The sequence below is a fragment of the Leopardus geoffroyi genome, chromosome A1, assembly GCF_018350155.1.
Source record: "Leopardus geoffroyi isolate Oge1 chromosome A1, O.geoffroyi_Oge1_pat1.0, whole genome shotgun sequence".
NCBI classification, from domain to species: domain Eukaryota; kingdom Metazoa; phylum Chordata; class Mammalia; order Carnivora; family Felidae; genus Leopardus; species Leopardus geoffroyi.
Window position 1 is genome coordinate 176,314,177 of NC_059326.1, and position 121,896 is coordinate 176,436,072.

Here is a 121,896-nt window from a genome sequence, read left to right on the forward strand (position 1 = left end):
CCTAGAGTAGTGAGATTTATAGAGGTAGAAAATACAGTGCTGGTTGCCATGGGGCTGGGGGGAGGAGGAATGGGAAATTAGCATTTAATGGATACAGAGTTTTAGTGTGGGAAAACTAAAACGGCATATTAATAAAGTGTTCACCGTAATATCATTTTCAAGACAAAAAAATTGGAAACAACCTAAATATCCACCAATAAGCAACAAAATAAATGGTACATCCATGCAGTGAAACAGTATGTACTTATAATACAAAGAGTAAGGTGCTTCGCTAACTGATAATGGAGCCAACTCCAAAGATTATTTTAAAAAGCAAGGTGACAAATGGATAAAGAAGATGTGGTTTATATATACAATGGAATACTACCTGGCAATGAGAAAGAATGAAATCTGGCCATTTGCAGCAACGTGGATGGAACTGGACAGTATTATGCTAAGTGAAGTAAGTCAGTCAGAGAAAGATACCATATGTTTTCACTCATATGTGGATCTTGAGAAACTTAACAGAAGACCATGGGGGAGGGGAATGAGGGAAAAAAAAGTTACAGGGAGGGAGGGAGGCAAACCATAAGAGACCCTTGGATACTGAGAACAAACTGAGGGTTGATGGGGGTTGGGGGAGAGGGGAAAGTGGGTGATGGGCATTGAGGAAGGCACTTGTTGGGATGAGCACTGGGTGTTGTGTGGGAACCAATCTGACAATAAATTATATTTTAAAAATAATTTGAAAATAATAAAAATAATTAAAAGCTAATAAAACCCTGATATTGCACGAGTAAAAGATAAAAAATAAAAATAAAAAAGCAAGGTGCAGACCAGTGAGTCTAAAATCTGCCACTTATGTAAAGGGGGCAAAAAGAAAAAAAAAAGAGTCTCATGTATTTGCTTGTTTATGCATCAGGTATCTGTGCAAGGATGCAGTTCGTCACCAGATATCCTTTTGGGCTTTGTAAAAGTTTTCTAAACATTTAAAAAATGATTCGATATAACATTCAGACAGAATGAGGCATAAAACACATATGTGCAATTTTACTTATTGTAGTAAAGCAATACCCATGTAACTGCCACCCAAGTCGAGAAATATAATGTAGTTGGGAAAATCTACAATTAATCAAAACCTCCACCCTCCTTCTGGAGCTTAACACACTTCAGCTCCATTTCACCGCTCCTCATGTATAAGTTACTATTATCTGGTATTAGGGTTCTAGCCTCTCCTTTTTCTTAACCCACGTCTTACATTCAATGTCTGCTTATACTTGCCCACATATTTACATCTTTCTTTGCTTTTTCTCTTATCTTCTATCTCAAACCCCATATGAGCTTATTGTAATTTTTAAGTGAATTAATACGTATTTTTAAGAATTATCACTCTTAATTTCTAATATGATAAACATCAATAAATACAACCAACAAACTAAAGCTCTTTGGGGTCCTCAATAATTTTTAAGAAGTGTAAAGTGTTCCTGGGAACAAAATGTTTGAGAATTTTGGATTCTACTGGATTTTTGCTTTTTAACAAATCACTCCTTGATTTCCTCTCTGTGTGTGAGGAACTGGGTTCCCCCTGCCAGGTCTTTATCTTCCTGTTGCCTTGGGTATAAATGGAAACAGCACTTTCCTCAGCTTTCAGAAAGCTGGCAACACTTCTTCTTTTCTTTTTTCTTTTCTTTTCTTTTCTTTTCTTTTCCTTTTTCTTTTCCTTTCTTTCTTTCTTTTTTTTTTCTTTTTCTTTTTTGATTGTTGTGCAACCATCACTATTATTAGACTGAGATCTTTAATGATGATATTTCGCCACAGTGCTTCAAGATCTTTTTTTATTCTGGCAACTGCTACATTAATACAAAACATTTCTTGATTATGTGTTTTAGTAGGGTTTTTCTTTTTTTAAATATTTTTATTTATTTAAAAAAATTTTTTTAACGTTATTTCAATCCAAGCTAGTTAACATATAGTTAATAAAGATTTCAGGAGAATTTAGCGATTCATCACTTACCTATAACACCCAGTGCTCATCCCAATTGCCCTCCTTAATGCCCATCACCCACTTAGCCTACCCCTGACCCAACACCCCACCAGCAACCCTTAGTCTGTTCTCTGTATTTAAGAGTTTCTTGTGGTTTGCCTCCCTCTCTTTTGATCTTAGTTTTTCTTCCCTTCCCCTATGTCCATCTGTTGTTTCTTAAATTCCACGGATGTGTGAAATCATGATATTTGTCTTTCTCTGACTGGCTAATCTCGTTTAGCATAATACACTCTAGTTCCATCCACATTGTTGCAAATGGCAAAATTTCATTCTTTTTGATTGCCAAGTACTTTTCCATTGTATATATGTACCACATCTTTTTTTTTTAATTTTTTAAATGTTTATTTATCTTTGAGAGACAGAGAGAGACAGAGTACAAGTGGGGGAGAGGTAGAGAGACAGAGAGGGACACAGAATCCGAAGCAGGCTGCAGGCTCCCAGCTGTCAGCACAGAGCCCAATGCAGGGCTCGAACTCACGAACTGTGAGATCATGACCTGAACCGAATTCAGATGCTTAACCGACTGAGCCACCCAGGTGCCTCTACCACATCTTCTTTATCATTTTGTCAGTCGATAGACATTTGGGCTCTTTCCATAATTTGGCTATTGGCAATAGCACCGCTATAAACATTGGGGTGCGTGTGCCCCTTCGAATCAGCATTTTTGTATCCTTTGGATAAATACCTAGCGGTGTAATTTCTGGGTTGTAGGGAATAGGGTTTTTCAAGTTACAACTATAGAAGGCATATGTTCACAATGACAGCCGCATTTTGAGGGTTTTAAATTTCTGTAGTATCTTTTACCTTTTACCTGCAGTTACAAGAAATGAAATGGTATTGGCTTAAGGTTCTGTGGTAGCACATGGTAGGAGCCAATTCTGGCTAAATAAGCCCAAAAGAGGCCTTCACTGAACAGTTCTTAGAGCAGCTCATCAAATCCAAGAAGGGGGACCCAAACAACAAGGTCCAGGAGGTGTAGAACCAGTGCATCCTGAAGGCCCACCTGGAGGAAGAGTTCACAGCACAGCCCTCTTTAAGAGGGTGTTGTTAAAAAGCCACCGGGCCCCAATGGCTGCAGCCTGTGAAGCTCCATCCGTGGTCAGGTACTGAGGAGAGCAGCCGGAGGCTTTCTATCCCTGGAGCCATCAATTGGGCCAGAGGGAACTCAGGGCCCGCCCTGGGCACTGCAACTGTTCCCAGAGAAGGGGGCATCATGAGCCAGTTGGCCTTGTCAACCAGCACCTACCACTAAGTGGAGCATGGAATCCTCAAGTGGGTCCTGGGGTGGCCAAGGAAAAGCTGGGAGGGACACCACTCTTTCTGCAAATAGGAAAGTGCTAAACTCCAGAACACTGACAACACCAAATGCTGGTGAGGATGTGAAGCAACAGGAACTCTCATTCGCTGCTGGTGGGAATGCACAATGGTCCAGCCGCTTGGGAGCAGTGTGGCAGTGTCTTAAAAAAACAAAGCATACTCATGATACCAGCAATCGTGCCCTTGGTATTTACCCAAAGAAGTGGAAAATTTATGTCCACATAAAAACCTGCACACAGATATTTATAGCAACTATATTCCTAATTGCCAAAACCTGGAAGCAACCAAGATGTCCTTCAATGTGTGAATGGATAAATAAACTGTGGTGCATCCAGACAATGGGATGTTATTCATTCCTAAAAAGAAATAAACTATCGAGCCACAAGAAGACGTGGAAGGACCTTGGATGCATATAACTAAGGGAAAGAAGCCAATCAGAAAAGGCTAAACACTACATGATTCCAACTCTATGACCTTCTGGAAAAGGCAAAACCATGGAGACAGTAAAAAGATCAGTGGTTGCCAGGGGTTGGGGGAGGAGGGGCGATTAGGAGGAGCCCAAGAGATTTTTAGGGCAGTGACACTATTCCGTATGATGCTGACACATATCATCGTACATTTGTCCAAACCCATAGAATGTGCCACACAAAGAATGAACCCCAGGGTAGACTATGGACTTGGGTGATAATGACATGTCAGTGTCAGCTCATCAGCCTAACGAGTGTTCCACGCTGCTGCGGTATCTTGATAGTGGGAGAGGCTCCACATATGTGTAGGGGCAGGGGATATTTGGGAACTCTCTGTACCTTCTACTCAATTTTGCTGTGAACTTAAAACTGCCCTAAAACACAAAATTGTTGTTTTTAAAAAGTATGCCTTACTATAAAATTAACACATTTCATTGCAGCAAATTTAGAAAATGCAGAGGTAAAATTTACCCATGATGCCACTCAGAGAGAACCAGGCAACATCATCTTTCCCTTTCAATGATTTGTCATTTCTTAACTTTTCTTTTGTTGAGGAAAAGAAAAAAAAAAACAAAAACACAGGTACGTCCCTTCACCTAACAGTACGTCACGAATGTTTTTGAGAGTCTGGCTCCAGCATTCCTGATTTCAAATCCCAATTCTGCCACTTATAGCTGTATCATCTTGGGCAGCTCCCTTAGCCTCTCTGTGCCTTATTTTCCTGAAGAGGACAATGGGGGTAATAATAGCACCTACGTCTTCAGCTGCGGGGAGGATCAAATTGGTTGTTTATATACATAAAGCACCCAGAACAGTGCCTGGCACATAGTAAGTGCCTATATGGTGTCCTCTACATAATAGTCAATATTCTTGCATAACAGGAAGACGCCACTTTTATTAGGTGCAGCAAACAATTCTGTTGCTCACATATGGCATAATTTAACTAGCCTCCCCTAACTGAAAATACTCGGGGCCCTTGTGTTTCTCTCATAACCAAAGCTGCGATGAACATCTTTACGGATACACTGAAGTAGAACCTCTAGAAACTGTTTTAAAACTCGAGCCTGCGTGACGCCAAGTTGCCCTGGAGAACGTGGCACCAGCTAAAGGTGTTACTGAATGTGAATACGGTTTCATCTTTGCCCACCTGACAAGCAGCAAATGGCATTTCAGTGTTTTCCACTCCTCCTTCCAGCAGATAGAGGCATCCCCTGACCTGATTCTGGGGAGCGCCTTCCCGCTGCTCCAGGCGAGCTGGTCAAAGCCTAACCCAACCCCGCCCTGGATCCAAACCTGAGCCCTACCGTCCTCTGACCCACTGGCATGCTCTAGCCACAATTTCTGTTTTTTATTACCCCACCTTCTGTTTTGATAACTACCGTGATCCACATCACACATTCTGCCTCAGTTATTTCCTCTCTGCTCCCCGGGGGGTTGCCTTGCCTGAACTCGGTGCCTGTGGTCCCCACATGCTGGACGGGAGCCCTCTCCTAATTCATTCCACCCGTGCTGGGTCCACACCAGGTGATGGGTTGGGGGGCTCTCTGCCTCTTCACAAGCTCCCTCGAGGCATCTATTGTTAACTTTTCATTAAAAAAAAATTTTTTTTTTCTTGGTGCAATTGTGAATGGGATCAGTTTCTTTATTTGTCTTTCTGTTGCTTCATTACTAGCGTATAAGAATGCAACTGATTTCTGTACATTAATTTTGTGTCCTGTGACTTTGCTGAATTCATGTATCAGTTCTAGCAGACTTTTGGTGGAGTCTATCGGGTTTTCCATGTATAGTATCATGTCATCTGCAAAAAGTGAAAGCTTGACTTCATCTTTGCCAATTTTGATGTCTTTGATTTCCTTTTGTTGTCTGATTGCTGATGCTAGAACTTCCAACACCATGTTAAACAACGGCGGTGAGAGTGGGCATCCCTGTCGTGTTCCTGATCTCAGGGGGAAAGCTCTCATTTTTCCCCACTGAGGATGATATTAGCTGTGGGCTTTTCATAAATGACTTTTGTGATGTTTAAGTATGTTCCTTCTATCCCGACTTTCTCAAGGGTTTTTATTAAGAAATAATGCTGAATTTTGTCAAATGCTTTTTCTGCATCAACTGACAGGATCATATGGTTCTTTTCTTTTCTTTTATTAATCTGATGTATCACATTGATTGATTTGCGAATGTTGAACCAACCCTGCAGCCCAGGAATGAATCCCGCTTGATCATGGTGAAAATTGCACCTGTATTCTTCTCGAAGCTAGAACAAGCAAACCTAAAATTTGTATGGAACCATAAAAGACACCAAATAGCCAAAGTAATATTGAAGAAGACCAAAGCGGAGGCATCACAATCCCAGACTTTAGCCTCTATTACAAAGCTATAATCATCAACACAGCATGGTATTGGCACAAAAACAGACACATAGACCAATGGAATAGAATAGAGACTCCAGAATTGGACCCACAAAAGTACGGCCAACTAATCTTTGACAAAGCAGGAAAGAATATACAATGGAAAAGAGACAGTCTCTTTAACAAATAGTGCTAGGAGAACTGGACAGCAACATGCAGAAGAATTAAACTAGACCACTTTCTTACACCATTCACAAAAATAAACTCCAAATGGATAAAGGACCTGAATGTGAGACAGGAAACCATCAAAACCCTAGAGAAGAAAGCAGGAAAAAACCTCTCTGCCCTCAGCCGCAGCAATTTCTTACTTGACACATCTCCAAAGGCAAGGGAATTAAAAGCAAAGATGAACTATTGGGACCTCATGAAGATAAAAAGCTTCTGCACTGCAAAGGAAACAATCAACAAAACTAAAAGGCAACTGATGGAATGGGAAAAGTATTTGCAAATGACATATCAGACAAAGGGTTAGTATCCAAAATCTATAAAGACCTCACCAAACTCTACACCCAAAAAACAAATAATCCAGTGAAGAAATGGGCAGAAAACATGAATAGACACTTCTCTAAAGAAGACATCCAGATGGCCAACAGGCACATGAAAAGATGCTCAACATCACTCCTCATCAGGGAAATACAAATCAAAACCACACTGAGATACCACCTCACGCCAGAGTGGCTAAAATGAACAAATCAGGAGACTATACATGCTAGAGAGGATGTGGAGAAATGGGAAACCTCTTGCACTGTTGGTGGGAATGCAAACTGGTACAGCCACTCTGGAAAACAGTATGGAGTTTTTAATTTTTAAAAAATGAAAAATAGATCTATCCTATGACCCAGCAATAGCACTGCTAGGAATTTACCCAAGGGATACAGGAGTGCTGATGCATAGGGGCACGTGTACCCCAATGTTTATAGCAGCACTTTCAACAATAGCCAGATTATGGAAAGAGCCTAAGTGTCCATCAACTGATGAATGGATAAAGAAGATGTGGTTTATATACACAATGGAATACTACGTGGCAATGAGAAAGAATGAAATATGGCCTTTTGGAGCAACGTGGATGGAACTGGAGAGTGTTATGCTAAGTGAAATAAGTCATACAGAGAAAGACAGATACCATGTGTTTTCACTCTTATGTGGATCCTGAGAAACTTAACAGAAGACCATGGGGGAGGGTAAAGGGGAAAAAAAAGTTAGAGAGGGAGAGAGCCAAGCCATAAGAGACTCTTAAAAACTGAAAATAAACCGAGGGTTGATGGGGGGTGGGAGGGAGGGGGAGGGTGGGTGATGGGCATTGAGGAGGGCACCTGTTGGGATGAGCACTGGGTGTTGTATGGAAACCAATTTGACAATAAATTTCATATTAAAAAAATTTTTTTAAGTAATCTCAATACCCAATGTGGGGCTTGAACTCAAGACTCCAAGATCAAGAGTCACATGCTCTTCTGACTGAGCCAGCCAGGTGCACCATATTTTTGTTTGTTTGTTTTTTGTTTGTTTGTTTAATTGTGGTAAACTATACATAATAAAATTTTACCATTTTAACCATTTTTAAGTGTACAACTCAATGGCACTAAGCACACCTACAATGTCACACAACGATGCATTTTTAGAACTTTTCATCATCAGAAACAGGAACTCTGAACCCATTGAGTAATCACTCCCCACTCATACTTACCCCAGCCCCTGGTCGTTTCTATTCTACATTCTGTCTCTATGAATTTGCCTCCTCTACATACCTTAAATAAGTGGAAACATATGGTATTTGTCTTTTTGTGGCTGGTTTATTTCACTTAGCATAAGGTTTGCCAGGTTCATCCATGTTGTAACTTGTTTCAGAATGTCGTTCCTTTCTATGATTGAATAGGATCCCACTGCATGGATACGCGACATTTTGTTTACTGACTCGTGTGTGGATGGCTGCTTGGGTTGATTCCACTCTTTGACTATTGTGAGTAATATAGCCATGAACAGGAGTATACAGGTACCTGTTTGAGCCCCTGCTTTCAATTCCTTTGGGTCTATACCTAGGAGTGGAATTGTTGGATCATATGGTGATTCTATATTTAACTCTTTGAGGATGTCATCACCATTTTACAGATAAGAAAACAAAGTCTCAGAAAGGTGGGAAGGCTGGCTCTACTCTGGAGTATGTGTAACCCAGGCCTGTCTCACTCTGAAACCCATGCTGTGTCCAACACTCTGTTGCCTCAGCGGTGAGATGTGGACAGATCTGGGGGCAGACATCAGAAGGCCCAGCTGGGGGGCCCTCTAAACTATATCTCACATCTGTTCGCTGTTTCCATTTCCATTTCCACGGCCCTGGGCCAAGCAACTACCTGGTCCCACTGGGATTCTAGCCACAGGCTCCATTATCCCTGCTCCCCTCTGCCTGCCTCTAGCCAACGGAATCCTGCAAAGACACAAATCAGATGGAATCACATCACTCCCCTATTTAAAGGTCTTCAATGACTTCTCCTTAAATTTAGGGCAGAATTCTTGGGCCTGCTGCTCCAGCCCCTATCTGTTTCTCCTGTTTTCCCTAGCCCATCCCCTTCTTGCATGAGGTATACCAATCTGCAGTCTGTCTCCTGAACCAGAGAAGCCCCTTCCTGCCTCAGGACCCTTGCCATGCTATTCTCTCAGCCATCAGCACCTTCCACATACCCTTGTCTGACTGGCCCCTTCTCAACCTTCTGGTCTCCTGTTTAAGGATTTAGACTCCTCAGAGAGGCTTCTCTGGCCACCACATCCAGAAGAGTCCCTCCCCACCCTTCCAGCTTCTCCATATCTCCTATTTTGACAGTCCATGATTCCAGAAGAGCCCCTTCTCAGCCAAGAATGGGCATCTGTCCTTCAAGTCCAGCTCATGCAAAACAGGGGCCTAAACCTGCACAAAGTCACCTGGGCCACCAGCCACTATGGAGGAGGGCAGCTCCTGCCTCAGTCTGGCTCGGATTTCATGCCCCTCCCTGCCCCCTCCAAGCCAATTGGTTGTCTCAGAGGAAGAGGTTTCTGAGGTCCATTCTGATCTGGTCTCACCCCGTTTATACTCTTCAGGGCTCCTGTTGCCCTCAAGGAAAATCAGGCACGTGAAGCTGCCAGGGCTTGCCTCTCTCCTTTCCCAGCCTCAGCCTGCGCCCTCTCACCCAGGCCCTAGACACGGCAACTTCAGAGGGTCTGCAATGTGCAAGTCCTTATACTGAGGCACAGGGAAGCAGACGTATCATTAAGGACCTGACCAGCCTAACACAAGTGTCCTACCTGCCTAGACCCATCCCCTGGTCCCCAACAAGGCCACTGGTAATCCTGCTAGTATCTTTGTGGGTTGCCTGACCAGCATTCTGATGAGATGGTGCAAATAAAATGCAAATCAAGAGCAAAATGAAAAGATAACTCTTGCAAAAGATGCAGGAGGTCATGAAGTTGAGGACCTTGGCATCAGAGAACCTCATGGACACCAGCTCAGTCCTGGACAATTGGGGGCCGGGAGGGAAAGAGAGCAAACAACTATCAACAAAGAGAGACAGGGGGCGCCTGGGTGGCTCAGTTGGTTAAGCCTCTGACTTCAGCTCAGGTCATGATCTCACAGTTCATGAGTTCGAGCCCCGTGTCGGGCTTTGTGCTGACAGCTCAGAGCCTGGAGCCTGCTTTGGATTCTGTCTCCCTCTCTGTCTGCCCCTCCCCTGCTCACACTCTGTCTCTCTCTCTCTGAAAAATAAACATTAAAAAAAATTTTTTTTAATTAAAAAAAAAAAAAAAACACAAAGACAGGAAAATGCTGAGAGGGTCAGCTCCAAATGGGAGCAATTCAACACACCAGAGGGCAAAGACAGGCACTGGGGAAACCCGCCCAAGTTGTGGCCCGTGCTCTGAAGTCAAATGCAAAGTGAAGGATGTGGCGAACTTGGCCAGAATAAGTCCATCTTTCCCCAAATCAACATCTGATTCCATTTGGGTTTGCTGTAAGAATTAAAACAACGGTCAATATAACAACTTTTGTTGACTATTAGATGAATTTATTTTCCTCATTTTTCATTTCTTCAAGACAAAGTCCCAAACTAATCTTTTTTTTTTTTTCTTTCAGAATTTGTTTTCGGTTTGGACTCCATTTATGTTAAATAGCCCTTTTTTTAGCATGAGTTTTCCTTCAAGAATGATCACCCCACCCCAACCCACCCCCTGTTCTCACGGTATGAAAAACAGTACTTTCTCTTATATACACTTTGACTCTTATGTTTGAAGTTCCTCCTTTCTACCTGGTAAACTCCTACTCATCCATCAAGGTCCATGTCATGTGGCCAACCCTTTCTGAGAAGCATTCCCTACTGTTACAAAGATTTTGTAAAGTGGTGGCTACTGTTGGAAATCTGATGCATCTCTATGCTCACAGTGCTTAATATGGAACACACTTCTTAGTAGGTGCTCACATATGAGGAAGGAAGGAAGGAAGGAAGGAAGGAAGGAAGGAAGGAAGGAAGGAAGGAAGGAAGGAAGGAAGGAAAGAAGGAAGGAAGGAAGGAAGGAAAGAAGGAAGGAAGGAAGGAAGGAAAGAAGGAAGGAAGGAAGGAAGGAAGGAAGGAAGGAAGGAAGGACGGACACCTGCAGACTCATAATCTCCTGCATTTGTTTTCTGTAACAGAGCATTTATTCATCTTGTTGCAATTCTGTCTTGCTGCTAAATCACAGGCCCTCTGGGGAAAAGAGGTTCACCCTGTACAGAGCCTTCATCCCTGAAAGCGGAGGTTCACCCTGTACAGAGCCTTCATCCCTGAAAGCGTGTCATAAATGTGTACTGCCTGAATGAAAGTGGATTCATCAATTCTGACTTTCAACATAAAGAAATCCACTTCTGCTGATGGAATAAGAAATAGGACTGTCTGCATTTTACTCATCACCTTTTCCAACTTCCCTCCTCTGCTCCTCTCTGGCACCACTGAAATTCTTCCAGTACATATTTATTAAACATGTGTAAGGCACTAGGGAACTCAACAGTGAGCAATATCTCTGCCATCACGAATCTTTGGTTCTGGTGAGAAGTCTGACAATAAACGAACAAATACATGTATAGAGAGAGTCATTTGAGATTGTAGTACTGAGAAAAAATTCAGCTGGGTGATGTGACAGAGGGTGCTTTGGATGGGTGAGATAGGGTAAGGGACGGAGAGAGGTGTTTTAAGCATTGTGGTCTGGTAAGGCCACACGTTGGAAGTAACATTTTAGTTATGTTCTGAGTTTTTAGACGGAGCAGCCAGGGAAGAATCTGGAGAAGAGAGTTCAAGGCAGAGGGAGCAGCTTGTGCAAAGGCCCTGAGGTGGGAATTACTTTGGCATGTTTGAGAAACAAGCTGGTCGGAGCTTAGTGAGCACTTAGATGGTTGGCTCAGTGGATGGGTGGAGGAATATGACGTGGGGTTGGAGAAGTCAGCCTTGTGGACATGGGGCAGATTGGTCATAAGTCTCCACTGCTCTGTATGGCATTTATGTCTGTACATGAATTTCCCTGACCCTTGACTTTGGGCTTGCCCAGGGGAGTTGTTTTGATGAATGAGATGTTAACAGATAGGACACTGGCAGAGGTTTGACATGTGCTTTCATGGTGGGGCTTACTATCTTGGGCTTCTGTCAGCCCACGGGTCCAAGGAGGATAAGAGACACCTGGAGCAGGCCTGGACCTAACCTAGAGCCTGGGCCAAGCCCACCCAACCTCAGTCAAACTACAGCCGACCCAAAGATGTTGGAAAAAACCTGACGGTTTTAAGCCACTGGATTGGTGGGAAGGGATTGTTTCACAGCATTATTTTGGGTATAGTTAACTCACATGAAGCCACTGTAGGAAGCTGGGATTTTATTTCAAGGGGCATGAGAAGCCAGCTGGATGAATGCTGCCTTAGATGGCCCTTAGCTCCAGTGTCTCTATGACAGGTGTGGCAGTCACGAGGCTGGTTCACACACACTATCTTCCTGAGGGGCACAATACATGATTGCATTTCCCCACCACCTTAAAGTTAGCACGGCCATGTCACTTGTGAGCAGAAGTGATATTAACATGTCAATTCCAGATGAAAGCTTTAAGGGCCAGAACACTAGTCCACCTTTCATTTTTCCTCTGCCAGGGCAACCAGTAAAGCTCTCTAATTCCACCCACTTCTCTCCACTTCCACGGCTTCCAACCTGGTCCAGACTATCGTTCCTTCTCGCCTGCATGATCACAGTAGCCTCCCAACCAGTTTCCTCTTTTCCATTCCTGCCCCCTGTGTTAGACAGCATAACAGTCTCCCACAATGATGTAAATGACGTTTATGGCCTAATCTCCAGAACTTGTGAAAATGTTACCTTATAAGGAAAAAAAAAAAAATCCTTTGCAGGTATGATTAGGTTGAGGGTCTTGAAATGGGTGGACTGGCGCCCAACTGTGTGGCCCACTGTCACCCCAAGGGTCCTTACAAGAGGCAGGAGGCTTGGAGTCAAAGAAGGAAATGTGACAATCATGGCGGAGGTTGCGGTGAACGCACCTGGGGGAGGATGAAGGCAGGAAGCCTCCAGAAACCGGCAAAGGCAAGGAAAAGGCTCCCTAGAGCCTCTGGAAGGAACACAGCCCTCCTGCCACCTTGATTTGAGAGCTTCCAACTTCCAGGACTGTAAGATAATAAATCTGTATTGTTTGAAGCTGCTGAGTTTGTGATAATAGAAAACAAATCCGGGGCGCCTGGGTGGCGCAGTCAGTTAAGCGTCCGACTTCAGCCAGGTCACGATCTCGCGGTCCGGGAGTTCGAGCCCCGCGTCGGGCTCTGGGCTGATGGCTCAGAGCCTGGAGCCTGTTTCCGATTCTGTGTCTCCCTCTCTCTCTGCCCCTCCCCCGTTCATGCTCTGTCTCTCTCTGTCCCAAAAAATAAATAAACGTTGAAAAAAAAAAAAAAAGAAAACAAATCCACTTCCCTAGAGTCTCGTCTCCACACGGCAGAAGTTGGAGGCTGTCACTTCCCTGCACGAGACCCTCCACGGATTCCCCGTTGCCTGCAGGGGATCCCGAACTCCTTGTCTGGGCAACGAGGCCTGTCCACCTCTCCAGCAGCATCACTCGCTCCTGCAGGTGGCTTTCTCCGAGAGGGCCTTCCTGAGCCCTAGACTAAATTGAGTGCTTCCGTGTCCTCTATTTTAGCGCCCCTTATGACATCTGTTCCACACATTTGCAGATGCATTGCTTTGCTGTTGTCCCTTCTAGACCATCAGCACCATGGAGGGCAGGGACTATGCAATCACTGTCAGTACTCACTGAGCAATTACGAAGCATCAGGCTGCACTTGCAACATCACATTTAATCCTCAGAGTAACCCCGTAGACAGATTCCATCATTACCTTCCTGTTACGGACAAGGCCTGGAGTTTTAGTGAACAGAACATGGAGAGTAAGGGGCTGAGCCAGGACTGAACTCGGGACTCAGGCAGGCTTGGCCCAGAGCCCATTCTTTTATCCTCCGGACTCTACTGCTCCGTTTGGTTCACCCTGCCTGGAACACAGTAACTGCTCAGTAAATACATGGCAAACGGATGGATGTTCCCTGGAGGTGTGGCGCCTGGGCTGAGAACGGCGTGCCCTTATTGAAAGAGCGGCAGAGAGCACAGCTGCATCGTTGAAAATAAAACACACAAGACGACGAGACCAAATTGTTCGGGGCCATCGATGGCCTCACTGCCCATCTGTTCCCTGTGCCACCCTGTCCCCATTAAGCGTAAAGCTCAAGGAACTGTTAGAACAGAAACCTAGCCCCTCCTTAACAGTGTTTATAGATGAGGAGAGAGCCACCCGGCCTCCCGGGAGAATGACGGCTTTTGAACCTGACAGTGTTTCCCCACAAGGAAATGAACTGTTGGTCCTGCAGGAATCATCTTCAAAGCCAGAGAACCTGGTTTAAGCACGGCTTTTAGAAGAAGCTAATCATGCCCCTGACTCCCGCCAACCAGATGGCTGGGCCGCCTTCCCCTTGTGGAAGCGGGGGCCTGCTTCACACAGCTGTCCAAGCTGCGGGCTGAAATCAAGATGCTGGAATCCAGCCTCTGCTCTTTCATCCGCAGCCTCTGGGACCTGCGGTCCGGAGTCAAGTGTGGGGTGAGCCGCAGGGCCTGCGGCAGGCGAGGCCTCGCAAGCAATTAGCTCCCGTGCCCAGACACTTGCTCCTTTTTATGTTCCTAATCTCTTTACCAGAAACACTCTGGATTTTGTTCCGAGCTGGGCTAGGAGCATCGCCCTCCTCAGATGGCACTGGAAAGTCAGGTGTTTTCAATGCCAAAGCCGTCAGGCCGAGCTTTGTGGCCTCGGAGCACAGACAGACGGGGGTTAGAGGGCCAGAAGGGAAGAGAGACGACAGAGCACAATAGTGGGGGAACACCAGAAGCCAAGGGGTAGAAACCAGAACATTCTATCAGGTGAAGAAAAGTCCTTGGACCTGTCAAATGTTGTTGATGTTTGGGGGGCAACCTGATGGGGTACCAGAAAGGGGTGGGGGGTGGCTATGGGGAGACACTTCTGTTATGGAGAGAAAATGCTTTCCCCTGCATTCTGATATGATGAACTTGGACCCAAATGTCTGTCTGTCACTAACACTGATCATCTCTGGTGGGATTATGTGTGTCTGTTTTCTTCCTTCTTTCTGAATTTTTGGAATGATCATGCATTTCCTTGAAAAACTGAAAAAACACTTTTTATGTTGAAAAACAAAACAAAGCCTGGCTGACCCTGCAAGGGTCCTCACAACGACCCTAGCAAGTGCTCAACACTTGGTGAACGTTCTTTCCTTGAGGGCCATGGCCAGCTCCTGAGCCAGGTGGACCCCTGCTCCAGCCCCGCCTCTCAGAGCTGTTTGTGGAGTAACGGCCTGCCTGTCACAACTGTCCCAAACAGCCAGACACCGAGCTTAGAGTCCAGGCCAGCCCTTGGCATTTAGCCTTTCTTATCCTCCGATGAGGACAAAAAGACTGAGCAGGCAGGCTTGTGTGCAGTAAGTAGCCCGATGTGTGTGCAAACACTGAGCCAGTATCTGGCAAACACAAGACAACCGAAGGTAATGAAAGATGGCTGGCTGAACTGGAAACCGCCAGCACAGCCAGCCCCAGCCCTCACGCCTCACCTTCTCCGTTTCTCCCACGGCCACTCACCCTGGCGCTCGGGTGCTTATTTACTTTACATGTTCCCCAAGTTCACTTTAAGTGACTCACTGCTTTTACTTGCCTAATCCTCAACAATACCTGTGAAACCACAGCTTTGATATGCCAGTTCCATTTCCCAAAGGTACGTGAAAGTCAGTACAAAATTACTGACAACTAAAATGTTTTCTGTGCACCATCTAAAACTGCCTTTCAGGGGCACCTGGGTGGCTCAGTCGGTTAAGCGGCCGACTTCAGCTCAGGTCACGATCTCGCGGTCCGTGAGTTCGAGCCCCGCGTCGGGCTCTGGGCTGATGGCTCGGAGCCTGGAGCCTGCTTCCGATTCTGTGTCTCCCTCTCTCTCTGCCCCTCCCCCGTTCATGCTCTGTCTCTCTCTGTCTCAAAAATAAATAAAACGTTAAAAAAAAATAAAAAAAATAAAAAATAAAAAATAAATAAAACTGCCTTTCATGGGGGCACCTGGGTGGCTCAGTCGGTTAAACGTCTGTCTTCGGCTCAGGTCACGATCTCAAGGTTTGTGAGTTCGAGCCCCACATTGGGCTCTTGCTGTCAGCACACAGCCCGCTTCAGAGCCTCTGTCCACCCCCCCCCCTTCCCTTCCCCTCAAAAATAAATAAACGCATCAAAAAATACAATGAAATTGTCTTTCATGGCCCCAGGGTCCTGTGCCCCACATTGTGGGAACCACACCGTGGGAAATGCTGCCCTACCCACACCGAGCTCCTGTGAAGCGTCCAAACTGGGTCGCTGATGTTCTAGGTGGGCTGCAGCACATCAGGGATGAGGCTCCTGAGAGAGGTCGCTCTCTGCGGGGCCAGCACCCCCCACCCCGCACCCGCCTTCCCAAGCCCCCACCGCAGAGCCAGCCGGAGGGCCTCCCAAAGCACAGCCAGATGCAAGCCAGGGAAGGGGGGGCAGTTCACTTCCCCGCTGGCGGTGGCCTTGGGCTCTGGCCTGCCCTTCTCTGTGCCCACAGTCACCACCTTAGTCAGGCTCCATTGCCTTCTACCAGCCTGGGCCACCGACCCTGTCTCTCACTCTCCAATCCATTCTCCACACAAATCTCTCCCCACAACGTCCTCATTCGAAATTCCATCATGCTCTCCAGTCACTAAGTTGTTGAGGTTGTAAACTGGAATGTTTTGCCCATGCAGGGTTCTCTCTCTCTCTCTCTCTCTTCTAAAATGAGCACAATGAATGTGATTTTCATGAATATTGACGTAACGCCTTAGGAGCTCGGAAAGTAACTCCTTGGCAGTTCCTCCTTACCGTAACAGTGTAAAGGCGACGCTGAAGACAGGCTCTGTGCTGCTCCAGACTATCTTCTCTTTGTCCCACGTCTCATGGCCCCAGGTGGCCTCATGTTACTGGGCTTGTGCTACCGTTTGGAGGTGCTGCAGAGCTGAAGGACTGTCCATCCAACCAAGCTCTTCCCATGTGAGGTCTCTCAGCTGGCTGCTCTCTCAGAAGGCTCTGGGCTCCTCTCCTCTGCTACACAGATGGTGCCAAACTTTTTTTTTAATGTTTATTTATTTTTGAGAGAGAGAGAGAGCACAAGCAGGGGAGGGAGAGAGACAGGGGGAGACACAGAATCTGAAGCAGGCTCCAAGCTGTCAACTCAGAGCCCGACGTGGGGCTTGGACCCACGAACCGTGAGATCATGACCTGAGCCAAAATCGGATACTTGACCGACTGAGCCACCCAGGCGCCCCCAAATGTTGTGAACTTTAACAATTCAGATTATTAAATTTGAAAAGTGGAGTTATCCGGCCACGGGTGCTCATGTTCCCACGTGGCAGCCACGAGGAGAGGCCAGGTGTCAGCTACCCCTTGACTGAAGCATCTGCTCTCCAATTCACCACAGTCCCCACCACCCCCTATCGTTCCCCAACAATGGGGCGGCGTTGAGGACAGAGAAAGGTTTCTTATGTCCTTGTCTTGCAAAATTGGAAAAACTAAAGCTAGGCAACGAGGATCCTGTATTTCAAACAGGAAAGAAGGTATTTTTTGGTGAAAAGAAGCACCCAGTCTGCCTTCCTCATCTGCATGGCTTGCTTGGCCTCTATCAGTCGTCGAGTTTGTATCTGCTGTTCTGGGGAGAGAACTAAACCTCTCTGCAGGGTACAATGAAGTTAGGATAAAAGGCGGCTATAATAAGGCACCCCCAAACTAGAATGGCTTCAGCAAATTACAAGTTTATCTCTCTTTCATGCAAAGTTTGTTTCAACTTATGATTTGATGGTATCGGGAATCTGGGCTCTTTCTATCCTGTTCTGTAATTTGTTCTCAATATGCAACAGCTACCTCATGGTCTGAGATGGCCCCACCATCCCAGCTGCATCCCAGCCAGGGGGATGAGGGAAAAGTAGAGAGGGGCACAATCTGTAAGTTTCACTTAGAACATTCACTCTTGTCCCGCTATCTGAAAATAGTTGCCTCGCCACACCTACCTAGCTGCGAGGGAGGTTGCCAAATGTAGGTAAGCTGATATCTATGTTTGTGCCTACCTAAAAATTGTTACCATACAAAGAGGAGGGAATGAGCAGTCTCTGTCATCTAATCGCCCTGCTCATCCCTCCAGCCTCATGTCCCACCTGTATGCCTAGAAATTTGCCCTCCCATGATCCATCACTCCCCTGTGCCCTTTGTGTACACCCTTCCCTCTGTCTGGAATGCCCTCCCTAGACTGACTCCCTGGTAAGTCTTCCTCATTCTTCAAATCTAAGGCAAAGTATGCCTCCCCTATCACACCTCTGCCACCTGCCCCAGCTAAGCTCAACATTCTCTCTCTTGGGTTCATTTTATAGTTTGTAGGAGCCGATGCCAGACTGCCTAGGCTGTGTTTCAGCCTCTGTACCTGCCCTCTCCTTCTTCCCTTCCTCCCTTCCCCTCCCCTCTGCCCAGGACTGGGTAAAATATACATCTGGTGAACTAGGTAGGCCATTGGGGCTCAGGGGTCATCTCTAAGGGTGTCTCATTTAGGGTCTTGTCAACCTTACTGGATATCTGCAGAGTATCCTCACCCTGAATCTACAGGAAAGGCTCCTGAGGGCTATGGTCAGCTGGGGTTTCTCTCCAGATGGGCCTTGGCCGGCATAGGGATGTTCCCATCCCTAAATGGCATCCACCCCAACCCAGCCCAACAATCCCCATCCTCTTATCTCCACTGAGCCCAGCACTGGGTGGGGGGACTGGCCACAGCCTACAGCCACAGGCAAGCAGGGCCCATGGGATGCATAAGGATCTGTTGTCTGGGGGAGGACACAGGGAGGTACAGGGAGGCCTTCTTCTGGAAAGGACCAAGGGGTAGTAGCAAAAGCACTGGTTTTAGCACCCACCGACCTATGTTATTATCCTGTGATGCTCTAGTATCATGAAACAACCTCTTGATTTCCCTGTCAAATGGGACTAATAAAGTCCCACGTGCCATGCTGTTGGGAGTATAAAAATGGGATAATACAGGTTCTCAACAAACATCAGTTCCCTTCCCCACTTTCCATGGGTCTCTGTCTCAAGCGGGAGACTGGGCCTTACTAAGGTAGTTTCAGTCCTGGGCCCCAAAGCTGAGATTCCTCGTGGACAATCCCAACTGGGTAGAATTGGAAGTCCGGTTGTAATGTAGGTAGAAGACAGGCTTTGGGCACAGAGAGTCCGACTGCTGCTCTTGAGCTGTTGGATCTTGGTCAAGACACTTCATTCTGTTGTATCTCGGGTTCCCGTGCGTCACTGGGGCAATGAGGTCCTGCCTCACGGAGCTGCTATGTGTGGACACTGGGACGTGGGAGCACTTACTGAGAAACACTAGTTAAAGGGCTTGTAAATCACTGAGTGGGGTTTACATCACATGGTTTGAACAGAAAGATATGATAACGTTTTCTGTATCTGTTCACGGGCTAGCAGCTGGCTAGCATGACTGTTCCTTGTAAGAGGGTTTGCCGAGGGCATAGGTCTGCTCTGCTGTCACTGTCCCTGGTCACCTTGGCCACCACACCAGAAAGGAAAGGTATAGGGGCAAGACAGGTCTGGAAAGGGGTGAGTTAACAAGCCTCGCTGGGTCATATTTGACCAGCACACAATTGGAAAGGAGGGAGCCAGGGTGGGCTGCTGCCTGCTTTCATGCTGTCCTGTATTTCCCACCCACCGGTCCATTCACGGCACTAGGCGTGTGCTGATCCCTGCCCAGCACCTCCCTGGCTCCCAGGGGTGCCATTATCACGGCACAAAGGTACCCTCTCCTGGAAGGAACAGGCAGCAATTTTGCATTTGGGTTGAAACCTCCACAAATCAATTTTCAAATGCTTTCTATGTGACAGCCTATGGCTGCGCCTGCCTCCTTGGTCCCCTCAATTTCAGTCTCTGCCCCTCCACAGTGATTCAAAGGGAGCTTTCTGAAACCCCTTTTCCCCTCCAGCGAATCACTATTCATTTATTCATTCATGTGTGCACTCAGTATTTATTGAGACATTGTGCTGGGGCTGGGGAAAGAAGAGTTAATAAAATATATGAGGACCCTTCTTGGAGCTTATAGTGAATAAAATAATATTATATATAATATATGAGGACCCTTCTTGGAGCTTATAGTGAATAAAATAATGACATGTGGTAGTAAGTGTTGCCCTATGAAGAGATGTGCCAAAAGGCAAGAAAAGGGGTTACCTCTACACGGGATGGTAAGCCCATGGGAGAGCCGATGCATTAGGGTGCCTGAGAAGTCCTCCCGGATGGGTGCTCCACTGGTCACCTGGTGAACCCCTCAGACTGGGTTCTCATCCTCATCCTGCTGGCTCAGAGGGCTTTTCATCAGCATCCTGGGAGTAGGTCCTTATCTTGGGGTGGACTTATGTTATCCAAGCTGTTATAGGTTGAATTGTGCCGCCCCCCTCCCATAAAGATATGCGAAGTCCTGATACCCAGTACCTCAGAATGTGGCCTTATTTGAAAATTCCTGATGTAATTAATTAAGGTGAAGTCATTAGGGGAGGCCATAAGGCAGTATGATTGGTCTCCTTATTAAAAGGGAAAATTGGACACAGAGACAGATGTGCACAGAGGGAAGACCATGAAGACACAGAGGGAGAGGATGATCATGTGGTGGTGTAGGCCAAGACTGGAGTGATGCATCTACAAGCCAAGGAACATCAGAGATTGTTGGTAACTACCAGAAGCTAGAAGAAGCAAGGGAGGATTCTCCCCTCGAGCTGTCAGAGGGACCACGGACCTGTCAACACTTTGATCCCAGACTTCTAGCCTCTAGAGTTGTATGACAATAATTGTCTATTGTTTTAAGCCATCCACTCGTGTACCAAGTTCTTAGTGAGCAACTACTATGTGCAGACACCATGCTAGGTCCTAGGGACACATGTGGAGCCCTGGAGGCCCAGGGGTAGGGGTAGGGGTGAAGAGCCTGGGCGGGAGGTGACAGGACCAGGGCACCACCATCATGGAGAGGCATTTGTGGGGCAGGCTGGAACCAGAGCAGGGAAGGTGAGGACCCACCCCTCCCTGATGGACAGAGCTGGGGGGTACTGTGAGGTGAGGCCTCAGGGGCAGCCCTTTCCTATCCTCCTGGCTGAAGTGACCACAAGATTGTTTCTCTAGGTGAGCGCCACACAACAGATGAGGCTTCTGCTTCAAAAAAGCATCTACAGTCCCCTCTAATAGTTGGGCCTCCCTGAGATTGCCCCAGATGACGCTGGTTGGAGCTTACAGTGTGCTCCAACTCTTGGTTCACATTGACCAAGGTGTTACTGGTTTAATCCAAATGTCACAAAGGCCTCACCCCAGCGCCATCAGGTGGGTGCTTTTCGTCAGGTACGGTGTTTTTACTGGCCCCCCACTCCCTCATTAGGCCCCACGCTCACATTCTTACTTCATGCCTTGCCCAAGTGGAAGCATCTGAGGTTAAGATCTCTGTCTTACTCAGGTTATCGGTAATGTTCCAGTTATCTGTTGCTATGTGGCAAACCACCCCAAAACAATAGAACTGTTTAACTCTTCTATTGGCCAAGAATCCAGATGAGGCATAGTGTGGATGATTTGTCTCCCCTCCATGGTGTCTGGGGCCCCAGCTGGGAAGACTACAATGGCTGGGGGCTCGGATTACCTGGAGCCTTTTTTACTCACTTATCTGGCACCTACGATGGGATGACCCCAAGATTGACCGCAACTTGAACTGACAGCCCAAGCATCTACGCTGGCTTCTCCATGTGGATTGGGAGCCTCACACCATATTGGCCTCAGGAGAGTTGAACTTCTTACACGGCAGCTCAGTTTTCCAAGGGCAAGGGTTCAGGAGAATGAGGTTTGGCTGTATGGCCTTTCATCACTTAACCTTGGAAGTCACAGAGAATCACCTCCACTGTACTCCATCCATCAAGAGTCCCAAGCCCTTGGAGTTTTGAGAGGAAGGGCATGGAGTTTATGGACAGAGACACAGACTCCTCCTCCAAAAGAGAAGTGCCAACAAATCCGTGGCTGTATTTCAAAACTACCACGGTCAATTACAGCCACGAGGTAGGAAACCAGATTTCCCTCAGGCTTAGGTTTTGGGGTATGCCTCACTTGACTGACACCTGGCCCTCCACTCAAGCACAGAATGAGGTTCAAATCCCTTGGCATGAAAATCTGAGTCCTTCATAGCCTGTCCCAGCCTGCATTCCAGCCTTCTCCTCTGGCCATCTGAGCTTTCCTTGAACCGGCTGAATATGCTCATGTAAGGTGCCACTTGCTGGCCAACTGTGTGGGCCAGAGGACCCGTGACCCCCCTAGAGGGACACAACTTTCCAACTCCTCAAAGGTGCTGTTGAGCCTGGCGGCACCCCTGGGTTATTCCTCCAGAGGCTCGGAGCTACCCCAGGGGATGCTGAAACCCATCCGGAGCCCTGGATTCTTGGCCTGAGGATGCTGTCCCCTGTCCTCCGCTAATGACTCAGCCATCTGTTTTCCTTCCCTGAACTCTGCTCTGCTGGAAGCTGCACAGACACCCCAGCTGGGGCTTCAAAGCCAGGTGGTTTGAGTGGCCCTAAGCATGGGAATCGGAGCTGCTTGTGATTCTCTAGAGTTCCCGCCCCAACTCATAACTATTCACAGGGCACGGACAGCTGAACTCTGTTTCCTTGAAAGGGCCGCCTTTGAAGCCAGTGATGGGGGCCTTGGACAGCCTCCCACGTGAGCACTGCACCCGGTGAGGGGAAGACAGGGGTCATGGGGGCCACACCTGGAGGGGCCACTCTGTTAAAAGGACCCACGGCCATGGCCAGGAAGGCGAGAAGTGAGACAGAAGGGATGCACTTCCGCCAGGTGACCTCTGGTCCCCAACCAAATGGATGACTGTGAGGACTGAGAGTCTAGGAATTAAAGCCACATCTCATTTCAGTTGACGAGCTGCAGCCTGATCTTTGGGGGGGGGGGGGGAACAGACAAGTCAAATTCACAAGCACATAAGGTACATGATACTCTGCACTTGGACTTGTGCCCCTGAACAGTACTTAGCGAGTCAAGCACAAGTAAGCTGAACCTGAGTCTAGCAAGAAGCCTTTTTTTTTTTTTAAGTATTAAAAAAAAAGTATTATCTGTATTAATTCCTAATGTTTAAGGTTTTTAAAAACTTTGGAAATAATTAGAGACTCCCAGGAAGTTGCAAAAATAGTACACAGGATTCCACGGACCCTTCAGCCAGCCCTCCCCCTGTGGTAACATCTTCTAGAGCAATAGCCCAACATCACAAGGAGCCTGATGTGGACATAGTACGGTTAACTAGACCGCCGACCTTCCTCCGCACCGGTTTTTACGTGTTCACTTGTGTGTGTGTGTGTGTTTCTGTGTAATTTTATCCCATGGATAGACTGGTGTAACCACCACGGTCATCAAGACACGGACCCTTTCCATCCCCACCTAGGAATCCCCTCACGTTACCTCTTCACAGCCAAAACCCCCTCCACCCGTCCCCTGGCAGCCTCTAATCTGGTCTCCACCTCTGTAGTTTTGTCATTTTGAGAATGTCCCATAAATGGACTCATAGGGCATGCAGCCTTTGAGCTTGGCTTTCTTCACTAAGCATCATTCCCACAACGCCCATCCAGGTCGTTGCACATATGGACAGTTTGCCCCCCGTTACTGCTGAGTAGTGTTCTAGTGTAAAGATGCACCAGAATTTGATCAGCCATTCACCAGCTGGAGGACATTGGAGTTGTTTCTGGTTTGGGGGCTATTAAATCCACTGTGAACACTTGTCTGTGGGTTTCTGTGTGGATATAAACTTCCATTTCTCTGGGATAAATGCCCAAGTGAACATGTCGTTTTAAGCTTCTCTGTTATCTGGCGCACGTCTCCCAAGGAGTTCCAATCTGCAAAGACTTTGGATTTTGTGTTTTAACACACCATACAGTTAGTCATTTTTCTGAAGGGAAATCATCTTGTTCTCACACAGCTTTTGGAAATGGGGCTCCTTCCATATAGAATTTGCATATGAGAGAATATTTACGTGTCAGTTTTATTCAAGGGATAGTCATGCTATTCTCATAACCAATTTGAAAAGTAGAAAAGAGACAGGCATTGTACCTCCATTCTACACGCAATGACATGGAAGTCCATGCTTGACGTGGTTTTGTTTTTCATTTTACTGGTGGACTAGCTGTGGGCTTTTCAGTAGGAGCCTGAGATGGGTACAGAGGAGAAAATGAAAATAGTGTGCTGGGTCTGGACTAGAAAGTAATGACAGTAAGGATGATCCAAGCTTCTGGATTCCTAGTTGTCAGACTTTTTAAAGAAATACTTCACACATACCAAAGGGTAGAAAGTTGTTTTACCAAGATGGTAATGTTGCTATGGCAACACAAGAGGGGTTTCAGACCTGTCTCTATGGGGCTTAGTGAAAACATTCACCACACTTTCATAATATGTAACTGATTTAGAAATAAATTACGAAGAGCAGGAAACCTATTTAATAGGAAATTTGAATGAAATATTTTCAAAAATCTGAATGAGAATTTCCTTCCATGAATGTAACTTTTGTGTCAGGCTTTAGGCTCACAGCCACCTGCAATCTTTGCTTTAATGACGAATGCTTCAAATTCTTAATAGTCACCATTGCTAAGAAATTTTGCTTTCATAGGGTGCCTGGGTGGCTCAGTCCGGCTCTTGATCTCAGCTCGGGTCAGGGTCATGATTTCACAGTTTGTGAGATTGAGCCCCCAGTGGGGCTCTGTACTGACAGGGCAGAGCCTGCTTGGGATTCTCTCTCTCCCACTCTCTGCCCCTCCCCACTCATAAGCATGCCCACACATGTGCTCTCTCAAAATAAATAAACTTAAAAATATTATTTAAAAAAACAAAAAACAACAAATTTTGCTTTCATAAGTAGTTAAAAAAAATGTTTAGAAAAATTTTTTTGCCGTATCTAAAAATTTACAATGGTCAAAACTACGTTTAAAGAACCTCTCTTTTCTTTCACTTGGCAATTATAATGTACGAACTTCTTGGGACTTTGAATCCGGTCACATTTCTTCATATTAAGTGTTTCTGTGGAAGTGGGGGCCTCATGACTAGTCAGAGGTAAAGACAAAGGAGGTGGGAAGGAGGTTGAGTTTCTGCCTTGGGCACTGGGGGCCCCCCAACAAAGGTGGGGAAGTTATGAGATGGTAATTAGGTTGCACCCCAAACAGGAAACACCACTGGGGTTGGTAAAGCTTTTGACACCCAGTTTCTTTATTCTTGGTCAGTGGTCAGATTTAAGCACTCATCCCTGTGGTCAAGTAGGGCTTGGTCTTGGGGCAGAAACCTGTCGTAAGCCAAGGCTCAGGCTTAACATCAATAAGGGCCAAATCCCAGACTTTGGGACAACGTTAATCCCAGCTCTGGGTTAAGACCAGTCCACAGTTAACTGAACAACTGGTGGTAAAAGTAAACCACAAGGCCTACGGGGCCTGGGCCTTCGCAGGGAGCAGTCTGGATAAAAACTGTTATTCTTCAGGCCATGCTGATGTAGAGGGCCCTTGTTCGGAAGCCTCTTTGGGAAGGGGGTTGGCCTGCCAGTTCCTTCCCTCTTAATTTCTCCCTCCTCTAATATGCAGGGGCTGTATGAGTAAGGACCCTTTCAGTTGCAAGTGACAGAACCCAAAGTAAAATAAGTTAATTTTTGGATGACCTACATAGGGAGACTAGAAATACAGCTGGTTTTAGGCATGGCTAGATCCCGGGGTCTTAAATTATGTCAGTAGGATTCTGTCTCTCTGTCCCTGTGACTCTCAGCTCTCTTCTTGAACAGGATCCCCCAAAGATAGTAACTCCAGGATCCCTTCCTATGAGCTTAGGAATCCCAGAAATCTTAGCAATCTCCAGAATTCTTTCTGGATAATTCCAGCCAATATCTGAGGACTGATGTTTGGTGGCCTGGCTTTGGTTATATGAGACAATCACTTAGCTAATCTGACCCTCACTGTCCAGGTCACATCTCCAACCCTGGCATCAAGGGTTGGGTGAGCTCCGCCCTAAACATGTGGACTGAGAGTGAAGAAGGGTAGTTCCCCAAAGAAAAACTGGCAGGGGTGGGGTATTCCCAGATGAAGGGAAATAGATGTGGGAGAGGCAGACATAGCAGATGCCCACCACAGGGCATTTGCTTCTCAACGCTGAGGCTGAGGGAGAGAGACATCCCTTTCCTGCCCAAAGGAAAAGAGTGTGGGTCCTTCCCCCAGACTATTCCCTACTACAACCAAATAACCTCATCTGTGCTTAGCTATACCTACTTCCCCAGACCCTAAGAAAAGGAGGAAAATACTCCTGGTTACCTGGGGAGCCCCCCCCAACCCCCTGCTTAAACTCCATTCTGTTTCTACAAGTTACATCACTGCAAGAACACTAGAGAAGAAAGCAATGTTATGTGTGTTAAAATACACAAAGAAACACATTAACCTTGTGAGGGGACTCTTTTAAGTTAGAAGGATCTGGGTGAATTTTGGTTAGAAGATTGATAAAATTCTGGATCACTAATATTACCTGCTCAAAAGTACCTCTGCTATTTGGTTTTCAGTTTTTGGTTTAGAAAATGGTTAATAATTTGGTTTCAGTTGCTGCCACATTGCTCGTAGGCCATGGGATTACACAACCACATTTGTTCCTGAGAGTAGCTGATGGCAATACCCATACTTGCTGGATAAAGCATTTGAAGTCAGCACGACGCTGAGGAACATGAGCAGCGCGACTGAAAGATGCAAATAAATATTACTCCTGAAAGCTCACCTTCCTATGTAAATCCATTTTCCAGAAGGAAGATGTTTGCAATCTCTTTTCCAAGCTGGGGGCGAGTCAATGCCCTAGATGGGAGGAAGCTGAAGGCTCCAGGAAATGCTTTTCTACCTGGGAAAGACAAATGTTGAGGTTGCAAACCTTAGAATGGCTTGCCGAACAAGTTCACTGTGCCCGGCTTCCAACCTGCTTGGCACAGGAAACTCCAGAGGTCAAAAACCTACCATTCTGGGGGCGCCTGGGTTATTAGTTAAGTTTCTGACTCTTGGTTTCGGCTCAGGTCATGATCTCACAGTTTGTGAGTTCAAGCCCCAGGTCAGGCTCTGTGCTGACAGCACGGAGCCTGCTTGGAATTCTCTCTCTCCCTCTCTGTCTTTCCTTTGCTTGCTCTCTTTCTCTCTCAAAATAAATAAATAAACTTAAAAAAAAAAAAAAAAAAAAAAAGAAACCTACCATCCAAAAACCTACAAACAACCTAAATGCCCAAAAATGGAGAGGGGTCAAATCATCAGGTTCATTCACTTACTCAGGAAATATTTATTTACATAATTTTACATATTATTTACATAATATGCCTATTACGTGCTGGGGATTATTTTGGCTAGTAGGGTTTTCAGGTAAAATTTTTTTTTCTTCTTTAGACTTTGTTGCTTTTTTCCAGATTTTCGCAGATGAACCTGTACCACTTTTTACCATCAGATGAATCACTTCACCATCACAAGATGAATGTTCATCCAACGGGGACAAAATCAACCAAAGGAACCGATGTTGCGAGGGAAGCAGATCTGGCAGCACTTTCCAGGTAATAACTGCTGCCTAACAAATCACCCCAGACACAGCGGCGGAAAACAACAACATTCGCCCATTGTTATTTCCTCTCGGGGTTCCGGGGATCCGTGGGGTTCAGCCAGGTGTTTCCTCCTTGGGGCCTCTCACGCAGGTGCAGTGAGATGGTGGTTGGTGCCGGAGTCATTTCGAAGCCTTCGTCACTCACATGCCTGACATCTGATGGTGGCTGTCAGCAGGGACCTCAGCTGGGCTGGAACACTAGCAAATGGCCTCCCTGTTTTGCCTTGGCTTCTTCACAGCATGGTGGCTGGGTTCTAAGGGTGAGTGTCCCCAGAGAGCCAGATGGATGCTATGTTGCCTTATATTGTCACATCTGAGACGTGACACAGCCTCACTGCCACTGCAGTGTACTGTTAGAAGCACATCGTGACAGTCCATATTCAAGAGGTGAGGACTTAGACTATACCTCTTGATGAAAAGAATGTCAAGAAATTTGCAAACATCTTTTAAAGTGATTACACAGGGGTTTCCTGAACCAAAGTTCCCAGAACCTCTGCAATGCTCCAATACCACCAGCCATCCTACCCACCACCCCATGAGTCCCTGTCTTTTTCATCTTCTCAGCACCCCTAACCCCACCTTGAACCCTCATGAAAGAGAAACCAGAGACAGCAGATGTCTCCACGTGTGCACATACTCCCTCAAAGTGTTCTTAGAGCAGAACCTGAACCCCCTTCCCAAGGTGAACCCTCTCTTTTCACTTCCTCCATGACCTTGTGTACCTTCCTCTCCATTCACCCTCATATTCTTGAAATGTGCTAAGTTTCTTCACCTTAAATAAGCCCAGCCCTCAGAGCCTAGGGTAAGGAGACCATCCAGAAAGTTATTCCAATAAACTAGGCAAAGCCCAATTGTGGCAGTAGGAAAAGGGAGAGACAAAGGAAATTTCACTTTGGTAAAGAATGGTCATGCCCTTGGAGGTGATAATATGGGGGTAAGCGAGGGAGTTTTTAAACATGACTGTGAGGCTTCCAGTGTCTACGTTCCATGAATCCTTCCCTAGTATCTTTCTTCCTAGATGGGAGAAAGTTCTCTCCGTCTTCTTAAATGCCAGAGCAACGAGTGGTCACGTGTCCTGCCAAGAAAAGGCTGAGGGGGTGAAGCCTTCCAGAGAAGAGCAGAGACGGGAGGCAGCAGGGGCAGAGTGCTTGGGCTCAGGACTTGTTCAGGACTCAGTCCCAGAGCTGTCCAGGCTCTGACAGCTCACCTTCACATCTGGAGGCACTCCACTGGGGTCCCAGGAAATCCACCCTCGCCATTAAAACAATTTTTTGTGTGCGGTAAAATACACATAACATAAAATTTATCATTTTAACTTTTTCAGTATATAATTCAGTGGCATTAAGCACATTCACACCATTGTATGACTATCGCCACCATCCATCTCCAGAACTTTTCCCAAATTGAATCCTCCTAAATTGAAACTCTGTCCCCATTAAACTGTAACTCCCTACTGTCCCTTCTCATTTTTCCCCCACCCTCACCCCACCCCGCCCACAGCCCCACCCTTCTACTTTGTTTCTATGAATTTCGGAAAGGTACCTCCTATAAGTGAGATCATACAATATTTGTCCTCTCATGTCTGGCTTATTTCCCTTAGTATAATGTCTTCAAAGTATGTCATCCGCGTAGCACGTGTCAGAATTTCATTCCTTTTTAAGGCCTAGTAATATTCCATTGTATGTATTACCACATTTTGTTTATCCATTCCTCCATCGGTATTTCCACCTGTACGTTACCGTGAATAATGCTGCTATGAACATGGTTGTGCAAGTCCATTATCCGGTTCGGATAAACAGACCGTGACGCACCCATATAATGGAATAGTACCCGACAACAAAAAGGAATGAACTATCGACACATTTGACAGCACAAATGAACTTCAAAATGTTATACTGAGGTAAAGAAGCCAATAGCCACATCCCCCACGTAGTATATATGATATGATCCATTCATGTAACATGATGAAAAGTACAAACTAGTCTACTGTGATCGAAAGCAGATCAGCGGTCATCTGGACAAAGTGCGGGAGCAGTAGGGGGTCAGTGCCGGCCAACAGGTGACAAAGGGTCACGTGTTCGCTTTGGCAGCACCTGCATTAAAGATTACAAAGGAAAAAAATAATAAAGATTACAAAGGTCACCAGAACGCTTTTGGGGGTCATGGATATTACCTGGATTGTGGTGGTACACACATCAAAATGCAGCAAATGGTACAGTTTAATTATGTGCAGTTTATTATAAATTATATCATGATCAATTATTTTTAAAGTAAAAAAAAACAACGAACAGGCTATACCAGATGATCCTGTATTTGTTGAAGGTAGAAAAGAAGAAAGAAAAAAGACATAGAACGCCCTCCCAAATGTTTCCAGCAATTCTCTCTAGATGGGTTCATAAATTCCTGTCTTTGGGAGGGGGAGTCTGCATGGGTTAAATATATTTTCTAATTTCACTGCAATTAATATGTAATACTTTCATAAAGGGGAATCCTCTGGCCCAAGTATGCTTCCTCCTACAAAGGAAGTAACCCCAACCTTCATAAAGCCTACTGCATGTGCACCACTGTGCTAGCAGAAAGGCAGCTGGAACCACCCCCTCCCATATTTGGCTCTGCTGTTGGTCAAAGAGGGGCTGACTCCCCCCCAACGTTGGGCACGTGACCCGGGCCTCTCCAATCAGGACATCCTGGCCTTCCCACCACAGGGACTAGTGCAGGGTCCCACCAAGGGATATTTGGGAACTCACAGGGGAAAGGCTCTTTCTTTAGGGATCCCAAGCTAAGTGGATGTAAGTCTGAAGCTGCCCATGGAGGAAGGGGGAGACTTGATACCTGATCAGAATCCACTCAGAAGAAAGCCAAGTGGTGGGAAACAGAGAAGAGACGGAGGGGGACGAGTTCTTAACATTTTTGGTAGAGCACCTGGATCCAGCTGTGCCGAAAGCCACATACCATTACGTAAACCAGTCAATTCTTTCTTTTGCTTATGTGACTGTCCTGTTCCTGAACCCCTAGTGCCGACCTCAGGCTCAGCAGGTATCCTCACGCAGGGATCTGCGAACCCCGCACCCTCAAATCCTTCCATCTCTACCCTCTCCTTTACATCATTTTGGTTGCTGGGTGGGATGTGTATTGAGGGGTCTCTCCCCCTACAACTTTGTTGGCCTCTCTTATGCCTACTGTTGGGAGAAGTCCAGAGACTCTTGAGCCCGGCTGTCTGGGTTTGAACCCTAGATTCACCAGTTACTAGCTGTGTGACCTTGGGTGTGTTTCTGGACCCTTTTGCATCTCAACTGCCTCAGCAGTAGTAACAACCAACTATGGGTACAATTCCTGGGTTAAAGGAAATAACGCACAGTGCCTGGCACTCAATACATTAACCTCATTTTGGATTTCATTATGATTGCTCCATTGTTAATTTTAACTACTATTTGCTGCTTCTAAGCTTTCTAAAGGGGTTGTCCCACTGTGCTCCCCAGGGCACACTTACCACCTCTGGGGTGACTATCTAGCTCCAGCTCTGTCTCTAACAGGCTGTGGGTTGGGCAAGGCAGGTGGAATCTTAGGCTTCTATCCTTAGTGCCCAGCACAGAGTGTAGCTGAAGCACATACCAGTAGGACTCTGGAATGGACTGGGGGTGCAGTGGGTGGAGGTCATTCAGGGAGGCAGCCAGGAGCTTGCCCAGTCTAACAACGCACCTCCCCTTGGCCCTCGAATCCACTGGCTTGCGAACCTATTCAGAGGGTGGCAATGGCAGAGCCATCGCTTGCACACTAAAAACTCCTTTCTTAGAAACTAGAGCATTTCTGTCAGGAACCCTCTTGTTTTTCACACCAGTCAAGCTGTCAGGATTAAAACTGATTGACCGTTTCCTCATTTTCCAGACCATAGTTAACTTGCTACATTATGGATTTTTATCCGGGAGCATTCTTTGCCAGTGAACGAGACTGTGGGAGGGGAAGAGCAAAGATTTAATATTAATCAAAAACAGAACACTTTACACTGAGCTAATTCTTCTCACTTTTTTTTTTTTTTTTTTTTTTTTTTTTGACGTTTTGGGAAAGATGACCAATTTGCCACAGCCTGCTCTGTCCCACTTAGCTCTCTGCCATTTGAGAAACTCTACTCCATCCTTGGGCCTGATTCCTTGCCTATCCCAGCATCCTCTTCGCCTAGCCACCATTTACCCAAAATAAAGCCCCAAAGAGAAAGGGGAATGAGGTCATGCCACGAATGCAGTGGCCATTGGAGTGACAGTGGGAGAGGCACTATGTGAGGCACTGTGTGAGCTCTCGGGGGACTTTTGTCCTTCAATCTCCCAGCACCCCTAAGAGGTCAATGCTCTTGGCTGCCTCTGCGTTCCAGATGAGGAAATGACAAAGGGGCAATCCCTGCCCAGGGGCATATGGCCGGGAGGACTGCAATTTGATTCTGGGCTGGTGCACTGTAGCCCATTGAAAATGCAAGGTGACCAATACCATGGGCCCTTGGGGCTCTGCTGTTGAGGACTGGGGTGGGGGGGGGGGTTGGTGGGGTAGATAACACCCACCCCTCCTCTCCCCCCCCACCCGCCTGCAGCCCTTCATTCCTGACAACTGCTGAGACTCCTGGCTGGTATCTCTTAGATTAGCCCCCAGCTATTTTTATGCTGCCCTTGTTTAGGGAAGAAACACAGCTTGGGCAAACCCTCAGGCAGGGCCCCAGGGGAGACCACCTTTATTCAAGGAAGAAAACTGAGCTTATTTTACATGTTACTATCTTTTTTTTAGACTACAGTTTTCCTTAGACAAATATCCAAATTGGGTCACCCTGCCAAATTGCCTTCGGCAGAGCGTTTCTGGCCTTCTAAATTCGCCAACACAAGGTATCTGCCTTCCTTCAGAACAATATATTGACCGTTGAATGAAGTCTCCTCCCTTGGGCGGGTGGGAAGAGGTGTCAAGCAGATGGCCTTGGTGAAGGGAACAGGAAGCCTGGAAGGGGGATGGGAGGTGTGTCCGGGAAGACTGGGAGGCTGGAGAAGAGCCTGGGAGAGAGAGGTCAGGGACGAGCTCCAGTGGAGGAGTGGAGGAATGGAGACGACAGAGGAACCTGGAGCTCACCTGAGAGTCTGTGGTGGAGAAATAACTTTGGAATTATTGACAGTGATTCTCCTGATGATTATTAAACCGTGGGGGACATGGAGGTCCTTGCCTGTGAGAGAATATATAGAGGGAGGTGAGGGCAGAAGCTCTAAGCAGCCCTTAAGGCTGAGTGGGAGATGAAGAAAAAAGAATGAACAGGAGTTCTCAGAGAACAAGAGGAACACCGGAAGTGTGGAGTCACAGAAGCAGGAGGTACTGGTCAACAACGGCTGAGGATGAGAGAAGGTGGAGGCAAACATCCTTCAGATGAACAGTCTGGAGGAGGCCTCAGCAAGGCTTGTTTTTGGGAGAGTGACAGGAGCGGAGGTCAGACCGGAGTGGGAGATGAGGAAATGGAGACTTGTCACAGAAGTTGGGTGGTAAAGGGGAGAGGACAGCAGTGGCTCAGGGGGACGGCATGCTCTTCCATGTCCTGTCCAGGGGAACACTCTCTCCCTCCACAGGTCCCCAGTGCACAGGCACCACCGTCATTCTGGGTTGTCCTTAAAGGCAGGGGGGCTACATTTATGTGCAGTCCTCAAGTGCCTGGCACACAGCGGGAACACGATAAATATCAGATGCTTTTTGATGATGATGGCAGCCACAATGATAACGATGAAGATGATGACAAAAAACACAGATCCTTGTATATCGGGAAGTCTCCTTGTTTGGGGGATTAAATGATGAACAGACTCCCTAAGAAGTCTAACCAGTACAAGTGCCTCCTCTGTCTCTGGGCATTCCTTCTCAGTCTTGTTTGCGCGTTCCTCTTTTTTTGTAGTTGTTACTTCTCTGTCTATACTCAAATCTCTGGGTGGTCTCATCCAACCTCATGGCTTTAAATCCCATCTACATGCCTCTTCCAAATTACCCAGCTAGCCCTGACTGCTCTCCCAAACCCCATGGACACATAGTTACGTGTGTATCTGACGTCTTGACTAGAGGGTCTAATAGATCACCTCAAGCCCAATGGGTCTAAAACCCAACCCCTGATCTTTTCCTCCTTTTGTTACTCAGGCCAAGAATTTCATAGTTTTGGGACACCTGGCTGGCTGACTTGGTAGAGCACATGACTCTTGATCTCAGGTTTGTGAGTTTGAGCCCCATGCTGGGTACACAGATTTCTTAAAAATAAAAAGAAATTAAAAAAAAAAAAAGAATTTCATAGTTTTTTGCTTTCATTCCTTCAAGAAATCTTATCCTGTTGGTTCTATCTTCAAAATATATCCAGAATATAACTAGTTCTCACCGCCTCTCCTGCTCAGCCAGGTACAAGCCACCATCATCTGCCACCTGGACATCTGCGATCGTCCCCCCCGCTGGCCTCCTGGCGCTGCACTTGTCTCGGTCACTTTGTTATCAACACGTAAGTCATATTAAGTCACTCCCCTGCTCCACTGGCTCATGTCCCTCAGAGTACAAGGACAGTCATTCTGATGACCTATAAGGCTTTTCATGATTTTGTCCCCCAGCATCTCCGATTTCCTGTTACTTTTCTAGGACTCCTCACACCCTGCTCTAGCCATACTAGCTTCCCTGCTATTCTCCAAAACATCAGTCATGTTCCAGTTCTGTACCCAGTTCTGATGTGTGTGTTTCTTCCCCACACCAACAAGCGATTCTCTGACACCAGCTGGGATCCTAGAATTCAACTCAATTCTGACACTATCTGCTGGACACAGCATCAGATCCCACAGGTTAAGGGCTCAGTCCCACAAAACTTCCCCCCCAACCCCCACTTCAGCTGCCCACCACAAGTCCAGGCTGTCACCTGTGCTTCTGACCAACAGGCTGTAGATGGGAGGTTCCCATGAACACCTATCTCCTCCTCGGGTTTGCTTAATTCACTAGAGAGGTTCCCAGAAATGAAAGAAACATTTTGCTTACTAGATGACCAGTTTATTAAGAAAGGGTAGAACAGCCAGATGGGAGAGACGCATAGGGCAAGGCACGAGGAAAGGATGCAGAGCTTCCATGCCCTAAGTGTGCCACCCTCCCTCAATCTCCACGTGTTCACCAACCCAGAAGATCTCTGAACACAGTCCTCCTGGGTTTTGTGGAGGCTTCATTCGACAGTCATGATCGATTAAATGATGGCCCACTGGTGACTGAACTTAATTTCCAACCCCTCTCCCCTCCTCTGAGGTCCACTGGCAACCAGCCCTGTCTTTAGTGCTTTCCAAAAGTCGCCTCATGCACATAACAAAAGAAACCTTTATGGCTCTCACTGCAGGAAAGTCCAAGGGTTTTAGGAGCTCTGTGCCCCTGACTGGGGACACCAAATAAATATATATATACATACACACACACACACACACACACACACACACACATACATACACACACACACACACACATATATACTATCAATCACAGTATCGCACCAAATAAATATATATATATATATATATATATATATATATATATATACATACACACACACACACACACACACACACACACACACACACACATATATATATATATATATATATATATATATATATATATATATATACTATCAATCACAGTATTGCAGGTGCTCCCACCATAGGCCTTTGCTCCAGCCCCATCTGGTCCCTGTGCCGGAGCCCATCTCCCCCAGCAGTCCGCATGGCTAAGGGGTCTCCCTCCCCAACAAGCCTTTGCTCAGACCTCACCTCCTCAGTGAGGCCAGCTCTGACCACCCTACTTAATACTGCAAACCTATCCCCACACCTACATTCCTGTCTCCATTAGCGGGCTTCCCTCTTTCCTAGACCACTTATTGTCTAACAGAATGAATGGCTTATTTGTTTATCATCTGCCTGCCCTCTCTCACATATTTTAAGTTCCACAACAACAGGGAATCTTTGTTTTATTCACTACCTATACCTAGCACAGTGCCTGGTACAAAGTACGTGCTCAGTAAATACTTGGAATGAACGACCTCTTGACAGCTGCTCTATACTTTTAATTCTTTGACTGTCACCTAACCAAACTGTAGAACACAAGCTGGCCTTACTTTTCACAGTGAAAATGAAAATCATCTGTGAAACATCTTCTAAAACTATAAACTTTGTACATGTGTACGTTTGTTTGTTTTTAAAGTCTGGTACGTGGGAAAAAAAAATCCGCAAGAACATTCCGTATGGACTGATGAAGCTGTACACACAGCAAGACCACAGAGCAAATGTGAACACTGCCCCCTCACGGTTGAACATGGAGATGGTTGCTCTCTGTCCAGCCAGCCTGCTAGGGGATGACTTTGAATCCCGGTGGCTGAATGGGGTTCCAAGATACAATGCTATTGGTGACATTTCAAATTCAACCTAGCAAGTTACAGAAGAATAAAGTCAAAGGGAGATTTTTTAAGGAGTACAGCGCCCACACATTCCCATATTGGAAGGAGGATGTTGACAATTAGTGGGAAGTGGTAAAGAAAAATGTTAAGACAAGAAAATCCTAAATTGATAACATCCATCTGCTGCACTTACAGCTGGAATCTGAGTGGGAATTTCCCATCTGTGCTTTATTCTCAGCTTTAATTTGACTATAAATAAGACACATGCATGCACAATTTGCAGTGAGTGTCTTCTGAGGCCAGAAATCGTTTAAGTATGATATATGTATATATAGAAGTGTGTACACACATGCACACACACACACGCGCACGCACTTTAACTGAGAACCTACTCATTAAACTAGTCAGTCTGAGGTGTGCAGCCAATCTCTTAAGTACTTGGTCCCATGAAGATCTGGCAGTTCATAACTGAAGCCAAAGCCTTAACTGTTGACATCCTCTGCTCAAACAGATCTAAACAGAACTTGTGATGCCCAGGCCAGCTTTCACCGAACCCCCTGTTTGCTGCAGGAAACCTCAGGGTCCAGAGCCCTGGAGGTGGCCCCATTTGGGGAGCCCACTGCTCAGTCAGACAGAAGCTGCACTTGTTACTTCACATTCTTGTTGGAGTCTCATGTTGACTAAACAAATGTCTATGTGGACTATCACCCCCATGTTACAGGTGGGGAAACTAAGGCTTAGTGACATAAGGTATCTTGCCCACAGTCACATGGTCCTTTAGTTAAACAGCCAAGACTCAAAACCAAGGCTCAAAGTCCATGTTCTTTTCACTTTCCCCTCTGCCTCCATGTTACACATCCCAGGGCCTCTGGGGCTATAAATAGTGGGGAGGCTGGGATTTCATGTGTGAGGCCAGCTAGGCCTATAGCACAAGGACACGAACGTCTCCCAGCCTGAGCCCTAGGATCCCCAGGCCTCGACAGAACTCAGGCCCAGACAGGACTCCGCTTATCACTAGCCTCCCTCTCATCGTTATATTTAGCTCTGCACCTCAAAGAGAAAGACATGCGCCAGCCCCCAAGACGCTGCACACCGAGAGGCCAGGCCCACCACTGTACACAGAAAGAAAAGGCTGTTTGCCTCAGCCTTTTCAGATGGGTCAGCCACCTCCGGTGGGGGCTTTTTGTAACTTACTTTTTTAGAGCCTATGAGATCTTGTTCTCCTTGCTCCCTGAGGGAGGAACCACAGCTGCTTTACCAATCTATTTGTAACAGTCGGCAGGGTCTGTAATACATTGCATATGACTGCCGCCTAATAATCCTTTGTTGGGTGAACAAATAAATGATCTAAGTTCATGTCCTATAAATCTGGACACCAAAAGCAGGACACAAATTCCCAGAAGGATACCTTATAATCCAAATGCATTTCATTCTATTAAATATAGTCAAGTTTATTCAAGAAATGGACGTGAGTTTTCCTTATCCTCCTTCCCCCCCACTTTTCTCTTCCTTCTACCAGATCTGGCACTAAGGCCACAGCAGGAGAAGGAGAGAAAGGAGGATCAAAGCCTGAAGGCTGGCCTCTGAATGCCCCATGTGACAGCCATAAGCACTGTTGCGACGGCTCGTGGAGTCCCTGTGTCCCTGAAGGTGTCTCAATGACACCTTGCTCTGCTCGCCCTTTGCAAGCCAGCCACCTGCAGGAACCTGGGGAACTCTGTGCCTCCATCCAACCCGTAGAACAACTGGAGCAGACCGTGGAGGCATGGACTGGTTTACCAGAGCTTGGTAGCATGGCCAGATCTTGACACCGGACTTTAAAGGGCAAAAGCTGGTAATTCCCTATCTTACAAAAATGGAAAGAGCCGCTTTTTTATAATATAGAGGACCGTAGCGAGGAAAAGGGCCAGGGCAAGGAAAATGAGAAGTTTGTCCGTCAGCTCTCGGCGATTATATTTTGTGATAAGCTTCCGTCCCAACTGGATGGTCCCTGACATGGACTTAAACTCTTCATTTGCATCCAGGATAGTCCGGGAAGAATTGGCTGAAACAAAAGAGGGAGGAAGCCTGACTCAGAGACCGTAGAGCACCAAAACCAAAGACTTTGCTCTGCTGGCTGGGTTACCACTAAATAACACTGCACTCTATAGCAAGTTCCCTTGAGCCAGAAGCAAAGACGTGAGCAGAGACAATCCAGAGGAGCAAAGAATAAGGATACTACAAGGAAAGCACTTCTCTAGGTCTCATCCAGCTTAGAGCGATGTGGCTTTATATACAATGTCACGGGGCCATAACTAGGTGTTCTCCAACATGAACATCACCAGGGAAAAAAGCAGAAGCGAGTTCCTTTCCTGACCACCAACTTCAGTTTTCTGAAGCAGGGAGGTGTTGAGAACCACCAGTCCCAAAACGAACTTGGGTGACTGTGGCCAGGCAATGTACGGTAAGGGGGCAGAAGCTGGGAGTCACCAAGACTGTCCAAGGTGCACCCCACCTGCACCCCTGACAGTCAGATCTGCTCTTTGTGGGATCACAAGAAGTTGGGCTGGGCCTTGCCACAAGCCCTCACACACACATACCAGTCCTTCAGTCCTGAGACACTGCTGTAGCTTTAAAGATGACGCACCTGTGCTCTGGCCACTGTATGAAATCTAAGGGGAGGTACATGTCCCTGAAGGCTCATTGTATCCAGGAGTCAAATTTACTTCTGAGTATGGGTATCTGGGCCTGACACTTGAGTATATGCGGCAAGATTCTCCCACAAAGCCTAGCAAGGCATCATCAAAACATCCACAGAATAAAATATGCTGTTAAAGTGAGGTGTGAAAGAGCGTATGTGAAAATTTCCACTTATGGAAGAGAGAGGAGTATAAACAGTATTTAATCTGCTTGTGCTAGACGTGCTTGGAAGACCTCAGGAGGCTGTAAAAGAAAGTGGTAACAGTGGTTGCCCTTGGGGAGTAGACCTGGTGTCTACGAGGCAGCCCAACATGGCAGCCCCTGGACGTATGCAGCACATGAGCATGTGAAATGTGGCTAAACCAAACTGAGACGTCCCTAAGTGTCAAACACACACGATTTCAAAGACTTAGCATGAAAAAAAAAAAAAAAAAGAAGGTAAAGTATCAATAATTTTTCATATTAATTGCAGAGTGAAATGGTAATATTTTATATGTAATGGGTTAAATACATTCAAAGGCTTCTTTTTACCTTTTTAATGTGCCTACTGGAAAATTTAAAGTTACATATGTGGCTCACATTGTGTTTCTGTTGGACAGTGTTGGCCTAGAGGTTCCTCCTTAATCATGTAATATATGTTACCTTCTCACAAAATTAAAAGTTAATAAGTAAGTAAAAGAAATTACCAGAGGAAACAGAGAAGCATTTATACACAGGCAGATGAGGGGTGAAAATAAACACTCAGATATCAAAAATCCCTCTTGGTCCTCTTTCTCTATGCCTGCTGCCATTCCAAAAACCTAAGTAAGAGCTTGTTCAGAAAAAAAGCTAGTAGGCCTTTCTTTTTAAAAATCATAGAGGATTTTAAAGCATCGCCAAAGTAGACAGAATAGTATCATGAAATGCCCTGTGCCCATCACCCATACCCTAAACTGCTAACTCCCTGGCACTCTTGTCCCCACACTACTACCCCACTCAATTTCAGCAAATTCCATTATATCCCTAATATGCTTTAAATAAAACAAAACAAAACAAAACAAAACAAAACAAAACAAAACATAACTGTAGTCCTAACAGGCTTTTAAATCAAGCTGACTTTCTGAGCTACAAGGAAAGGATTAACAATTGCATTCTTTTGGGGCATCTGGGTGGCACAGCCGGTTAAGCATCTGACTTCGGTTCAGGTAATGATCTTGCAGTCCGTGAGTTCATGTCCCACACTGGGCTCTGTGCTGACAGCTCAGAGCCCATAGCCTGCCTCAGATTCTGTGTCTCCCTCTCTCTCTGACCCTCCCCGACTCGCTCTTGAGCACACACTTTCTCTCTCAAAAATAAATACATTAAAAAAAAAAATTAAAATATTGGATTCTTTTTTCTTCAACAGCTTCTCTCCTGGTAGGAGAGAATGGGCCCCAAGAACAGCCCTGAAAACCCCAGAGGCCATCGGCATCTCTGTACCCTTCTCACCATTTAACTACATTATCTGTTTCCGGTATGTGCATGCGCAGCCCGTCACCTGCATCAAAGCAGAAAAGCCCTCAACTAACAAGGCCAGGCGGCCCCCCCTTTGGCATGTTCTCCAAGGCATCTACCAAGGCTTGAGCCCCACCCCCAGCACACATGTAGAGGAGGTGACCGGCTGGTTCTGAGCCTAAATGCCCAGATACGTTTCAAACAGAGGGACTGACCTTGGGGACAAGCTGCTTGCTTTCCTTGTGCTTTTCTGCCTGTTTGAAGAGTGCACTGAAAAAAAAAGTGGCTCAAAATGACAGATACTGTTTAGGGGTGATAATGGTATCGTGCTCTGGTTTTGTTTTTTGTTTCACGAGCCTCTTATCTTTCAGAGAGACACACTGAGATATTTATAGATGATGTCTGTGATTTGCTTCATAATCCAGATGAGGGCACGGAAGGGTGGAGCCGAAACAAGACTGGCCATGAGCAGACAGCTGCTGAAGCTGGGGGAACGGGTCCATTGGACCTCTGCACCATGCTCTCTACTGTCTCTTTGTGAAATCTGCCAAAAGTGTTTCAAAGTGTAAACTCTCCTCTTCTGTTTTCCTATATGGAAGACCCTGAAGAGGGCCAATTCTCTTCTGCATTACAAGAGAGGCACTATGGGAAAGCTGCTGGGAGAGAACCAGATGCTCCAGCAGCTTCTTCTATGGCCTTTGACTGTATCTTTTAAAAGCAGTTCACAGTGAAAATAACACTGGGGGGTATAATTGTAAGCCGAGGTCCTAGCAGCCTCGTCGGCAGCCGATACACTAAACATCTCCCTAGGCAGTGATTCCCAAGCCTGCCTGGCCACACGGGTCCACAGAATGCCAGATAAAAAAATACAGACTCCCAGGCCCCTCCCCCGGCCCTGCTGGGACCCACTCTCCAGAAGAAGGCCTGGAGATCTCTGCCTTTCACATGAGACCCTGGAAGTGCTTCTGCTGGGGAAACATTTTGACAGTGGTGTGCAGATCTTCTAGTACAACCATGAAAACCAAAAAGAGAAGTAAGACCAACACATCCCACTCTGGGCAAGACCACGCTGTCGAAGAAGTGAGAAGCCACCCACGTCAGCAAGCTTCGGGACTAGGGTGGGGGGCAGAGGTGGAAGAGCCTGGTGGCAGGTGCCAAGGCAAAGGCTCTGGAGCTGGTGTCTCTGGGAGAAGCTTCTAACTCCAGGTCTGGCTTTACCTAGCGTCTGCATGGCTTCCTCACTCTGCTGAACCTGCTGGGACATCATCCTGCTGATCCCCATGAGGCTCTCCGTAATGGAACTGGATGTCTGGGCCAGGCTCTCTTTGGTGGTTTTCCTAAAAATCCAGAGTGGGAGGAGGAATGTCAACAAAAGCCTGACTGCGAGAAAACCCCATTTTCAAATGAGATTCCATTTTTTTATTTATCAAGATACCATATATACTTAAATATCAATGATCGCAGTCAATGCCACCAAGGATGTGCTGAAGACTGCTACCCTTCTGTGAGAGCAATTCGGCAACAGGTATCAGGACCCTTAGAAATGTTCGTGCCTTTTGCCCAATAATCTCATCCCTGGGAATCTCTCCAAAGGAAATATCCAAAATGTGGACAAAGCCTTATGTCCTAAGACGTGCCCTTGTGTATTATGTATAATACTGACAAACTAGAAATGTAAACACATGCGAACAGGGGATTAGTTAATACAAGAGAATACTACGGACTCTTAAAACTTCGTTTAAAGAGTTTTCTAAAACAACAAGCAAGTCTTTGTGTTATACGATGTGAAGACGAGCAAGATACTAAATTTTATATATAGTACGATTTTTGACTTTGTAAAAAAAATAATGGGAGGAGACAATACATCACAACATTTGTAACACGATTACAGCTTATTCTCATTTTACAATTAATATTTTTCTTTATCAGTTTATTACAAGTAAGCATATATTTCTTTCATACTTTAAAAAATACTACTTATATAATAAAATTAAGTACCAGTTTTACATTGAAAACAAGGGGCTGCCTACAGTGGGTTTTGCACCTTGTCAATTCCATTATCAGGGCCCAGAAAGACAAAAAGAAAGATACCTTTGCCTTAAGAGGTCTCCTCCCTGGAGAAGTTCTGCTTTCTCTAGATTGTCGATAGCAATTTTGCAAGTGAGATTAGCCTTCCTCCATGAGGTCTGATTGCTGGAATCAGAAGGGTCTCGCATGAGTTTCTGTCAGTCAGATCAAGTCACCGCAAGTGAGTGATGGGGAAGGCCTGGCCCACAGAGCCCATCTCCACCTCCCGACATTTCTCCCTCTTGGCTGCCCCAGCAGCTGCCCCAGCTAAGGTTCCAACACCTCTGGTTTGGACCCTGGAGGCTGCCTGCAAGATGTTCCCCTACTGCCCTACTGCCCTACTGCCCATAGCTGTCCCTTTCCTTCCAGGGCAGCCAGAGGGAGCAGTTTGGCCATGGCACTTCTGTGTTTACAGCCAGCAATGGTTTCAGAGTTCAAATCCACCTTGGACATACAAGGCCCTGTTCTGTCAAATCACATCTATAACACTTCAAGGCTCTGTCTTGTGTACTGGTTAGTTCCATTCCTTGAGAACCATGTCTCACTCATCTTTGGATCACCAGCAATTAGAACAACAGTTTCTGGCCCATTAGCCAATTAATATGTGTTATAAGAAGTAGAAAAATCATAGAAAGACCGTTTTCCCCAGTATTTCTTTTCCAAGCTTTGTTTAAATTCCAGTTAACATACAGTGTAATATTAGTTTCAGGTGAACAATATAGTGATTCAGCACTTAGGGTTTGCTCGATATTTCTTTAAGATGTGCTGTCTTTTACACACCCAGACCGATCATGAACAATACAAACACAATGTATTAGCAGAGCCCAGTTTGACACGATTTACTTACATTCTTTACCTGATCTCCCTTGTGAGAGACAACTCAAATTTGGTGAATGGCTCCCTGGGGTTAGCAGTGTAACCTTTGTTGATGGACTATAAAAATGTTAATTGGGCCCCTCAGAGAATCAAACTCAAGCACTGGAACTCTTAGGCAGCTGGATCACGTCAGTTTTGCTAACCCCTGAGATATTTACAAAGTCAAGCAAGGGGCACATGAACTGAGAGGGTGTTTTTCTAATAGCACCTCTGTGCTTAAAACATTAAAACAAGTTCTCTGTCACCTGAACAGCACCTGCTATGCCATTTCACACCTGATATTTAAAAAGAATCAATTACATTTTCAAACTGTGGGCAAGGGAGCTCTGCTCGACCCTGTGACACAGAGATGAGTGAGCCGTAGTGGCCGCCCTCAAGCGGCTCACATTTCTTGGGGAGAAAGACAAGCAAACAAAGGATTTGTTGACCGGTGTGATAAGCACAATAACACGGGCAAGCACAACCGCTGTCTCAACACGGCTTGCCAAAGTTTTCATTTACTGCTTGCTCTCCCTACCTGTAACTCCACATCATGGATGGCCATTCTCAGACCCGTGCTGAGCCTGTTTCACCTCGTGTAATTTACTATACTTTATACAAGGGTCCTCTTTACTCACTGTTTACAACCTGGGCATCCTTGGTGGCCAAGGGAAGCAAATGCCATCATGACACAGTGATACTACTGAGCCAAGCACTTTAACACCGGTCACCACGCACACATCCCTCCCTGCTTACACTAGTCTCTACCATGCCCACATCTTTGTCACACAGTCTTCTCCTGATTGCTGGGTATTATAAACATAGCTGCTCTCAGCAAGGATAATGCTGGATCATCACCCAAATCAGAAGCAAAACCACAGACAAATACAGATCTGGCAGAGTTAGAGCAATTAACAAGGAGGAAGAGAACACCTAGGAGGGCGATGATCAGCAGGGGCTTCAAGAGAATGACCTGGCTACCAGAGGACTGGGACAGATGATGGAGCCCTCCGATATTTTTGCAACAATAATCCTCTGTATGATATGGTACCAAGATCAAATGTGAAGGGACAGGTACAGTTTCATGCCATCAGACAATTCTGTTGGACAGTCCCCCAACTCAATACCAAGAAAGAGCACATACCTCAGTAATATAATTAAAGGTTAACACGTGAGTTATAACGATCATCTCCAAGTTATTTAACATAACATCACCTTAGTTACATCTTTTTGGTTTCATTTTTTAAGATAAGGTCCCATTTAAAACTTTCTAAATTTTGTTTCATCTTAAGTAGGTTCATTTTCAGCGGGCTTTTTCTGGTATCAATTATCCTTAAAGAAAAAGGACCTTGTATTACATGAGCAACCATTTTTTGGGTTTGTGTTAAAAATATAGCCTATGGTTAAATGCGCTTTTGTAAACTATACACAATTCGACCTACCAATAGCCCCTACCTGCCCCTGCTTTGAGAATTACTCATCTAGAGAGGACAGTCTGTGTATAAATGACACATTTAAATCATGAAGCCAGGTTTATTAGGCAAAGCTCTGCACAAGCCTCCCACAGAGCAAGTGACCCAGCACAGGCCCCACCTACCTGAGCATCTGCTTCTTGTGATTCTCCACTTCCTGGAGCAGAACCTGCTTCTCTGACTCTTTGTCTTGCTCTTTAGCTGACTGCTCAAGCTCCTTTGGGGAAAACAGCTCTATGTTAAAATGATTTTAAAAGCCAATATAAAAACCAAAGAGCACTTCTCTTTCTAGGGAGGTTATATGATAGCACTTAAAAATGCTCCTAAAAGAGAACACTCAGGAATGCCAGGTGACATATAACAAACATCCTTCTAAATATAGAGCTGAGTTTGCAAGAAAGTAAGGACAATCCTCAGGGCCCCAAGGTGAGAAGGAAACTAAGAGCCAGAGATGTCAGACTGTGAGTGAGGCACAACTGCCCTGGGATAGGACATTTACTCCTGTAGTCCGGGCCATGACTGGAATCAAAAGGGGGGAAAAATTACTAAATAGGAGCCCCTTGGTCCCACTTTGAGATACATGCAAACATCAAACTGCTATATGTGTCTAAATGTTCATTCTCCATCTCTGTACCTATTTCATAATATACTGGTAGCAAACAGTTTGAAGATTTTAAAGCCTATATATGGACAGCCAAACAAAGTGTTGAGCTATCTGAGGCAGGGAGCCACAAATCCAAGACCTACAAAGGGATATCCCTCCAGTGAAAAGGTGAACTAGGAAAACGTCTGTCAACCAGCACCAGAGACAGCATGGAAGCTGGTCCCTTTTTCTGCCCTGGGCTCTGGCTAGGATACAAAATATCTCCTGAGAATTTAAAAGCATGGAGCCACCCTCAAGCTGATCTGGAGTAACAATTCCTCCTCTCTGAATGGTTTGGGAATCTTCACGAGGAGAAATGAACACAAAGTGCTTCCAGACTTACGACCCCAGGAGACATAGCAAAAGCAAATCCAAAAACCTCTGAAAAGACCTGCTGCCTTCAGTCCAGGTTGTACAAAAGTCCCATAGATAAGGTCGGCTGAAGAGGACTGCTCACATCCCAGAATCACCAAACGCCAGGAGACAAACGGTCCACCTCAGTGAGGGGCAGTGGACACAACAAGTGGCAGTCTGGGACCCCCCCAAGAACTTCACATGATGGAAGTAGCAGACAGACACTAATGAAAGATGTCATTATACCTCAAGAATCAAGCCATGTTCTTTGTTTACAGATTAAAACAAGTTCCAGTTCCAATCAAGCTACTGATGCTAAAAACATCAACATATTAGTGCATTTATATATGCATTTATTTATTTATATACTCATTTATGTGTTAATTTGCACATGCTGGTCAGGAACACGTGTCTGTATCCACCATTTCACTAGCTCAGACATAACTTCCAATTAATGGTCCCAGATATGGCTGAGTCAGAGAAAAAAAAGAATGTAAAGGAATGCAAGTTTTGCGAATGTAGTCAGTAAATTACTCGCTTAATTATTTACTTAAAATCTAGATTCCCAGGCACCTGGGTGGCTCAGTTGGTTAAGTGTCCAACTTCACCTCAGGTCATGATCTCACAGTTCATGAGTTCAAGCCCCATGTCGGGCTCTGTGCTGACAACTCAGAGCGTGGAGCCTGCTTCTGATTCTGTCTCTCTCTCTCTCTCTGCCTCTCCCCTGCTCACACTCTCTCTTTCTCAAAAATAAACAAACATTATTTTTTTTAAATAAATAAACATTAAAAAAAAAAAAAAATCTAGATTCCCTACCAGAATGTGAACTCCAGGAAAGCAGGAGTTTATCTAGTGTTCATTATATATATTCCTTGTGCCTGGCACATTATTAGGCACCAAATCACTGAATGGAAGAATGGATGCATGGGAAGAAGGGAGGGAGGAAGGAAAGAAGGAAGAAATGTATAGTTTCCTCATAAAAGGGAGTTCTATCATAGAGAACCAAATAGTTGTGGAAGAAAAGAAAGGGGTAAAATAGTTCTCAAATTCCAGTCTGAGAACCACATACACAAAGACATTCACACAGGTTATTTACACAGTCAGTCGATGCCCAGCTGAGGCATATGTTGAGGATATGAGGCCAGTTCCCCAGTACTACACAATCTTGTCACAAATACACAAAGTAGTCATTCATAAAGAGCTAAAAACATCAAATAGAAATCTTGTATATATTTCCTGGTATAAAGGTTGAGGAAATGCAGATAAAACTGGGATGGGGTTATTCATTCACTGACCATGTGCTTATTAAGTCCTTACTAGGTGCCAGGATATTCTGGTGCTCGAGGAGGTGATTATGGGAGAGAGGGACATAATAAATATGTATATGTATCAGTGAAGTAATTTCAATTAGTGAAGGAAATAAACACTGAGCACTCAGATACTTAAACAGAAAGAACATGAAAATACTTAAGGTGGTGGGTGTGGCTGCAGAGTTGCAATCATGAGAGTCGAAGAAAGGTCTTTCAGGGAATGCATTAGCTTTAAAAAGCAAAACAAACGAAAAACCAAAAAGCAGAGAAGTAGTCCAAATAAAATGCCCTTTGATACAGAACTGGCTAGAAAACTAGGACTATAAAAAAAGAACGAGGGAGCACTCTAATACTGATATGGAAAGATTTCCAAAAGATATTGTTAAGTTTTAAAAAGTGGTGTTTTAGTATGCTACCTTTTATATGAGAAACTGGAAATAAGAAAATATATTTGGCTTTTTTTTAGTATTTGAGTAGATACACCATGAAAAGATACCTAAGTAACAAATGTGGTTACCTGTGTGGAGGAGAGGAACAGAGAATAATAACACTCATACATGGGACTTTTCACTGAGTGTCCATATTCACCCATGGGCATACATACATCGAATGTATACACATACATGAGAAAGTAACAGCCTTTCAAAAATAAAAATTCAATTATAAATCAGTGCTACAGACAGAGGCAAAAAAAGATCAGCTAGGTTCAGTGACCTTGCTAAAATTCTAAAGTGAACTCTTACGGCAGAAAGTACTTATTTTCTTTTTTTAAAAAAAAAATTTTTTTTTTCAACGTTTATTTATTTTTGGGACAGAGAGAGACAGAGCATGAACGGGGGAGGGGCAGAGAGAGAGGGAGACACAGAATCGGAAACAGGCTCCAGGCTCTGAGCCATCAGCCCAGAGCCTGACGCGGGGCTCGAACTCCTGGACCGCGAGATCGTGACCTGGCTGAAGTCGGACGCTTAACCGACTGCGCCACCCAGGCGCCCCGAAAGTACTTATTTTCAAAACTGCCCTTGAAAATCCCTTAGGAAAGCAATACACAGGGCCCAGATGTACGATTTCTCAGGTCCAAATGGCCAGTTTTGCTACCAGCTTTGAAATAGACTATCCTCTGTTAAGCAACAAGAGTTGTTGGCTGGCCTGTGGGGCCAGGTCACAGGAAAAGCGCACATCTCTAAACTCCAGTACCACAGAGTGAGACCAAGGGCCCCAGGACCCACCCAGCGAAGGGCAGGCCCATGTACTCATCTTATTCTCTCTAGGGCACAGCAGCACAAACAGGCTATGCAAACAGGTACTTCTCGCTCCACTGGTTTTGAGATTGCACATATGCCATTGTTGGATTCAGGAGTGTTATATGTGCATATGATGTGATTGGAGACCTCAGGAACAGGGAGGAAGAGGCTGGGCAAAGAGCAGCAGGAAACAAACAAACAAAAAAACACCTCAAGAGACAGTAGCAACGCATTCAAAAGTTCTTCACTTTTACCTTGAGAGCAAGTTAGTACAGTTACCCTCACTGTCTAAATGTCTACTGAAGAAACCGGACAGCGCTCAGGCGGCTCCCGGATGGAGCCCCCTCATTGTGACGCATTCTCCACATCTTACTTCTGCAGCTACTCACCTGTATTCTGTGCCGCAGTTGCTGAAACTTCTCTTTCACTTTAGTATTCAGTTCAGTAAGTGCACTTAATGGTCCTGAACAATCCCGAATATCCTAGGAGACATTGAAAAGGTGAGAGGGACTTTCTCAAGGCAATGAAGTGAAATGATACCATCTGTATAGTGAGAAAACTGGCTCAGACCACAACTAAGGCTGGCCTACTGCCTGTTAATTCATCCTGATCTTTGCTGTTTACCTCAGCAACACAAGCAAAAACATTATCATTTACATTTCTCTCCTATTTCTGTAATTCTGAGCAGGTAATACAAAAGTATGAAAAGAAACACAGCTGTCCTGACTTACTAGTTCCTGATTTCAACAAAACACCACAGGATCAGTATAAAAGGCTTAAAGCAGCTTGTATGTCCAACAAGAACGGACATCCAAAAGTGACGCTATAACTTTAGAACTTTCCAACTTGAAAATCAGGATCAACTCCTGGAATCATATGACAAGATTAACTTCACCCTGATTTTACAAACCCTCTATTATATATAAATCACGGTGTTTACAGACATGTTCAAGGGGAGATCTAGAATTGTTTTCTACAGACATGTTCGAGGGGAGATCTAGAATTGGTTTCTGGGCATCCAAAAGCCCTGGGGTCAGGTTTTAGAGCAGGTCCTGGAGCCAGAGTATGCAGACGCAATTTCTGGCTGTAGCAATTTCTGAGCTGTGTAACAAAAAGTCATTGAGTTCTCTGTGCCTCAGTTTCCTCACCACATTACCTACCACATAAACCATATATGTATGTAAAGCACTTTGCAGGGGAGCTGGAACACAGTAAGAGTGCAGTACATCTACGTATAATCAATCTTTCTCATTTGCAATCATGAGAACCCAAACACAGACAGTACAAAAGGGGCTTACCCCACTTAGATTATGTGAAAATGTTTTATTTGTATGAATCCTACGCTTATTTTTCCAGAGTCAGCCCAGAAGTACTGCAGTGTGTATGGAGAAGAAGTGAAGTTGAAGAAGTTTAAATGTTTGCATCAAGTTTCCTCACTTGTTCTCTGACTTATTAAACCCCACTTCTTGCACCATGATAAAGCACTAATTTGGTTTATCCTGCATCGGGTTTCCATGGGGAATCCGACTTTCCTTCAGTTTTTGCCACAGTTACTTGCAAACTCTGCGTCTACATCTAATGTTTATTTAAAAAAAAAATTTTTTTTTAACGTTTATTTATTTTTGAGACAGAGAGACAGAGCATGAACGGGGGAGGGTCAGAGAGAGGGAGACACAGAATCTGAAACAGGCTCCAGGCTCTGAGCTGTCAGCACAGAGCCTGACGCAGGGCTCGAACTCACTGATCGCGAGATCATGACCTGAGCTGAAGTCGGCCGCTTAACAGACTGAGCCACCCAGGCGCCCCTACATCTAATGTTTAATAGCATCTGTTGGAAATGGAAATGACTTGGGATCATTTCTACATTCCTAACTCTTGCCTGTGCCAATTGGTTCATCGCTCTGCTGCCTTCTACCTTAAATAGCTTAAGGCAAAACACCTCAATTACCCCATCAGTTAAAGAAAGTTGTAGAGACTCCCTAAGCCCCTTCTCTAGGCTGACTTTCCTCGTCCGGGTCGCAGTTTTGCCCCGGGCCTTGGCATTTTACCTGATTTCCTCATTTACAGAGTCACAACTACGGCCTAGGTTACGTTCGTTTCACCTGGTGCCTCCCGTGTCAGGCGGCCTTTGGTGTCACCGGGCACCAGACCCAGAGGAGCAGGTCAGGAGTGGGCGGGGCCAATGGCTCTCAGGACGCCACCAACTGGTGGGGAGGGCGGTGTCAGAAGGCGGGGCCACCCAAGGTGACAGGTATGTTGTGTGGCGGTCCGGGTCGAGAAGTGTGAGTGGGAGGGACCAGTGGGGGTCACAAAGGGTAAGCTTGGTCAGGATGGGGGAGCATGAGAGTGTCCAGAAGAGGGCAAGACAACCGCAACTGGATAGAGGATCAAGGCCAATGGTCGAGGAGATGGACCAAAGGGGGAGGGAGGGAGCAGCCGGCCCTGGGACGGGGCCAACGACCTCGGAGACTTCACCAAGCGGGGAAAGCTTGGGAGTGAGACAGCCGAGCTTACAAGGAGGCCAGAGGAGCCTGGGTTTAGGGCTGTTGGGGCCCGACAGGGGTCCCGGGAATAGTACCTGGATAAGCGCCTTCACCTCCAGGTCAAATTTGACAATCTCTTGGTTACAGATACGGACGTGGACATCCTGGGGAGCCGCCATGTTGAGGACGCCGACTACGGGCGGCGGCGGTGCCCAAATTTAACCGCGTTTCAGCATCGCCTTCCTTCCGCTCCAGGTCTTGCAGCAGCGCCCCCTAGAGACCGGCTTGAGGCGAGCGAGCGTGGCGGCGATGAGTCCTGGGGAGTATCCCTGAAAACGCGGAGGGAATCGGCTCTCACCTTGGTGTGGTCCTAAGAAAAGGAAGAAGAGAAGGAGTATCAAGGGCGTTTTAACACTGACCTCTCCACATCTTCTATCTAAGAGCCATTCTAATCACTACATATTTTTTACATAAAGGTGGGGGCGGGGGGAGAAGACTGGAAGGAAAGTATCACTTGGGATTCTCTAGAGGGTGGAATTAACAATTTTTTATATTTCTTTAAACTTTCTTGTATTTTTTATAAGTTCTACAGTGAATATAAATTGTGGAATAAATGCAAAAATGATAAATGTTATTAATACTTTTAATGTATGGGATTCAAGGCAGTTCTCTTAGAGCACCTCCTGTTGGTCCAATGTTGTTCTAAAATCACAACTGATCAAGCCACCTCCCAGCTTACACCTCTGTTGTGGCTCCTGGCAGTTCCCTTTTGTGTACAGTTGGATTTATTAAATCTACCTCGCTGGAGTAGTTTTGATGGAAATAATTAAGAGCAGACTCTCAGAAAATGGTGGCTCTTCGTTTTATTTTTATTATTAAATTGTCCAAGTTTCTTAGCTGGTCTTCAAGGCCATCAGCCACTGCATCTCATCCCACTCCTGGATTCCTCAGGCTCTTTTTAGATCTGTAGCTTTGGAATGTGCTGTTCCCTCTTCTCAGAATGCGTTTCCCCTTTTGCTCCTACCCTGCGTACTTTTGTTCACATCAGCAAGCATGAATTAGGAAGACCTGAATGCCTAGTTTAATCCTCTCAACCACACTTGAAATAGTTATACCCCAGTTTTACAGATTGGCAGATGGACTAAGAGTAGGTCAAAGTGAAACAAAACTGAACATCCTGCCCCAAGGCTACCCAACTTGAGAGTGGCAGAGCCTTAACTGAGAGCCACATCTTCCCTCAAAACCCAACACATGGCTTGCCCATCTGTGTTACTCCAGTGCTCCACGCACCTTCCCTTAAGGGAAGCTTGGGAGTCAACCCTGCTTGAATCCTGCTGAACAACCCACTTCACATCTCTGTGCCTCAGAATCCTGAGGCTAACTGGTGATAATCACAGGGATGGCTGAAGCATTAAATGAGGTAATACATGAAAAGCACCAAGCACCGTGTAGTAAATGCAGCATATGTTTAAAAACTCAACGTGCATTAGCTGCTATTACATTGCTGACATTTTTGGAGTACTTCCTATGTGCCAGGCACTTTGTACAAAGTTCTTAATGTGTTTCATCTAACAATTCTTACAACAACCCTACGAGGTAGAATTGTCTGCATTTTACACATGAAGAAACAGGCACAGGATGATTTGCCCAGAGCAAATGGAAGTGCTAGATGAAAGGATATGTGCATTTTAAAATTTAGATACAAACTACCAGATTGCTTTTCATAGAGGTTACATCAGTTATCCACAGCAAGGTGGTACAAATGCCTGCGTTCCCATGGCCTCACCAACATGGTGTGTTAAACACTAGGATTTTCCCCAGTTTGATTCAGTGAAACTGCCATCTTTTAATGTGCATTTCTCTTATTATGAATGAGATTGAGTGCTATTTGTAGTTACTTTACTCATTTCTCTATTGGGTGGTTGGTTTTTCATACTAGTTTCCAGGAGCTCTTAATATATTAGGAGGATTAGCCCTTAGAGATGAGTTTTTTCATAGTCTATAGCATTTTGACTTGGCTTATGATGTTTTTGACTTTAAAAAGGTTTCAATTTTTTATTTTTGTTTCACATAGAATTTGTTGATCTTCATTTATGACTCCTGAATTTGGGATCCAAGTTAGAACGTTCTCCCTACCCCCTCCCACAGATTTTAAAGGAATTGCCCACATTTCCTGTTATGTATACAGTTTGAAATATGGTGTGAGATACAGAGCCAACTTTTCTTTCTCCAGAGAGTTTCCCAGTTGTTCCAACGCTATTTTCTGAAGTATCTGTCTTTTTTTCTCCCTGGTTCTGGATGGCACATTTACCATAATAAATTATTATGTTTAAATCTGTTTCTAAACTTTTCCTTTTGTTCTATTGGCCTATTCATTTATGCACCAACATTTTTTAGTTTTATTTATAGTTTTATGTGTTTTAATGTTTGGAGTAAACACCCAATCTTTTTCTCCCCCTAGCATCATCTTCCAGCTATTATTTTTTTCCCCATATGAACTTAGTCGTTTTTTTTTTAAAAACCCCATTGGTATGTCTTATTGAGATAGCATTACATTTGTTAATTTTGAGGACTGACAGCTTCATGTTGTTGGCTGCTCCAGTTCAAGAACTTGGGTCTTTCTTTCCATTTGTTCATGTCTTCTTCTATGTCCTTCATATTATTTTAAAGTTTTCTTTATCCAGACCCTGTACATTTTAAGTTCATTCCCGGTGATGTTTTAAATTTAGAATCTTTTAAAGAAACTGACATTTTTCAGATCACTCAAAAGTTTTGGATCCTCAAATAGAAGCTCCCTATTTAGGACGCATGACCTTGGGCCTCTATGCAACTGACAGTCTCCATGCAATTCTCTACATAGCAATTAGAGAAGAAAACACAGATCTCCTTTTCTCCACCTCCAACATGCTCCCTTCTAACGAAGAGACCCAACTCTAAGCCCTTAATCTAGAGGCCATCTTTGAGTGAAAGACGTACAGTGTGATGACCCACACTCTCGATCACAGGCTGCTTTGGCCAACACTATTTTGCTTCTATCACCTCTACCCACACGTCCTGAGACTAACTTTTGGTTACTACGTCTGCTTGGTTTTAGCTTTAGTTCTTTCTGGTTTCAGATACTAAGCCTATTATCTCCCTCCTACACAGATACCATTATATATTGCCTGTAACCTGGCCTGGCCCTTCAGGAGTACGAATCGTCTCTCAGTGCAGACAGCAGACAGGAGTTTGAATTGGGGCCATCACACACGCTGGGTGTGAGGGGAGTCTCCTCAACGGAGTTTATTCTCCTTTGTAAGATGGACACAACCACCCACCTCACTGCGCCACGGAGAGCAGAGTTACCTGACAGGAAAGCACCTAGCAGGGGTTTAATGAATGCTACCCCCAGCCTTCTAGACTTTTTTTCTTTTTTTTTTTTTTTTAGTATTTATTCTGGGGAGAGCGTAAGCGGGGACAAGGCAGAGAGAGGGAGACAGAGGATCCAAAGCGGGCTCTGTGCTGACAGGCTGACAGCAGAGAGCTGGATGCGGGGCTCAAACTCACAACCCGTGAGATCGTGACCAGAGCCGAAGTTGGGCACTCAACCAACAGAGTCACTGAGGTGCTCCTAGCCCTTCTAACACCCTCTTCCTATTATAAACCTTTCAGCAGGAATATTAAAGCATTTCCCAACTTATGTCTTTCTTGCTAAAGAGCTCTCCTGGTTCTGAAATCACTGGGTGAGGAGGGACAACTGAACAACCCATTTAACTAGGTGCTACCCACAAAAGGTTTGGTTTCCTAAGGACTATACTGACTTGGCTCACCCAACTCCTTAAAAGTTCCCAGACCATGACAGAGGCTCCTGGGATAGAGGTCAAGTCCTGAAGCAGAACCAGTCCCTGAGAGGCCATGTCCACTTTGCTCTCTGATGGCCCCAATATCCCTTGAATGAAGCAAAAAGAGCTTTTTGCAAGAGTCCTGGGACATCATGAACACAAGCCTGTCAATTCTTCCCTAACATACCCTACTGGATGTGGTACCCGCATCCTTGCAAGTATCTCGGCAATAACGTACCCAGAACCCTTTCCATTTGTAACAGCTCTTGTCTTGTTCCACGATCCTGTTCACATGCTGCCTTCCCTCAGCAACCTCAGGAGTTCCTGGATGTCTCTCTAATCTCTTTACAGTCCGTACCTAGCACAAGTCTTGGCGGAGCATGGGCTAAACAAATGTTTGTTGGCTGAAGGAACACAGTGCCACGGTGGTGTTCACTCAGGTCCCCTCACTTAAGGCTCTGTGTATATACCCAACCTATCTCAGAGACGTACTTTGATTAAACATACAAGCACATACAAATGTTTAAGTCAGGAGAGACTTGAAACATTTTATTTCCCTTGCTTGGCTGAAGAATCAAAGATGAAAAATACATGTAAACTAAACTATGTTCCAAACTATGAAGAATGCAAATGTTTTCATCAACAAATAATTTTCCATAATCACTAACTTTCACTAGAGTACTGAAAAAGCCCGAAGTGTCCAAAACGTTAGCTCTTTATGCCCTACACCAAGAGAGGGGCAGCACAATCCACAGTTCACTTCTGTCTTTAGTTTGCAATTTCTTTGCAGATGAGGAGATGGTTAGCCACCTTGGTAAACGACAGAAAAGCAACAGAGAAGGGAAGGGCGAAAACATGAGGCAAACAATTCAAAACCTTTTCATCTTTTTTTTATTTTAAATTACAAAGGATGTTGCATACACTGATGAATCTGTATCTGACTAGAAGTGCTGGGGGGTTGGAAGGTGACAGAAAACAAAGGCAACATTTGAATTGCCTCTTCTTCTGAAAAGAAAAACTGCACAACTATTAACCAACATTTAATAGAATAATTTTTAAACAGCTCATGCGTCAACAAGATAAAATTCTTTCTAGACAAAAGACAAGACTGAATCCAATAAGTTTCATAGCTCCAGTTGGGGGAATGGGGAAACAAAACTACAGAATATTTATGATAGCATTACAAACAGGATCCTACGCCACTACGCAAAAGAGGTTGCCACATTGTATGAACGAATGCTCTGAATTCTTGCCCTTCCGCTCTTCTCTTGTGACTTCTCATGTGCGGTCAGCCCTAGTATCAACTGTTAATCACAAATGCTAAGTTGGAGGACAAATCCTAGGGAAAGAAGGTTAAAAAAAAAAAAAAAAGCAGGCAGCGGAATACAGTGTCATAAAGATGCGGTGGAGAAGGCAGATACAGTACGCACATACACATTTCTGTTATTTGGTTCCGAAAAAAACAAAGGGCGAAGGGCAAGACACAGTAGTCCGTCCTGCTCCCATACACCCAGAATTTAATTACCTACACACCATTGTGTTTACATGGTTATGAAAGAGGCAAACCTAGTTCACCTGAACTTGGCACACTGAGATACCGGACCCTCGTGTTCTTCGCTAGTCACCAAGTCTTCGATTCCAAGATAACTGTTTGGAAGCAGTTTTAAGGTTCTAGTCCCTCACTACTACACCCAAACCTCTCTTTTCTAAAGAAAAATGGCAATTTGGCATCATTCAGTTCCTAGGTGTAATTTCTACAATTTCAGTCAGTTTACTAAGCATGAGGATTATGCTTCAACACATAATCCCACTCGCCTATGGAAGTGTAAAACTGTCAGTAGTACATTTTCATCATCTTTTCCCAACATGCTTATTCCTTAAAACGAAACAACTGTTCCTACAGCGGACATTCATTGTTCCATCCCAATGTGTTTGAAATATTAAAAAAACATGGAGTCATCTTCTCATAATGCCCTTATTAAGATTACAAAGATTACAAAAGAATCCACAAGTATTACGGCACTGTGTGAGACTTATTTGTCATGATCCAAGGGAAGAACAAGACTGCAATTCTGTGCAAAGTTGTGGAAATGGCCTCAGTTCCATGGGAAATGGTATTCCACAATCGACTTCACTAGAAGGATAATTGAAACCTTTTACTTTAACACTGAAAGCATAATTCAATGCATTCTCAAAATTCAAGTTTCAAGATTTGGAGAGATGCTAACATTCTCTTACATAATTAACTAGAAAATACTTGAACAGAATTTTAGGAAGACTATATAAAGAAAGGGAACATAAGCTTTTGTTAATTCCTGCTGAAGGCAACTTGAATTTGTTTCTTAGAAAGTTAACTAAATCTTAGCAGCTAAAATATTTTTAAATGTATGGAATAAAGAAAAGCACATCCATTCTTGACATTTTGGTGAATAAACTAACAGCTTTATTAATGAAGGCAAACATCAGATAATTGTATGAATAGTATATATAAAAAAAGAAATCCAAACTAACAGCATTGTATTTCAAAAGTACTGTACTTCTGTTTCTTTTAAAGAGACTTGTCATCTGTTTTATAAAACAAACAAAACGGGTATTCTTCTCCTAAAAAATTCTGGAAAGATGAAATAGTCAATTTCAAGCTGATGAACTGAACACACCTTTCTTTAAATGCAGACTATTGCTACGGAGCAAATAAAGTCAAGCATCAGAAAGAAGATGTAGGACAAATTCATGAAAGTCAGAAAAAAGGGATGTAGTGAAATTACTGCTAAGTCTTTCCCTCTCATATTTAAAGACCATTCAAAACTGGTCTTCCATACAAATATAAAATAACTGTGAAGAGAGGGAATTTGAAACCATACCCATCTGAAATCCTTCACGATGTGTTTATAATTGCTCTGATTCTCTTACCAAAAAGGTCAAAGTGAAAGATTTAGGAAGTGGAAGGGAATGAAGATGTTCAGTTTCAATGTACAAGTAAGGCACAATATAAAGCCACATCATAATCTGTCATGAAGGATACAGGAAAGGACAAGAATCATACATGGTACAGTAGGACAAGCAATCATATTGACTGAAAAAGTGTGGCACCCAATTCAAAACTCAGACAAGATCTTAACAAGAACAACTGGACAGCATGCTTTCATATGGAGACAAACTCTATAAAGAATCCAGTGTATCTGAAACGAGGAAGAACATTTTTTGTATTTTTTTTCTTAAATCATAGTAGTACTCGAGTCAAAGTTTATAATTGCTTTTGGAACAATGGGTTTACTTGAGGTGAATTCACAATGCCTTCACTTAAAGTAAGATTCTGGACTTCATTATGAGCTATCTGTATACCATGTATGAACACAGAAAACCTTTAGAGAGCTCTTCTCTAATGATCTTCGCCCAAAAATACATGCCACAATTTTCAAAAACAGAACATGTACAATTGTTGGGGTTTTTACGTTACCCTTATAAGATCTGTTGTGTGATACACTAAACGTATATATTTGAATGACAATAGAGGAAGCAGATTATTACTGGCATTAAAGTACAACCATTTCTAGACGGTTTTAAATGCCACAGAGTCCCCTGGTTAAAATGTAAAGCTGCACAGCTTGCCTATGTCATCTTTATGATAAAGTTAAAACAGCAAGAGGATTTAACTTTCACTCTACATTTTACTGCCAGGTTTTTTTTATTTAGATCAAGTATCGCTGCAGCATTCTGACCAGCCCAGATTTAGCAGCAAATGGCAGGAATCATATAAAATGCAATTTTTTTTTTTAACAAAGTGCTTTTCTAAGATATACATACATATATAAATAGGTACAAAATAAAGTGTCAACATTAAAAAGCTCAACTATTTAAAAGCTTTTAAACTATTTAACTTAAGTAGTACATATAAAACACTGAAATGCAAGGATATGGAATCTACTAAACAGATTCAAAGTCTTTTTTTTTTTTTTTCTGAAATGCAAGACCAAAAAATCAAATTCTGGTTTGCAGACAGGAAAAAAGTATCAAAAACCAGAATTCCTAACAGAGCAGCTAGAAAGGGGCAATTTTATAAACCTCATCAGCTGAATCTCTATCATGAAGTGATTTTCACCTGATTGCAAAACTGCCGTATTTTGGAACATGTTTCAATCTACTAAACACACTCTGTCAAAACTTCAGATACTTCCAAGTTATAAGCCTGTGCTCTGCCTTCTCCCACCTGAAGAGGAAAAACTTTAAACAATGAGCTTACGTTCTATTAAACCATTAGATCTAAGCTTATCGCCTGTTGAGCATGAATGCACTGACCAGGTACATTTCCACCAAGCACACAGGAAAATCTTGTGTATCACAGTTCAGCTAAGGTGTTAATCCTTTTCTGAGTTTCCTTTTCATGATGTCAAAGAAGCATATAAGGACATAGTTCAGTTGTTACTGTGTGTTTTAGAATCAAGCCTTTATAAGCTATAGCTTCATATGCTACAGCTTACAAATAGCGGTGAGGGTTGGGGGAATAAAGTAGAAGAAAAGGAAACACACTGTAAAAACAAAATATAATTAAGGAATAAATTCTCCAGGGAGTAACGGAGAAATGGTTGGAGAAATAGATACTTTCCCAGCAGCTAGGTCTGAAATTTTTGGTATTTTTTCTGGGCTAGATAGGATTTTTTTTTTGTTTTTTTAAGTATAGTTTTTAAGCCACCAGTTTTCAGAGTTCAAAACACAAGATTTGAGAATCAACAGTAAGAGAGACAGAATGGAAAGATCTGTGGGGAAGGTTTATAATGCTGCCTTGACACAAGAAATTTCTCATCAAGAGGTAAAGCTTTAACATAGTTAAAACACTGACTAATGAAGCTGTTTTATGTGAGCAAAAAAGAGCACCTAAAAACTAAATGTGTTAATTATTCCTCAGTTCTAGAAACATAGAAGAAGTCACATGTAAGTTTGAAGAAGCTAGTTTGAAAATACCTGTACAAAAATATAAAAATCTATAAATTGTTTTTGTTTTAAGCTTGTGTTGATCTTTGAAAATATTACATGCACAATAATACATTGATTGGAAAAGTGGCAACTAAAGAATTAGATATTTTTAGCTTTTTTTTCTTTCTTTACATATATATATATAATACAATAAAAATAATCTGTATTTTGGTTGTTTGGTGGAAGTATACTACAATAAGCTAAATAAACTTTAATTTTCAAGGTCAAAAACTATTTTACCAATAGCTTACTAAAATGAAATATATTAAAATTTCCTACAATAAGTGCAGAAATAAAAAGACTTACGGACATCTAAATGGCCACCAACTTATCTACTATGGAAGCGAATGAGAGGAACGGCAAAATAATATCTGTATGTGTGGATGCTCCTTCTGTAGATAATTGGACCCAAACAGAAATAAGATTCACAGTTCAGTAAGATCCCTAACCCTGACCTTTTCATTTTTCTGGGTTTTTTTTCCTTTGTTTTTCATACATTCATACAGTATCATGTAAGCTGTGCAAAACTTTACTTAGACTGGCAGTTTGCCATATCAGTTGCATTTGTCTTTGGTACAAAAAATAAAACAATCGCAATAATGTGCAAGTATTTGTCTTCTTCCGGTCAAGTACCGAAATAGGAGTTTTCTAGAGCCATCTTTTTTTTGTTTGTTTTTTTGTTTTGTTTTTTATACAATACACAGACTCTGTGGCATATATCTACATTTCAACATAGTCCTATATACATTCAAAAAATTTGAAAAAGAGTTGGAACAAAAAAACATTTAAACCCCATAATTTCTCCATCTATATATCTTGTTTCTCCTCAGTAGGGTTTTCATCATACAAAATATTACCAGTTTTATAGTTTCCCCAAAATACAAGGCACAAAGAATATGCTTTTTTTTCTTACTTGCACAGACATTATATATAGATCTATATATATATTTATATATACCATATTGAGCTCGGAAAATGAACTTCTAATATGGCACATGGGCATGAGTGCTGGGTTGTGCCATGTACAAGTGAGATTAATGGTTGTGGAAAAATCAGAACAGAAGGAATAATTCTAAAAACAATCTAAACGGACTGTTTAAAAAAATGCTTCCTCAATTTTTTTGTGTGGTTCAGAGCATAAACCTGCCGCAGTATTTGGCATTTACTAATATCTTCACTCCTCCGAAACTTGTTTGACTTTAACAGATTTTCGCAATCTGTACCCAAACGTTTACTTAAATGTACACGTTCCAATTCTGATGCCAGTAGCAGTTTTAACCATGGTTTATGCTCTGAAAATGCAATAATCAAGTATTTTGGATCATGCTTCACTTATGCTACTTAGTTCTTAAAACAATGTAACCTAATCAATGTTTACATAATGCTAAACTGACATGCAAAACAGAATGAAAATTTACAATGAATAATGTGACAAACACAGACATTTCTGACCAGTGGTCCAATGAGGCTGATTACACTTTTGATGTTGGTATCCTTAGTCCTACAAGGCCTCCAGTGGGATTGCCTTCTGCCGTCTTCTCTAACACTTGGTTAACAAATTCTGAGGTTTGCCCAGCCACTGGGAGACCTAGGAAAAAGAAATAAGGCACACTTAGGCACAGAAATGGCAATGGCATAGATGGAAGGTGAGAAGTAGGCAGATCTGAGGGTCAGGAGTGGCCCCCAGCTTGATACCAGTCCTAGATGAGTACTCAGCTGCTTGCTACTATAGAAATTCAATCTCCTTATCAGATTAGAGCCTACAGTTTTAAAATGTGTATTTATTTTGAGAGAGATGGGGGGAGAGGGCAGGGGGGGGGCGGGGGGGGGGGGGGGAGAGAGAATCCCAAGTAGGCTCCATGCTCAGCACAGACCCCAACACGGGGCTTGATCCCAAGACCATGAGATCATGACCTGAGCTGAAACCAAGAGTCAGATGCTTAACTGACTGAGCTACCCAGGTGCTCCAGAGACTATAATTTTGAGATTAGAAAGGTCAAACCAATAATGAAGAATGGTTAATCACCATTTTTAAGTGGGGGAGATGACAGGTAATAGGTTCCAAAAAATAGTCCAAGCCCAAACCCACACCCACCAACAAGCGTTGTTCCCCAGCCCAGCATGTTTGCTCTGTTTTTTCAGCCAGTCTCTTCCAACTTCTCCAGCCTCTGTGCATCCCATGGATGGGTTTCACCCATGTAACTGAAAACTCTGATCTGAGGGATGTTTTCAGTAATTTTTAGAACTACTGGATTCAGTTTATATTCCCTTTTCATTTTTTTTATTAAAAAAAATTTTTTTTAACCTTTATTTTTGAGACAGAGAGAGACAGTGCATGAACGGGGGAGGGTCAGAGAGAGGGAGACACAGAATCTGAAACAGGTTCCAGGCTCTGAGCTGTCAGCACAGAGCCCGACGCGAGGTTTGAACTCATGGACCGCGAAATCATGACCTGAGCCAAATTCGGCCGCTTAACCGACTGAGCCACCCAGGTGCCCCCCCCCCCCCACTTTTCTTCATTTTAAAGAAAGTGAATGAATAAACAAACGTTGGAAGAGAAGAGGGGAAAAAAAGGTAGAAGATAGTGTATGTTGAGTTTTTCATCTTCCTCATCTCCTACAGCTGAAGTCAAAAGATACTTCAAATCAATAAGTCAAATAACAGGGGCGCCTGAGTGGCTCAGGTGGTTGAGCGTCCGACTTCGGCTCAGGTCATGATCGCGTGGTCTGTGAGTTCGAGCCCCGCATTGGGCTCTGTGCTGACAGCTCAGAGCCTGGAACCTGCTTTGGATTCTTTGTCTCCCTCTCTCTCTGCCCCTCCCCTGCTCATGCTCTGTCTCTCTCTCTCTGTCAAAAATAAATAAACATTAAAAAAAACTAAAAAAAAAAAAAAAAATAAGTCAAATAAGCACGTTTTAAAAGTAATGAGAAAATAAATGATTAAAACAAGATGGAAATAGAAAAATATCTAGTCACTGCTCCCAGGAAGAAGTCAAAAGATACTGTAAAAAAACCAGACAATTGACACTACCTCAATCATGTGACTAAATCTAACATGACCAATAATGGGACAAACTGATATATGTGCCTCTTGATTGATGGAATGAGAAGGATAATCACCTATGAAGATTCTTGCCAAGAAAATTTAACTGCATGTAATCATGAGGAAACAGACAACTCCAGATGTTGGGACATTTTACAAGAACAGCTACCTAGATTTTTCATAGGAAAAAATAAACACAACACTGGGAGACTGATCTAGATTAAAGGAGAAAAATGATATAAATAAATGCAATGCATGATACTTAATGGATCAAAACCAAAAAGGCTCTAAGAGACATTATTGAGACAAATGGGGAAGTTTAAATATGGACTCCATATAGATATTGTATCAATGTTGAAGTACTTGGATGTGAAAATGGTATTGTGCCTTATTCTCAGAATGTCCTTGTTCTCAAGAAATACATGCTGAAGTAGTTAGGGATGAAGGGTATGTTTAGAAGTTACCTTCAGATACTTAGGAATAAAAATAAGTAGATATCCAAATAAAGCAACTGCAGCAAAATATTAACAACTGGTGAATCTAGTTGAATGATAAGCAGATGTTCAGTGTACTATTTCTACTTTTCTTACAGGAATGAAATCTTAAATGAAAAGTTAAGGGAAAAAATATATATGTTATAACTAAAAAAGTCAACTCACAAGATAACAATGCAGAGCTTACAAACTATCAAAGAACACATACTGAAACTATAATAATGGATCATATAGTGAATGATATAAAAAGGCAAAGGCCATATGAACAAAGGCTAACAGATTTTTTGATGACAAAACAAATCAAACATGTATCAATAAATAAAAAATGAGTTCAACTCACCTATTAAAGAAAAACTCCCAGTCTGACAAATAAAGGACTATATATGGTATATATAAAAAATCTAAAAGTGAATTTTATAATATGCTTATCAAAATTAAATTTGAATTTAAATGTTTTTAAAAGAGATGTGCCTAGTATGAAGTGATTCAGAAAGACTGAAAATAAAAGAGCAGGCAAAGGTATACTAAGCAAATATAAATAGTAAGAAAGCTGTATTTATGATTATAATATCAGACAAGACTGAATTCAGAGAAAAAGCTATTAATAAGACAAAAGAAGCATGCTTCATGATGTAAAGATTACAATTCATAATAAAGATCTACTGGTAAGGATTCCCATTCAAGCACTCCAGTATTCAAAAGCAAAACCTCGGAAAATAGGAGAAAAAATGAAATACATTAGTGGTGGGTGCTCATTCTCAGTTTTACATAGAGTAAATGGACACCCCTACAAAAATGAAAAGGAAAAAGAGACCTAATTAAGATGACCTAACCAACATATAACGGAGTCTTTTTTTTACTAAGTTTATTTTTTGAGAGAGAGAGCATGAGCAGGGCAGGGGTAGGGGATTCAAAGCTGGCTCAGTGCTGACAGCAGAGGTGGGGCTCAAATTCACAAGCTGTGAGGTCATGACATGAGCCAAAGTCAGATGTTTAACCAAGCCACCAGGTGCCCCAATATAATGGGAGTCTTAACATAATAAATGTATCTGCTTTTCAAGTGCCCACAGAACATTTAAATAGGTTGTAATAAATGTAACAAATATAAATAAATGTAATCATATGTTAGATAGCTTAAAAAAATCTTAAATCACACACAAAAAAAGAATAGTTAATAACAAAACTAGAAAATAATAATATCTACCTTCTGGAAAATTTTAAATCTCTCTCAAGCAATTCTTGGGTCACAGAGTAAATCAAGCATAAAATTTCAAAGTATTCAGAAAACAATGAAATATGACATCAGAATTTGGGATATAGCTAACGCAGCACTCAGAAGAAATTTCAAAGGTTTTTAATTATATAATGAACAAGAAAGAATAAAAAGAAGTGAATTAAGCAACCAACATCTAATCAGAAGAACTGACAAATTCAAGAGCTGGTTGTTTGGGGGGGGGGGGGGCGGAAGGAGAACCACCTGTAATTAACCAATTCAAGAAGTGAAGGTGAACACCGTAGACATAAACAAATGAAAATGAAGCACTAGCCACGGATACAGAGGAGTAGGAAGATAATTTTAATAAATTTGAGGGCATGGAGGAAGTGGGTAATTTTCTAGGAATATATAAATTATCAAAACTGACTCCATAAGAGCTTATAATCTGACATACGAATTATCAGAGAGAACACAGAAAGTTTTCAGAGTTAATCACAAAAAAACACACAGGATGAGACAGTTTCAAAGAGTATTCTACCAAATCTTTAAGAAAAAGAAACTCCAACTTATTTAAACTGCTCCAGAGGGGAATTCTGAAAAGACTGTTACAAAGCTGTATAGATTTTTAATCTCCTCAGTTCCCCATATAAAGAGATTAAGCAGAAAAACCATAAACCCATGGAAAACATTAACAAGTGACCAGTTATCTCCACAAACCCCAAAATCCGAAAGGGTTCAAACAAACTATCAAAAGTGACAAGACCTCCATGGTATTAACATTACCAATATTTGTGTAGGATGAGTCAAAAGGGAGTAATTGGACCTGAGAACAAAAGCATAAAATAGCCAACAGGTTATGCACTGGAAGCCACAGGAAAACAACATGAGAACACAGCTGAAGCCGTGAGGGATTTTTGTCCAAATGAATAGTGAGTACAAGGTGAGTGCAAGGAGCCCGCAGTAAGGTGTTGAGGGGCTGGAGCAGTCTAGCCTCTGTGAACTAAAAACTGACCAACCAGGACTCCCTTGCATGAGAAGAGCCAGGATTGGTAAGAATCAAAATTGAGTAAGACAGGAACAATAGATATGAAAGAAAGAGACGGTGCAGATAAAATGGGAGAGGAGCAGAGAACAAGAAATTTCAGAAAGCAAGCTGCCCTGTGCACCTGCCCTGCCACAAGTTCTTCTTGCCCTCACTTGACTGTGGGCTAGTGACATACAAATGTACCAAAAAAATTGCCTCCCACCCTTTGCTTTTGCATATCACCTCAGCATCCAATAAAGGCACTTGTCCCCAGGTTCCTTTGTTTTTCTCCCACTCCATGTCTCTCTCTCTTCTCTGTCTCTTCCCTACCTGCTTTGTTGAGTCTTCTCCCTTAGTGCTTCCTTCATGTGGCCCCCTTGTGGCATGTGGTGACTTTGTTTCTCTAGGATAAGCTTTCTTCCTGCTCCTCTCCTGTGTCCCCTTCTTGTGGCTAGACTATACACCATCTCATAAATGAATACAAAACATAGTTTTATATTAACAAAAACAGAGGACTCTGTAAAGCCTGAAGTCAGGAAAGCTATTGTGAACCAAACTTTCAAAGTTCAGAAAAACCAAAGTCACATACAAATGAATAGAAAAATATCAAGGTCAAAAATCCCATATAAAGTTATTATAAGAAAAAAGAGAAGAATATTCCTACAAACAATGAATATCCTAGCAGATATGACCACAAAACGACCATATATATCCTTTATTATTATCCCAAATGGTCAGAACCTACTATTATTTCAGAACGAACGCAAGGATATTCAAAATGAACTAAAACACATTAGAGAAAATGTTACATGAAGGGACAACATAAATCAGAAATAGAAAAACTCAGAAATAAGGTGACAGAACTCAGAAAAAAACTGGAAGAAAAATTAATTTCTGAAATTAAGAAAAAACAAAAAAATACAAGAGCAGCAAATAAACACAACAATAATGCTTTCAAGAGACATGGAGGTGCAAACAAGAAACAATTTTAAAATAAAAAAAGAAATTAAGAAGCAAAAAACTGATAAAAAACTAAATATACATAGGAAATACCGAAGCTAGGCAAAGAAGGTCCAACCCACAAATAATAATTCCCTGAACAACAAAAACAAAACAAAGCAAGGAAACAGGTCAAATAGTAAGATTTGAAAGAGCACAGTACACACATGACAATATCAACCTAAAATGACCAACTCCAAGACAAAGTCTAGTGAAATTACTGGGATTTAAAGAAAAAGAAAAGGGTGCCTGGATGGCTCAGCTGGTTTAGCATCTGACTTTGGCTCAGGTCATGATCTCGTGGGTTCTGGAGTTTGAACCCCGTGTGGAGCTCACTGCTGTCAGTGTGGAGCCCACTTTGGATCCTCTGTCCCCTCCTCCACTAGTGGTCTCCCTCTCTCAAAAATAAAATAAACATGAAAAAAAGAAAAAAAGAGAAAAAATCCTGTTGACAACTTGGCAAAAATAGCAAATGACCTATAAGGAGAAAAAAAAACTAGGCAATTATTAGCTTTTTAACAGAAACATTTTATGCAAAAAAAAAAAAAACAAAAACAAAAAAACACAACAACGGAGAATCATCTTTAAATACTCAAGGAAAGGGGCACCTGGTGGCTCAGTTGGTTAAACATCTGACTCAGCCTCAGGTCATGATCTCAGGGTTTGTGAATTTGAGCCTCATGTGGGGCTCTATGCTGACAGCTCAGAGCCTGGAGCCTGCTTCAGATTCTGTGTCTCCCTCTCTCTCTCTGCCCCTCCCCTGCTCGTGCTCTCTCTCTCTCTCAAAAATAATACACAAACATTAAAGAAAATTTTTTTAAAGGAAAGAAAATGTGAGTCAAGGAATTTGAAATTGACCTTTATATACACATTTATCAACATATAAGGCCTTTAAATTAAAAACTAAAAAGGTAAAAAGAATCTTTACTTGTAATATTAAGTTCCTCCCTCTACCTAATAAAAGAACTGAAAATTATTTTAAAGAACATTAAAGACAGAAATGCACTGAAAGAATACATAAAATATTAAAACAGCATCAATCCATTTGAAGAAAAAGTCAAGTAAATTCACCAGGACTTCCTATTTGCATACTGAATTAATCTACATGAGGTAAAAAGTAACTGGTTGTTTAGGAAAATATTGATAGTTAGAATCCACTCTTCACCTAAGTGTTTTCTACATAAATATAGTTTTGTTCAAAATAAACTTCTGATCTTTCATACTGTTTTATTTTTTTATTTTTTTTTAATGAATGGTAGTTTTTCAATCTCATCTTGTATTTTGGGTAATTGAGGTGATCTTGGGTTTTTTGTGTTTTTAAAAAAAATTTTTTTTTAATGTTTATTAGTTTTGAGAGAGAGAAAGAGAGAGAGACCAAGCAGGGGAGGAGTGGAGAGAGAGGGAGACACAGAATCAGAAGCAGGCCCCAGGCTCTGAGCTGTCAGCACAGAGCCCAACGCAGGGCTCGAACTCAAACCACGAGATCATGACCTGAACTGAAGTCAGCCGTTTAACCAACTGAGCCACCCAAGAACCCCTTTACTGTTTATTTTCTCTATAAATATACAGTTCTTAGTTTTGTTTCATTTTGCATTACTCTATTTTGATACATATATATGTACAACTCTACTTTTGAAAAGGTAATTCTGTAAATATAATAATTACATATTCATTTTACTATTCTGTGAACTTACCTAGTAACTATAAGTCATTTCCCAAAACCTAGCAAAAAGAATTATTAATTACTGATAAGCAGTAATCACTGAAATGTTATACTGTTTGGAATACCTAAATAGAAAAATTAGATCTATCTTGTTAGCCAATTATATCACAAATAATTATCAGGTTAATATGTTGTGAACATGCAACTTAAGCATTTGACTAATTTTGACTTTGTCATGAAAAAAATCTTCAATTTTCTAAAATATGAATGATGGATTTTAGGAATAAGGATGGAAATAAAACTTCTAAGAAAAAAGAAAAAAACCTAAATGGTTAAGATGTAATATGGTAACATCAACAGCTAACACTTACGGAATATTGAGAATTCATGTGCTCAGCAGGGTGCTAAGTGTTTTATATGCACTCTTCTCAATTAATCCACACAATTGTCCATATTTTATAGATGAACAAAATTAGGTTGAGGGAAGTGAAGTCACTTTCGTAGGGTCCTCATGTAGTATGTAGTAGGGCCAGGAGTTCAATATAGAACTGATTTCAAATACTCTGATTTTAACCACTACAATAAACAAACGTCTGTTTTTTGGAAACAAGACTTTAATTTTCAGACCACTGGTTTTGCCAGAGCCACAGAGACACCACTAGTGTTTGTTTGGGTTTTTTGTTTTTTTTTTTTTTTGGTTTGTTTGTTTTTTGGTAAAAAGATAGGAAACAAGGCATGCAGATCTTAAAATAAAGAAAATGTTTCCAGAAAAATACTCAGAAGTACCAAACGTTACAATGAGTGTCAAGAAAAAGAAATTCTCAAGTAGGCCTACTGGATGAAGCGATTAGGGGGCCAATGATAAACTATTCAGGTCAGACTACAGAGATGAGAGTCAGATGACAGGGCTCAATGATGGTATGTGGAGGCAGTGTGAGCACTGGAACTCAAAGAACTTCTACTCCTAGTTTGGCCACTTACTGATTGTGGGACTCATAAGATACTTTAATACCTTGCTGTGTTTTCTAATTCCTATTTGTAAAACTAGAGTAATAATACCTCCTTCACAGAACTGTGAAAGTAAATGACGAAACAACCTTAGCAGACAGGTCCTAGGTCATAGTAAGTACCCAGTAAATGTTAGCTATTTATCCCTTCCGAACACCTGAGGAAGCCCTCTTTCCTGGCCCTTGATCTCACTTACAAACTTTCTCCTTTGGCCTTCAAGCATAAATGTTGCCAAACTTTATGAAACTATTTTGCTAATATCTATATGCATTGCTAATTTTACCAATGATTTCCAAACTACCTTTCAAACATACTAGAATATTTTACCTTGAGTATGAACACAATGCTGACAAAGAGAAACTAATAATTTCAAAGACCATCAGAAACATGCATTGTGGACACATGCATGGAAGCATTCAATCTGCATTTATTTTTTAATCAAAGAAAATGCAATCATTTTGGTAGCTGTGAGAAGTATTTCTGTATAAATAGAAATAAACTGTTCAATGAACCATGAGAATCTATCCCAAAAACCAAGAGCACACTTTACACACTGTATGTTAGCCAATTTGACAGTAAATTATATTAAATAAATAAATATTGGACTCTGGGCTGATAGCTCAGAGCCTGGAGCCTGCTTCCAATTCTGTGTCTCCCTCTCTCTCTGCCCCTCCCCCGTTCATGCTCTGTCTCTCTCTGTCTCAAAAATAAATAAACGTTAAAAAAAAAAATTAAAAATAAATAAATAAATAAATAAATAAATAAATAAATAAATAGAAATAAACTGTTGCTCACTTCACTCCATGGAAACATCTTGATTTCTTCACAGTGATTGCCACAATTTGTTATTATTTTCTGTTTATTCTTGGTCTTCCATTTTTAGACTAGTGACCAAGTCTGTTATTCAACCCTATATCCCCCCACACTGGGCCATATAGCAGGCACTGAAAAAACTTTGAATGAATTTATAGTAACTAAAAGTAAGAAAAACTGTCTTAACAGAAATGTAAAAAAAATTCTGAGATATTTACAGTTTTAAGAAAATAGAATGATTTACAGTGTTTGTTACTCTAGAATTCAGGTAAGGAACTAAATAATTATTAAAAAGTAAGCTCTAGGGGCACCTGGGTGGCTCAATCGGTTCAATGGTCGGCTCTTGGTTTCATCTCAGGTCATGGTCTCACAGTTCGTGAGTTCGAGCCCCAAGCTGGGGTCCCCACTGACAGTGAAGAGCCTGCTTGGGATTCTCTCTCTTCCTCTCTCTCTCTCTGCCCCTCCCCTGCTTGCTCTCTCTCTCTCCCTCTCTCTCAAAATAAATAAATAAACTTAAAAAAAAAGTAAGCTCTAATTCTTTCGAGTGACCTGATTCAATACACAATCAGCATCCTGGGGAAAAATGAACTGGAAGAAAATTCTCAGATAGCTGAAGTATGTCACTCTACATAATGACTACATAAGAACCAGTTTTTAAAAGACCGTCCTAGAATAAATATTGTTAAAGAACATATGAAACAGCTGAACCAATTTTATGATGCTTCAAGGTTCTCACAGACTGCACTATGCTGCAATGTCCTGGGATGCTACTCCCAAGGTGATCTGCTCCTATGGCCCCTAAGCTCCAGCACCTCTAGAGTTCTCATGTCTGTATTATCTCCCTCTTTCCTCCATCAGGTATTCCTCTACTTGATTTCTGGATGCCTGCCTCTCTGTTCCTCCCCATGTTGTATAATCTGTCCAGGGAAAACCACACAACTAAGTTTATTAGAATCCTGTGAAATGTACTACTGAGTAAATGTACAGATAAGAACCTCCACCAAAGTACAAATTACAGGCTTGACAGCTCAGGGATCTTTCCTTTCCTCACAAAAGGTAAAGTTGCTAGAAGTTCATCTTTCCTAAGTGTTAAAATAGTTCAGTAATGAAGTATAAATAACAAATTGTGGTAACCAGCAATACATGTTTATGAATGCAAAATCTCAAAAGACAAAACAACTCGTAAAGAAAAGTAACTACAATAAAAGCATTTGGGTTTTTCCTTAAAAGAACTTAGTATCTCCTTAAATCATATATCTTACACTACATGTTACTGTTATTAATTTTTCCAATATTCTTCTTACCAAGAGTATCCTTAATGAGCATTTCAAGCTTCTGCCCCATGTTGGGTCCTCTCTCCTCTCTTGGATTCTGTACTCGATTTACAATCTCTTGCTTGATGGAGTTGATTACAAACAATAAATTATCTGTAAGACAGAACAAGACACTTGGAACACGTCACTGACATGGAAGAATTTGCTTTTTATTATGTAGTAACAGTTATTTGGTTAAAAAATAGAAAATGTGTAAGAAAATATTAAGTAGTAATGGTTATAAGCTTTCTTATCCAAAGGGACTAACTTCAAATGATGTGCCATTTTCGATAACACACTGTAGACATGTATCAATGTCTACTATCCTATAAGCAATTTCCTTACTTGTCTTCATGGCTTTAAGACCTATGATAGTACCTGTATATCAAATCATAGATGTTAATACATGTTTATTAAATAAATCAAATGAAGTCCTTCAAGTCCTCCAAAGACAAAACTTTAAAAACAAATATCCCCACCTTAAGAAGCTTTAAAAGAAAAAAGAAGGAAGGAAGGAAGGAAGGAAGGAAGGAAGGAAAGAAAGAAAGAAAGAAAGAAAGAAAGAAAGAAAGAAAGAAAGAAAGAAAGAAGAGTTAACCAAAAGTAAATAGAAGGAGAGAAATCATAAAGGGCAGAAATCAATAAAACAACACAAACATACAAGAGAGAAAAGTAACAAAGCCCAAAATGGTTCCTTAAAAAGATCAACAAAATTGATATCCACTCCCACCCCCAACCAACCCCAGCTAAATAGATCAATCACCTATATGATTGATTGGAATGAAAAAGGGGTTCCACCTTTTGGATTGACATGGAATGAAAAAGGGATTGTCACTTAAGAATCTAGAGCCATTGAAAGAATAAGAAAATACTATGCCAACAAATTCAACAATTTGGAAAAAATGGTCACATTTCTTGAAAATGCAACTTAACAAAACTGACACAAGAAGAAATGAAAAATCTGAACACCCTATTTGTAGTAAAAGTATTAATTTATCCAAAATTTATTCCCAAAAGAAAACCCAGAGGGTTTTAATGGAAAACTACATCAAATATCTAATGAAGAAACAAAATTGATCTTATCAAACTTTTCAGAAAAGTGGAAGAAAGATCATGGCCTAATTCATTCTATAAAGCCAAAATAGTCCAAATACCAAAACCTGACAAAGATATTACAAAAAAAGTCACAGACCAATGTCGCTCTTGAATATAGACATCAAATTCTTAACAAAATATTAGCAACAGAACCCAACTTAAAGTTTTGGAAAAGAATCTTATAGAATATTTGCAATGGACTCTAATATGCAAAGGAAACTAAATCATAACCAAATAGAGTTTATTCTAAGAATGCAAGGTTGGTTTAATAATCAAAAATCAATTAATGTAATTCACCATATTAAGAGGTAAATATGTGATATGTTACCAGAATAAAGGAGAACAACATGACTGTTCCAATAGATGCAAAAAAGAGCATATAACAATATTCAACACCATTCAAGATAAATGAAACTAGGAAAAGAAGAGAACTTACTTAAAGTGATACAGGGTATCATCTTACAAAAAAGCCTACCACCAACATCATACTTTAAGGTGAAAGGTTCCCTTCCCTGAGATTGCAAACAAGACAATCACCATGTCTATCCAATGTCTTAGATACTGCAATAAGGCAAGAAAATGAAAGGCATAAATATCAGAAAAGAAAAAAAGAAAAAATATCAGAAAAAAAAGAAAAAACAGCCTGGGTGGCTCAATCGGTTCAGCATCCAGCTCTTGGTTTTGGCTTAGGTCATGGTCTGACAGTTTGGGAGTTCAAGCCCTACATCAGGCTCACTACTCTCAGCATGGAGCCCACTTCCGATCCTCTGTCCCCCTCTCTCTCTGCCCCTACCCTGCTTTCACTCTCTCTCTCAAAAATAAACATTAAAAAAAACACACACACACAGGAAAGAAAAAATAAAGCCATCCCTATTTGCAGATGGTGACTGCTTAAACAGAAAATCCCAGGGCATCTACATACCTACACTGGAACTAATAAATTTAGCAAGATGACAAGATACAAGAATAATATATAAAAATCCATTTTATATATTAGCAGCAAAGAGTTTTAAAAGTAAAATTTCACGGGCACCTGGGTGGCTCAGTCAGTTAAGTGGCTGACTTCAGCTCAGGCCATGATCTCACGGAGAGCCTCGTGTTGGGCTCTGTGCTGACAGCTTGGAGCCTGGGGTCTGCTTTGGATTCTGTGTCTCCATCTGCCTCTGTCCCTCCCCCAATCACACTCTGTCTCTCTCTCTCTCTCTCTCAAAAATAAACATTAAAAAAAAATAGGGGTACCCAGGGGCACCTGGGTGGCTCAGTTGGTTAAGCATCTGACTTTGGCTCAGGTCATAATCTCACAGTTTGTGGGTTCAAGCCCCGCATCGGGCTCTGTGCTGACAGCTCAGAGCCTGGACCCTGCTTCAGATTCTGTGTGTGTCTCTCTCTGTCCCTCCCCTGCTCATGCTCTGTCACTCTGTCTCTTTCTCAAAAAAGAAATAAACATTAAAAAATTTTTTTAAAAATTAGGGGTGCCTGGGTGGCTCAGTTGGTTAAGTGTCTGACTTTGGCTCAGGTCATGATCTTGTGGTTTGTGAGTTCAAGCCCCACAAAGGGTTCTGTGCTGACAGCTCAGATCCTGGAGCTTGCTTAAGATTTTGTTTCCCTCTCTCTCTGCCCCTCCTCTGCTTGCACTATCTCTCCCTCTCTCTCAAAAATAAAACATTAAAACAAAAAATTTAAGAAAATAGATTTCAAAAACGATTGCATTTACAGAGCACCAAAAAATATTAAATAGCCAGTAACAGAACAAAAGATGTTATGCATTCTACGCTGAAAGCCATAAAACAAGGCACAAAGAAATTAAGGAAGACCTAAGAAATGGAAAGAGATACCAAGTTCATGGATTAGAAGACTCCATTTTGTTAAGATGGTAGTTCTCTCCAAATTGATCTACAGATTGAAAGCAATCCCAATCAAAATTTCAGTAAGGTTTTTGTAAAAAGAGATTCCAAAATGTATATGGTCATGTAAATGACAGAATAGCCAACATAATTTTGAAAAAACAAAACTGTAGGATTAACAAGGACTTAAACTTACCCGACTTTAAGATTTACTATAAAATTACAGAAATCAAAATAGTTTGTATTCACATAAAGGTAGACAAATGATCAATGGAACAGAATACAGAGTCCAGAAGTAGACTCATACATATAGGGTCAACTGATCTGACAGAGATGAAAAAATAACTGAATGGGAAAAGGAAAATCTTTTTAATGAATGGTGCTTGATCAACTGAATATTCATATGGATAAAAATGAACATCAATTCTCACTCCACACCATAAATAAAAATTAACCTAAAATGGACCATAAACCTAAATGTAGAACCTAAAACTATAGGAATGCTAGGAGAAAACATACAAGAAAATATTTGCATTTTGAAGTTGGCTAAATTTCTCAGAACACAAAAAATATAAAATATAAAAAGAAAAATTGGCAAATTGGGAGTCCATCAAAATTAAAATTTTTTGCTCTTTGTTAGCTCTTGGGGCTATCTCAGTTTTCCATGACTTGGTTCATTTTCCACTTGGGGATGTCTTAGGGATGTCCCTCTCAGTGTGGTCTTTTATATTTGGGTGCTTGATCTTTAGCAGAAATGATGAATTCATTAACTCCTGTGTTTAGATATTGTTAATCCTTTTCCCTCTAACTGCCAAGTAAATTCCATTTTAACATCTTAAGTGTATAAGTTGTTGGATCCTAAAATAAAGGGGCTAGGGAAGATGAAGGAAGGGTTCTGTGCTGTGCTTAATTCTATGTAGTACAAAACATACAATGCAGAATAACTAAGACCTTCAGAATACAGATAAATAAATAAAAACAGATAAGGATAATGCAATATGTTTTTCATAAAGTTTAATTTAAGGTTGGCAACCTATAGTTCCAAATCCCAAATTCTTTTTCAAATGTCACAGATTTTTGAATCACAAATTCCAGGAACCACTCAGCTAATTGGTGGGTGGTGAGTAATGAGTGTTCCACAAAACAGTTAACTGACTGACCGACAAATATCTCAAGGAATCAAGGGCACCACTCTCTTGAGGGATGGACCAGAAACCCTAGGAAGAATTTTCAAACTACATGTGGCAGACTACATGAGAGCATCTCATGGGGTTCTGAAATGACTTCTAATCCAATAGTTACGGCTGGCTGTTCTTTCCCAGAAACTGGAGAAGAGAAGGAAGGCAGAAGGGGAAGAGAAATAAATGAATGAGAAGATCCTCTTCCTCCATGCTGACTAACTGAGAAGAAAATGATAACCTTTTAAAGACAGGCCTATTCCTACATGAAAACAGAGGCTTTATTAGTTTTGGAAATAAGAAAAATTTAAGGCAGCTATCAAAAATCAATGAGATAGAACACATCCAGAAACACTCCAACTGGCCCTTAGCAATTCCTCAGGTGTTCCCTAATCCAGAATATACTTACATTACAGACCCAAAGCATGTGTGTGGAGACGTAAATTAGCATATACACAAATGCACAAATCTACAGGCACACAGATACACCAACTTATAGTTAAATACATAAATTGAACAACACACAGATAGATGCCTACAAGTGTCCAAGGAAACACAGAGCCAGAAGGCTCCCAAATGGCCCATCATATCTCCCTGCAGTGTAAGTCATCTGGGTTCCAAAATGAAATATGAATGCCTATGGTATTGTAATAATTATGTGTATATGTACTCACAGAGCTCAAGGTCAGAATGCTTCAACAGCAAGAAAGAATAATAGGAAAATGAGTAGATTTCTTTTCTAACAAACCAACTATTGTTTTACCTAACTCATTTATCTGATGAGAGTTCCTGAGTGGCCATTAATAAATAAAACCATCAGCTCATTTCACAAGTTGTAAACTTCACAGTAGGAAATCCTCTTTCTGCCCTCACAAGTGGAAGCAAGATAATCAAGATAAAGGATTAAGAAAACTGCACAAAGCTTAGTGAGCACCTATGTGCCAGACATTGTGCTGACTTCAGAAAATCTCTGGAAACAAATAACAACTGGTCATTTCGCCACTGATCCACTTTCAGATACAACGTAGCCCAAGAGCTGTCCAGTGAAGAACATAATTTGAGGCAAAAGAACATACAAACTCTTATGATACCAGGCTTAAGGAATAGTAACAGAGCAAGGAAGAAAGGAAGAATAGTTCTTATTACAGAAGATCAAGACCAGAGCTTTACAAACCTCTAGAGTGCTGAAAAAGGGTTCCAGGTGTTTTAAAGAATAATCCTCTCAGTCCATAAGGGGCTTCCCCTCCCTTGAGCAGCCTACTCTGTTATATTCCAGGATGTCTTAGAGATGATAACTTTTTACATGTGCCATGTTGTAAAAGACTGGGGGGCACTGATCTAAGCCAACAGTTCCCAAATATGTGCTAAAATAGTTGCCTAGAGTAATCTGGAGTAGTGTTAAAAATATGGACTCCTGGGTTCTACTTGCACAGACTCCAATTCATTGGACCTGGGGAGAAGCCTAGGGATCTATATTTTAACATGTACCCAGATGATTTTTAAGGAGCCATCAAATTTGTAAAACACAGATCTCAATTATCCACTCAAATAGACTGGCTAACCCAGCAATACAATTGTAAAATGGAAGTAGGAGATTATTGTGGTCACAAGTATACAAGCTCTCTAGGGTAGAGAGGAAATTTGGCATGGGGAGCCACAGATACACTCACTAAAAGGAGAACATGAATGAATAAGAGTATGTAGCTTACTGAATGGATGAACAAAAAGGAGGCTGGCCTAAAACTTGGCAGAATACAGGGAAAGCAAATAACAAAACCGAAGAAAAAGAGAGTGGTTGGCAAAATAACAGGAGGTTAATTAAATTCTTAAAAGTTTAGGTTTACCATATTCTGTGTTGAGGCCCCATAATTTCACTTTATTAGCTTCATACTGGGCTTTTTTCTTTAACCGACAAGCCCTGTGAAAGGAAGGAGCAATTAGTTCACTTATTTTTTAAGTGAACATTCAGAATATACTTCTTTTTGCTGCTGTCAAACTGTTTTCTAATAGCAACCGAGAATCACTGCCTATTGATGTTTATATCAAGGAACTCAGTTTCCAAAAAACACACAATACAGTCATTAATCCAAACTGATTTTTAAAAAAGTTTACCACACATCCAAAAATAAAGCTATGATCAGTACACTAAAATAAACAAACAAAAACTGACAATACCAAAAGAATGTAAAGTGAGTGGAACCATCATATGTTGCTAATTGGGATGTAAACACTACTTACTGCTACTTTGAAAAACAGTTAAGTTTTTTAAAATTTACTTTATTACTTCAGAAATAGATAGTCTGGCAATGTCTTATGAAGTTGAACATGTAGAGAGAAATGCAAACTTATGTTCACACAAACACCTGTAAGTGAATGTTTATGGTGGTTTTATTCATTACTGGCAAGAAGCAGAAACAACCCAAATGCCCCTTCAATTAGGGAATGGATAAACTATGGTGTATCCCTACAGAGGAATACTACTCAGCAACATGGATGAATCTCGAATTCCTCATGCTAAATCAAAGAAGCCAGATTCAAAAGGCTACATATAATTCCATCTATGTGACATTCTAGAAAAGGCAAATCTGTGGGGACAGAAAACGGATTAGTGGTTGTGAGGAATTAGGGGTGGGAGAAGGAGTTCGCTTTACAACGAGGCATGAGGAGATTTTTTAAGGTGATGGAAAATATTCATTATCTTGATTGTGGTGGTGGTTATGTGATTGGGTATGTCTGTCAAACCCATAAAAAGTGTACATTAAAAGGGATATATTTTACCTCAAGTAAATTATATCCCAGTAAAAAATTTGACTTACCACAAAACAAAAATTAAAATTATGACAAAACTTTTCCTTGCTGTAATATAATGCACTTGAGAGTCCTTTCACCTCTCCCCTTTAGAAGCATAAGACCATCTCTTGGTACTATGAAGCATAAATGAAGTATGAATACCATCTTTTATTTTCAAAGGAAAAATTATAATACTCTCATTGTAGTATTTGTAAAAACATATATCTGAATAAGAGGTGGATGGCCATCCATAAAAGCTCACTTAGAATCTAACCTCACCTCCTAGACTTTATTCACACAGGTGAACATGATTATCATTTACCTGGAAGCCAGCTTATTTTTTTCCTTCCTTGACCTTGGCCGGGCTGTTAAGGGAAGCTCACTGACTGGAGTCAGATCACTAATCACCTTATTCAGTTTCCGTAGTTCATTGCCTATCTGGAGTAGTTTTTTAGGGTTTGGAGTCAGGTCTTCTACATCAGTTCTCCGTGACTTTTTGACTGCATATTTTCCTATAGATGGTATAAAGAGATTTAAGTTAGATCACTGTATTTAACAAAAGACACATTCTGCAGCCATATTTTAAATCCACATTTCTCCCTCCACCTTTTTTCTTTTTTAGAAGTCTTGGCATGTTTCAGAAGTCTCAGCATGTTAACAGCCTATGCTAAAGGGGCTAGCCTCCTCTCCTTCCCACCTTGTAACTGCAAGAAATGGGGGAAACATGGCACAGAGCCAGTCTTCGCCAAATCCTTATGCACCTTAGAGTTTCTAGCCCTGGTATGTCAGAATCTTAATTATATGCATGGTGGTAATAAGCATCTCAAACCTCAGGACTTGAGGGCAAGTTCACCAAGCCCAAAAATCAGGGCTAGGGTAGAATATACACCCAGAAAAGACTCTGGAGACTTTACTCAAACCAAGATATTTTGATGCTATGACTGAAAAATTCTCAGACATGTATACCTTGTTGCTGGACTCAAAAGGCCAGCAAATAAAGACCGCTTTTTTTGAAAGCTCTTCCTTGGTTAGTTTGATAAATAACATTACAGAAGACTCAGGGGTCTTGCCCTATCACTGCAGGCAAGAGTGATGGGGGGTGAACTACAATACACCAAATAACTTTTCCTAGTACTCGGCACATGCTACCTAGAGCTATTTAGTGGACCTGTCTTTTCATTTCTGGTAGAAAACCGATCTGAAGGCCATATTCACTGACAAACAGTAGAATACAGACTGAGTGCCAGTGGAAAGGGAAAATGAGGCACAGATACACTTTTGATATAATTCCTGTTGTCAAAATTGCTTAGCAACATAAATCTGTAGCATGAGAGATTACTAAAACTGTTTATTGAGAGCCAAACTTACTAGTGCCCTCCCCGTTTTCAGTACAGGTTTTAGATCATACAGAATAAAAGAAGAAATTCTACTTAACTACATCTTCCTTTGTTCACCATTGGAAATTTGGCTTGCCTATGATTATAAGCTTCTCCTGACTCCTACTATTCAACTCTCCTCTCTCCAGTGCTTTTCTGTACAATTATTCCCTTTCCTTTCTTTTCCCACCTTTCTTCCCACCTCCATTTTTTTTTTTTAAAGTAGACTCCACACCCAATGTGGGACTTAAACGCATGACTCTAACATCAAGAGTTGCATGCTCTACCAATTGAGCCAGTGAGGCACCCCTTCCTATTACCATTTTGATTCCAATCTCCCTGTTTACATTTCAGCCTGGAGATTGGGCAAGAACAGAGGATAGAGATGCTGGAGCCCAGCCCCTTTCTCCCCAACCCTTCTGGTTTATAGCAACTGTGGCAGGTCGGGAATCGGCAGTCTCCTGGTCATTTCCCGAGTAGGATAAATAGAACAGGAGATGACTAGAAGTTGTTTCTGCGCAGGCCTTCCTCCATTTAGGTGACAGCTCTCACAACTGGTAAAGGCTACTTGTGAGTGTCTCTGCAGTAGTAAGTAAATACAGCAGCTCTCCTATTCCCCTGTCCACTTTGCTAGGAATGGCTGAATACGCAGGTACACTTAGTAAGCATTATGGTTTATGGTTTCTATGTAAAGTGACACGAGGCGCACGTGGGTGGCTGAGAAGCATCCAGCTCTTGATTTCAGCTCAGGTTATGATCTCCTGGTTGTGAGATCAAGCCCTGCATTGGACTCCACACTGAGCATGGAGCCTGCTTATAAGTCTTTCTATCCCTCTCTCTCTGCCCCTCCTCTGAGCGCTCTTTCTCTCAAAATACATAAATAAAGACATTAAAAAAAAAAATAAAGTGACACAAAATGTTTGGCTGTAATTCCGTCTTACCATGATGTAAGCCATTTTTCTGATACATATTACTTGGCAAGGTATCTCGGTTCCACTCAGATGGCCTGAGCATCCTTTCTTGCTGTGATGGTGTGAGCTGTTCACTATACTCCCAGAAGTACCTTCTTTTACCTCTCTTCCGAGAGGATATTGAAGTCATCTCCTTCAAGTCTTCCACAGAATCATTTTCATAGCCTTAAAAAAAAAAAATCCCCCCCACCCCCAATTTTTTAAGTTCCATAACTTTCAATATAGCGATAGGGGCAAATAAAAAGATCTATTTGTCACTTGATTCATTTCATCTGAAAACATCACTGGTGTGTCAAAGATACATATAAAATAAGTTAATATGGAAATCTCTAACTCATAAAATATTGAGATTAATAAACACAGATAACTATACTGTTCACTCGCCTTCTATTTCTCTTTGGTTCTTGTAAGTTAGTACATGACATCTTTTGTATCTTCACATAGGCTCTGAGAGAATGATGAAATATAGCTACAGGAATGTCAAATGTACCATTAGATAATGGTACTAAGACATGACACTGTGATTTTTAATGTCTTTCTCCTAAAATTTATGCATCCAAAACATTCCCAGACAGACAGGTGTGTGCATTTCTATGATGGTCTCTTACTAGACACAATTTTGTAAGGCAGGAGTGGTTTTCTTCCTACCTCTGACCCTAACCGTTTTGTAAAAGTACAAAAATGAGAATTCTTGCATAGATTCTCAAATAAAAACATATATGCACAATCTAATATTTTACTGGAAGAAATTTGCATTTACTTCACTTTTTAAGAAGTTATTTTCCTTACTAATGGGGAGTTTCAGAACATACTTAACACTGAGCTGCTGGAACTGTTGGTCAGACCTCACGCAGAATGACCTACAAATCTAAAACACCTTCAGAGAATGTCCATCTCAGTGTATTCCACATCACTACTTCTAGATATGCAGGGGAGTGGAGATGGGCCGCACACAAGATACATACAACCCTAACGTGGCCAGGAAAACTTGGGCACTTCTGGCCAAGCAAAATGACCACTCTCCCTCCTAAAATCATCACTCCTCTGGAACTGACACTAGAAAGTGATGACATTTTCACATTTTGGAAAAAAGTTAGAATTTGAGAATTTTACCAGGTTTCCTTCAGATTAAGAATTAATCAGAGGGGTGCATGGCTGGCTCAGTTGGTTAAGCATCCCACTCTTGATTTTGGCTCCGGTCATGATCTCGCAGTTTTTACGTTTGAGCCCCACATTGGGGATTCGATCTTTCCCTCTCTCTCTGCCCCTGCCCCAATTGCTCTCTCTTGCTCTCAAAATAAATAAATAAAGGATTAATCAGAAATATGGTCCATTTATATGACATTTTAGAAAAGGCAAAACTAGAAAGTGGCTTCCAGGCGTTGGGGGTGGAGGGAGGGGCTGACTATAAGGAACACAAGGGAAATTTGGGGGGGTGATCAAACTCTTCTATATCCTGATGGTTACACAACCACCAGTACATACGCTTGTCAAAACTCAAAGAAGTGTACACTTAAAGAAGGCTGAATTTTATGTATGACAATACATAAAATAAACACTGCAATAAACATGACCTTTTAATTTTTTTTTTTCCAACGTTTATTTATTTTTGGGACAGAAAGAGACAGAGCATGAACGGGGGAGGGGCAGAGAGAGAGGGAGACACAGAATCGGAAACAGGCTCCAGGCTCTGAGCCATCAGCCCAGAGCCCGACGCGGGGCTCGAACTCACGGACCGCGAGATCGTGACCTGGCTGAAGTCGGACGCTTAACCGACTGCGCCACCCAGGCGCCCCTGACCTTTTAAAAAAGAATCAATTTGGACACCAGAATGATTTCAGGGCAACAATCAAGAGAAGCTTCTGCAGCACTGCTAGCATTAACAGCATGAGAGTTGCACACGTGGTAGTTTAAAACAATATGGCAAGGGATGTGACAGTGAACTTCAGGTTCCTCTTAAGACATGATCCAGAAGTTGAGTCACACAATCATTCCTAGAAGTCTGATTTTTAAAAACTGTGTTAGATACATAAAGCAATGGCTTTGGTCTATTTAATTGTGCCACTGTTACCCTTCAAATTAAAGGATTTTATCTTGTTCCAGTTATCAACCTAGTTTTGGAAAAGGCGCAAGGGCAATACTGTGCCACCAGAAATGGTGTTTTCACCAAGAAAAGCTTACTGGCTCGAACAAACTACCGGCCCACAGGTATTAACCTAGTATGGCTGGGAACACCTCAACAACAGGCAGGTGGACCAACAAAAACACTCCCAACTTCCTACCAATGTCAAGAACTAGTGTTCCACAAAAAACCGAAACAAACGAACAAACAAGCCAAAACAGAAACAGACTCACAGATACAAGAAACAAACCGTATACAAGATACAAAGAGGGACGGGATGGTGGGTGAAATACGTGAAGGGGATTATGATGTATATTTTTCCAGTTATAATAAGTCATGGGATATAAAGTACAGCTTAGGGAATCATCAATAATACTGTCATAACTGTATGTGACAGATGGTAACTAGACTTATTGTGGGGACCATTTTATGTGTATAAATGTTGAATCACTATATTATACACCTGAAACTAACATTGTATATCAACCATACTTTCATTAAAAATAAATAAATAAAATAAAAAAAATAAGTAAAAAAAACCCCTGTGTATGGCGACAGACTTGACTTATGGAGATCTTTTTGTAATATATAAAAATAACGAATCACTACGATGCACACTTGAAACTAATAGGATACTGGATGTCAATTATACTTTAATAAAAAAATGAAAGAACTAGTGTTCCATATTGAAATCTACCCTAGCCCAAAGTAGGAAAGAAATTTTTTCCTATACAGCTTCCTCAGGCAACCCATCCCTCTGGCAATTTATCTGATATTCTCCCCTACTTAGCAATTCTCTTCAGGTGGCCTGGATTTCTGGCAAAATACTGTCTATCTCATTTAATGTACCTACACATTTCACTTACAGATATTTGAGACTTCTAAGAGCCTGGTAAAAAAAAAAAAAAGACATTTTTAACCCTATTTACACAAAGAAACAGGCTCATGGAGGCTTTAAGTGACTTGGCAGACCTGGAACTGGTGACCCAAGTCCCGTGACTCAAGGAGTCTAGCTCCTCTTGGTCTTCTCTCTTTTCCTGTCTAGTTAAACAGTCTCAATGGATTTTTCTTCACATATATCCTGTGTCAAATTCAAAGAATGATGAAGATTTCAATTTCTTCGGTCCACTCAAATTAGTTACCAGTTTTATTTATTTATATACGGTCAGCCTTTTCCAAAAAAACATTGAAGGGCCATCAATAACGTACTGACCTAACGTATTAACATTTTCTAGTAACATACACCACAAATTCACCATAACACACACACACACACACACACACACACACACACACACACACACACAGTCATACATACACAATGGATTTCTTAAAGATGGCCACTTTGCAATACAGAGACCACCATGAGCAAGTCGAATGCAGAAAAATTATATTCCCAGATCATAGGTCTAGCATTTAAGGTAATTAAATATTTCTCAAAGTATGTTCTCAGAAACACTATTACCATAAGATAGGCCTTCATCCCCAAGTGAGTTCTGTGGTCAAATAAGTTTTAAGAAACCCTTCATCCTGCATCTCTCTCTTGCCGAGTCACACTACACACAAGCGGATTAAAAGACTGAGAAATCGTAACAGTAAACAAACCCACTCAACTCTAAATTCCATGAAGATAAGAATCATGTCTCCCTTGTTCATCTCTAGATAGCCAATACCTAATACACACGGTGCCTGACACAAAAGTAGGCACTCAGAAATATTTTTCTTTTAACAGATCAAGTATTTGTTTAACGCAACACTTCCATGAAGCCTTTTTCTCTTTTCTTTTCATTTGCTGGATCACCATACTGATCTGACTCACTCCTTCCTGACATGATTATCAGATGGAAATCAAAAAGGCCACGTTTATTCTGTAAAATTCTAATCACACATCGTTGGTTAGTGCAGACTACCAGTAAAGTCAATCGTGAAAACGTTTAGGAGGGATTACAAAATAAACTTTCTTTCTGGGGGCCCAATTCTTATTATTACAACCATGTAATCCCAATGACCCCAAACAGTCACAGCCTGTCCACAGAATAGGCTCTATTAAAACTTGGGAGCAAGGCCAAAGTAGGGACTGGAACTCCATTTTACACCTTTCCTGGAGCTTTGTAGGCTCAGGCACTGTTGTAGCCAACTGCCAAGAAACAGCATCAAGGGAGCTAGTCATCACAAAAGGGCCTTTGTAACTGTCTGCTGCAAATTAAACCAATCGACCCACTCTAAAACTAGCACTCTGAAGAAACTACAACTATCCCCACTTTTCTGCTTCAAAGAATGTCTTCCTGCTTCTTACCAGTAACTCACTTTTGCATTCCTGAAGTCACTTGTTTAGCTCTTTCTTCCAAGAAAAAGGGAAATTTCACTAGCAAATGTGAATAAAGCCCAAATAGTACCACAAAATTGTGTTGGTTATGTGGTTAAATCATGTCATTCATTACCATTTGTGAGAACTGTCCAAGTAATACTAACCAAAGAGGCTTTACTTCAAGTCAACTGGAAATGAGTGAATTAAATGCCATCCAAACATTTAGCATTGTTAAACAGAGCCAAGAGGAGAGTTTTACCCTGCTGAGTGCCAGCCAAAGCATTTCTGTTTCAAAGTAGTGTTGGTTAACACCAGCAAGCTCACAAATCAGGATAATTCTACAGGAGACAGGGCAAGAGAATGTGGCATGAGGGCAACACCAACTATAACACTGGTCCCCCCTCCCTATGAGAGTCAAAAGGCTGAGAAATGGAAACGAGGGTCAACTCATCAAGCGATCTCTCTTCGCAGACCTACTCATCTCTCAACACATTTATCCAGATAAAACCACATTAAAAGATAAAGGGTGAATTTAAACTGGACTTGAAAGCCAAAGAAAAGCAAAACTACAACCAGAAGTGAGACAGACAGTACAGTCCTTGGTGATGGTGGGATTGACTGACTCCCTCTGATTTATATTTTCCTTTAAGTACCCACTGGCAAAGGCATCTCTTTCCCCACGCTTTCCATTTCCCTTAGTTATTACTCATCTCTTTATCTCACTCTTCCCCTACCCTCCTACCCTGATCCTAAGTATGGAACTCAATGCAATAGGCCTGATCTATAGACCTTGATGACCACTCATAAACAGCACTCTGGTCTTCCCATGGGAGGGAGCTATATAACTTACCACTAGCTACAAAGACAACTTTCCCTGAAACATCTCAGAGCAGATTTTTTTTTTTAAAAAAGATTAAAAAAATTTTTTTTAAGTAATCTCTACACCCAACCTGGGGCTCAAACTCACAACCCCGAGATCAAGAGTCACAGGCTCTACCAACTGGGCCAGCTAGGTGACCCTCAAAGCAGATTTCATTAATTTGTTGACAGGAAAGTTTTCCAGCTAAGCAGAAAAACAAGTGTTCTATCTAGACGACACAGAGTTCTAAAGCAAACCAAAAAAAGGCACAAGCCCTTTTCCTCCACATTAAATTTAAAGGACCCTTTCCTTACTTGAAACTCCACCCAAGTCAAACAACTGGGTTGTATCAAACACACACATCTAAGCATTTGTTACGATAGAAAGATTTCATTAAAGGAAAGTCTTTCGGCAATAATAGTACTTCAAGGGCTACCATACAGCTACCGTGGCTTAAAAGCCTTTTTGAAAACTAAATATTAATGTTTATACTGCTAGAAATTCCAGCAATCATAACAAAAGGGCTCTCTCTGACAACTGATAAAGTTTAAAAACTAACTTCGTTTTTTTATGTACAAGTTATAGTATCAACATTATTTCTGAAGAAAATAACTTTTGCTTAAATTTGAAGATCTTCACTTCTTTGTGCAGTTTAAACTGTGTGCCACTTGGCAATACCATTTTCATAAATACTATACAAGCCAACAGTGGCAACAGCCCGAGCATGTAAATGCTGAATGAAGGGAACCAGTTCCCACAGGTTTCTTTTCTTTCTCCCGTTTATTTATATGTGCTGTACATCAATAAAGCAGAGTAGCCTGCATACGCATTAAATTACAGCATGTATTTTTCTTAAATGGAAAAACACTGTGAATGAAAGATGGGGCAGACACAAGGAAAAAGCTCTTTTTTACATTATTGACTAAGGAGGCCTTGCTGGTTACAAGCATAAGTAATACAAACCATCGTCACTTGGTTTACCATTGTGGGCCCTCCTAACTTGCCTCGACTGTAACAGAAGTCCATGTGTATAAATAGGAATATTTTTAAGTCAATCTATTCTTGGTATCTTTGCACAGCTGCTGAAGAGAGTAACAAAGTAGGTCCCTTAACATAAGATAAATTAAGAAGAAGCTCCTGAAGAATAGCCTGTAAGAGCAGCAGTGATTATTTCAGAACTGCTTGAATAGAAAAAAGCAATTCCATATCTGATCCAAGATAGTAAGTCATTTGACCCCAAACTAAAACAAAGAAAATACCCGTATCGCAAGATAGCAGAAAGGTCATTCTGGTAAGCCTCCAAGCATTACCATACCTGGCTCAGAGAAAGTGTCACTAATATCATCATCTTTGTCATCTTCATAATCCTCTTCCTCCTCTTCCTCCTCCTCATTTTCAGAAAGTTCATGCTCACTCCCAAATCCTTCATCATGGTCCTCATCGTCAGCATCTTCCTCGTCTTCTTCATCTTCTTCAGGACTGCATTTGGTTGGCTGTTCACCCAAGTTGTCGGAGACAAAAAGGGAATAATTGTGCTCTTCTTTTTTCTGGGATGAATCTGAGACCAATGTGCTGGCAGAAAGGCTGCTACTCTCTCCTGCTACAATTGACCCAGGACCCTCCTGGGACAGGGGACTGAGTAATAGTTCCTGGGTTTCTTTAAAAGGCAAAGCTGGAGTGGCATGACCCTGAAGAGGCTCCAGCCCTTTTTTCTCTGGTCTTTTTGCTACTGCACCACAGTAGCAGGTGTTCTCCTTTGCTGCATCTGCGTGAATCTGGCTCAACAAGGGCCGGCTCTGCTGTACTGGGTTGATCTTTACCTTTGCCTTTTTTACATAGTCTTTACATTCAACATGAAAGTTCACCTTTTCATTATGATACATGTTGGTCTTCACCATGATCTGTGTGCTTGAAGTGGGTTTACTTGCTTTTTGGACACAGTCTGACAAAGGGACCTCAGCCTGAAGAGTCTTAGAAGAACACACAGGGGCAGCTGCTCTGCTTGAGATCTTTTTACTAGGGAATGAAGAGGGCAAAGGAGCTTGTTTGACACTGAAAAGTGAATCAGGGTAATAAAGGGAATCGGAAACAGACTGAGAGTCCTCACTATTAAGCTGGGCCAAAGTTGGAGTTTTACTTATGACCTCTTCATCTTGGTAAGGACTAGAAAAGTCATCAAGACCCAAGTAATCCACTTCTTTTGTTCCCCAGATGTCACAGCTGGTTAGTTTGGTATACTTTGTTAAGTCTTCACAGTATGTATCCCACTGTTCCCAGTTTGAGGTTAAAGCACCCTCATTATCCAGGACATCTGTGAAAGACTCCAGATTTTCAATGTCTTTGCAGTCCTCCAAAGAAAGGAAGTTGTCTCTAGGATTCTGTTGATAGTTCATCTCTCTATCCTGAGAAAAGTTAAAAAAAAAAAAAATCACACACCACATTTTAGGAAAGAAACATTCACCTCCATCCTCACATCCATATATCAAATTGATAAATCAGTACTTGACCTCTGGTCTGTTCTATTTTAAGATAAAGGCTATTTACAGGTCACTTTACCATTCCATACAATATCATTTCCCGGCGCAAGGAAAAAAAAAAAGGGAAAATATGCCCCTTGGGAGGCTTAGGTATGGTCTAAATATCAAGGGCTCTTGAACTTTACTATAAACACTCTTCCTGAAAAAGCTTTACATTTCCTGATCTTTGACTTAGGATTTGAGGAACTCCTTAGAAACGAGCTTCAATTACAAAGCAAATAATGAAGACCTTACCTTCATCACAGAAGGATCTGTCTTCTTAAATGAGAACTTAATATTGAGACAAAGAGCAAACCAAAGAAGAGTTGAAACTCAGCCACAGAAGGGTATGATTTTCAGTAAGACCTTGTTAACAACACCTGGGCATGGGGACTATATTACTTCTCACAAGTATGATACTCCTCATGAACAGACATAGGATTTTTAAAATAGGTCAGTGAGACTATGCAGTCATTAAAAAGAATGCAGTTAAGGTCTAATGTACTAACACAAAAGGCTGCTCGCCATGAGTCTTTATGTTAAAAGGATTAAGTTACAGAATACCGTATCTACGAATATGTCACCCAACTTAAAATACTGATATATTTATATATAAGCAGAAAAACTCTGTTAGGAGTACCTATCTTTGGGGAGGAAAGTTTGGAGGGTGGAGGTTCAGGAAGGAAACAAGGAAATTTTCACTTTTTTGGCGTGCTTTTGTTCTGTTTTGATTTTTCCATTTGTTTGGGGCTTTTCTTGTTTTGTTTTTGCTTTTATATGTGTGTCTCTGCGTGTTTTTATGGCTTTAATGAAATACAGCTTACAGACCACAAAATTCACCTATATCAAGTGTACAATTCAATGATTTGTAGCAAATTAGCCGGTTTGTGTGCTTATAGTTTTTCAGTTTTTATATACTTCCATGTTGCTTAAATGGTATGTAATTAAAATTAAAAAAAAAATTTTTTTTAGTACTCTTAGGTGTCTATTTACCTCGAGAATAAGTAATAAGTATACTGTTTGGAATTGCTATTTTTACTTCACATTCTTTGCATCAGATGCTTTGCTCAACGTTATCATTCCTAAATATCCCAGCTGAAGAGCCCGTTAGCAGTTAGGCATATCAAAAAAGCTTCCCATCCTCATCAACAAAAGCTGGACTTATCTAAAGGTAAACTCTCCTCTATTTTCTTTTATGTGTGTGCATGTGTGTATTTATAGAATTATTTTTTTATAATTACAATGAGTATTTTTAAATTCTAGTATAATTAACATAGTGTTATTTTAGTTTTAGGTATACAATACAGTGATCCAACAATTCGATACACTACCCATCCCCTCACCCACCTGCCTTCCTTTTACTCTTTTCAATTTTAGCCGTCTAAAATTACTAGACTGACAGTCACGAGAATCAAACTTGACATCCTTTTTCTTTTCAGGCATTTATAAATGAAAAAAAAAAGATACCACAACATTTTTACCCCAAATCAATTAAAGCAGAATCCAAGAAAGTGTTACTTACCAGTTCATACATGAAATCTGGATCTGAACTGTTTGCTAAGAGATCTGTGCTCATCAGAGTCTGTTCTGAAAAGGTGTGGCTTCGAAAGGCATCCCCAAAAGGCGGATCCATTCCGCTTACACTAGGCTACAACAGAGTGATTTTAATTTTAGAAAAGTTAAAGACTACTCCAAGGCCAATTTATTACACACACACCCCACTCCCGTGCCTACTAACTTATTATTTTCAGAATTTTGTATATTTTCTACTTTTTAGTGCATTTAAGAGATTTAATTAGCATTAAATTATGACCTTAAACTAGGAAAACAATGAAGATGCATTAAAAACAGAAAAAGGAATAGTGGCAACTGTTAATAATATCTAACTTCTAAAAACTGAAGTTTATTTAGCCACTAGAATCAGCCTACACTACTTAATGAGTACTTTTATTCAGCTATATGGCATTTCTTCAAATCTATCTCTAACAACACTCCCTCTTCTAACTCCCCGAGTTAGAGAGAAGAGTAGAGAATTCTGGCATCTGTAGTGCAACAAGTGCATCCAGGAACGTGATGAAGATAGGAACAGCCAAATATCCAAAAATCCTACTGGTGAGACCAGATACTTGGCCATGAGCTCAGTAACCTTTATCCTGATGCCCCACCCCCTCCTGCCAAAAAAAATCCTGATTCCAGAAAAGGGTACCATTCATTCTGTAATAAAGTTAGGGAGAAAAAACTTGGCACCCAGAGTTGATGCTCCTTTTCTCCATCCCCCTTTTCCATTTCAACATCTATATAAATCACTCCAGAGTGAAGTCAGGACTCACACTCCAAAGTGGCCAAACAAGTGAATGGCCAAACTTTGAAATCTAACTTGGATGAAGGAAGAAGATGGGAAAGAATAAAAATTCTCTCTTTTTTGTCCTTCTGCAAGTTTTTGCTGAAACTTAAAAAATTATATTAGCCAATTTGCTTGTATTTCTCTATTCATATAGCTTCTACCTACCATGGACTGGCCTTTTTACACACTCTCCTATCATGTTTTTTCTTCATTGGCACTTCCCAACCCATTCTTTTCTTTCTCTGATTTTTCCCAACCCTACCAGGCCACATGCTCAAAGTAAGTGTTTTATAGCTCTAAATTCAAGTATTCAGTAAAGAGCAAATGAAACTTTGAATGGGAAAGAACTCTAAACAAGTATAGGTAGTCTATTTGGCACAGAGATTGGGGTGGAGACAGGCCCCTGGTTTTAATATCAACCAGCAAATCCCCTTTCTTTGCCTCTGCTGCCTGCCTCTGAGCCTCTGGACAGTCCCACCAAGTTGCTTATTTTCTGTGTTCAAGGTGTAATTCTGCCTGGCCCCACATAAAGCCACCTGAGTCCCTGCCCTCTCATTATTTCTAGGCTTCTCCTCAGCACTGAACAAACAGAAAGAGGTAAGGGGGTAAGAACTAACCACTGGAGGGGGACAGGAAGAAGTATGGATGTGCAATGGGGATTAAAAGGGCTTCATGGGGCAGGGCACCTGGGTGGCTCAGTCGGTTAAGCTTCCAACTTCGGCTCAGGTCATGATCTCACGGTTTGTGAGTTCGAGCCCCACGTCGGGCTCTGTGCTGACAGCTCAGAGCCTGGAGCCTGCTTCAGATTCTGTGTCTCTGTCTCTCTCTGCCCCGCCCCCACTCACATTCTGTCTCTCTCTCACAAATAAACAAACATTAAAAAAAAAGGGGGGCTTCATTAGTTTTTTCAGAAAGTGCCTCAAACCAGAGCTAATCAATTCTAAGTAGTTACCATAATATAAATAGATATAATCATTGAGAAATGTTTTCTGGGAGGTGTGTATATATATATATACATATATATACGTAGACACACACACACACACACGGGAACATAAGTGTGTGTATGAAAGAAAGAAAGGTTGAAATATCTCACCATTTCCTCTTAACTACTTTTCAATTCAGTAGGCATACATGCAAAGGAACAAACGGGAAACAGGAAGTAGACATGGAGATGGAAGTGGGCTTTTTGTGGCAGACTGATATTTTCAGGGGAGTTGGGTTAGCCTCCATAAAGCCAACAGACCTGTCCCCCTTCTAACCAGCTTTTCATTCACCATGTTTCCCATGTCAAGCTCATTACATTTCAAAGCAAAGGAGGAAATAGAAGCAATGGAAGGAAGGACATGTATTCAAAACTAGCTGAGGTGGTAAGTAAAACGTCTTGGAGTGTTTGTCAAGTTGTGTTAAGATTCAGAGAACTTACAGAATCAATGGTATGGACTTTTCTGCAGTGGGAAAATATAAAACTTTGTACCTACTCTGTTGTAATTTACCTGAGGCATTTCCAAGCCCAGATCCTGTGAGTCCGATGGCAAACTTTTCTTTTTCCTCGTTTGTAAATTCCTTTCCAGCTTTACTTTTAATTTCAAGATCAAAGACGATTTTCACAATAAATGCCAGGTTTTCCCAGAATGCCTTCAATTTCAATGCTTGGATCACTGCTTTTTTTTTTTTTTAAGTAATTCTGTGTGAATCTGTCAAACAACAACACAAAGTAACTTTACTGAGTGCCATTAAAAACAAGTTGACCTTTCAAAAATGACATTAACAAAGAACATCTTAAAGGAGTAAGTGTTAGGGTTGCAATTTCAAGAATTTGGTCATTTCTTGGTAGTAACTTTCCTGAAACTCACCATCCCTCTATTTGTTTCTAAAACAGGGTAAGTCAATAACCAACTGGCAACATTAAAAAAAAAACCACCTTGACAAAATTAACTGAGGCCTACCTTTTCCTGTGATTTGAAAGATACCTAATGTTAAATAAAGTTCCCATTCACTTTATGTTCTGTATGAGAAACGATAATGTCTCAACATTTAATTCCATCTGTTCTGTAATTATTACTGTGAAACCGATCTACATTTTATATCTCTTATAAATCTACAAGAGTAACGAATAAATAAAGTCAACAACGGAATTTAACACATCATCCTCTGCATTAAATAAAATCACATTCATAACAGCATATGCAACATTATTCTTTGAGTCTTTGAGTTATAAGTGAAAGCTGTCCTTGAAATGAGAATTATTCCAGTAAGTTTTTTATAACTTATTTAACAACATGTTTATCCTGGGGGGAAACAGGGATTAAGGATTACTCTGCAGAGGGGTTTCAAGGGTTAAATTAAGTAATGATTGCAAATCACCTTGCACAGTGTCTTGACTATGGTGGATTAATTCCCTTTTTCCTTCTCTGTGAAGGCCTTAATTATACCCACTTCATCAACTTTTCCTATCAGTGGTTCTCAAAGCATGATCTTAAGACCAGCAGCATCAGCATCAACTTAGAGATGTGTTAACGAGTGCAAAATTTTGGGCTTAAACCCAGAGCAGCTAAAGCAGAAACTCTGGGAGTGTTTCTTCCAGTTATGTCTTTAACCCTCTAGGCAATTCTGATTCTCCCTAAAATTTGGGAACCACAGCTCTACACTCAGCTCTTTGCTCTCATTTCTGCCTAGTTGCAGTATCGTTTCTTGGATTGATGTAAAGAGCCAATTTAAGCTGAGCTGCTCCATAGTTAACACATCTGGACTAGAGGATTAGAATAGTACATTATATCAATTTCAAAGGCCTCTGCTGAACAAATAAGAGACTGTCAACAAGGGATTCAACAATTGGTCCACTTTTTAGATTAATAAATTGACAACCATTTGTATTTCCTGGATCTTTGCTGGGCTCTCCCCTCTGGTGGGCTCTCATTCTTACGCTACTGTTCTAGCCTAGGAAACACCATTGAGTGCCCAGAATGGGCCTAGAAACAGAATTAACATCTCAATAATTATGCATCTCAATCCAATGCTACAGTCTAACCAGATTATTCCCTGCTCCTGCCAAAGGCCAGTTCTAGTCCAGCTTCTCCTAATGCAGCCTTCCTTCTGCCTTGGTCCTACTACTGATACATAATCTCAGTCCAAATTCTTCCCTTGATTCCTGTGAGAAACAGGGTCAGTTGCCTTTTCTAGACCTATTACTTTAGATTCCAAAAAGGAATAGGATTCAAGTGATGCATTCAACAAACTGGGTTAGTATGGACCTGGGAGACAAGTTTGATACTCTAAAACCTGAAGTTTACCCTTACTAAGCAACAGGGCTGAAGAACTCAAGAAAAACTAAGTTCTATTCAACAAATACTTACTGACGTCTATTAAGGACACCAGCTACCAACAACCTGGTTTATCAGGGAAACGCTGGACCAAAAAAGGGCCAAGTTCTAGTCGCAGCTCTCACTTGCAAACTATACAACACTGAGTAGGTCAATCTTTCTAAGCCTCATGTTTCTCATTTCTAGAAAGAAAACACTACTACTAAAAATACTAGTTTCCTGGCCACTGAATTCTCCGAGCCACAAAACCATGTACAGATACAAATACAGGTATATCCCGCTTTTTGAAGTTCACGTTATGCCACCTCACTTTTACAAAAGACCTACCAGTACCAGTTTTTGCTAACTGAAAGAAATCCAGAGCAAACTTTTGTTTTTATGAAAAAAGGTGAAAATAGTGTTAAGCATTTGTTGGGCCCTTATAGAGGCAGTGGCACACCACAAGCAGAGCAGCGAGAGCAGCCTCACCAGCTCCTTCCCTGGGAACCACATTCAGCATCTCAGCATCAAGCTGCCACAGCTTGAACAGTGTCTGTGAGCATCTGTGCTTTATCTACATTTATTTTGCACATGTGTTAGCAAGATGTATCCTAAGGTATCAGGAAACCCTAGGAGAGGTTATTTTTTGGGTCTGGGAATGATCAAAATTTTTCCTCATAATTAATGATAATTGCTTCTCCGCCTTATGACATTTCAGCTTACGAAAGGTTTCAGAAGAGCGTTCTAGTTTTGCACAGCAGGAGAAACCTTTTTTTATTTAAAATTTTATTTAAACACTGGACATCAAAACTAGGCTGTCAATGCAATTAGCAAAAAGACCACTTGTTTGGAGCACTTGACAGGAGACCTGGATTCCAGTTTTGATCACATAATTAAAACTAAACAGTTTTATGACTTTGAACAAGTTATTTAAATTTATGACTGAGCACCCAGACCGAGGAATTACAATTATTCTCCTTTAACTATGTAACAGGAATGCTATGAGACTTGAATGAGATATTAAGTTAGGATGTACTAATAAAATAAATCTGAAAGGTGATTATTATCAACAGGTATATTTTGCCAATGCTTTCTTTTGTTGCACAGTAGTCCATCTCAGAAGCTCAACATTTGTGACAGTTATTGGCAGCAAGGCTGAATGTTTTAAGGACACCAATTCCCAAAGAGAGGGTATCCACCATGTAAAGAGTTGAGCACGCACTCCTGGAGTAAAGGTCCTTAAGGTGCTTCTCCCAGTCTCTCAGGTAGCAGCAAACAGGATGGGCGAAGAGCCAATTGTACCCCAAGCAGCAGAACCTCTTTTCAGTAATAAACTCTCTCAGTCTCTAAAACTAATGATCCAAGGTCACAATCAATTATCTTCATTCCCAAGGTTTTCCAAATGCTTCATACCATTCCAAACATTTATTGTGAAACAACTACAAACAACAAAATTCCCCACCGAAAAGTGGAAGGGAAAAAAAAGAATAAAGATTTCTTCACCAATTACCATTGCACAGAATCTTCTGTAACGATACACTGCTCCCAAATCATCTTCTATACTGGGGAGCCATATACAGAGGGTACATTAATGTTTAGATGAGCAAGTAACAAGAGGAAAAGTGTAACAAGGGGCTTTTCAGGAGGCCTTCATACTTCTCAAGAATACCCACTATTTTACTCAAAGCTTTGATATTAAAGTTATGTACTTTAAAAGCAATTAATTTCCCAACGTGTGACCTGAGGAGTATTTGTTCCAAATGATGTTGAATACTCAACAAAAGGGTTATGAGGTTTGGAAAACACAACATTAAATAAAACTGTTAATACTACCTTTACGTAGGACTTCTTGCGAATTTTAAGGTGCTAGGTGCTAATGTGCATAATAAATCACCAATAGATGAATAGAGCAGATATCATTTCCCAAACTTACTTGATCTTAAAATCCTCTACCCTGCACTCAAGGAGACCTCAAGACTAGAGCTTCTTAAACAACACCACCACCCTAAAGAAAAGGCTAAATTAATTCCCCTAGTTATGAGTTCCTTTTATTCATAGCTCTGGCTCACCAGTTCCCAATATAGTTTTGTGGGCTTTTCAAGGGAGAGAAGACTGTCTTCCATCAGAAACATTTGCCAGTAGGAGTACCTGGGTGGCTGTGTCAGTTATGCATTTGACTCTTGGTTTGGGCTCAGGTCATGATCTCATGGTTCATGGGATCATGCCCGGCACTGGGCTCCACATTCACTGCTTGGAGCCTGCTTGGGATTCTCTCTCTCCCTCTCTACCCCTCCCTCACTTGTGCTCACTCGCTCCCTCTCTCTCAAAATAAACTTTTTTTAAAAAGAAGCATTCGCCAACATTTCCTGTACCTGGGTCTGTTCAGAACTATCCAACAACATCTTCTAGGCACAGGAAGATACCGTTAGCAGAAAATTAGCTCTCTGAAGCAATGTGATGGGGTCCAGGACAGGCCACCCCAAAATATGCCACCCTGGTATATTATTTTTAATTAAAGTTACTCAACAAAGAGCCAGTACAAGAAAGATACTCTGACCCTCTTCTGTCCCCCTGAAAGCAGGAAATAAAGTCTTCATGTGGAAGGTACCTTCCCTGCACCTGGGAGATAGAGGCATACTTATTGCCAGAGATAGGCAATTCAGGGCCAAGAAGGTTGTATAAATAAACCTTGTTATCTCTTCATTAATTTGCTATCCCAAGCCCAACCATCTTTGTCTTATCAACTCTTAACAGATTTATTGTTCCTTTGTCTAAAAGGTATAAAAGCTGCCTGCTTTGGTCACTTCTTTGAATCTCTTACTTCTTTGAGCTCCCATACATATGAAATTAATTTTTTTTCTCCTGTTAATCTGCCTTGTGTCAATTTAATTACGTAAGACCAGCCAAAGAACCTACAAGGGAAGAAAGAAAAAGTTTCCCTCCCCTACAAATGAGATGGAGCAAATGACTGATTTCTGAGCATTTACCACTTTATCAAAGACAACCACAGCTCAGTATCTTTCATAGCCCTTTTTACCAAGTCCTTCCCTAGGTTTTTTCAGTACTCCACTTGAAAATACATTGAGGCTTACTATGTACATCAGGCAAGACAAAAAGTGAATGTGAAGTAAGATGATAGGTAAGGCCAAAGGCCTTTTACAAAAGCTCATCCCTCGGATTGCTCAAACCACTAATCCAAACTTAAAAAGCCAAACTGAAGAGCTGACCGCAGGGGTCCAGGCAGCTTACACATATCCAAGAGCCCCTAAATTGTGCCCCTTCTGAACCTGAGGGTTTCACGTGATTCCTGAGAGTCCACATATGTTTAAAAGGCTAAAAATAGAAATGAATTTATAAATGAAAATATTTTATAAAAAAGCAGATACTATATGTGATGGTCAGAATCCCTAGAGCTCCCCTTTTATGGCACTAACTTAGGTCACTGGTCCCTCTTAGTTAACCCGAGGGAACTGATTCCTCACACGTGGGAGGTAGCATTTCTGAGTTATCCAACACTCATCAGAGTAGAGGTCAAAAGCTTTCTGACACACCCATTAGGATGGTTATTACCCAAAAACCAGAAAATAACAAGTGGAGGATATTGAGGAGGATATGGAAACATTGGAACCCTTGTGTAATTGCTGGTAGGAATGCAAAGTGGTGCAGCTGGGAATCTCTAGCAGTTCCTCACCAAGTTAAACATGAATTCAAACGATCCAGCAATTCCACATCTGGCTCTATATCCAAAAGAATTGAAAGCAGGGACTCAAACAGATACACATACACCCATTTACACAGCAACATTATTCACAATAGCCAAAAGGTGGGAACAACCCTATCAGCCATCAACAGATGACTGGATAAACAAAATGCAGTAACCCCCCCCCCCCCCCACACACACACACGTAGTAGTACACACAACGGAACCTTATTCAGCCATACAAAGGAATGAAATTCTAATCATGGATGAACCTTGAAGACATTATGCTAGGTGAAATAAACCAGACACAAAGGGACAAATATTATATGAGGTAGCAGGATGGGCAAATTCATGGAACAGAAAGTGGAATAGAGGTTACCAGAGGCTGGGAGAGTTATTGTTTGATGGGTACAGAGTTTCTACCTAGAATGAGGAAAATGTTCTGGAAACAGTTACACAAGAATGTCAATGTACTGAATACCAATGAACTCTACACTTGAAAATGGTTTAAATGGCCAAATTTGTTTTATGAAAAATACTTAAAAATTTTTTGAGGTAAGAAATGCCAACACATTTACATTGTTAAGTAATTCACATACCATGGTTTATTTTAATATTTCCTAATCTTTGCTGGTTCATGCTCATCATTTCTTTCATGTGTGCAGAGTTTCTGGGTTCTCTCTGTTATCTTTCAACTGTACTAGATCCACAATTCTAAGATGTGGCTCACTGTCCTGACCCCCTAATTTAAATAAACCATTTTTCCTGAAGCTTAATCTCCAAGTAAAGATGAAAGAAAGGAAGGAGAGCGGAGGAAAGGGAAGAAGGAAGGAAAGAAGGACCACCGACTTGGTAATTTAAGTTTATACAGTGTGTATGTCCCACGGGATTCCCCATGGGACAGTTCATCAGTTTGCCCAAGCTCCTTAGCAGACCAGGACCCATGAGCCACATTCCATCCATCCTGCCATACTTCATATGTCCCACTCAACAATTCCTTTTGAAAACTATGCAGTAGAATAGTGAACAAAATAGTTCTATGGAACAAAACAGTTCTTCAGATGCTTACCGAATCAAGTCACTACCTGTTTCACGGCACAGCAGAAATCAGAGATCCACTAATCTCCAAACCATTAAGAAAGCATACACTGCCTATGCAAGGAACACAAGGGTCAAATGGTGGTGGCCACATTCTCCCTTTATTATGTAATATAAATCCCATGAACACACTGCAAGTGAACTGCTATTCTCTACCTTTCAACAGCAGTTCTCTGGACTCCAAAATATAGAAAACAGGTAACACTTCACACTAAGTGGTTATACTTTATGTCTGGAATTATTAGCAAAAGACCCCCATTATTTATTTTCCAAACCTTGCTGCTGCTGGTGTTTAAGGAAAAGAGCAGGGTAAAGAGAGAGAAGACGAATCTTTTCCCTCATATTGAGTGAGAAAAGATCATTTTCCTAGCCACGTAGTACCTATCATGACCCTATATAAGCAGATGTAATCCTCCTACCGTAACACTTTGTTAACTTTTTTTTTTAATTTTTAATTGTTTTTTTAATGTTTATTTATTTTTGAGAGAGACAGACAGAGTACGAGCAGGGGAGGGGCAGAGAGAGACAGAGAGAGACAGAATCCGAAGCAAGCTCCAGGCTCTGAGCTGTCAGCACAGAGCCCAATGTGGGGCTCCAACTCATGGACCGCAAGATCATGACCTGAGCTGAAGTCGGATGCTTAACCAACTGAGCCGCCCAGGTGCCCCATTTTGTAAACCCTTTATTCCTGGGTAAATCTGATAGTCCCCTTTTATCCTCACATTCAGAGAGTTTTTAAAATACGGATATTTTAATTAAAATAATTACATTTTACTGAGAATCCTGAGGAGTTAAGAAAAGATACTACATCTCAAAAATGATCTCTCCCTGAAATACAGTTTTGGAGGAAGACACAAGACCTCTCAGAATTTTATTCAATTCCTTTCCAAAGGCTCCTGCCCAACTTTAATCTTTGACCTACAGAAACATATGGGAGCTTACTTAAAACCCTTTGGGATCCAAAAAGAAAGACCGTTAAAGCAGGTGTCTGGATCGACGTGAGTTAAACAGGAAGAGCTACTTTTTATTTCTCTTTTTAATTTTTTTAAATGTTTATTTATTTTTGCGACAGAGAAGGGACAACATGTGAGCAGGGGAGGGGCAGAGAGAGAGGGAGACACAGAATTCGCAGCAGGCTCCAGGCTCTGAGCTGTCAGCACAGAGCCCAACGTGGGGTTTGAACTCATGAACCGTGAGATCATGACCTGAGCCCAAGTCGGATGCTTAACCGACTGAGCCATCCAGGCGCCCCCAGGAAGAGCTACTTTCTGTTTCTAAAAACTATTAACTACAAGATATTAGGGGCCTTCGGAAGCATTGAAACCTGTCAATTAAGTTGTTCAGAGCACAAGAGTATGGGACAGTTTTTGACAGAACTAAAGAATGCATTTCTTTTTTAAATTTTTTTTTTTTCAACGTTTATTTATTTTTGGGACAGAGAGAGAGACAGAGCATGAACGGGGGAGGGGCAGAGAGAGAGGGAGACACAGAATCAGAAACAGGCTCCAGGCTCTGAGCCATCAGCCCAGAGCCTGACGCGGGGCTCGAACTCACGGACCGCGAGATCGTGACCTGGCTGAAGTCGGACGCTTAACCGACTGCGCCACCCAGGCGCCCCTAAAGAATGCATTTCTAACCCCAGCCATACTTGGTTACCACTGGCAACAAAATATTCACAAGTTTATACCTGTATCACTGTTTACAGACAACAGGCACGTTGCTATACCCCGTCATTTGATAAAACAAGTTGGTGAAGTAGTTAGGGTACATATTAACATCACTGCCATGCCCTAACCTCTGTCCAACCATTTTTACATTAATAAAAAAAGTCCAGCAAGGATAAGGTCATTTAGTAAATGCCTCTGTGCAAACCTATCATTATAGAGACTGTCTCGTTCAGTGCATCTCCAGAAGACTTCCAAATCCACACCTTCAGCCTAAATATGTGAATGCATGAGCCCTACCTTCTGAGAACCAGGTATTTCCATGTTCATTCACATCCCATGAGCTCAGACACAGCATGTCACCTTCCTATCCAAACATTTCCATTCTGTCAGCAGTACTACCACTCTCAGACATCCAGGCATGGAACACTGATCTCAACCCTCTTTTCTTCCTCCTCAAGTCTTTGTTAAATCATGCCAGTTCTCTTAACAAAGATACACGGACAACTTACCTTGTACCCAGCACACAGGCATCTGTTCATCTTTGCCTTTCCCACTTTCTCAACTCTTACTTGTGCCTCATCGTTTTATATTTACCATTCCAATAGTTGCCCTACAGACCTTTCTGCTGCCCTAGAGACCTTCCCCCATCTCTCCAGTTCTTATATCTATATATCTATATATCTATATAGATATCTATATATCTATATATAATATATATATTATATATATATAATATAAGATATATTATATCTTATATAATACAGGGAGAAAATCCCTGTATTTTCTCCCTAAACCACCACTTTGTATTAGCATTGTGCTCAAAAATTTTCATCAACTCCCAGAAATGTCTTGGATAATGTTCAAAATACTCAGATACAATGAAACTACCTTTCCAATCCCATCTTCCACTACCATTTTATAACACTAATATTAGCTTGATCTTCCAATTCCATCAAACCCTTGAGGTACACACAATCTCACTTCACTCCACTAGGAATTTCCAACAGTGAGGCTCTGGCCTTTTATGCCTTTGCTCATAACGACTTTTCTCTTCCTCCTCCTCAATCCCTTGTCTCCACTATCAGATGGTAAAATCTTTGAGAACGACCATCTCTATTTCACAACAGTGCCAAAAGCAATGCCTTTCCCAGGACAGGCATCCAGACAAGAGCTGACGGACAATGAATGGGAAATCCCCTAAGATCACAGGTCTTTCTGGATAAGGAGTCAGAGGTGCAACTTTCTTTATATACAAAGAAGTCAGTCATTTAGTATACAATTGACCCTTGGATCATGGGTTTGAACTGTGTGGGTCTACTTATGCATAAATGTTTTTCAATAAGTACAGTACTGTAAAAGTATGTTCCCTTCTTTATGATTTTAAGAACATTTTTTTCTCCAGCTTACTTTATTGTAAGAATACAGTATATAATATATATAACATACAAAATATGTGTTAATCAATTGTTTATGTGATCGGTAAGGCTTCTTGTCAACAGCAGGCTATTAATAGTTAAATTTTGGGAGAGTCAAAAGTTACACATGGTTTTCAACTGCATGGGAGGGGAAGGTTAGTGCCCCTGACCCACATGATATTCAAGGGCACTGTATATTTATTGATCGTCTTTTATGTGCTCTGAAGTTATCTAGTAGTAGCTTGTTAATTTGAGCCTTGAATCACTGTAGTGTCATATAATAAAAATATTTTAAATTGTACTCCTGAATTTTCTTTTACACAACCAGGAAAAGTATTATTTGAATTCCAATCAATTCTGAAGACCAGAGAGAATTCTTCTTTAGTGAGGAGAGGGAAGAGGAAGGGGTAGGATTAAATTTTATTTAAACCAACTGAATTAAGGCACTGGACTGATACATGTTACACTGTTCTGTCTCTTCCTACTCCCATTTTTAATTAAAACAAGATATTTTTGCAGGTTAAACGCTGAAATTTTAAAGAATCCTTTAGTTTTCTGAGCTCTTCAGCAGAACTACAAAGTGTAAAAAGGAAACCGCAGGATTAAAGGTCGTAGCATAGAAACAGACAGTGGTGTAAGCAAACACGCTTGAACCATCCTGCAAGATTCCAGCAGAATAACCATCATGAGACACACTGGACATACCCTAACAACTTCAGCACTCGTTATCAGCGATCTGGGCTCTTCTTCAAACTTCGTTTCCTCCCTCCTTTCCCAGATTGGACACTTTTCAAAAGTAGCAAAAATATATACAACAATTTTGAAATCCTCTTCAAATTCTATTGTGTGAAATGAGCTACACCACTGGCACAAGACTACAGAACAGCAGGTACAGGGGTTATGGGCATAAGGCTACAAAGAGGTTGTGAATAGTTTTTTGCAGTCTTTTCTTTCAACACTGAGAAAGGCTGGCTCTTTGGCTCTAGTACTCCAAAGGCTTGCTCTGTGAGAAGCAAACTCTAGATTCAAAATAAGTTTCTGCTTTATGAGTATTTGGAATTTCATTCTAGATTCTTACTTGGCTTCTTTTATTTGTCAATACAAGAATTCCCCATCTCACTTTGCAGAGATTTTGTGATTCACATTAATATGTGCCCTGGCACAAAACAGATAAATAGCTACTCAATAAATTGTGGCTATTTTTTATTCTAAGATTTCTTCCTTGTTATAAAATAATCCTGGGGCGTTGCAGCTACTTAAGGTATACACCCAAACTCAACTCAGAGTCCTAGATTGTCTAAATTCCACACTTAATTATCACAAAAACTCAACTGCTTGGCACTAGGATGTATAAGGTATACACAGGCAACACAGGTCATTTAACATCCTTGTCCTGGCTTATGAGGGTCAGTGTCACTTATGCTGGTTTAATCAGCAAAAGAATCTTTGGATTTACAAAGTAATTCATAAAGCTGCCAGCTAGTCATCTCTGTACACAATAAAGAGCTGGCAGGGCACCTGGCTGGCTCAGTCGATAGAGTGTGACTCTTGATCTCTGGGTTGTGAGTTTGAGCCCTACAGTGGGTGTAGAGATTACTTAAAAATAAAATAAGGGCAGCTGGGTGACTCAGTCGACGGAGCTGCCGACTGCGGCTCAGGTCATACCTCACCGTTAGCAAATTTGAGCCCCAAATTGGGCTCCCTGCTGTCAGCACAGCCTGCTTCGGATCTTTTGTCCCCCTCTCTTTCTGCCCCTCCTCCTCCCACCCCCGTGTCCACACGTGCTCTATCAAAAATAAACAGTTAAAATAAAGAAAGAAAAGAAAAGAAAAACACAACACAACACAACACAACAATAAAGAACTGGCAAGTAGGGGTGACTGGGTGGCTCAATCAGTGGAGCATGTGACTTTTGATCTCAGGATTGTAAATTCAAGCTCCACAGTGGGTGCAGAGATCACTTAAAAAAATCTTAAAAAAAAAAAAAAAAAACTGGCAAGAAAATTACAAGAGGGAAAGGCTTTCTTCAGAGAGATTATAGCTCTAATTGTCCAATTACATACAGTTTATCTTTTTTATAGTTATATTAGCTTCACCATAGATTATGGGTAACTCAAGAGAATGGACTTAACATTTAAAACTTATCTTTATATCCGTAATACCTTACACAGTTCCTAATAAATACACACAGTTTATATTATACTTGTCTCAATAGGGTTCAGAATAAACCAAAGGAGATGGACTACCTCAATTGCCAGGAAAACAGAACTTTGAATAGAATCAGCCACTATCAAAGAAGTACCAAAAGTAAAAAGAATCTGATCCCACCCTCCCATCAGACACTCAGAATTCTGATAATCCTACCAGAGAAAAGAATGAAATTCATTTATAGTAATTCATTCGTTTTTCACTTGGGAGGTTGGACAACCACAAGTTATTATGCTAAGCTACTAGGGAGCAAGATCCTACCAAGTTCACTCTACCAGGAATATACACAATTTAAAACAAAATACAAAGTTAACTGAAGATTTAAAACAAAGGTCTCGAACTGGAGCCACAAATCAATGCCTACATACGGGTTTTGTTCGGCTCACACAATGAAAACATTAAAATGAAAAAATTAAAATGAAAAAAATTAATTAAAAAAATTTAATTTTAACTACCAGCATTTAAATTGGAAATTTCATATAAAATTTCTGAATCCTGTTAACAAACGCCACTCTCTTGGTGGGGGGGGGGGGTTGTCATTGGGTACATATTTCCAGCAAGATCACTTGAACTGAATCACTCAAACTGAAATGAGTTATCCCTCTAAACTGGCCTGTGCTCTCCAGCTTGCTCCAATCTCTACCAATTGCATTTTACAGATGAGGTATCTAAGCTAACACATTGCCAAAAACCACAGCACAAGCAAAAAGCCTGTTTGTGAATACAGTTAACTCCAGGACTTTTACTTGTAAGCATTCTGCAACTGGACCTCCAAAACAAAGATAGTTAATGATAAAAGAAGTATTTAAAAGATCTGTACATGAATGTTTATAGCAGTTTTATTCACAATGGCCTAAAATCTGGAAGCAAACCCAAAATGGATGGACAGATTGTGGTACATCCATACAATAACAAGTACTCAACTGATACTTGAAAGGACATGAAATCTCAAAAGCATTATGTTAAGGAAAAGCAGACAGACTCAAAAGACAACACATTCTATGACTGCATTTAAATGAAATTCCAGGAGGGGCCTCTGGGTAGCTCAGTCAGTTAAAGGTCCCACTTCAGCTCAGGTCACACTCTTGCGGACTGTGGGTTCGAGCCCCATGTCAGGCTCTAGGCTGACAGCTTGGAGCCTGGAGCCTGCTTCAGATTCTGTGTCTCCCTCTCTCTCTGCCCCTCCACCCAATGCGCACGCGCACACACTCTCTCTCAAAATAAACATTAACAAATAAATAAATGAAATGAAATTCCAGGAAGAGAAAACTATAGTGATAGGAAGTAAATCAGTGATTGGGGCCAGGGGTGAAGCAGGGTCATGAGGGAACTTTTTGGGAATGTTCTGTTATCATGACTGCAGAGGTAATTAGATGACTGCATACATTTGTCAAAACTAAAAATCAGGTGAACTTTATTTTATGCAAATTATACCTCAATAAAGCTGACTCAAAAAGAGGTGTTTAGAAAATACTATAAAACTACAGAGAAGAGTACTACCATCTCTACTTGGGTAATTTCGGGAAAACGTCAGGAAAAGGTGATATATGAATTGGATCTCATCATAGAATAATTTTAAGGTGCATAAGAGATAGAAAACAAAACCTGTAAGTGATTATATTCTGCATTGTAACCTATGAGAAATGGCATCTCTGAATATAAAGAAAATGCTTCATAAAAGGAAATTCATAGAGATGGATAATCAGTACTTGGATAGGTATCAAAGACAAGTTGATTTCACAAGACTTCCCAAAAGGAAATCAACTCAGACATATATTACTGCTCAAATGCAAAATAAGCAGAAAGAAAATGCGTGAAAGTGTTTTTGTTTTTAAACAAAGCAAAATGAAAAGGAAAAGCAAGAGTCAAAAAAAGGTGAAAAGAAACTCAAAGGGAAATAAAGAAAGGGATGCAAGCAAGGAGGTAAAATAAAGGCAAGAGACACATTTGGTCAGAATAAAAGGTATGTTGGTACTGACAAACTGTAAGAGAGAAAGGAGATATGTTAAGACCTTGATGAAGGACTAAAAGAAAAACTAACAACTATGGGGAAAGAGAGCATCTAATCAAAGTCAGAGCTACAGAGAAAAGAGACCAGAGACCTGGCAGTATAGAGCAGGCCCAGGAGAAGTAGAGAACAAGGGGAAAACAAAAAAGCACTTTCCTCCTAAATCTCACCAAGTAGTCTCCTCCCCTTCCATCTATCCCCTCTCCATGACCCTGCCTTAGGCGAAGCCTTCTCATACCCAAGCCTATCCCACAAATTGCATACATCATCTTAAATTTTTTTAAGTAGGCTCTACACCCAACGTGGGGCTTGAACTCTTGAACCCAAGATCAAGAGTCACATTCTCTACCAGCTGAGCCAGCCAGGTGCCCCGCATATCCCTTTTATACCTCCTTGGCTGGACTAGAATGCTGCCTTTGCTGGTCTTCAAAACTCAGTTCGGGGGCACCTGGGTGGCTCAGTGGGTTAAGTGTCTGACTTCGGCTCAGGTCATGATCTCACGGTGGTCTGTGGGTTCGAGCCCTGTGTGAGCTGACAGCTCAGAGCCTGGAGCCTGCTTGGGATTCTGTTTCCCTCTCTCTCTGCCCCTCCCCTGCTCGCGCGCATGCACTCTCTCTCTCAAAAATAAGTATTAAAAAAAACCAAACCCAGTTCAAATAGACCTTTTCCGTGAAGTTTCTCCAACTTTCACAGGCAGAGTTAGTAGTCCCTCTTCCATATCTTCAGAACATGTTGTTCTAAATGCTATCCTGTTGAACTGCAGTGTCTGTCTCCTCTATTAGTCTATGAGCAACTCCAGTAGAGCATTCAATAGGAAGGATGAAAACCCTTACTAAAAAGCATTTTAAAAAACCGTGAAGTCTTTTTACAAGTAGGAAATTTTATACATCTTATACATCACAAGTAGGAAGCTAGAAGCCTTGCTGTTTAAAGGGATTCTACAGTGAATCTTTTGAACAAGAGCCCACATGGCCTACCCCTACTTCCTCCCCATACCACAAAGGACCCTTTTGCAAAGTTTTATTTTCTTTTAACTGGCCCATGGTCAACTTTTTTTTTTAATATTATTTTTTTAAGTTTATTTATTTTGAGAGAGAGAGAGAGAGAGAGAGAGCATTCAAGCAGGGGAGGGGCAGAGAGAGAGAATTCCAAGCAGGCTCCACGCTGTCAGCACAGAGCCTGACACAGGGCTTGATCACACGAACCATGAGATCATGACCTAAGCCAAGATCAAGAGTTGAACACTTAGACTGAGCCATCCAGATGCCCCTTAAAGTTTTATTTTTGTGGGGCACCTGGGTGGCTCAGTCGGTTAAGCATCCGACTTCGGCTCAGGTCATGATCTCGCGGTTCGTGAGTTCAAGCCCCGCGTTGGGCTCTGTGCTGACAGCTCAGAGCCTGGAGCCTGTTTCAAATTCTGTGTCTCCCTCTCTCTCTCTGACCCTCCCCCGTTCATGCTCTGTCTCTCTCTGTCTCAAAAATAAATAAACGTTAAAAAAAAAAAAATTTTTTTTTTAAAAGTTTTATTTTTGTAATGCTTTAAATTTCCAGTGAATGGCAAAAACATAAAGAGAAGGCAAACTGCATCAGGAATAGTGTGTAGTAGTCAAAGAAGGAATTTCCTCTCTGAAATAAAAAAAAATAAAAAAAAAAAAGCACCTTAAACCCTCAAAGGCAGAACATCATATACTAAAGAAAATAAGTGTACAAAAAGAATCTGAAGAAAACTGGAGGAAACAAAATCAGCACGCTCATAATGCTTTCATAGGGAAACTGTCAAAGTCAACAACACCCAAGGATAAATAAGAAAAACATGACTTTGTAACAAAATATGTAAAAGTGGGTTTGGTGTTAAGAGGACAGAATAGCAGAGGGAAAAAAATGGACAGAGTAGCAGGATGATCAGAATTGCTGGGAATCAGTGGGGAGATGAGTGGTTTAGAAAGTCGTTTAGGGAGTAAAGTTCCGTTTTGGAAGAAAGGTCATGAACTGGTGAAAAAGCATGTAAGGCTTGGCTGGCAGAGGAACGGGATGGTACTGCAGTCACCAAGTAGCACTGCAGTCCCCTGCAACAAACTCTGAGTCTAACTGTCCCCACTGGGATGAACCAGACTTAGTAGCAAGAACGATTTCACAGTGCTTCCCCAAGACAAGGAACACTGCTATACACATGAACAATTATCACAAACCTGTAAGAAATAAGAGGTTCCACTCACATTTGCCAAACACTCAGAGACCAAGTGTGCCAAGAGCTAATGACAAATCCAAAGGACAAGGCACAGGGGTTTTATGTGTGTGCGCATGCATATCTGTATGCATGCGTCTAGAAGGAATATTCAACAAATTCAACTAATAGAATGTATCTGAAAAAAATTTTTTAAGAATTCAAGAGATATTAAGACATCATCAAAATAGCTTTTACATAAACTTTCTTAAAAGGTCAATTTTTGAGTGAAATAGATGGTGATTAATTCCTCCCTTCCAACTAAGCCCAACATCTCTACCAATAGCAGACTGACTTACTGCCTTCCAGATAAGCAATCTTTAGCAATTCACTCATTTATTTAAATTTTTTTAATGTTTATTTATTTTTGAGAGAGAGAGGGAGAGAGAGGGAGAGAGGGAGAGGGAGAGAGAGAGAGAGAGAGAAAGAGAGAGAGTATTGAGCCGGGGAGGGGCAGAGAGAGAGGGAAACACAGAATCCGAAGCAGGCTCCAGGCTCTGAGCTGTCAGCACAGAGCCTGATGTGGGGCTCAAACCCACGAACTGTGAGATCGTGACCTGAGCCGAAGTCGGATGCTTAACCGACTGGGCCACCCAGGCGCCGATTTACTCATTTAATTAAACAGTTCACAAGCACTAAAAGATGCTGGGCACAGGGTGAGGCACTGGGGATATAGAAATAAAGAGGCAGACTCTGATCTCAAGTTGCTCACCAGGTAGATGAGATAAATGAGTAGATAAATACTGTAGAGTAGAACAAGTACTAATAAAGATAAATTGAGAGGCAATTAAACTATGAGAAAAAAAACCGAAGAGAGATTTGAGAGGTGGTTCCAAGCAGCTGGAAGTATTAGCATATTCAAAGTAGAAAAGCTTGGGAATACAGTAACTGACACTGTCCCAATCCCACTGTGAGACAGAAAATATTAATCTCTCCCATCACAAATTAATAAACTGGATTACCCACAGTCACCCAGGCAAACAGCAGGTTAACTAGAAAAAAGATTATAGGCCACATGATGCTTATCAGTTTTAAGAGATCAATATATTCTCCTTTCTCAACTGTCATGCTCGCACTTGAAATCCAGTTCAAGTCAACAAAACTGGAGAAATACTACACAGAAACTAAGCAAAAAGCCACCCGTGAGAAAATTAAGTATATGCCTGTGTAGTATTTTTAGGTTTTGGCATCTCGGCTTCAGTGCGCACTTAGCACCACTTGACGTTTTCCAAGGAAGGGAAGGGGTAGCAATCTGTACGTTTTGGGGTCTTGTGTGAAAAAGTACCCAACCCTATTTAGGTAATTTCACAAACATCTCAGGCAATGGCACTATCAGTGTGGCTTCCAAATTAACTGCATGATGTATATAAGAGCTAAGTGTGTGGACTTACTGGATGTCAGTGGATTCACTGACATCTCTTCAAACAGCTATACACAGTTTTATTAGGCATGATAACCTAAATGCACTTTTAGGTATCAATAGGACCATACTCTCGACTGTATTAAGGTTCTTAGGTATCATACCTTAAAAAGCAAAATCTTTTCAATCAGAACGCATCTCTAAAATAAATAGGACTTAATATTCCAACATTTGCTTTAAAATGTCTTTTCAGGAAAACATCTATCCACAAATGATATAAAAATATAGAATACAATGCTCCCATGTGCTCTTATTCTAAAAGTTCTTCAAGAGATACGTACATTCTACAAGTGTTCCAATTACTACTTTTGATGCATGTTCATATAGGCTGCAATATCTAGACATCTAAGTAATTAAAACCCAGTGACTGATATCTTGGAACAGAGGTTGACAAACTACAACCTTCAACCACAACCGGCTCGTGTAAATAAATCTTATTACGATACAGCCCCAAACAAATTGTCTATGGCTGTTCATGCAATTTGCAGAGCTGAGTAGTAGGGACAGAGACTACATGGCCCACAAAGCCTACGTATTTACTATTTGACCCTGAACAGAAAAAGTCTGTCAACCCCTATCTTAAAATCATCAGACTAATGACCTGACAAATTATGTCGCCTAAGAGTTTACCTAGCCTGGATGATGAACTACTGAATACAATGAAAGAGAATTCTTCCCCAAAACATCCAAGTCAAAACCCACAGGGAAGCAAACCTCTGCTGATTCATTCCAAGTCATATAATTGTCAATCTTGACTAAAAACTAAACTTTCAAAGCAAATGGTGGATTCAACTCTTAATCTTTTAAAAACTGTGTTACATTAATAGAATAAACATACAAACTTACTGACTTTCACTGTCTCTTGTATAGTTAACCACCACCAGGGAACCATGCAAGTTATTTTTTTACTCCTTAAGCTGGCATCCAAGAGCCCACACACAGTGAACCAGTAAACAAAGTAGGCCATAATCTAAGTTTGCTTTTCACCTGTCACGACAGAGAATGGGGATGGTAAGTGGAACATCCAAAATCTCTTCTTCTGGATGTATTCAGCCTCTTCTATGCTTACTAGTCTAAAAATCCCAAAGTTGGTATGTAAGTCATAGGGAAGAATTACAGTCAAGTAAGTCCTGCTGGATCTATTTGCCATTCTTCATTTATTTTATCTAAGTAAGCACTAGGCCCAATGTAGCGCTTGAACCTGACCCCGAGATCAAAAGCGGCATGATCTACCCACTGATCTAGCCAGGCACCCCTCTTTATGCCATTCTTCACATAAGAAAAAAAAAAAAAGCTAATACTTTTTTTTGCTATAAAAGTTGTATTTAAGAACTGACGTCTGTTAAAAAATCAGGGATTACATTTTTACATATCATTCTTAACAGTACTGAGTCTATTATGTCCAATTAATACAGAAATTGACAAATCATTTATTTACCGATTATTATTATTCTCCGGTTACAATAGGAGATAACGCCTATTCGTAAATACAGACAACTCTTGAATAGCCTCTGCTTGATACCCTAAGTGTTTAACCAAAGATGCATCAACACGCAGCCTGGTACCCTCGACAATACCAGTGCAGTTACAGGCTGTAAGGTGACGTGAACATAAAGCTAAATCAAGCATTTAATAAGGCGACGGGATGCCAAAATAACCAGGAAACAAAGTAAAATAACTGATTTTCTAACTACTCATACCATCTCCCCCCTTCACCTTTGGTGCTTTCCTAGCTATTTTGGATAAAAAGAAAACGGGGGGGAAATATTTAACAGTACAATCAAGTGACAACCAGTTTACCACAGATGACCAGATTTACACAAAAGTCTTCTCTTCTGCTTTTTAAAAAGGAAGTTAAGTCAGATCTTGATCCTATTCCTCACCTGCAGGATATTCAGAAGACAAACTCCTAAAGAGCCTTCACATGTAAATAATTTTCTGAAGCTTGTTTTCTCATGAAATTGATTCACGTGAGCTACAGATTTATGTTAGCAGGAGGGGCAAATTACTCCTAACACTGGACAAGCAAGTGCGGGGGCGATCTTCAGAAGGTACCCTGATGAAAACATGGAAACCCCACCCAGCTCTTAACTTTCTCGGCTTTTTCTAGTCCCGGCTTCTGTGCAAAATCCAGAGAAGCAGAACTTCCTCCTCACTGCCTGCTTCTATCTGAGGCCTTGTGCCGAAATTCAGACCGCTAGTTATCCAAGTACCTTCTTAAGGTAGTCGTAAGGCTCAAGCCCGCTCAGAAAACAGCAAAAAGGTTTGCTTTCTTGGATTAGAAGAGAGCAATTACAGGGTTTGGCGGCCGTGTTTGTCAGGAAGGGTAGGGCAGAGAAAGAGGGAGAATCCAGAGATTGAGCTCCATCTAGTCCCAGGAACCACCCCCATGGGCGGCTAGACTGCCCTCGGTACTTCCCTGCCTCCTCTGCTCGGGAGGGGAGAGCGGTGGGTCGGGGTCTGGCTCCCCTGAGCTACTTCCTGGTCCGATCGGACTCGCCTTCGGACACCCGAAACGCCCCCGGCCCGGCTCCCTCGCCCTTTGCCCTGTCTCCTCCCCTCTCAGTGACCCACCACCACCGGTCCCCTCCCATCTAACATGGCCGCCCCACCCGGCCCACCCCCCGGCACAACCTAACAAACTAGGGGGGGGGGGTCCGCGGCACCGCCTCCCCCAAGCCCATTGGCGCGGCAGTCTCCGTCCGCCTGCCCCATTGGGCCGAACGGCCTGCCACTCCGCGCTGAGGGCTCCGCCTACGAGCCGCTTCAAGCTGCTTTGAGAAGACATATAAACAAATCCCGGGAGGGAGGCCCCTCTCGCCCGTCTCTGGGGCGGAGACGGGAAGGGGGAGCGGCTACCCCAGAGACACCCCTGCCTGGAGCCCCCCCCACCCCCAGCTCGCGCTTCCTAGTCTCTTGCCTGCACGGTTCCAACCTTAGTGGACCCGGCCCTTCCTCACACGCCCCTCTCTCTCCTCCCCCGCCAGCCTCGCCTCCCCTCCCTTCTCCGGCCCCTCCCACCCGCTCGCTTCTCTGACAGGCCGGTTGCCGGCAGCCACGGCCCCGGGCTTGGAGGCAACAGTGAAGGGCCGGGCGGCCTGGCAGGACAGACGCCTGGAGCTGCCCACCCCCGGTCTACCCTGCCGCCCACCCGTCGGTCCCCTCTACCGCCGCCCCGCGCTTTTATATAACCGTCCCGGGCCGGGGGTGGGGGAGGGGAACCGGGGACCCCGTGACCGGCAGGCGGCAGCCTGAAGCCCGCGCGCCCCCAGACTCGGCCCTGGTCCCGGCCCCCGCCCCGCGCCGGCCCGGCTCAGAGCCCCGGCGCTGCTGCCTCGTAGGCCAGCGGCCCTCCTCCGCCCCTCGCCTGGCTAGTCCTCCAGCCCAGACCCCTGCGGGATCTGGGCGGAGGGCAACGGAGCTCACCTGTGCGTGTGGGGGCGGCTCAGGGGCTCGGTCCGGTTCCGCTGCAGGGGCCGCGGCCCCTCTCCATGCTGCCTCGGTTTGTTTTGTTTATGTCCTTCCTGACGGGTTCCCGGAAATCGCGTGACTCGCCCCCCTCACGTGGGCCGCGGCGAGGAGGAGGAGGGAGGCGGGGGCCCGCCGGCCTCGGGCCAATCGCGAGACGCTCTGCAGCCGGGCCAATCAGGAGCTCGGCCCGGCAGGGCACCCCTGTCACATGACGCCGGAGGGGCGGATTGCCGGGAAAAACCAGGAAGAGGGGGCGGAGCGGGGGCTTGGCGCCTGCCACTGCTGCGTGGGCGTGGGCCGACTTTGATACCCAGCCACACTCACGTTTGTAGAGGTTCATTTACAATGACTTTCCCATCCAGCGTTTTATCTGATCTCACAGCTACACGGTGAGGCCTGAATATACGTATACCCGTTTATATTTATGTTTATGCCAATTTGCATTTACATTCGAAGTTCAGTGAAACTTGAAGGGGGCTCCGGGACCATAGGGGCATAAGCTTAGGAGAGGAATTGTATCCACTGTTTTAGGTATGTCCTCCACATCTGAACCTCTTAATTTGCTGAGACTGACCTTGCCTTTAGTCTTTCGTTCATTCAACTAATATTTATTGCGTACGTAAGCCCCAGACACTGGGATCAACTATATTGCGTGCACATTTGAGAGAGAATACCTGTACACGACTGTACAAACAGGGTGCTAACTAGAAGCGCCTACACAAACAAACCTTCATAACACATGTGCCTGAGGTTTTCTTGTGCTCCCTAATCCTGTTGATAACAACAGCCACCCTCTGCTCCTGAACGTGTACTGTGTGGTGGGCTCATCATCTCATTTAGTTCACCCTACAGGGACGCGCAATGGTAATACACACATTTTTGCAGAGGGGGAAATTAGGGCTCAGTGTGATTACTTGCTCAAGGTCAGGCAGCTAGTAAATGAACCAGCTGGGTCCGGAACCCAGATCTGTTACCATAGCCTGTGCTTCCAGACTCCTCTTTATACTTCTTAAGGGCACAGAAGTTATCTTCTGAGCACAGAACAGAAATATGACTTTAGTAGCCATGGAGAAAGGAGGATAGGAGAACAGAAATGCTTGGCCAGATTCCCTCAGGCTGCCATATTTCTCTTAGGAATAATTGCCTTAGAAAATGTGGCTCCTCTTTGCACAGACCTAGGAAAGTAGTATAATGTCAGTGTCAAAACCATGGACTTTGTAATTCAAAGACTTCTAAAGATCATAAACTTCAAGAGGGCAGGGACTAGCCCGGTTGTTTATCCTCTACCTTTCATGACATAGACAGTCATTAAATACTTGTTGAATAACATGCTGGTTTTGAATCCCTGCCTCTACCATATGTGAACCAGCACAAATTATTTAACTTCTGTGAGCTTCCTCTGTAAGTACCTCATGGGGTTGTGAGAAGTGAGTGGAAAAATTCACCAGGTACTTACCACAGTGCTTCGCATATAGTGAGCAGTTAATGAATGGTAGTATTATCAGATTGTTTCAAAGACATCATTTAGAAGATGTACTGTAAACTAAATAGCAAGTAAGGGTTTAGCAGTTTAACAGCCACTAAAATAATACCTTTGTAAACAATATTAATAGGTGGGTATATGTAGATACCTAAGGGGAAAGTAAATCTCACCTCTGTATCCTTCAAAATACTTTAGGGTCTCAATGCCCAGTGAAGAAATAAGTCTTTTCCCTACTGCACAGGAAGTAGCAGGATTGTAATTATTTTTTTTTAAGTCTAACATACCAGATTCTAATTTTCCATATCAACTGGAGTTTAAAATTGAAGCATCAATAGAAAAACTGGCTTGGGAAATTTGGGCCAGTTTCCTCTCACTTGTTCACATTTTGATTCATGTATTAAATCTCCATGGAACACATCACAGACTATCCTTTCACGTAATACTATGTTTGGAAAAACTCCAGCTGATGGTTAGCTCTTCCATTGTTCCACTGCCCTTTTGACACATCATTTTCACACTTCTGCTGGGCAACAGTTCGCTGGGATCAAGGAGCAGCCTGATTCTTCTAGCACGGGGCTCTGCCATTGAAGGGGTTCTCTAGTGAGTTACATTGGATTCCCGACTTTGCATCTTCCCTTGTCTTGGAAAGGACAGTTTTGACTAACAGAGACATCACGGTTTGTTAATGACCATATCTTGCTCTGAAGTGAATGAAATCACTGACTGCTAATTGATTTGTGTTTCTCTGGGTTTTATCCTGCCAGATTGTGCCACAATCAAAATTGGCAGGAAGTTGGGACTCTGGAATAGCATTGGCCTGAGGCTCAGGAGCCTCTTGTTCTAGCCACAAAGTAGAAACCAACTGCCATCACCACTTCTAAAGTGCTTAACCTTGCTTCTGCAGAATCATTTACATAACCTTAGTCAAAAAAAAAAAAAATATATATATATATATATATATATTTTTTTTTTTACACAAACATGACAATGGGGGACACAATGCAATACTTAGGACTCCGCTGAACTCTTAAAAATCAATTATTTATTTTTTGATTAGGTAACATATACACAGCACAAAATTCAAAAGGTACAAAAAGGTATTCAGTGAATAGTAAATCTTTCCCCTACCCCTGTTCCCTGGCCATTCGTTTTCCCCTCTTAGAAGCAAGCACAAATGCCCATGCTCTGTGTATCCTACCAGCGATATTTTTTTTTTTGGATATGCTGACATTTCACCCACTTTAAACCTTAATGTATTTTAAACATTGTTCTTGGACCCAAGACTTCAATTTGAGCCCACTTACTATAGGATCCAAGGTGAGGGGCTGGACCTCTTTGGGTTCCGATGTTCTCCTGAAAATAATTAAAATAATTTAAATGGTTGCCACGGGTCCTAGCTTGACTTACGACCTAAAGTTTGCAATTCTTCATTCGAGCACAGACTGAGCCCCGCCTGTTGTTTATGTACATATTTAAATGAGTGTTATCCTTTTGAGTCTAAGTATTTTCTTTCCAGGCCCCTGTGGACCTGTATGATACATGAAGATTTCACAGCTTCAGAAGTGCGATTGATTAACTCAAAGCTGGAAGATCTCCAGGAAAAGCTGTGTCCTTCTCGCACTTTTAAAAACTGATTTTATTCCTGAGGACACTGGAGCATTGCTGAGGGTGAATCTAAAAAATACTAATTGATGGTTGGCAATCGGCACCCGTCCCTCATTTACTTCTCCTAAAAAACATTCTTTGGGGGAAGAAGAGTTCAGTTCTTCCCTTGGCCTAAACCTCTCCGTAGGATGCAGTATTCTTTATGTGACAGCTCTGAGCTTTGGTTTCTTCTCCCAGAAAGCCCCCAATTCTGTGCCAAGGCTCTTCTCCACTCTATCTGTTACTTCTTTACCCTGATTCCTCACTCCCCATATGGAGAACCAGGCCTACCATGGGATAGGAGCTTAATAACCCCTTATGGTCCAAATCCTATTTATCCTCCGTGGCTCAAGGTCCCACATCTTTTATGAAGTCTGTTTCTACCATATCTACTACTGCCCTCATTAATACCCTTTCCTCTACCACCCAATGAGCACTTAATGTACTTATTGCTTTGTACTATTCATATCATGTGTTATTATGTCCTTAATTAAATCGAGGCGCATACATTTGCAGCAATTTGTGGATGGAACTGGAGGGTATTATGCTCAGTGAAATAAGTCATTCAGAGAAAGATAGATATCATATGTTTTCACTCCTATGTGGATCATGAGAAACTTAACAGAAGACCATGGGGGAAGGGAAGGGGAAAAAAATAGTTACAACAGAGAGGGAGGGAGGCAAACCACAGGAGACTCTTAAATACAGAGAACAAACTGAGGGTGGATGGGGGTGGGGGAGAGGGGAAAGTGGGTGATGGGCATCGAGGAGGGCACTTGTTGGGATGAGCACTGGGTGTTGTACGTAAGCCAATTTGACAATAAATTATATTTAAAAACATAAGTAAAAAAAATAAACCAAGTGGCATAAACACTAATATGTCCTTGAATTAGGGAGAATGCAAAGCATGTCACTAGACAGCATAGTCAATCAAGCCTGTGCTTAGTGGTGAGTAGGGGAAGAGAAGAGAGAGAAATAAAATGACAAGTTGAACGTCTCATGTGTGCATGAAGACACAGTCCTTGCCCTGGAGGAACCCAGAACCTGAAGGAGACTGACATGAAAAGCTTCCAATAACAACAACAGAGTTTATAACAGGGGACGCCGCAGTGCAGGGGTTAACAACAAGATACCTATGTGTTTCAGGGCCACTTTCTTGCTAACATATTGGGGCAAGGCACAAACTAAGCTGACTGTTCCTTGATTTCTGGCATAACTTCCCTCAGGTTGATTTTGAAAATCAAATGCAGAACCTGATGCATAATGGTGCTCAACAGTGTTGGCTCTCCCCTCCCCCACCTACTAGGGAGGAATGTGACCAGAAGCTTCTTAGAAGAGAAGCAGCAGCAAAGGGAAAGTAGGCTGGCAAGAGAAGGCAGCCGGCAACTCAGACTGTTTGGTGATTCCGTTATCTTCCAAGGCAGCATTCCTGTCAAAATTGTTTTGTCTGTTCCACTAAGACTGAAAACTTCTAGGACAACTAGCAGTTCCTGTGGGATTTTGTTTTTTGCTTTGGTTTGGTTTTTTGTCAGCACTGAGCTGAACATACATTGTTAGTATCAGCAACTCTAACTGACAGCAAACCAGGAAGCCAGAGAGTGAGAACAATTTAGCATTTGTTGTAGGAAAGATTCCCAAAGGACAGGTACAACAAGACATTCTTCTTGGTGAGGCCCGAAGTAGGCCGATAAAAACAGCAAGTGGAGGAACAGATTGATAAGCAGCAGGAACCAAGACCCGTAACTCTGATAATAGATTGCTGAGCTACGGATGGAAGTGTGCTCCGAAAGCCTCAATCCAGTGTAAAACTATGAAGCTGGATTTCCACATCCAGGAAGTGAACAGTCCAGAGAGGTTGCTAGAAGACAGAAATAAATAAGAATAAAAAGTTCAGAGAACTATGGGTGAAGGGGGGGGGGGGGAGGTCCTGTGTATCCCAGGTTTTTTTGTTTTCCCTGCAAATTCGCAATGTCGTAAATTTCCCTGGTGTGACAGCAAAACCAGGGAAGGTACCACCAGTGTTTTCATGCTGGCCTCACAGGGTCCAGCCCAGGAGTGAAATGTGTGAAAGAAATGGGTGCCATCCTCTACACCTGTTCTTACACACCAGTCGCAGCAAGACATAAAGCACGTTAACAAACCTGAATGCCAACTGCAGGTACTATCCTGTTAGGAGGGGAAGATGCATGCCTTGGCCCCCATACCTCAGTGCCCACCTAGGCCCCTGCAGGGTGCCTGCCTTTCCATATAAACCCTGAGGACATCTTAGCAACCTGGTCGGCCCACCCATCGTCACTCAGGCTAAAGCCAGGATCATGGCTGCAGGAGTCCTGATGACCTGGCCACAGCTCTTCCCTGGTGCCCCTACAACCAGTCAGCTCGACACGAGGGGGCTTCTTGCCCACTATCCAAGCATCTCTTCCCAGCATGGCAAAACAAGGGAGTCACCTTTGGGAAAACTGGGAGTCGAGGTGGAAACTGAAGTGAGATTAGGACAAAGTAGGGGGCAGTTCTCCTCTCCTTCTAAAAAAGGAAGTAGTAACAGTAAGCGGCCCCTGTAAACACCACGGGAGAAAAGACGACCAGATTGGCGGTCTTTTCTCCCGCCTGGGGGTTGGGGGGACACAGAGGAGTTGAGACTATTAGAAAGGGGAGAGATGTGCGATACTGCTCTTTGCCCTGTCCTGCCCCAGTTACAGTCTGGTGACGGGTAAAGTCCTTAGGGCCTGGCACACAGTAGGCACCAGGGAAGGATCAGCTATTGTAGGTATTATTATTTTCTTAAGTAAACTCTTTGCCCAACATGGGGCTCAAACCCATAACCCTGAGATCAAGAGTCGTATGCTCCACCAACTGAGCCAGCCAGGTGCCCCTACTGTTGATAGTACTAGTAACAGTGGTTCTGAACTTTTCCAGAGGTCTCATGAAAGCCATATACTTGCTCCCCGGAAAAACACAGACCGGGGTACATGCACCTAATTTTGCGGATTTCAGGTGGTAGCCTCTGGGTGAAACTGGCTAAGTCACGTAACCGCAGTATCTCCAACTGTAAAATAGGAATATGTCCCACTTACTCATAGGATAAGGTATGTGAGGAAGCTGGAGGGGAGGGTGGTGCTGACTGCTGTCCAAGCCAAGGCGGCATTTTCCATGGGTCCCCTTTAGATTCCTCTTCTTTCTCTGCCCACCGCTTAAGAGAGGATGCTCCTAGCCTCCAGCCCAGACTGCGTCTCTGCTCACTCTACATGCTCTTCCTGGCCCTCGTAGCCACACTCACAGGTTCAGTTATCTCCATGCTGGTGCCCCACACCCCCACCTACAGCTCGGGTTTCCTGCTCGACATCCAGAGCCACTTAACAATTGCCCACTGGGTATCTGCACGTGCATACCTCTGGTGCCGGCAAATTCCATCTGTCTACAACTAAACTCCTCACTGCCCTCATCTCAGTGAAAGGTTCCAATGTCCACCCAGCGGGGAACCTGTACTCCTTCCTGTCCCTTAATTACCCCCACCCCTAACATCCAATCAGTCACCTGCATATGCTAGTAAATATGCGCTAGCCCCCAAAACACTACTTCTCTGACTCCATTTCATTCCTATTACCATAACCCAGAATACTTGTCTCTCACAGACTCTTGAAACAGCGGCATCAGTCGTTGGCCTAGCTCTTAATCATCCTTTGGGTTTACCCTTAAAGGTCACTTCCTTCAAGAAGCCTCCCGCTACCAGTGTTTCTCTAGTGCTCTTACCCAGCAACCAGTCCGTCCTAAGGCACAGGACCTGGCTACCTCGGGCTCCACCCACCAGGGACACCCAGTGCCAGTTGTCACCCTGCTGAATTCTAAGCTCCAGGGGCCCAGGGGGAGTCTCCTGCTTCCCACTGTTCCGAGCAGCTAACATCGAGACAAAGAACAGGAGCTGGAAATACCTGTTGAGTGTTGCTGAAAAGCTTTTGTGGCTTGCACAGTCACACTTAGCTTCTCCACTCCGGCTTCCTCAAATACATCGCCTACTTTTACAAAACATCTGCTCTGCTTGTTCTGTTTTGGAGTGGCAACCCACAGTGTAGTACCACACTTTGGACAGTGTAAAGAAACTATGGAAACCATGTCAGAATCCTGACTGGATTCACGTGGGTAGCAGTATTAGTCGTTGAGCATCCTTAGCCACTAGAATACTCCTGTTTTACGGCTGGCCGGGGGGGGGGGGGGGGGTGGTGGTGAGTATTGGGGGGGGGGGAAAGGGCCAACACATTTCAAAAGGAGGAGGTTTTAACTGAAGCGGTGACACAGCCTGAATAAAAGACTTGCTTGGAGCACTTGGGAGGGAAAGAACAGTGGGGCTTATTCTAATGCATGTGGGACCCCAGAACATTAATACCCCAGGCTTCTACTTTTCTATGTGGGCAGAATCGAAATCAATGCTCCCCTTTCATTTCACCATGCTGTCACTGTGAACACCTATACAAAAGGAGGCCAGGATTTTATAAGCTGAATGCTCTGTACTTTGTCCTGCACAATGGAAACAGTTAATCAGAATTGCTGTGTGAACTTGCTGATTTTTATTGATTCAGAATAGCTTCAGTGTTTTAATAGAGCTAGTTGACTTCATTTCCCCTGACCCTGAATTGCTCTCAAAGAGAAAAAAAAAGTGCGTGCGTGTGTTATATAATGTTTGAAGGAAGTACTAACACTATTTTGACAGTGGTCCCCTCCAAAATGCCTTCCCTCTTACCCCCGATTATGAATACCATGCTCTTTTTGGAAAATATACAAAGCCATAAAAGAAATAATCATTATCAACATTTTGGTCTGTTTCTCACCAGGCTTTTTGCTATGTACAAAAGTTAAAAATCCTTTTTCTTTTAATATTCTATTATCTTTTGTTATTAAAATAATTGTTATTGTTTTTTACTCAAGTATTACCTTTTCATAGGAGAACATGCTAAAAAGGAAAAAGAAAATTTTAATCACTTATGATTCCCATCCAGAAGCAATGTTAGTAGTTTTCTCTTTTCAATCTCATTTCTAGGCATATGTTCCAGAAAAAAAAGAAATTATTAAATGCACCATATTCCTTCAGTTTGGTGCAGTATAACTTATTTAAGCCTCTCCTTAAGGGCATTAAGGTGTTTTTTCATTCTGTACCATGATAAATATCCTTTACAATGGTATTTTATACTGTGATTTTTTTTTTCTTTGAAAATTACGTATTTTTCTACAATTAATTCCATCCACTCAACTCTTGAAAAGAAGTTGAAATAAAGGGGCAAGAAAAAAAAATACATAACTTTTGCCTAAGAGCCCATCTTCATTTTAAACACATTTGTTCTCTAGGGGCACCTGGGTGGCTCAGTCAGTTAAGTGGCTGACTTCGGCTCAGGTCATGATCTCATGGTTCATGGGTTCGAGCCCCACATCAGGCTCTGTGCTGACCGCTCAGAGCCTGGAACCTGCTTCGGATTCTGTGTCTCCCTCTCTCTGCCCCTCCCCTGCTGGCGTGCTGTCTCTCTCTCTCAAAAATGAGTAAAACGTTAGAAAAAAATACATTTGTTCTCTGAACAGGAGGGAGCAAGGATAGGGTGGTGAACCCACTCTAAAATGCCTAAATATGTATTTTAAGATATAATTTAAATATAGTTAATAAAAGAGCAATTGACTCTTCAAATTTTTGGAAAAGGAAATCCAGGGCCAAATCTCCCATGAGTCCAAGCACTGTTGTTAAAAAACTGCCCAGAAGAAATGCACAAAATGGTGCTATATCTGAAGCAATGTCAAAGTAACATATGATAAAATTTTGTTGGGTCAGTAATAAGGATATAGACATCATTCTATGTTGAAAGAAAACAAGGAAAACATTGTTAAAAGCAACCAGTGCCCCTCAGATTACATCTTCAAATAATGCTGGAAATACTCCTGTCCTGGCAGAAGGGCTCATAGAACTCGTGTAGAATCTGGAAGGGCAGGAAGGATGTGGTCCAGACATTTATGCTATGATGGTTTCTAAGAGATCTATCTCCCTGCTGAGAGC

General features: G+C 42.1%; 2 protein-coding genes across 5 annotated transcripts; both read right to left on the reverse strand.

Moving 5' to 3' along the window:
* Positions 1–37,311: 37,311 nt before the first annotated feature.
* Positions 37,312–50,725, reverse strand: BNIP1 (BCL2 interacting protein 1). Of its 3 annotated transcripts, XM_045501196.1 has the most exons (7): positions 50,554–50,724; positions 48,365–48,457; positions 44,553–44,644; positions 42,125–42,226; positions 41,252–41,370; positions 40,249–40,303; positions 37,770–37,925 (listed from the first exon to the last, which is right to left on the reverse strand). In XM_045501196.1, exons 1-7 carry the CDS (start codon positions 50,635–50,637, stop codon positions 37,892–37,894), a joined length of 579 nt encoding a protein of 192 aa, XP_045357152.1. In that variant the 5' UTR covers positions 50,638–50,724; the 3' UTR covers positions 37,770–37,891. The 3 variants fall into 3 exon arrangements, with proteins under 3 accessions (XP_045357131.1, XP_045357152.1, XP_045357142.1); XM_045501175.1 differs by lacking the exon at positions 40,249–40,303 and having other exon boundaries at positions 37,312–37,925; positions 50,554–50,718; XM_045501186.1 differs by lacking the exon at positions 37,770–37,925 and having other exon boundaries at positions 39,839–40,303; positions 50,554–50,725.
* A 4,428-nt stretch (positions 50,726–55,153) lies between these two features.
* CREBRF (CREB3 regulatory factor) lies at positions 55,154–112,869 on the reverse strand. 2 transcript variants are annotated; one of them, XM_045501163.1, is made up of 9 exons: positions 112,694–112,869; positions 91,722–91,922; positions 89,404–89,529; positions 86,681–87,767; positions 80,047–80,241; positions 78,052–78,241; positions 76,784–76,857; positions 70,814–70,936; positions 55,154–60,838 (listed from the first exon to the last, which is right to left on the reverse strand). In XM_045501163.1, the coding sequence occupies exons 2-9, from the start codon at positions 91,728–91,730 to the stop codon at positions 60,723–60,725; spliced, it is 1,920 nt and encodes a 639-aa protein (XP_045357119.1). In that variant the 5' UTR covers positions 91,731–91,922; positions 112,694–112,869; the 3' UTR covers positions 55,154–60,722. The 2 variants fall into 2 exon arrangements, with proteins under 2 accessions (XP_045357119.1, XP_045357111.1); XM_045501155.1 differs by lacking the exon at positions 112,694–112,869 and adding an exon at positions 111,151–111,818.
* Between the last annotated feature and the right edge of the window lie 9,027 nt (positions 112,870–121,896).

What these genes read in the sequence shown, in the direction of transcription:
- CREBRF (XM_045501163.1), bottom strand. An exon ending in GAAAAATGGCTTACATCATG is followed by an intron (nt 78,242 to 80,046) that starts GTAAGACGGAAT and finishes TACCATCTATAG; the next exon opens with GAAAATATGCAGTCAAAAAG. An exon ending in GGGCCTCAACACAGAATATG is followed by an intron (nt 70,937 to 76,783) that starts GTAAACCTAAAC and finishes TCTGTCTTACAG; the next exon opens with ATAATTTATTGTTTGTAATC.
- BNIP1 (XM_045501175.1), bottom strand. Translation starts at nt 50,637, where the DNA reads ATGGCGGCTCCCCAGGATGTCCACGTCCGTATCTGTAACCAAGAGATT. An exon ending in GGAGACCTCTTAAGGCAAAG is followed by an intron (nt 41,371 to 42,124) that starts GTATCTTTCTTT and finishes CTGGATTTTTAG; the next exon opens with GAAAACCACCAAAGAGAGCC. An exon ending in GGAAGCCATGCAGACGCTAG is followed by an intron (nt 37,926 to 41,251) that starts GTAAAGCCAGAC and finishes CTTTTGTTTCAG; the next exon opens with CCAATTCTTCCCGGACTATC.